The sequence below is a fragment of the Saccopteryx bilineata genome, chromosome 3 (genome assembly GCF_036850765.1).
Source record: "Saccopteryx bilineata isolate mSacBil1 chromosome 3, mSacBil1_pri_phased_curated, whole genome shotgun sequence".
Taxonomy (NCBI): domain Eukaryota; kingdom Metazoa; phylum Chordata; class Mammalia; order Chiroptera; family Emballonuridae; genus Saccopteryx; species Saccopteryx bilineata.
Window position 1 is genome coordinate 13,801,335 of NC_089492.1, and position 144,179 is coordinate 13,945,513.

Consider the following 144,179-nt stretch of genomic DNA (forward strand, 5'->3'; position numbering starts at 1 on the left):
CACTGTCTTTCAAATCTGAACAAAAGACTGATGATGCCATAAAACTGTTGGAAGAGACCTTAAACACCATCTTATCCAACAACTGGCTAACATATCCTCCTCTAAAACACCCCCAACCAGCTGTTACCCAGCCTGTGCTGCATGTGGACCCCTCTGCAGAGAGCGTGCATTACCTACCCCAGCAGTGCTTGTGTATGGAAGCATTTTATAACTGATAAAACGCTATGTCAATATTCCATAAACTTTGTGTCCAGGGACTTGGGATAGAGCTGGAATTCCAACTCAGCCATTTAAAAGGTAAGAAGCTTTAGCCTGGCCAGGTAGCTCAGTTGGCCAGAGCGTCATCCTGACATGCCAAGGTCGTGTGTTCAACTCCCAGTCAGGGCACATACAAGAATCAACCAATGAATGCATGAATAAATAGAACAAAATCAATGCTTCTCTCTATATATCTCTCTCTCTTTCACTAATCAATTTTTTTTTAATTTTTAAGATATGAAGCTTTGAACCCATGACCTGAGTGTCTCCTTTTCTCATCAGTAAAAAGGACATAATCACATTACATTATAAACACAGTGCATCCTAGTTTTCTGCTCCCTGAGGAGTGGGGCAGGGCGGGTGTTTGGGGTAGGAGAGCTCTTAGATGGAATGGATCAGGGCAGTTATGTGATTATGTCCAGTAATTCTTTCAGAGGAAGCCCCTGTGAGTGTGATTCCCAAGTTCCTCCAGTCCAGAGGAAGCCCTGACTTTCAGGAAACTCTTTCTCATGCTGTACTAAAACTCATCTTCCTAGTTCTCCACCCCAGATTAATCTCCCTTCTCCGAGAAGCCTTCTGCTAGCTGAAGCAGTGGTCAGAAGTGCCTGAGGAAAGCACGGCCCAGTGCGTCAAACCAGGCCACACTGGCAGCCAGTGCCACACGCCCGCACAGGCGAGTCCTGCCCACTGCTGGCAGGACCCACAGCTAAGCCCCTGGGTTCCTTCTCGAGTGAGCCACACTGTACCATTGCTCAAAATGAGTGATACCAACACTCTGCTCACACATGAGACTCAGTCCATCAAAGCCTAATTTCCAGCCACCTACACCGTGTTACCTGAAAATAAAGCAAGGCACCAAGGACTGTCACCATCTTATGGAAATAAACACTTTCAAGTCATACATCTTGCCCTTGTCTACCTGTCACAATGTTCCATACATCTAGACTTAAAGTACCAACATTGAGCTTCTGTGTTTTTCCCCTATGATTTTTTCTCTAAAATACCTAAGAAACCTTATGGGAAAAGTTGTGGTAGAGGTGACAACCTCCTCTAGTAGAGATTAAAGGAGATTGCTACTACTAAGCACTTCCATAGGATATGTAGTATGGAGCAACAAAAATATACTGCTCACACCCCCCAAGGCATCTGAGGGATCTGCTGGGTCTGACTGCAAAAGTGTGCTTTCTGTCTTTAAGTTTACTACCTGAGATAAGTCCCTAATCTCTTGACACTTCACTGTGATTAAAAAGCAATGCTCTTTTAAAGACAATAACAGTCTTTAAAATTGAATTAATTGTGATGAATGTTATAATATAAATACCACTTATAATTTTAAAAAACACTAGAATATCCCTTTCAAACAATACTGTTTCAACAGGACATATAACATGTAGTATCTAACATTTTTTTAAATCTGGATATTCTAAGACCAAGTTTTGAGAAGACTGTCTTATCAACAGACATTTTGGAGAGTTGATCATAAACATCTTTAAGAGGCTGTGATACACAAAACACTATGCTAAGTGCTTGGACGATATGATAAATCAGAGCTTACAGACAGTGAGAGAAGACAAACAGATGCATAAATAAGAAAGCATCCAAGGCCATAAAAGATGCAGAAAAGCACAGAAGAGGAAATCACTGATTTAAGGGATGAGGGAAGATGGAGGAGGTACATGTCAGTTGCCTTTCCTTGTTTGTTCCCCTTCACCTCATCCCAAGGATGGTCACAGAATTAATGCAAAAAGTTCACAAATCCATATGTCGTGTAAGGTCTATCGGTAGGCTGAACACACATGTGCGTTGGACATATCTAGCATCTTTTAAATATGTGTGAATGCTACACAGAAAAAACAAATTTAAACATAAGAGATACTGAATTTTTAGTCCCTTTCTATTGTCTTCCCTCCCCCCCAGAATACAATTAATACCATGTATGAGAGCCTTGTGAAACTTTAGATGTTAATAAAATGGAGGGCTCTGTATATTTGGAAACACTGGCAGTCACTTGGAATAGAAAGAACCCTGGATTTGATATGAGTCCTGGCACCCATTTAACTAATTCAAAAAAAAGTAGGGAATAATGACAATAGTGTCTCAACTTGATTATTTGGGCAGCAGAAAAGCTAACAAAGCAGCATCAGGACCAAGATTCTGCAAGGGTGATGGGCTGAAGTCAGGGAAGCATGCAGGAAAGAAAAATGCTCTACAAAGCCCAGTGCCACACAAATACTGGCCACCACCATTACCACAATTACTAAAAGGTAAGTAATATCTGACAGAGCTAGCAGAAGTAGAGGTGGGCCTTGGTCAGGTAGCTCAGTTGGTTAGAGTGTCATCTCCACATGCCAAGGTAGTGCGTTCAATCCCCGGTCAGGGCACATATGAACGCATAAGTGGAACAAGAAATCAATGTTTCTCACTCTCTCTAAGTCAATTTTTAAATAAAAGAATTAACATGTTCAAGATATCAGCGGAGCCATGGCTGAGAAACCCTACAGTAAGGCAGGTAAGGTAGGTTCAAAATGGGGTTGGAAGCACAGACAGTGACCAGACCTTAGGGTTTGTTATGCTCAGGAGATGGACAATGTGATCATTGGACTCAGACTCCTCCTCCACTGAGCAGGTCACACATAATGATTCTGGGCGGGACCCTAACAGGTGCTGTTTTACCAGCTCCCACTTGATTCTCCAGCACATTCAAATTAAAAATGGCCTTGAGCAGTCTGCAGCCTGCTAAAGTTAAAGACCTGATGGAATCGGGAAGAGCTCGGCAGAGAGACCTGTTAGGAAGAATTGGAACAGGCCCTCAACAGCTAGTCAAGGAAGGTCTGGCCTATGGGTGAAGGCACTAAAATGTGACCTGTTGAAGGGATGTTTGTTTACCATCCTTCCACCAAATCACTCCACTCAGCCTCCACGTTATTCCTAGACCTTTCATGGCATACTTCCTTCTCAGAGTCTTTGCCCCTGCTGTTCCCCTGCCTGGAATGATATCCCACCAATATCCAAAGTTCCCGCTCTCTTTTTCTGCAGATTTCTGTTCATGTATCACTTTACCAACAATGTCTTCCTTAAATACCCTAATGTAAAATAGTTAAGTCTCCACCCTTGACCTGGTTTTATCTGTCTCATAGCACTTACCACCACCCAAACATGGTTTACTTGTTTTGTCTGCTTTCCCACAACCAACACACATAAAAACCATAATATCTTACCAGGGACGTTGTCTATTTTGTTCACTGCTGTATCCCTAGTGCCTAGAATAGCGCAATAAACATTTATTGAAAGAAGGGAGGAAGGGAGGGAAGGAGGGAGGGAGGGAATGAACAATGAATGGGCATTAGGGACAAGAACTAATAGGATTTGGGTGGGAGGCAGGGCAGGAACAAAGTGCAATAGGTAAGCATGGACTACAGCATTACAGAGGTTCCAGTTTCAGGACCAGCACTTGCTAGATGGGTCGGTCATCGTGGGCAAACAAGCTTCTCTGTGGCTCATCTTTTCATTTAAAAAATTAGGGGGGGGGGGATTAATTAGGAAAGTGATAATAAATGGAACCTGTGTCCCAGGCATGTATGAAAGAACTTGGTACTGGGCCTGCCATGTAGTCAGAGCTGAACAAACGTTAAGCTCTTCTTGGTGGCACTGGTTTGGTGGCCAGCCTAAGGGGGGAAAGGTAGTTGTAGATGACTAAAGTTTCACAATTGTGAAGGGGCTGCGGTGGAAAAAACATTACAAGGCAAGGGAAGCAGTAGGTGTGGGAGTAAAAAGGAGCAAGGCAGGAGTGGCGATTCAGCCACAGAGGTGGGCTAGGACAGGGCGCAACGTATGGAGCCCAGAGCCAGACTCTATGTGTAGACCCCCATTCCTTCACTCACAAGATATGTGGCCTCAGACAAGTTACTTCAGTATTCTCATCTTTAGAATGGGGATGACAAAGGTACCTACCTCCTAGGGTGGGTGATTGGGGGATTTCAATGTATTCGTTTACATAAACCATTCAGCACAATGCTTGGCATGTAACATGTGCTATGTAATTATAACCATTGTTATAAGGACAACACGGTGGGTAAGATCATGGTTTTTGGTACAAAAGAGTCTGAATTGGATTCCGTCCTTCTATTAACTGGGTGACACCTAGGAAAGATATTACTGCGAAATCTCAGTGCCTCCATTATCTTCTAAAATTCAAACGACCTTCACAACCGTGTGAAACCACACAAGTTTCGCCAGAGTCATTTTCAAAAGGCTCTCTGCGTTCCACCTCCTCCTGCAACTCTCGTTCCTGGGCCCCCCAGCACGGGGATCTGCTGAGAAACGTCAAGCGAAAGGCGCCCAGCCGAAGTAAGGCGCCGCCAACCCTACCATTCCCGGCGCAATCCGCCCTGCCGCACCGCCATCCACACGATCACGCTCTCCTCAAGAGACGAGGGCGACCATTCCCGCTCCCTCCTCCCGCCAAACCGAAAAGCCGCCAGTCCGGGCCCGCAGCACCCCGGGAAGGGGCCGGCAAGAGGCGGGGCGAGCCAGGGAGATGCTCCGGGCAGCGCCGTCCGTGCCCCTCACCAGTAGCAGCTGTTGTAGACACAGTCGTCCCGCGGGGGGCTGGCCGGCTGGTAGTGGGCGGCGGCGGCGGCGGCGGCGGCGGCGGCAGCGGCGGCGACATCTTCCTCCATGGTGCTTTGAACCAGGGCACCAACCTAAGGCGGACCGACTGGACCACCCCGCGGGCGGGCGTCCGCTCGGGTTTTCGCGGCAGGGTGGGCGTGGCCAGGGGCCGCTGGTGCAGTTCCTGAGCGGAGGAGCCTGGGACGGGTAGGCGGAGCCTGGGCGGGGCGGGCGGGGCAGTTTCCCAGCGCACGGCCCCGGGGTGGGGGATGGGGGGCGGGTCAAGTTCCGGTAAGTGGAGCTAGAAACTGAGTGGGCGGGCCCAGGGAGGCTGAGCCAGGAAGGCGGTGTGCAGGTTCCGGTGGGCGGAGCCGGGGCGGGTTGCGTGGAGCAGGTTTGAGAGGGGTGGAGCCAGGGTGGGTTGAACGGCGTGAGTTCCCAGCGTAGAAGACTGCCGGATTTGCGGGTGAATCGAGTGGGGCCGGGAATGCTGGGGCGGTGGTAACCGCGGGGAACTGGTTAGCTGCGGAAGAAAAGAGGCCACCGGCCAGCGACCTGGAGAGGAGTTGGGAGTAGTTGCAGTTGGTAAGCCGCCAGACCCTGGACGGCGCCTCGCGTACTCTCCACGACGAGCTTGAGGGCTTTCCTCCCACCTGGGGCAGGGTTGCCAGCTGTGAAGAAGCCAGATGAGTTGCGGAAGGCTCCATGTGTGCGAGTGAAATAAGAGAAACTTACATGTGTGAAAATGAAGCCTTAGCACTTTAAGCCTAGAGTCCGTGGGACCCCGGGAAAAGAGAGGCCGGGATAGAGGGTTAATTCCAGCTGTTTGCACCAAGGATGGTTCTCACTGTATTGTAACTAAGAAATAATAATAATAAAGACTAGTATAAAGGCTCAGAAACAGACAAGGATTTTTCTTTCTTTCTTTCTTTCTTCTTTTTCTTTTTTTTTACAGGGCAGAGAGAGTCAGAGAGGGATAGATAGGGACAGACAGGAATGGAGAGAGAGATGAGAAGCATCAACAGTTTTTCGTTAGGACACCTTAGTTCAGGGGTCGGGAACCCTTTTGGCTGAGAGAGCCATGAACGCCACATATTTTAAAATGTAATTCCGTGCCTGACCTGTGGTGGTGCAGTGGATAAAACATCCACCTGGAAATGCTGAGGTCGCTGGTTCAAAACCCTGGTCTTGCCTGGTCAAGGCACATAATGGGAGTTGATGCTTCCAGCTCCTCCCCCTTCTCTCTCTCTGTCTCTCCTCTCTCTCTCTCTCTTTGTCTCTCCCTCTCCTCTCTAAAATGAATAAATAAAAAATAAATGTAATTCCATGAGAGCCATACAACGACAGGTGTTACGCATTACGCATTATCCAATAAAAATTTGGTGTTGTCCCAAAGGACAGCTGTGATTGGCTCCAGCCACCTGCAACCATGAACGTGAGTGGTAGGAAATGAATGATTTGTAATACATGAGAATGTTTTATATTTTTAACATTATTTTTTTATTAAAGATTTGTCTGCGAGCCAGATGCAGCCATCAAAAGAGCCACATCTGACTCGTGAGCCATAGGTTCCCGACCCCTGCCTTAATTGTTCATTGATTGCTTTCTCAAATGTGCCTTGACTGGGGGCCTTCAGCAAACGGAGTAACCCCTTGCTAGAGCCAGGGACCTTCGGTCCAATCTGGTGAACTTTTTGCTCAAGTTGGCGACTTCCTCAGGGTCTCAAACCTGGGTCCTTCTGCGTTCCAGTCCAACGCTCTATCCACTGCGCTACCGCCTGGTCAGGCAAGGATTTCTTGATACAGTAAGTTTTAAAAAGTTTTAAGAGTCCACATGGTACCCATTTTGTGTTAATCATATATTATTTGATTGCTGGCAGTCTGGAAGGAATGATGTCAAATTGTTAAAAAGCGTTCATCTTTGGCCCTGACTGGGTAGCTCAGTTGGTTAGAGCACCTTTCCAATAGGCCAGGGTTGCAGGTTCCATCCCTGGGCAGGGCACATTATAGGAATCAACTAACGAGTGCATAAATAAGTGGCACAACAAATTGACGTTTCTCTCTCTCCCTTCCCTTCACTAAAATTAATTTTTTTTAAAGTGAATAGTATGAAGGATTTTCACTTTACACTTACAGCCCTCTAAATTGTCTGTATTTGCAATGAACATACAGAGCAGAACAGTTTGGAGTGTAGTCTATTGTATTATTGCAGGAATCAAAGGAGGACAAAAACGCCCAGACAACTTGATGAAGGAAGTAGGATTTATTTAGCCTGCGGAGCAGCGTAACCCCCAAAAGAGGCAAGCCAAGCATGCTCTCTGAAGTTAGATTTCTTACATCTTATATATCCTTTACAGAACACAGGTTTTCATGCAAGGGACTCGTGATCCCTTTGTCTAGAGCAGGGGTCCCCAAACTTTTTACACAGGGGGCCAGTTCACTGTCCCTCAGACCGTTGGAGGGCCGGACTACAAAAAAAAACTATGAACAAATCCCTGTGCACACTGCACATATCTTATTTTAAAGTAAAAAAACAAAACGGGAACAAATACAATATTTAAAATAAAGAACAAGTAAATTTAAATCAACAAACTGACCTGTATTTCAATGGGAACTATGCTCCTCTCACTGACCACCAATGAAAGAGGTGCCCCTTCCAGAAGTGCGGCAGGGGCCAGATAAATGGTCTCAGGGGGCTGCATGCGGTCTGAGGGCCGTAGTTTGGGGACCCCTGGTCTAGAGGTACGTGTCAATCATGACTCCAGGATGGGGGGGTGAGTTTAGGCAAGGTCAGAGAATAAGCGTTGGAAATTACACATTAAGGCACTGGTTCTCAAAGTATGCGCCAGGGCGCACTGGTGCGCCCTAAAAGATTTCCAGGTGAATGCTATGGTATTCCAGAGAAATATGTGCCTGTTGGGGACCAAAACACCAACAGGGTTTTTGGAGTTTAGATTTTTAGGGGACAGAGGTGTGCGAAATTGGCTATAAATTGACACTCTGCCCAACCCCCACTTCACTTGTCTGATTAGGTTGCAAAAGGCTGTTATGCTGTGGTGCTGGATTGTTTACACTAACCTCTCCCCCCATGTTCCTAGGAAAGACTGGAGGCAAGTTTCTTCCATTCTTTGGTGTAAAGTTAAGATGATATGTATGGGGGGGGGGGGTTCTGCACTCAACACAATTAAGAGTAAAAAGAGAGGAATTCTTCAGTGTATTGATGAGGAAATGAGAGTTTGCCTTTCAAATACATGCCCAAACATTGAAGAAATCGCTAGGACACATCAGGCTCCTGTTTCTCATAAACACAAGAATGAAAAAACACATTTTCACTGGGACCTGCCAAATTTACTAAATCTTACTAAGAATGTGTGTGTGTGTGTGTGTGTGTGTGTGTGTGTATGTATAAAACTTTTTTGTCTTTTTATTTTTTTAAACCCTCTTTTTTACAAATTCTAAAAAGCATAACAAAAAATATAACAAAAATGTTTTTTGTCAGAATAAATTTAATTTTGTCATATTTACTTTGTTTAATTACCATAAAAGCACACTTGAACTTTATAATTTTTTCTTTAATATTTGACTTAATTATTATAACATATTTCTCAGAAATTTGTATATAGTGCACCTACAATTATTTGTAGGATTTTAAATGCACCCCAACTTCAAAAAGTTTGAGAACCACTGCATTAAGGTCTTTAAAAATTTTTTAAGAAAAGGAGAGAGGAAGGGGTTTTTCAGATAATCCCCTGCTAGCTTCTTTCCTGCATTCTTCCTTGCTTCTTCTCAAATCTTTCTGTTGTGAAAATCTCTCTATTAGCAAAATAATGACCCTTCCCAAGCAGGAAGGTAATTTGTAATTTCACTGACCACTTTTAGCTGGCACTGCCCAGCCCCCATTGCAAACGAAGCGAGCAAACATAAAAATTATATTTTACAAACTTATTTGGCCAACATTCTACCCTTTTTGCTTGCTTTGCAATCCACACCACAGGCATTCCTGTGCAGGGCATGAGGTACATTATACAAACAAATTACAGTAACAGTACAAGTCATACAATTTCAACAATTACAAAGGTGCCCTTCTCTGAGCACTTTGCCTAAAACATAAAATGTCCTTGAAGCTTCTCTACAACTGGAAGAAAAGCTTCCAGTGCAGGAGGGCTTTCTTCCTTCGTATAACTATGTATGGTGCTATCTGAGTACTGGAAATAATCGGGGAACATTTTGTAAAGTATATTATTGTCTAAGCACTATGCTGTACATGTCAAACAAATACAAAATAATATTAAATGTAAACTGTAATTGAATAATAAAATTTAGAGTCACTTAAAAAAGTAAAATTCATTTCCAAGACAGTGAGCTTGGGCTTCAAGCCAGTGACATTTAGGTTCAAACCAGAGACCTTGGGATCATGTAGATGATTCTGCAATGATTAAGAGGGGGACACTGTGCTCAAGCTGGCACTCAAGCTGGTGACCTCGGGGTTTCAAACCTGGGAACTCAACACTCTATCTACTACACCACCTCCAGGCAGGCTGTAATGCTCTATATCAACAACTAGGGGGGAAAAAGGAAGAGTTAATCCCATTGCTTGGAACCACACAATATGATAAGTGAAAGAAAGCAAAAATAGCCAACAGCTATTTTGCCCTACCAAAAATGATCCTCAAGGCCCTGGCCATTTGGCTCAGTGGTAGAGCGTCAGCCTGGTGTGTGGAAGTCCCAGGTTCAAATCCTGGCCAGAGCACACAGGAGAAGCACCCATCTGCTTCTCCACCCTTCCCCCTCTCCTTACTCTTTGTCTCTCTCTTCCCCTCCCGCAGCCAAGGCTCTGTGGGAGCAAAGTTGGCCCGGGTACTGAGGATGGCTCCATGGCCTCCGCCTCAGGTGCTGGAATGGCTCCAGTTGCAATAGAGCAACACTCTAGATGGGCAGAGCATCACCCCCTCGTGGGCATACTGGTGGATCCCGGTTGGGCACATGCAGGAGTCTGTCTCTCTGCCTCCCCGCTTCTCACTTCAGAAAAACACACACACACAAACACACACACACACACAAATTAAAACAAAAAAGGATTCTCAAGCTGTAAAGAATAAGGAAAATGGCCTAACCAGGCGGTGGCGCAGTGGATAAAGCGTCGAACTGGGATGCAGAGGACCCAGGTTCGAGACCCCGAGGTCGCCAGCTTGAGTGTGGGCTCATCTGATTTGAGGAAAAGCCACCAGCTTGGACCCAAGGTCGCTGGCAAGGGGTTACTCGGTTTGCTGAAGGCCTGCGGTCCAGACACATATGAGAAAGCAATCAATGAACAACTAAGGTGTTGCAACGCGCAACGAAAAACTAATGATTGATGCTTCTCATCTCTTTCCGTTCCTGTCTGTCTGTCCCTATCTATCCCTCTCTCTGACTCACTCTCTGTCTCTGTAAAAAAATAAATAAATAAAAATAAAGAATAAGGAAAATGGCAGTAAGAGGAAATTAAAGTCAACCCCAAAGCTTTTCTTATGGCTTAGAAAATATGTTGGAGGAGATGACATAAGACTAAATATAAATACTTGGTGTCTGGAATTTCATAAAAGTAAAAAGTGCATTCCATACACTATACCCTGGTGGACTTGATGCCTATTCTCAGTATGGTTTGTGACTATGAAGAAAGGTAGAAAGGAGATGATTTAGGGACCTTCGGTGGCTTAACAAAGCCCGTTTCATGCAAAATGGACCTCATTTCACGTTGTTGAAGAATTAATTGATTTTTGGATTATAGCACAAACAATACATTTCATTCCAACAAAGCAGGCAGCCCAGTTTTATTTGCCCTGACTCTACCTGTTTAGTTAAAAGTCAAGGCAGAAAGACCGTGTATGGGATCTTTTAACAGCAAGGACATTGAAGTGGCTCTCACAAAGGATGAGTTGCAAAAACCAGGGTCTCAAGGGACCAGAAGCAGAACTCTCCTCTCGGGCGTCCTTTCTTGCTGTGTCAGTCTGCTCCTCTGTGGCTTCATTCTCAGGTGACTTCGCTTCTTTTTTTTTTTTTTTTTTTTTTTTTAGCACTCTTTTAATTTATTTTATTTTATTTATTCATTTTTAGAGAGGAGAGAGAGACAGAGAGGGAGAGAGAGGAGAAAGAGACAGAGAGAGAGAAGGGGGTAGGAGCTGGAAGCATCAACTCCCACATGTGCCTTGACCAGGCAAGTCCAGGGTTTCGAACCGGCGACCTCAGCATTTCCAGGTCAACGCTTTATCCACTGCGCCACCACAGGTCAGGCCTGACTTCGCTTCTTGCTGTGGGAAGAATGGCTCCTGGCAGCCTGGTATTCACATTTTCCAGGCTTGGCAGCCCCACTGGAAAGAAAAAACTTATTTTTCCTCATAGCAGTCATACAGAATGACTTGTCCCTTTATTTTTTACAGTTCTGTACTGCTTTTTCTCATGTATGAGTTTTTAATAAATTTTTCAAAATAAAAGTGTTACTAAATCAAATATATCATTAATACAAAGAGCTGCATGGACAGAGTGTTGCTCACTTAACTGTCACCCAGCAGTTGCACGTTAGTTTGTTTTCAGATCCTACTATTATAAATAAAGCTGCAATCAACATGTTTATACATAAATCTTGGTCCAGCACTCTGATTATCATGTTAGGATAGAGTCCTAGAGATGGAATTTCTGGGCCAAAGGTTTTAAATATTTTCCAGGTTTCTTGATACATGTTGCTATATTGCCTTTAAAAAACGAGTCTAGGCCTGACCTGTGGTGGCGCAGTGGATAAAGCGTCAACCTGGAAATGCTGAGGTCACCGGTTCGAAACCCTGGGCTTGCCTGGTCAAGGCACATATGGGAGTTGATGCTTCCTGCTCCTCCCCCCCTTCTCTCTCTGTCTCTCTCCTTTCTCTCTCTCCCTCTCTCTCACTCTCTCCTTTCTAAAAAATGAATAAATTAAAAAAATAAAAATAAAAAAGAAACGAGTCTATACCTCACTGTTACATTGAACATTATTATTTAAAAAAAAACAAAAAAATATAAGCAAAAACTGGCATTCCATTGTTATTTTAATTTTCATTTTACCGATTACTACACTCCCGTACTAAAAGGGATAATTTCAGAATAAAGCAGAAAATCCTAAGGCAGCAATGTACTATGGGAGCTCTCAGGGGAGCGCCCTCACCATTGGGGATAGTCTTGGGCTTGGTTGGAACACAATACTATTATTATTACTCATGTTACTTAGAATAGGGTGGTACACCAAGGTTGTGGGTTCGATCCCTGGTCAGGGCCTAGACAGTACAAGAAATCAACAGATACATGCATAAACAAGTGGAACAACAAGTTAATGTCTCTTTCCTCCCCCCTCTCGCTCTTTCTCTCTCTCTAAAAAAATAAAAAATAAAATAAAATAAATGAATCAGGTGGGAGGGAGGCAGTAATCCAGGGCCCTCTGTATGGACCAGTCCATTCCTGTATTGTGTTGTATTAGTGGAGGTTGACTAATGATTTTCCCTCTTTTGTGGAATCAATGAGATTAGCTATAAAATTTAAGGTCAGATTTACAACATTCCTAAAAAAAGTCCCTGTGCAAACTGATGTTTACTTTCTAACTCTGTTACCAAAAAGAAAAAAAACCCAGAAAGGGACCCACCTATGACATCATCTCAAATGAGGTAATGGAATTTTGATTAGCTCTTACTTCAGCCCTCTTTTCTGTCACACTCGGCCCTCTCGAAGCCATCAGGGTGTGTGGAGAAGAACCTCGGTTTCCACCCGCCTTCTCTCTCTAAATCAGGTCACTCCTATCTGCAATGGGACTTGGGAAAGGAAAGAAGAGTCGCCTGCCATAGACCAATTCCAGACCAACTCTATACATTTCCTAAGGCTGCTGTAACAAATTACCACAAACTAGGTGGAAAAAAAGAAAGCACACAGAAAGTAACTCTCAATTCAGGAGGGCAAAAGTCTGAAACCAATGTGTCAGCAGGGTTGGTTCCGTCCGGATGCTCCGGAAGGAGATCTAGTCCTTACCTCCTTCCAAGCCTGGTGCTTGCCGCGCATTCTTGGTGTTCCCTGACTTTCCCACGTATCACTCCAGTTTCTGCCTCCACCTTCACGGCACCTTCTCCGAGTGTCTCTGTGTGTCAAATCGCCCTCTCTTCTCTTATAACACTAATCATTGGGTTTAGGGTCCGCCATAAATATAGGCTGATCTCACTTCAAGATCTTTAAGTACATCTGCAAAGATCCTATTTCCAAATAAAGTCACATGTACACGTACCAGAATTTAGAACTTGGACATATATATCCTTTTGGGATACACGAATCAACCCACTACACCAACCAAAGGCTGAAGCAAGTGTGATACCTTTTAATATTGGGGGAGAGAGAATAAAGGAACAGGAAAACCCTTTGGCTGACTCTGAAATATTTATTTCTTCATTTATTATTTTTTTATGGATTTTTTTTTTTTTTTTTTTTTTTTACAGAGACAGAGAGGGGGATAGACAGGGACAGAGAGATGAGAAGCATCAATCATTAGTGTTTCCTTGTGCATTGTAACACCTTAGTTGTTCATTTATTGCTTTCTCATATGTGCCTTGACCACGGGCCTTCAGCAGACTGAGTAACCCCTTGCTCGAGCCAGTGACCTTGGGTCCAAGCTAGTGAGCTTTGCTCAAACCAGATGAGCCCACACTCAACCTGGTGACCTTGGGGTCTCCAGCCTGGGTCCTCGGCATCCTAGTCCGACGCCCTATCCACTGTGCCACCGCCTGGTCAGCTCTTCATTTATTTATTTTTTTTTTATTTATTTTTTTTTTTTTTCATTTTTCTTAAGCTGGAAACAGGGAGAGACAGTCAGACAGACTCCCGCATGCGCCCGACCGGGATCCACCCGGCACGCCCACCAGGGGCGACGCTCTGCCCACCAGGGGGCGATGCTCTGCCCATCCTGGGCGTCGCCATGTTGCGACCAGAGCCACTCTAGCGCCTGGGGCAGAGACCACAGAGCCATCCCCAGCGCCCGGGCCATCTTTGCTCCAATGGAGCCTTGGCTGCGGGAGGGGAAGAGAGAGACAGAGAGGGAAAGCGCGGCGGAGGGGTGGAGAAGCAAATGGGCGCTTCTCCTGTGTGCCCTGGCCGGGAATCGAACCCGGGTCCTCCGCACGCTAGGCCGACGCTCTACCGCTGAGCCAACCGGCCAGGGCTCTTCATTTATTTTAAAAGAACTAAAGTGGCTGCAACAATTTCTGTAGAAGTCAATTTGATAGTATCTAACAAAATCACAAATGCATATGCCTTTTGGGTAGAAGTTATTTTTATACATTTCTACGTAGGTATAATATACATAAAGAAAAGTGAACACAAAAAAAACAGAAAAGTGAACATGTTAGAAGGGTAGACTATACGATTTTAAATATTATTCTTTCCTCTTCCATTTATATTGGGTAAACAATCACTTTAAAGCTTTTTTATTCTAAAATTAATACAGATTCAATCCAAAAAAAATTAGAAAAATTGAGAAAGGACAAAGAAACTACACAACAACTATAATACTACCATGCAGAAATTAACTGTTTATATTTTGTTGTAGTTTCTTCCAGGCTTTTTCCAATGCACATATACACATATACTTAAAAACAACGAAGCCCTAACCAGACAGCTCAGTTGGTTAGAGCATCATCCCCATATGTGAAGGTTGTGGGTTTGATCCCCCATCAGGGCACATACAGAAACAGATCAACGTTTCTGTCTCTCTACCTTTCTCTCTCAAATCAATACATAAGTTAAAAAAAAAAAAAAGAACTGTATGATACCTATTTCTCTGTAGTTTCTTAACAGATTACAATGCATGAGCACACATAAATTTCCAGGTAATTAAAACTTTCCATATAATTAAATTAACAGCTATATTATAATTTTCAGTGACTGTATAGCATTCTTTTTAAGTGAAGCCCGCTCAGGGACATTCAAATTATTTTCAGTTTTTTGACATTATGAATATGTAATTATGTGGTAAATATTTTATATGTATTTAAATTTATTTTTTTTATTTTATTTATTTTTCTGAAGCTGGAAACGGGGAGGCAGTCAGACTCCTGCATGCGCCCGACCGTGATCCACCCAGCACGCCCACCAGGGGGCGATGCTCTGCCCATCCGGGGCATCGCTCTGACGCCTGGGGCAGAGGCCAAGGAGCCATCCCCAGCGTCCGGGGCATCTTTTTGCTCCAATGGAGCTTCGGCTGCGGGAGGGGAAGAGAGAGACAGAGAGGAAAGAGAGGGGGAGGGGTAGAGAAGCAGATAGGCGCCTCTCCTGTGTGCACTGGCCGGGAATTGAACCCGGGACTTCCGCACGCCAGGCCGACGCTCTACCACTGAGCCAACCGGCCAGGGCCTATTTTTATTTTTCAATTACTGTTTATACCCGATATTATTTTGTGTTAGTTTCAGGTGTTGAAAACATTTTTAAAAAATTGATTTAGAGAGCAAGAAAAGGAGAGAAACACTGACTTGTTCCACCCATTCATGAATTCATTGATTATTTCTTGTATGTGTCCTTACCTGAGATTGAACCTGCAACCTTGCTGTATCCAGATGATGCTCTTAACCAACTGAGTTACCCGGCCAGGGCCTGAAAACTTTCTAAGAGGCAAAACTTGCTCTAGCTGGGTAGCTCAGAGCATCTGTCCCCACACGCCAAGGTTGTGGGTTCAATCCTCAGTCAGGGCACATATAAGAATTAACCAATGGGCCCTGGCCGGTTGGGTCAGCGGTAGAGCGTCAGCATGGCGTGCGGGGGACCCGGGTTCGATTCCCAGCCAGGGCACATAGGAGAAGCGCCCATTTGCTTCTCCACCCCCCCTCCTTCCCCTCTGTCTCTCTCTTTCCCTCCCGCAGCCAAGGCTCCATTGGAGCAAAGATGGCCCCAGCGCTGGGGATGGCTCCTTGGCCTCTGCCCCAGGCGCTAGAGAGGCTCTGGTCTCAGCAGAGCGACCCCCCCCCTCCCGGAGGGGCAGAGCGTCGCCCCTGGTGGGCGTGCCGGGTGGATCCCGGTGGGGCATATGCGGGAATCTGTCTGACTGTCTCTCCCCGTTTCCAGCTTCAGAAAAATACAAAAAAAAAAAAAAGAATCAACCAATGAACACATAAATAAGTAGAACAACAAATCCATGTCTCTCTCCCTTCCTTTCTCTCTGAAATCAATCAATCAATAAAGGTTTTTGAAAAGGCAAAATTTTAAGTGCAGAATATATAACAACTTTGTATCTTACATGGGCATCAAAAGGAGTTTCTGATATTCCCTCCAAACTTGCTTTAGCCATAGCCTTCTCCACATAAGTGGAACTTCACCTTTCCATTAGCCCAAACAAAAACAAAGCCTGGAGTCATTCCCGACTCTTCTTTTTCTAATGCTAAAATCCAAGTCATCAGAGAATTTACCTGGCTCTTTCTTCCAAATATACCCATAATTTGACCACTTCTCATTACCTCTCTACTGCTTTCACACTCTGTCACCCTCATCTCATGCCTGGATACTTGCTGTGGCCTCCTAATGAGGACTGCCCGACGACGTAGCAAATAAAAATACAGGACATTCCATCAAAACTGAAGTTCAGATAAATTTTTTACTTTAGTTATGTCCCAAATACTGTCTTCTATACGCAGCAGCAAGAGGGGTTCTTTCAAAAGGTCAGAATAAGTCACATCTCTGTTCAAAATCTTCTTGTCTTTTCATCTCACTTAAAATAAAAAGTTAAAATGGAGGCCTGCAGCCCTGCAGGATCTGCTACCAGCTGCTCTTTTCCTCTGCTTGCACTTGTCTTCTCCCAGTTACTTTTGCTTAACTTGTCTTTATACTTTTGGGTGAGACATCCCTAATCACCCTGTTTAAAACTGCACATTCCTTTCCCCTTCCCTACTTTATATTTCTCTGCAATACTTACCACCTTTTTACAAACATATTTCGTTTGTCTTTCTCCTTCCACCAGCATTTCTGCTTGTTTGTTCACTGCTGTATCCCCAGTGCATAGAATAGTGCCCAGCACAAAATAGATGCTCAATAAATATTTAATAAATGTTGAATTAAGGAAATGTAGTTATCCAAATCAATAAATAGCTTTTGTTTGTTTCACTAGGACTCACATCCTGAGCATTCACCATGTTATCTATTTCAAACTAGTCAGCCAACTGCAGTCATCTTAAAAGCCATTTTCCTGTAATTCTATAATAGTAACAAACATAAGTGCAGACATGGTTCTAAGGTATAATAATATCTTAGAACTTCAGGTATTATAGCTAGTTAAAGGTGAGAAAATTAAGACCCGAAAAGGTGAATAATTTGCTTAAGATCCTATACTTGGGATAAGGCAGTGCTGGGGACAGAACCTGCGCTTTTAACTCCCATACTGCTCTCTTTTGAAGTGGTTTTTTGTTAGGGTATAAGTAAAAAGCTCTTATCAAAACTCATCAAAAGCTAAACGTTTTCTACCCCTCCAGGCAAGGACTCAACATTTTACATTAGAATCTTGCTCTAGGAAAGCTGAAGGCAGGTGTCCGAAGGGGCGGGCAGAAGCCCCGCCAGCCAATCAGAGCAGGCGGGGTCTCCCTTCCCCCTCTGAATCCTCGCGCCAAAATTCCAAACCAGACTTCGCGCCGCCACCCGCCGTCTCCCTCCGCCGAGCTCAGAGAACCGGAACTCTGCAAGAGAAATAAGTCAGCGTCCTCCCGGCACTGTCCGCTCAGAGCCTCGGCACTGCGGACGCAGGCTCTCCGCACCTCGGCCCGCGGCCCTCCGCCGCACGGAGGGGGAAGACAGTGCCGAGCCGTGGGGCTCGGCCGGCGGCGTGGGCGGGACGGCCGGCGGAGGGATCCCGGGCGCGCGCGCTGCGGCCGCGGGCGCGGAGCTTGTGGCGCCAGAATTCAGAGCGCGGAAGCGCAGGAGCCGGAGCCGGAGCCCGCTGGCACTCGGGCTCGTCTGCCGCCGCCGACCGAAGGGCCCGGGGCGAGAGAAGATGGTGGTCCTCCGTAGCAGTCTGGAGCTTCACAGCCACTCCGCCACTTCGGCCGCGAGCTCCCTGGACCTGTCCAACGAGTTCCTGAGCCTGGGGCAGATCGGCCGGAGGCGGCTCCGCTCGGCCCGCGCGGCTGAGCAGTCCGCCGGCCCCGCGGCCGCCGCGGGCGTGAGTACCGGCTGGGGCGGGCCCGGAGCGCCGGCCCGCTGCCCGGGCGGGTCCCGCGGGAGGGCCGCGCGGCCCGGGGACAGTCGCGGGCGGTGCATGGGAGGAGTGCTGTCTAGGACGGGTGAAATGGAAGCTCCCTGAGATCGGAGCCCCGAGGGGGCTGGGTGGGGCACAGTCGGGCTGTCTGGGAACGGGCTGAGCCCTTCCCACCCCCTGGACGCCCGGAGAGGCCGAAGCCCCGGAGCCGGCGTGCGGTGGAGGGGTGAGCTTGGCTCGGGGCGCTGCCCCACCCCCACCTCCCCGCTCCGCCACCGGCGCCCGGGCTCCCGCCGGGGTCCGCAGCCACCCGGGGGTCCGCAGCAGTCCAGCGCGTGCACCGCACGTGGACTGTCAACTGGACGTGGGCAGAGGCGAGGTGTAGGGACCCCGGGGGGGAAAGAGCGCAGTTTCGGCTCCCTGACCTCCCTGTGAGCCGCAGAGCGGTTCCGTAATAGGAGCGCAGTGAATAAATACCAGGTTGCATAATGTGGAGGGACGGAGACCAGCGTTTCCTGTGCGCCCGCTTCCCTCCAGCCTCCTGACAGCTCCCTGCGCGCGGGGGCGGGCGGGGGTAGCACAGGCTTCCTACGGATGGAGAAGCGGGCCCGAGCTCTAACCACAAGTGGTAGCGCTCAGACGGGAGCCTGGGTTCTCTCCTCCAAACCGTTCCCCTCTGTTAATCCGTGCTGCAGCCATAAACAGCGTCTGTCGGGGAAGTTTCCAAGGGGGTGGAGCAGTCAAGTCTTGAGAGACGTGCTTCTCTCTCCCTCCCTCCACACTCCTCCCACCCAGCTTTTGAAAGACGCACGGGTGGAGGGGACAGCAGTAAGGAAAGGTTGGAGAAGTTAGGGGGCCAACGCTAGTAGAATTAAGGCAGCAGGAAGGGGTCTAGTTCTATTGAAGGGAGGGCAGGTTTGGGTTGGGAAGAAGAGGACCAGAGAGGGTTCGAAACGGGGAGGTCCGAAAGAATGGCCACGAAGAGGCTTGTGGGCTGGGAGAGAAGGACCGACGTAGAGAGGGCCACGATCGTGCTCAGAAGCGAGTTGTCCGTTTCTGGTGTCGATACCCTGGCACGCTAGGTGCTCCCTCTGCCGAGGGAGTGAAGAATCCTGCTTGGTCTCTGAAATTGATTCTGAGTTGCAAAAACAACCTCCGTACTTTCAGGTTCTGTTTCTCTAGCATGTGCACAAGTTGGTAGAGATCTGGGGAGGCCAGTCACTTCTACACTGAACACAGGTGACAATTGACCTGTGTTCAGAAGAGCCAACTGAATGTTACCTTCAGGGCAATGCTAGATCCTGTGATTGTAATGTATTGAATACTGGCTAAATAAACATCTGTTAGTTTTGAATCTCAACAATAATCAGCAGGTTTCTACACATTAAAAGGGGATACCCACCACTTGAGTAGTGAGAATTAAATGTGATCATGAGTGTAAAGAGATTACCTGAGCACTTGGCATATACTTTAGTTAGAACTTAGTCATTGTCCGTTATTAAAAACAGTCCATTTTAGGTAATGGCCACTCTGTCTTTTCCAGTTCCTCGGGCCAAAAACCTTACGGTCGTCCTTGACTTTGCCATTTTATGTTAGCAAAATTTGTTGGCTCTGGTTTCACAATATATTCAGATTCTTACCATCTCTCAGGTCTGCTGTTGCCATGCTGGTTCAAGGGATTATTGCCTGGATTATTAAAATAGATTCTTGACTGGTCTCCCTCTTTTCCACCCTTATATACATATGTGTTGTTGATGGTCCTTGCTCTAACAGTGTGTTAGAGCTCATAGAATGGATTGAAGGTGAGGAATTGACCACACCTATGTTTAAAGATAAAGCTATGAAGGGATATTACAACTATATTTGGTATAACACACAATTGTGCATTAGAATATACTGCTGTTCAAGCTTCAAAGTCTGAGTGGATATGTTTTATGTCAGTGTTATAGCTATAATTTTAAAAATACAATGTAATCCTTATTTGTTGAATTGATACTTGAATTAACCAACTGACTTCCATAGGTATTTTTTCTTATGAATTTAAGGCTTTAATAAGCTTGATCTTCTGTTGGAAAACAACATCAAAATATTTCTATTCTGCAGTGTGTCTGCTTTGGGGGAAAACTTTTGTTATTCTACTGTTGCATGCTCTCAAATTTACTAATTCTGTAAGATTATAACAGACTTAAAATCTAACAGAATATATATTTTTCTTTTAACATTTTAAAAGAATTATCAGCCCTGGCCCAGTAGCTCAGTTGGTTAGCATTGTTCCGAAGCACAGAGGTTGTCTATTTGATCCCTGGTCAGGGCACATACAGGAACAGATTGGTGTTCCAGTTTCTCTCTCTCTGTCTCTCCTCCTCTCCCCCTTCTGCCCCCTCTTCCCCTCCCTCCCTCCCTCCCTCCCTCCCTCTCTAAAATCAATAAAATAAATATTAAAAGAAAAAACTATCCGTGCTGCCAATATTTAAATAGGTTTTTAGCCAGAGAATAAATGAAGACATTATATCTCCAGGTTTAGTTTTCAGATTAAGCGTGATTTCTATTTTTTTTTTTTTTTACTTCTTAGGAATCTTTTCTGATAGTCATGTTATAAAAATGTAAAAAACAAAGTGAAAGTCCCCAGTTTTATCATCTAGTGCTAATTATTGTTATGAGTTAGCATTTAACATACCTCTTAGAATTATTTTGATTAGCCATCTCAAAAATGTGACTTTAGTTTAATAACTATGCTAGTTTCCTTCAGAAATCAGATGTACACAAGATAATCTGTTTATGACACAAAAATTGCAGATAACCTAAATGTGTGATATATTAAGCAATTTGTTAAATAGATTGATGTAATGAGTGGAATACTATTCATTCATTTAAAGATTTTTAGGCTCTGACCAGGTGGTTCAGTGGATAGAGTCCTCCCCTGGAACACGTGGAGGTTGCAGGTTCAATCTCCATTTAAAGCACATAGGTGAAGCGACCAGTGAGTGCTCAGCTATGTGGAATAACAAGTCGATGCTTCTCTCTCTCTCTCTCTCTTTCAAATCCATGGGGAAAATGATTTTTAGAAAAATATCTATGATGTGGGAAAATGTATTGCTAGAAAAAAAGTTACAAAACAAATAGTATTACTCAGATTTTAGAATCATGTGAATATGTTTACATAGGAAAAGAATGCTTTGTACACCAAAAGGTCATCTGCTGATGCTTATCTCACTTCATATAATGTTTTTTGTAGAAACATTTTTGGAAGTTACTGATAATTTAAAGTTCCCTAGGACATAACTCTATAAAGTGATTCCCAAATAACCTGGGGTTTTGGGTGTTTTTTTAATTTTTGTCCTCCACACTGTTGAGAGCTTTTCTTTTCTTTTTTTTTTTTTTTCCCTGTATTTTTCTGAAGCCGGAAACGGGGAGAGACAGTCAGACAGACTCCCACATGCGCCCAGCCGCCCACCAGGGGCTGTCACTCTGTTGCAACCAGAGCCACTCTAGCACCTGGGGCAGAAGCCAAGGAGCCATCCCCAGCGCCCGGGCCATCTTTGCTCCAATGGCACTGGGGAGGGGAAGAGAGAGACAGAGAGGAAGGAGAGGGGGAGGGGTGGAGAAGCAGATGGGCGCTTCTCCTGTGTGCCCTGGTCGGGAATTGAACCCGGGACTTCTGCATGCCAGGCCAACGCTCTACCACTGAGCCAACCGTCCAGGGCCGAGGAGAGCTTTTCTTGATGCCTAGTGCTTATTTAGAAAGGATGGACTAAGCCACTTACTACAATGAAAGATTCTCTTATACCACTTAAAACATCAAATCTTCCAGGTTTCTCAAGGGATCTTTTCCCTGTTGTTTACTCCTCCTCCTTTCTTTTACCTAAGCTGGGCAACAGAATCACCTTTGTTAAGTGCTTTCCAATTCTTTGCTTTCAACAAAATTGAAGAGACCTAAGTAAGCTAAGAGACCATTAAAAATAAATTTTGGAAACATTTTTTAAAATTATCTTCTAGAATATGGTTACATTTACTTTCTTTTTTATTAAAATACAGATAACAAGATGTACCACTTGAAGCATTTTTTAAATGTACAGCTCTGTAGCATTGGGTACATTCAGGTTCTGCAACCATTGCCATCATCTATGCAGAATTTTTTTATCTTCAAAAACTAAAACGCTCTACCCATTAAACATTAACTCCTGATTCTTCCCTCCTCCCAATCTCTGGCAACCACCATTCTACATTCTGTTTCTATGAATTTGATGGCTCTAAGAGCCTCATATATGAGGAAACATACAAATGTTGTCATCAAAAAATTATTTCACTATTCTGATAGTAAATATTTTTAGCTCTATATTCTCTTGTACATATTTAAGGTGCTAAGTTTCCCCCACATCAAGATCATTTTTGTCATCTAATGTTGCCATTAAAAAATAAAACTATTACATCAGACTTTTACAAGTATCCACTGGAATCTAAAAACTATAGCTATTTGATACCTGTCTTGGAACTTTAAAATAATATGCGAATAAACTTTTAGCAGTCAAATTTTGCCTTGATTCTACTTTTTTCTTTTTTTAAAATTTTATTTATTTTTTTTTACAGAGACAGAGTCAGAGAGAGGGATAAACAGAGACAGACAGACAGAGACAGACAGACAGAAACAGAGAGAGATGAGAAGCATCAATCATCAGTTTTTTGTTGCGCGTTGCGACACCTTAGTTGTTCATTGATTGCTTTCTCATATGTGCCTTGACCGTGGGCCTTCAGCAGACCAAGTAACCCCGTGCTCGAGCCAGTGACCTTGGGTTCAAGCTAGTGAGCTTTTTGCTCAAACCAGATGAACCTGCGCTTAAGCCGGTGACCTTGGGGTCTTGAACCTGGGTCCTTCCACATCCCAGTCCGACGCTCTATTCACTGCACCACTGCCTGGTCAGGCTGCTTTTCTCTCTTAATTTGTATTTCCAATCCACAGTATTTAATCTTGATATATTTTTATGCATTAAAGTTGTTTATTATTGTACTTTTATACCTGTAAATCATAATTTGAAAATCTTCCCCACTTTTCTATGCTCACAAGGCTCTGATGTAAAATTTTTGCGTATTGAATTATAATTACTAATATTCAGTTGATCGAAACAAAAAAAAAACAATTTTTATTAAAATGATTAAGCATAGAAAGTAAAATTGCATTAGGATTTCACCCCTGAAATCCTACCCACCCAATTCACATATTTGTTGGTAAATTTTACTGCTGATAATAGTGTTTGACATCAATTCCTTTTTAGAATTTTAAGCACTGAGAAAATGTCCATATAAATAAGTAGAGAGTAGTGAAAGGAGTTTTGTTTAGCCGTGTCATTCACTTTTTCTGGCTTTTATGCCAAAATCATTTGCCAAACTTTATTTTAAATGGTCTCTTAGCTTAATTAGGTCTCTTCAATTTTGTTGAAAGCAAAGAATTGGAAACCACTTAACAAAGGTGAGGATTCTGTTGCCTAGCTTAGTCATTCAATTTCTTTTTTTCTGTTTTTTGCATTTTTCTGAAGCTGGAAACGGGGAGGCAGTCAGACTCCTGCATGCGCCCGACCGGATCCACCCGGCATGCCCACCAGGGGGCGATGCTCTGCCCCTCTGGGGCATCGTTTTGTTGCATCCAGAGCCATCCTAGCAGCTGAGGCGGAGGCCACAGAGCCATCCTCAGCGCCCAGGCCATCTTTGCTCCAATGGAGCCTTGGCTGTGGGAGGGGAAGAGAGAGAGAGAGAGAGAGAGAGGAAGGAGAGGGGGAGGGGTGAAGAAGCAGAAGGGCGCCTCTGTGTGCCCTGGCCGGGAATCGAACCCGGGACTCCTGCACGCCAGGCCGACGCTCTACCACTGAGCCAACCGGCCAGGGTCATTCAATTTCTTAACACCTTCACTAGTATTTTTCTTTGTTTGGCCTTAGGAAGGTTCTTAAGGCCTGGAGGCAGTCCTCAATAGTGAGATTCAGAATGAGTGAGAGAGATAGGACACTGGGTGAATGAAAGTGGATGCCTTGTGTTAGGGCTGCCTTCTTAGGCAGATCAGTTTTAAGAAAAAGTACATGTGGAAGTTGAGAATCTAGAAGTTGATTCTCTTCAAATTTTCCTTGGAAAGTCTTATATTACATTACACCCATCCTAGCTGTAGATGTTTGTTTTAAAAAATAATACACCTACCTAAAAGTGTAGATATCTTTTTTTCAAACATCCTTAAATAGGGTTAGCAAAAGTAGGTTTACAGCTATGAGTACACAAAACAGTTTATTCTTGTATTACTTATTAATTGTATTATTTATTAGCATTATAACTAAGCCCATTTTTGCCCACCTCTGTTTAAAAGTACACTGAGAAAAGTGCTAACAAGTCATATATGCCACTTAATACTTTATTAAGTACTTGTCCAATTCTTACACAAATCCTTTGGTATACATGTTTTTAACTTGTGAACCAATCAAATATTCTGCCCGAAACAAAATTAAATGATAAAATGTCCTGATTAAAACAAAAAACAACCAGGCCTGACCTGTGGTGGTGCAGTGGATAAAGTGTCAACCTGGAATGCTGAGGTCGCCAGTTCGAAACCTTACATTTGCCTAGTCAAGGCACATATGAGAGTTGATGCTTCCTGGTCCTCCCTCCCTCCCCCTCCCCCCTCTCTCTTCCTCCCTCTCTCCCTCTCCCTCACTGAAATGAATAAATAAATAAATTAATTTAAAAAAACAAAAACAATAACCTGGTAAGGCTGGTAGGATGTAGGGGGTGGTTAGTATGTTTTTTTTTTTTTTTTTAATACTGTCTGTTTTTCTAAAATTATCAATTTTCAGACTAGTAAGGCATTGACTTACAGAGTTGTTAGGTACTTTTGCCTTCTTTTTTTCTAAGGTTTCATTTATTTATTTTTAGAGAGGAAAGAGAAAGTCAGGGGGGAGGAACAAGAAGTATCAATTCTTAGTTACTTTGCGTATGTGCTTGACTGGGCAATTCTGGTTTTCGACTCTGCGACCTCTGCATTTTTATTCACTGTCACCACCACGGGTCAGGCTGCCTTCTCTTCTAATGTGAAAGCATCCTTTACATGAGGTTGTGTATGGACTTCTGAGAAGTTTATGATAGAATTTCTGTAGCTCATAAAGCAGCCCATTAACCTGGAGTCTATTGTGCAAAAGCAAAGTATAGTACATAAAGCCCTGGGGGTTATTTTGTACAACAGATTAACATAACTAAACAGTCTTTGAATTTAGTTATATTATCTGGGCAAAATAGGCATAATAACTTTGTCTTCCAAGCCATAATTAGTATAATTTAATAGTCCAATTATTTTAAGATTGGCCAGTGATCGCATGGCAGGCAGTGGTGTGTATGTATCTTTTTTATTTTTGTAGCCTTAAAGGACTACTTACTTTTATGAACTATTACATCTTTTTTACTGTGGTGGAAAACTTCACTGTCTATCTAGACTACTTGTTTTGAAATAGAATTATAAACCTCAATAAGTCTTACATTAGCCATTTTATAGACATTGGCGATATTTTAAATGATTATTCTAGAATTATTTTTATTTTATTGATTTTTTTTTTTTTTCTGAAGCTGGAAACAGGGAGAGACAGTCAGACAGTGATTTTTTAGAGAGAGACAGCAACATTTATCTGTTCTAGTATATGCCCTCACTGGGATTTGAACTGGCAACCTCTGAGCTTCAGGATGATGCTCTAACCAAGCTATCTGGTCAGGGCTGTAAGATGATTATCCTATATTAACTATTGGAAAGATGCAAAATGGTTCTGCACAAAATTATAGTCAGAGAAAACTTAGGAGTATTTTAACTTGAGAATTCTGATTAAGGAAAAACAGATGGATTTCGTAATTTTCTTTTTCTTGGCCTTTCTAATTTTTCTTGAAGGATGGGTCTTCAGTTAAGGAAGTTGAAACCTACCACCGGAAACGTGCTTTAAGGTCTTTGAGAAAGAATGGACAGAATTCTTCCGATTCTAGTTTTGATAAGACTATGGCAATAACGGAGAAACACTCTAATGGCAGGCGTTTTACAAGGTAATACAAGGTATCTAATTCAAAACAATTTTAAAGTAATTTAGGATTTGCATTTAATTTTTAAGTGTATTCTTGACTGGTTATTAAGATTCAGGGTTATAAAATATAATTTATCTGAAATGAAATGGCCACAAATATTATTGAATTAAAAATTTAATAATGGCCTGACCATTATTAATCTAATCTTAATTAACTCAAAAGCTTAATTTTTCTCCCCACTTTGGTGGGCTTAACATAAGTGGGAGGAAGCATTAATTAGAAAAAGAAATTATTTGTTGAAATAATTTTTACATTAGTTCTTCTCATAAATTACTCATAATGACTTAGAAGACTGAAATCCTCCCACTCTTTTTTTTTTTTTTATTTTATCTTTTATTTTTTATAGTGACAGAGAGAGACTCAGAGAGAGGGATAGATAGGGACAGACAGACAGGAACGGAGAGAGATAAGCATCAATCATTAGTTTTTTGTTGTGACACCTTAGTTGTTCATTGATTGCTTTCTCATATGTGCCTTGACCGCGGGCCTTCAGCAGACCGAGTAACCCCTTGCTCGAGCCAGCGACCTTGGGCTCAAGCTGGTGAGCTTTTGCTCAAACCAGATGAGCTTCGCTCGGAGTCTCGAACCTGGGTCCTCTGCATCCCAATCCAATGCTCTATCCACTGTGCCACCGACTGGTCAGGCCCTCCCACTCTTAAAAAGTGAGGAGAGCCTGACCAGGCTGTGGTGCAGTGGGGAGAATGTTGAACTGGGACGCCGAGGACCCAGGTTCAAAACCCTGAGGTCGCCACCTAAGCCCAAGGCCACTGGCTTGAGCACGGTGAGCGCCACACCCTACCCCAAGCCCCCGTCAATGCATATGAGAAAGCAATTGATGAACAACTAAGGCACCACAGCAAAGAATTGATGCTTCTCATCTCTCTCCCTTCTTGTCCCTCTCTCTTTCTCTCTCTCTGTCCCTCCCGCTCTGTCTTTGTCTCACACATACATACATACATACATACATAAATAAATAAATAGTGGAGAGAGTCACTAATCTACTTTCTGTCTCTATAGACTTGCTTATTCTGGACATTTTAGATAAGTGGAATTATACGATATATGCCCTTTGAGTCTGGCTTCCTTTGCTTGGTGTATTAATTTGAAGATTTGTCTATATTGTAGTATTATTAGCATTTCATTCTTTTTCTTGCCAAATAAGATCCCATAATATGAATATGTCACATTTTGTTCTATCCACTCATTAGTTGATGGACATTTGGACTGTTTCCACTTTTTGGCAATTATGAATAATACTATGAACACTGGTGTACAAATTTTTGTACATAGGGTTTTGAATTTTTTTTTGTATATACCCAGGAGTTAATTGCTGGGTCAAATGGCCACTGTTTTGTTGTTGAAGAACTGCAAAACTGTTGTCCAAAGCAGCTGTAGCATTTACATTTCTACCAGCAATGTATGAGGGTTCCACTTTCTCCACATTTTGGTCAGCATTTGTCATCATCTGTCTGTCCTTGGTTTTAGCCATTTTAGTGGTTATGAAGTATTTCACTGTAGTTCTGATTTGCATTTTTTGATAGTTAATAATGTTGACTTATCTTTTCAAGGGGTATTGGCCATTTGACTTCTGTGGAGAGTTTTGGTTTTTAGAAACATCTTTCTGTATTCAGACCATTATTACAAGGACTATTATTTTGTATAATGATAACATCAGGATCTGCTTATATTAGAATTATGTGGCCCTAGACGGGCAGTTAAGTGGTTAGAGCATTGTCTGGATACGCCAAGGTTGTGGGTTCAATCCCCAATCAGGGCACATACAAGAATCAACCAATGAGTGTATAAATAAGTGGAACAACAAATCGATATCTTTCTCTCAAATCGATAAATAATTTTTAAAAATTATATAAAGTGGCCTATAGTATTTTTGAATTCTGCTTTATGTAGTTACCCTGTTTCTTGTCAGGGTGACCCTTTTGCTGTGCAGTTCACCTAACTAGTAATCTCTTCTCTTACTTTCTATATTCCCCACCCCCTTTTGTTTTCCATCTATTTGGGGCTCAAAGGCCAGGTAAAAACGCATAGTGTTAAAATAATACAGACAGATTTGAGTAAGTGTCTTGAGGGCAGGATCTGTATTTTGGTTTTTTGAGTTCTCGACTAGGGTCCAGTAATTGTGGTGTTCAGGGGACACATGAAACCTCTGGAATAATATGTAAACTTACATGTATGTATAAATTTTTTTAGGGAGAAAAGATTCATTGCTTTCATCATATTTGCAGGAGTTAACTAAACTCTAGTCACCAATTTTTAATTTATTTTTTAATTTTTTTATTATTGTTTGTAGAGAAAGAGGAAAGGGGAGAGAGAGAGGCAGGAACATTGGTCTGTTCCTGTATGTGCCCTGACCAGGTATCAAACTGGCAACTTCTGTGCTTCGGGAGCGAAGCTCTAACCAACTGAGCTAGCTGTTTTTGTAAATAGTTTCACGGAATATACGCATGCCCATTCATTCTGTCTATGGCCGCTTTCCTGTTTCAGTGGTAGGGTGTGTGAATGGTTGACAGAGACTGACACACAAGCCTACAATACTATGTTTACGAAACATTTACCAGCCCGTTTGCTCTCTATAGGAAAAGTGCTACCCTTCCTCAGGCAAAAAAGAAAGGAATGAGAACACCCTTTTTAAATTATTGTGACCCTAGCATTTAATAGGAGCCTGGTGTGTAAAAGTAGGCCTGCATGTTATGGAGGGAGGGGCACTTTTTATGTGAAAACTCTGTATGAACCTGTGAACAGCGTAAGCCTGGACTTGTAAATGGATTGCTCAAAAATTTTTATTTTATTCTTGGTTCTTAACTGTGTTCCAGGAAGTAAGGAATTAATGATGACTTGCATTTATTGTTATGAGGATACATGAGTTAACTCTTCTGGAAAATATGGTTACATTTTATTTTAAAGTGTCACACTTGAAATTTCACTAGCCTACTTGCAAATAGCTTGATACATAGGTTGATTAATAGATATAGCCTATCCAAATGTGGAAAATTGAGTCCCTAAAAATAAATCAAGGATACATATTATTTTGATTGCTCATTGAATTTTCAGAAAGAAGATGAGGGATGGGTATATATTTTTTAAGCTTCATTTGTTTTTGTTTTTTGGGTTTTTTTTTATTTTTTACAGAGAGAGTGAGTCAGAGAGAGGGATAGACAGGGACAGACAGACAGGAACAGAGAGAGATGAGAAGCATCAATCATTAGTTTTTCATTGTGCGTTGCAACACCTTAGTTGTTCATTGATTGCTTTCTCATATGTGCCTTGACCGCGGGCCTTCAGCAGACCCAGTAACCCCTTGCTGGAGCCAGCGACCTTGGGTTCAAGCTGGTGAGCCTAGCTCATACCAGATGAGTCTGCGCTCAAGCTGGCGACCTCAGGGTCTCGAACCTGGGTCCTCTGCATCCCAGTCCGACGCTCTATCCACTGCGCCACCGCCTGGTCAGGCTATTTTTTAAGCTTTAGAAAGCACTCTTTCCAATTCAGTAGATTCTCTGCAGGTTTGTGTGATATCTGGTTCACAAATGGGAGTTTCTATATCTGAACAATAATGGAATCTCATGTAGAGACTGTTGCCATCAAATGTTCTTAGAAGGAAATGAACATGTCTCTAAGGGACATTTTTTTTGTTTACAGTTGCAAATTCCTCAAGGATATAGAATCACTATTTCCCTGTAGTATAGAACATGTTGTCTTGATTTTGTCCAGTGCTTGGTTTAATTATACCTAAATACTTAGGTTAAGGAAGGATTTTATTTCTTGTTTTAAATAAGATACTTTGATTAATTCTGTTTAGCTAAGAGTTAATGTATATATCATTGAATTTCACAGTGAGTTCCTCAGGCTTTATTTAGACATAATTTATATAAACAAATATTCTCGTACTATTTTGTCACTTTTTTGGGTTTTTATGTATCTACGAGTACTTACTTTCCAAGCTGATTTAGCTTTGTATCTTAGTCTGTATATTATGAAATATAGAACTTAAAATTATGTCAATTATGTTGAATTATTTAATATTTATTTTCATGTAGGCAATTGGCCAGACAGCAGGCCAATAAAAAAAAAGAAGAGTGCAAAAAAGGTAAGTGTTATTAAAGGCATTTTAAATGTTTAAAAAATATAATATTTTGTTTACAGGTGTATTAAGACACAATAAACTTCTCATATTTAAAGTGTACAATTTGTTTGGTTTTGACAGAAGTACATGTCGTGAAATCATCACCACAATAAGGAAATGTGGTCACTACCCCCTGAATTTTTTTCTTAGTTTCTTTTATTATCTCTGGTTCCCCCAGCTCCTCTGCATACCCTCTACCCACCAGAATTCCTGAGCAACCACTGATCTGCTTTCTGTCGCTGTCAATTCATTTGATGTTTCTAGCACATTCTACTTATAATTCTATAAGTAGAACCATACATTATGCTTTTCCCCAAAAAAATATAAAGAAAGATTATGTAGAAAGTCGCAAGAGAATAAATGGTTTCAGGAAACAAGTTACAGAGGCTAAAGAAGGGGCCGTTGGAGCTTAGGAGAGAGAAGGGTCAAGGTCATGAGCCTGGGGAGAAAAAGGGAGGTGGGTCAAGCTCAGGCATGCTTCCAGGCAGGAGAGCTTTCTAGGGTCTCTTTTGTCTGGCTACATACATAGCATAATTACCTTGAGAATCATCTAAGTTGTTTTTTGTTGCTGAGTAGTATTCCATCATATAGATATACCACAATTTGTCCTGTCTTGTTGCCTGCATATTTTATTGTTATATAATTGGCATATGATGTAATAAGTTCAAGGTGTACAAGGAATGTTGATTTGATATACCTATATATTGCAAAATGATTACTGACATAACTTAGCTGACACTTGCATCATGTCACATAATTACCATTTGTGTTTTGTGGTGAGAACATTTAAGATCTCTCTTAGCAACTTTCAAGTATATAATACAGTATTATTAACTATAATCCTAATGCTGCAGATCCCCAGAACTTACTCATAGCTGGAAATCTGAACTCGACCAATATCTACCTTTGTCTCTCACTACCCAATTCCTGGTAACTACCGTTAGGCTTTTCTGAGTTCAATTTTTTTAGATTTCACATATACATGATATCATACTGTATTTTTCTTTCTCCATCTGACTTATTCCACTTAGCATAATGCCCTCAAGGTCCATCCATGTTACTGCAAACAGCAAGATTTCCTTTTTCACAGTATTCCGTTGTGTATATACAGCAAATCCTCGAATAACGTCATCTTGTTTAACATTTCTTTATATCAATTAACCTATGGTAAAATTAGTTTCATTATTTGTCATTGTGCTTACAGTCATGGAACCTATCGAGTGTTACATGAGTGCTTAACTGTATTTCACATCTCCTTTATTCATTCATCTTTTGTTGAACACTTGGGTTGTTTTCAGTGTGGGGCTATCACAAAACTGCTTTGAACAGTTTGAGTAAGCATCTTGAGGGCAGGATCCAAGTCTTTGGATCATATATCTTTCCTTTTCTCTCGAGAATGGAATGGCTAGATCATATGGTAGGAGTATGTTGTAACTTCATTTTTGTTTTCTAGTATTTTAAGAAAGGTCAGATTCAAGATATTATACTCCTGTTATGTGACAGTGTAGCTGTTCAGTTGTTCATTTTAGAATTATTTTATAAATGCTGTTGTTTCAAATCTTTCCACTTTTATGTCTACATCTTTGAAGACAAAATGATTCCAGTTACTCGATCATTGAGGACTAGAAACATTGTTCAAACAACAGAACGCTTGCATGAGGAGAACGGTGATGTTGAAGTTCGCCGCAGTTGTAGGATTAGAAGTCGTTATAGTACCATGAACCAGTCTGTGCTATTTGACAAGCTTATAACAAAGTAAGTAAAAATTATTTAGATAGAGATGATGTAGGTGACAAGAACTCTTTGTTGGGGAGGGATCATAAATTTCGTCTAGCCTGCTGAATACTTTCTTAATTTATGTATATTATTGATTGATTTCTAGGGAGAGAGGAAGAGAGAGAGACAGAGAGAAAAATGTCAATTTGTTGTTCCACTTATTCATGCCGTCATTCACGGATTCTTGTATGGGCCCTAACGGAATCAAACTCTCAAACTCCACATGTCAGGATAACTAACCAACTGAGCAATCCAGCCAGGGCCTCGATTGGCCTGAATATTTAATGCATTTAGTTTATGTAAAGAAAGCATAAAGGAGGATGATACTAGAGGACTTCGTAATAATTCTCTCTCTCTCTCTCTATATATATATATATATTGAAATTCTTGGAAAAAATATAAAAACTATTTTTATACAAGTAAATCAAGAAATAGAGATATTTAAAATGCCAGCACTCAAAGAGTACAATGAAAGGAAGATTAAATTTTTAAAAATGTACTGTATTATAGCTTTAGTTTATATTTATACCAATTTTTTTTAAGCACTGCTGAAGCTGTACTTCAAAAAATGGACGACATGAAGAAGATGCGTAGGCGGCGAATGAGAGGACTGGAAGACTTGGCCGTGTTCAATGAAACCAAAGAAGTAAACCCATTCTCCCATCAAGGGGATGACTTGATACTTGATCATCTCAGTTTAACCCTTTTATATTACCTATCCATTTTGGGTTAACTTGGTCATCATTTTATTCAGCATTTGTTCTACCAGTCATTAATTATTGCTGGAGTTATAAGAGTTTATAGCTTCAGGTATTATATTTCAAGCAAGATTGGAAGGTCCCACTGAATATTAAAGGTGCACTAAATGTTAATAGATTTTATTTAAATATTTATAGGGGAATCTTACTATGTACACAAGAGGAAAACAAAAAGGCATTCAAAGAACTGATGAAGAAACAACTGATAATCAAGAAGGCAGTGTGGGTTAGTCCTTTCTCTTGTTCTATCTTCTGGGTTTGAATTTCAGTTCATTTATTTAGTAAGATGTTGCCTTTTTATTCAGGAGCTCTGATATTTATGGTAGTTTGAGGGGAGATCAGAGGATTAGTCATAATTTAATAGAAAAAAGTGAGGGCAGGGAGAGCTTAAAAGGATGGTATGTTTTGCTTGGGAAAGTATTTGAAATCAATTCTAACGCAAATAAAATTGGTTTCCTCGTGTAATGCATGTACAGACAACACATATCTACCTATTTTAATTTTTGAAAGAAATGATTAGTTTTGCTATTCTGTTTAGGGCTTATTACTGTACTATGATACTTTTTTTGAGTGAAAACTACTTTTTGAAAATGCATTTTAAGTGTTTGGTGATTTATATTATCATAAGTAGATTATGAGTTATGGTCTTATATAATTTGGTGACAGCCAGAAGGGCTGGATGGAATGTCCAAACCCAATTTAAAAAGGCAAAAGCTATGTGAGGAGATACTCAAATTTGTTAACATGTTACATTTACTTGGAAGCTTAATTATAGTCACCTATAATAGCAGTAATAGCATAAATTTTAGTTTGGTACTTACTGAGAGTAGCCTTTAAACATCTTTCTTCCTTTTATTTTGTCTTCCTCTGGAAGTTTTTACTTCATTAAAAAAATCTTTAATGTTGTGAAAGAATTAGATTCCATGAGTAATCTAGAAGTAAATACTTTTTTTTTTCAGAGACAGAGTCAGAGAGAGGGATAGATAGGGATAGGCAGACAGGAACGGAGAGAGATGAGAAGCATCAATCATCAGGTTTTTGTTGTGACACCTTAGTTGTTCATTGATTGCTTTCTCATATGTGCCTTGACTGTGGGCCTTCAGCAGACCTAGTAACCCCTTGCTCGAGCCAGCGACCTTAGGTCCAAGCTTTGCTCAAACCAGATGAGCTCGCCCTCAAACTGGTAACCCGGGATCTTGAACCTGGATCCGTGGCATCCCAGTCCAACACTCTATCCACTGCACCACTACCTGGTCAGGCTAGAAGTAAATACATTTTAACAGGAGTTTCTTTCTAAGTTCCCCCATGTTAAAAATTGTTAACATTTGATGAGTGTCCTGAGAGTATTTCTTTTTTTTATTTTATTTTTTTGTATTTTTCTGAAGCTGGAAACGGGGAGAGACAGACAGACTCCTGCATGCCCCCGACCAGGATCCACCCGGCACGCCCACCAGGGGGTGATGCTCTGCCCCTCCGGGGCGTCGCTCTGCGGGGACCAGAGCCACTCTAGTGCCTGAGGCAGAGGCCAAGGAGCCATCCCTAGTGCCTGGGCCATCTTTGCTCCAATGGAGCCTCGGCTGCAGGAGGGAAAGAGAGAGACAGAAGAAGGAGAGGGGGAGGGGTGGAGAAGCAGATGGGTGCTTCTCCTGTGTGCCCTGGCCGGGAATCGGACCTGGGACTTCTGCACACCAGGCCGATGCTCTACCACTGAGCCAAACGGCCAGGGCCTGAGAGTATTTCTTTACTGTAGAATCATCTGAAGAGGGTGAAGACCAAGAAGATGAAGATGATGGTGAAGATGAAGATGATGGTGAAGTTGATGGTGAAGATGAAGATGAAGATGATGATGAAGAAGATGGAGAAGAAGATAATCAGAAACGATATTATCTTAGACAGAGAAAAGCTACTGTTTACTACCAGGCTCCATTGGAAAGTAAGTGCTTTTTTTTCCTTTTGTTTTTAAGGAGATGTAATTATATTACCTTTGTCTTTATTGCCCTTTATTTTTAAGTCTTTATTTTGCTTAATACTCACAGCTGTTGTCTTTCTTTACCTATCTTAAAAGTGCAAATAGTCATTTCTTCCAGAGTTAAATTTTAGCTTTGACCAAAGCAAATAATTGAGCTATTTTGAAATTTCATGTCTGTCTTTAATTATTTTAGATTTCACAGCTTTCTACTTTGTCAGTTTTTATATTCAAAGTACTGCTTTTGATGTATACTAAAAAGCTGTGCCTTCACACTTAGGAGCATGTTGTGGGACTGATACTCAGCTGTTACCCTTCAGTGTAATCATAATGGTTCTTTATGGCAAGTCCACGTTTTGGTTGGTTGGTGTGTATGCCTATACATATTTTCTTTCCTTTTTTTTTTTTTTTTTTTTTTTTGTATTTCTCCGAAGTTGGAAATGGGGAGGCAGTCAGACAGACTCCGCATGCGCCCGACCGGATCCACCCGGCATGCCCACCAGAGGACGATGCTCTGCCCATCTGAGGCGTCGCTCTGCCACAATCAAAGCCATTCTAGCGCCTGAGGCAGAGGCCACAGAGCCATCCTCAGCGCCCGGACCAACTTTGCTCCAATGGAGCCTTGGCTGCGGGAGGGGAAGAGAGAGACAGAGAGGAAGGAGAGGGGGAGGGGTGGAGAAGCAGATGGGCACTTCTCCTGTGTGCCCTGGCCGGGAATCGAACCCAGGACTCCCGCACGCCAGGCTGACGCTCTACCTCTGAGCCAACCGGCCAGGGCCTATACATATCTTCAGTAGCAACCCTATAGACATAAATGATTTAAAACATGAACTGTGCCTGACCAGGTGGTGGCGAAGTGGATAGAGCGTCGGACTGGGATGCCGAGGACTCAGGTTCGAGACCCCGAGATCACCAGCTTGAGCGCGGGCTTATCTGGTTTGAGCAAAAGCTCACCAGCTTGGACCCAAGGTCACTGGCTCAAGCAAGGGGTTACTCGGTCTGCTGAAGGCCCGCGGTCAAGGCACATATGAGAAAGCAATCGGTGAACAACTAAGGTGTCGCAATGCGCAATGAAAAACTAATGATTGGTGCTTCTCATCTCTCCGTTGCTGTCTGTTTGTCTGTCCCTGTCTATCCCTCTCTCTGACTCTCTCTCTCTCTCTGTAAAAGAATAAAATAAAAATTAAAAAATATATATATAAAAAAACAAAAAAAACCATGAACTGTAAAATATTCTTTAGTAAATATGTACTAATATTTTACATGAAGAGCAAAATTATTTTTAAACATTTATGTCATTACCATCTAATTTTCTCTCTTTTTTCTTTTTTAAGAACCTCGTCATCAGAGAAAGCCCAACATATTTTATAGTGGCCCAGCTTCTCCTGCAAGACCAAGATATCGACTGTCTTCTGCGGGACCAAGAAGTCCTTATTGTAAACGAATGAACAGGTTTGGTTCTGAAATAGTAAATGATTTTATGACAACATAATTGTGGCTTTGTTAGGATAGGATTCTAGAGTCTTAGTTAGGATTAGGGTATCAGGATAGAATTTTATCATGTATTTAGGAGTTAACTCTGCCTTTAGTGCTCTAATTCCTGCTACCACTGATTAGTATTTGCTTTTGCTTCCTCTAATAGGGATTTTAGTAACAGTTATGGTAAGGTAGTTTAATTTACTCCATTGTTCCACACTTCAGTAATAGGCTGTGTTTGCTTCAGTGTTTACTGTATATGCCTGGCTTTTTTTTTTTTTTTTTTTTTTTTTTTTTCATTTTTCTGAAGCTGGAAACAGGGAGAGACAGTCAGACAGACTCCCGCGTGCGCCCGACCGGGATCCACCCGGCCCGCCCACCAGGGGCGGTGCTCTGCCCCCCAGGGGGCGATGCTCTGCCCATCCTGGGCGTCGCCATATTGCGACCAGAGCCACTCTAGCGCCTGAGGCAGAGGCCACAGAGCCATGCCCAGCACCCGGGCCATCTCTGCTCCAATGGAGCCTTGGCTGCGGGAGGGGAAGAGAGAGACAGAGAGGAAAGCGCGGCGGAGGGGTGGAGAAGCAAATGGGCGCTTCTCCTGTGTGCCCTGGCCGGGAATCGAACCCGGGTCCTCTGCACGCTAGGCCGACGCTCTACCGCTGAGCCAACCGGCCAGGGCTATGCCTGGCTTTTTTTTAAGCATGCTATGTAAACTATTTTCTTTAATCTTTACATTAATTCAGATATAGGTTTCGTCCTGTCTTCACTGACTATCACAAATATATTTTCCCATGATGACAAACATTCTAAGTTACGTAGTTTCTAGACTTCTCATGACTACCATCTTTTTTCTGGATTGATTTAAAATTTTTATTTTTCTTATATAGTAGGAAAATTAATTTTCTTTGGCTATTTAAGTTATTTATATAGTTCTTCTACATTTCAATATTTGTTGCTTGTCTGTCATATTTAAATCCAAAGAGGTAATTCTTTTTACTTTTTCCTTCTCTCAAGTAATAAAAGGCTTTCTTTTTTTTTTTTTTTAAGATTTTATTTATTGATTTTACAGAGAGAAAAGGAGGTGGGAAGCAAGAAGTATCAACTCATAGTTGCTTCACTTCACTTGTTTTTGCTTGCTTGTTATATGTGCCTTGACACCAGGCAAGCCCACAGTTTCGAACTGGTGACCTCAGCATTCCAGGTTGACACTCTGTCCACTCTGCCACCACAGGCCAGGCCTTAAAGATTTTCTGATCCATTAGAATGTGACTGTCTCATCATGTTTTGGTCATGGAAGACAAAACCTCTGTAGATGTTGACAAATTCCTTTCTTCTAGAAAAAAAATAAAATACAACTTGTGTTTCTGGATCTTTTTAATTTCATTTTCAAAGTACCAAAATCACAAGTGTATATTCTAGATTTCTTATTTCATCATTCCTTTTCTGACATCTAGAACCCAGAAGGATGGAGGACCAGGAAGGCAAGTTCAGCCTGTCAGGGTTGTCCAAGATAAATTGCACTTGATAGGAGTCCACACTATTGGTACTTTTTAAAGCCCCTTGGAATATTGTTAAAGACTGATATTTTGATAGTGTGATTTAATCATCTTCAGATAAGGAGAATAAGGTGTGTTTGTTCGTGCCTGGAATACCCAACAATCATAGGTCCCAGGACAGCTCTTAATTACATTAGTCAAGAGACAGGCCTGTATTTCATCCAGCAGAAGTAAGAGGCCAGTAGTTACTTTGAGATTTAATTTCTTCTCTCATTTTTACTGGGTTTATGTTTCTGGAAGTCCTACTTGTTGACAGACTACTTCTGTAGTCACCATTTACAATGTATCTTGTAGCAGGTAGGAATTTTTTTTTTCCTCTGATGCTCAAGCCCATATTTGGTTCACAGAGTCTATTCTTTCTCTGTATAAAGTGTCTCACATTGTTGCATAACTCCTTCAGTGCAGGAGCTTTTCTCCAATTATTTATATATATATATATATTTTTTTTTTTTTTCATTTTTTCTAAAGCTGGAAACAGGGAGAGACAGTCAGACAGACTCCCACATGTGCCTGACCGGGATCCACCCGGCACGCCCACCATGGGGCAACGCTCTATCCACCAGGGGGCGATGCTCTGCCCATCCTGGGCGTCGCCATGTTGCGACCAGAGCCACTCTAGCGCCTGAGGCAGAGGCCACAGAGCCATCCCCAGCGCCCGGGCCATCTTTGCTCCAATGGAGCCTTGGCTGCAGGAGGGGAAGAGAGAGACAAGAGAGGAAAGCGCGGCGGAGGGGTGGAGAAGCAAATGGGCGCTTCTCCTGTGTGCCCTGGCCGGGAATCGAACCCGGGTCCTCCGCACGCTAGGCCGACGCTCTACCGCTGAGCCAACCGGCCAGGGCCCCTCCAATTATTTAACAGATGTTTGGGCAATACCATGTGCCAAGTACTATGGATATAAGAATGATGAAGCCAGGATTCCTGCTCTTCGATGTCATAGACTAATGAAGGATCCTGACATGTTTCAATTAAAGTATGAACTAAGATTTAAACTGTATAATGGAGTCATATTGTTTGACTTGATGACCTTCTTTGTGTCGGTTTTGATAACTCCTTTTAAACTTTTTCTTTTTGATAACAGCTTTATTGGGCTATAATTTGCATACTATATGTTGATAGTTCACTCATTTAAAGTATACATTTCAGTGGCTTTTAGTATATTCCCAGGTTGTGCAACCATTACCATAATAATTTTAGAACATTTTTCTTGTCTCAAAAAGAAAACTGTACTCTTATTGCCCTACCCTCCAAACTTCCATCCCCCCAGACCTCACCCACCACTGATCCACTCTGTCTTTATAGATTGGTTTTTGAGTATCTTGTGACCAGCTTCTTTCACTTGGCATAATGCTTTCAGGGTTCATCCATGTAGTAGCTTGTGTCAGTACTTCACTTCTCTTTATTGCCAAGTGAGATTCCAGTGTATAAATATAACATTTTGTTTATCCATTTATCAGCTGATGGACATTTGGGTTGTTTCCACTCTTTGGCAGTTATGAATAATGCTACTGTGAACATTTATATACAACTTTTTGTATGGATTTGTTTTTATTTCTCTTGGGTATATACCTAGAAATGGAATTGCTGGGTCAGATGGTAACTATATTTAATGCTTTGAGGAACTGCCAGATTATTTTCCAAATGGCTGCCTCATTTTACATACCTACAAGCAGCCGGCCAGGGTTTTAGTTTCTCCATGTCTTTACTAACCCTTATAATCACCTGACCTTTTGAATTAGCCCTTAAGCCTTTTTTTTTTTTTAACTGTCTTGGCAAGGTGGTGTGAACATCTCACTTTTTCTAACCTTAATGATAGTCATTTGCTGAGCCTTTTTATTTTTTCATCAAGAGACCAGCTTCTGTTTATAGTTCATGTTCTCCTATAACTACTTAGGCATGGAAACACAGCACATGTCCAAAGAATCATTTGAACATTGCTTGTAGTAGTATCCCTAGCATATGGTTAAACCTTTCAGCTACAGTGCAGGATCATCCAAGGGTCTTCTGGCAACTAATTCATAGCAGAGCTTCAGGAATACGGCTTTTAATCAGGATTTATTTTTCTTCCTTATAGTTGATAGCCTCTAGTCATTTAAGGTATATTCATCACTTCAGTCTAAAGTTCTGGAACAAGACTGGTTCCTGTAAACGAGAAGATAACATAATAGGCACAGTTGCTTCACCAGTATTCCAAAGTACTCCTTCCTTGTTGTTAAGGAACTATAGCTGGCAGCTCTGCTTGCTCTAGTTAGGTTTGCAGCGCTTGCCCATGCCAAATTTTTCAAAAGTTTTTAGTAAAATGGAAAATAAATGAGTGTTAAGTGTTGGTATGTGTGTTTAGAATCTTTTTTAGACTGAAATAATGGCCTTTCTGCAGTATAATTATGAAGAACCTGGACCCATAACGAGGACAGCTTAGGTTGCCAGCTCAGTTCCACCACTTACTAGTTTCCTTTGTTAAGTTACCTGCGCTTAACCTACTTAACCTACCTGTGCTTCAGTTTTTTGATCTGTAAAATGGGGATAATAGCACCTATCTCATAGTGTTGTGAGAATTATAAATAAACAACTGGAAATCACCAGAGTAGTAGTGTAGAGTGAAGGTTTTTGGCATATACAAGCATGAGTTTGAATTCTGACACCATCATTGACTAAATTTGATATTTTGAGCAAGTTATTTAAACTGAGCCACTTTGGTTTGCACTATAAAATAAGCCTACTAATACGTAGTTTTTCAAAGTTTTACTTAAGATTAAATGAGATAGTATGTCAACCTATCTCAAGAAGCACTTAGTAAATGTTAGCCCTTTTTTTTTTTTTTTTGTATTTTTCTGAAGCTGGAAACAGGGAGACAGACTCCCGCATGTGCCCGACCGGGATCCACCCGGCACGCCCACCAGGGGCGATGCTCTGCCCCTCCGGGGGCGTCGCTTTGCGGCAACCAGAGCCACTCTAGCGCCTGGGGCAGAGGCCAAGGAGCCATCCCCAGCGCCCGGGCCATCTTTGCTCCAATGGAGCCTTGGCTGCGGGAGGGGAAGAGAGAGACAGAGAGGAAGGAGGGGTAGGGGGTGGAGAAGCAAATGGGCGCTTCTCCTATGTGCCCTGGCCGGGAATTGAACCCGGGTCCCCTGCACACCAGGCTGACGCTCTACCGCTGAGCCAACCGGCCAGGGCCTTAGCCCTTTTTTTGATTGTGGAATTAGTCTTAGTTATATGTGAATGCATACTGAATTCACATGCAGTTATGTGACTTATCTGTCTATATGGTAAAGTCTCTTTGTAATATTAATGCTAATATTAAATAACTTAGTTTTTCATATAAAATTTCAGACTTCTACTACATAATTCTAGTTTCAGGCTGACCACAAAATTCTCTTGGCATGTTTGAGTAGGTGGATAGTGGAGGATTATTTTCTTGTTTATATCTGGGGTTTCTATAACTCCATTTTCAAAAAATCCTTGGGGCCATTTGTGTTTCAGAATTCAGATTTGGGGTGGAGGGGACTACAAAAGTCACATAAAGCATAAACATCTCCAGCGATGTCTGGGCCAGCACTGCTCGGTCAAATCCATTCATTCTGGAACAGAACATCAATAAACATAGTGAGTGGGACAAATGGAGACTATGAATTGCCTTTGTGACATTTCAGATTATGTTTCACTGCTAAGTATATAATGGAAAAGCTTGGTTTCAGAGTTTTTTAGGTATAAAATTTTGGATCCCCATTGTGCAGATAATAGATTGTGAATCTTTTATATTTTTGGAAATACCTACTTAACATGATTGCACTATGACTCAGAAAAAGCTCCAGATCACTAGCCAATGGGATAATTAACGGTTTTCGTAGCCAGATTCTTTGTTGTTGTGTTTTCCTGTTTGTCTTTTGCAAACTGTCCAAAGATAGAAGTGATTTAAAAATTCTTTGAATATTTTTAGCACTTGGGGTCTTATTTAATACTGTCAGTCAGGCTAAAAATTTGATGATATTTTAATTTTTTTGCAAATAAGATGATATAGGCTTATATGGATTTAGTAACTCAATTATATTTACATATTTGTTAAGTAGTAGTTGTAAATTTATAGTTGATGGTATACTTCTAGATAAAAGACCATTTCATTTCTTCTTGTTTCGTAGCATTTTTTTTAACCCTTATTAATCCTCTTTGGTTTACATAAAAATTCTCATGTTCTCTATTTAAGGTTATTTGACAATTCAAAATAAGTGATTCCCTTTCAAATGATAAATTATATATAGTATAGTACTGAAAGTAACTTTAAAATTACAGTCCGAAAGATTTTTGTGTGTGTGTGTGTGAGAGAGACAGAGTTAGAGAGAGGGACAGATAGGGACAGACAGACAGGAAGGGGGAGAGATGAGAAACATCAGTTCTTCATTGCGATTCCTTAATTGTTCATTGATTGATTTCTCATATGTGCCTTGACCACGGGCCTTCAGCAGAGCGAGTGAACCTTGCTCAAACCAGATGAGCTGGCGACCTTGGGATCTCGAACCTGGGTCCTCCACATCCCAGTCCAACGCTCTATCCACTGTGCCACTGCCTGGTCAGGCCCAAAGATTTTAATATCCTCTTTATCTCACCTTTCTTTGAGGATAACTGATTTATACAAAGACCAGGAAGTTACTCTGCCTGGACCATATGGTGATCAGCTCTACTACAGCCTTTTCTTTTTTCTCCTTCCTCTCAGTTATCCTCATCCTTTATTTCCTTCAGAAGATCTAACCAACGAAGCTTATTGCTTCATTGGTTCGGTAATTGTATTAGTTTTAGAATAAACCATGTTGGATCATTAGGTATTTCTGTTACCTGCATCTTATGCCTTTTTCCCTCTACCATTCTTCATCATAATTTTAGTTTTCTTCTTTATTTCAGGCGAAGGCATGCGATCCACAGTAGTGATTCTACTTCATCTTCCTCTTCTGAAGATGAACAGCACTTTGAGAGGCGAAGGAAAAGGAGCCGTAATAGAGCTATCAACAGGTAAGTGCTATATTGATGCCTTTTAAAACTACCACCTTTTTTTAAAAAACGGTAAGGAAATGAGGAAGTTGAAATGCATACTCTTTAGATTGCTCTAGTAGAAATTTAATCTTTTGAAAACAATTTAAATAAACTGCCAATATTTAACATGTGACATGTGGGAGGGAAAGGTGAGTTGATGATTTTGTTTTTTTATTTTTTATTTTTATTTATTTATTTGTATTTACAGAGACAGAGAGTCAGAGAGAGGGACAAACAGGAATGGAGAGAGATGAGAAGCATCAATTATCAGTTTTTCATTGTGGCACTTTAGTTGTTCATTGATTGCTTTCTCATATGTGCCTTGATCGGGGGGCTACAGCAGACCAAGTGACCCCTTGCTCTAGCCAAAGACCTTGGGTCCAAGCTGGTGAGCTTTTTGCTCAAACCAAATGAGCCCGTGCTCAAGCTGATGACCTCAGGGTCTCGAACCTGGGTCCTCTGCATCCCAGTCTGACGGACTATCCACTGCGCCACCGCCTGGTTAGGCTTGTTTTTATTTTTTATTAATTTTTTAAAAATAGGTGCCTTCCACTAAATTTTCGGAAAGATGAGTTAAAGGGAATTTGTAAAGACCGGATGAAAATTGGAGCAAGCCTTGCTGATGTTGATCCAATGCAACTAGATTCTTCTGTGAGTACTGTCCGGAAATGTAAACTTCAATTGTAATAGTGTTCTTTGCTTTCGTTTAGCTTTAAAAATAAAAAAGAAACCACGTTTTTAATAGAAACTTTTAATTTTAACAGATTTTTTAATATATTTTTTCTTTTAAATCTTTAGACTACAACTAAGATACTGTTACTCAGTTGACTGTAGGTTGTGTATAGTTTGGAGATGGAGTGACATTTTAATTTTGATTCCAAATCTAAGAATGTCAATGTTTTCCTTCCATTACTAGGTACGATTTGACAGTGTTGGTGGTCTGTCTAATCATATTGCAGCTCTAAAAGAAATGGTGGTATTCCCATTACTTTATCCAGAAGTCTTTGAAAAATTCAAAATTCAACCTCCAAGGTAATTTAATTATGCATTTTATTTTAACCAAAATCTGGTCTAATGCTGCTGTTGTCCAGAAAGATAATGCTTCTCTGTTGAAATTTTTTAGTTATACAGTAATATGTACATTTATTTCCTTCAAGATCCTAGACGCTTTAAAGATTTTTTACTTAATGTTTAACATAAAAAATGGTTTCAAAATTGATTTTTCATGGAAAAAAAAAGTGATTTCTCCATCAGTTTCTTTAAACATTTAGAGAAATTTCTCCCATACCTACTGTTTTAATATTTTAAACTTTAGTTTAAATTTGTATCAAAGTAATACATACACATAATTTTTAAAATCAAATTATACTATAAGTCTTTTTATTTTTTTTCAAGAGACAGAGAGTCAGAGCAAGGGATAGATAGGGACAGACAGACAAGAACGGAGATGAGAAGCATCAATGATCAGTTTTTCATTGTGGCACTTTAGTTGTTCATTGATTGCTTTCTCATATGTGCCTTGATCTGGGGGCTACAGCAGACCGAGTGACCCCTTGCTCTAGTCAGAGACCTTGGGTCCAAGCTGGTAAGCTTTTTGCTCAAACCAAATGAGCCCGTGCTCAAGCTGATGACCTCAGGGTCTCGAACCTGGGTCCTCTGCATCCTACTCTGACGCTCTATCCACTGCGCTCCTGCCTGGTCGGCACTATAAGTCTTTTTAAAAGGTCGGAGCCCTCCTGTATCCTGTACCCTTTTTTATTTTAATCCCTATTTCTCTGGAAACATTGATGTAAACTTTCTTTAATGTTTTTCTTTCCTTTTAAAAGTTGTATACTATGAAACAACCACAGTTAAACATTGGTGAATTGCTTTTTTTTAATTTATTTTTTAGTTACAGTTGAAATACAGTGTTATATTAGTTTCAGGTGTACAGTGGAATATTATTTAGCCATAAACACTATTAAAATCATGTATTAATATTAAATAATAGCACTTCTTACAGGAAGTGTTAGAAATACCTACTGAAAATAATTCGGTGAACTTGAACAAACTCCCTGAATTTTTTCTCTTTATTTCTCTTTCTTTACAATATACATTTACATCTCCAATAAAAATCAAATATATGGTTGTGTAAACTTGTTTTTATATATGTTCTATTTTATTATTGGTTAAAGAATATTCCATTATGTGGTTGTGTCATATTTTATTTGATTTTGCTGTTGCTGGCTATTTAGTGTGCTTCTTTTTATTATCACAAATGTCAATATCATGAACATCTCATGCTTTCTCTTTGTATGAATTCTTTAAGGTTTAGTCTTACAAATCAGATTGTTGGCTCAATCTGTATTTGCCTTGGTTTCTGTATGTTGAAATCACTGTTAGTTATTCCATTTGTTTGATTGTTTTCTTACCAGGTGCTATGTTTTCTGTATTTACTTTTGATGGTCCCTAATTTGTTTTTTGTTTTATATTTTATTATAATAGATTTCATCCATCACTTGTGATTTTTGTTCTTTCCCCCTGCCACTCTTACTTTGTTATTTCTGTTTTTCTGGGATTTCCGTGTTTATTTTCAAGAACAGTTATTTGATGATCTGAAATTGATTATTTCATATTACTTTGGCAGAATTTAATTCCCGCAATGCTCTGTTTATTCACTGTGTTTTTATTTCTGTTAAGAATTATGAGTATAGCCCATTTTATCAGAATTCTATCCTAAGAGCAACAGACAACTTTGGAATGATGTGAAAAAGCTGTAGGTTACCTTAAGACAGTGATAGCACAAAAATTATTTTACATTATTTACATTATCTTAGTTTTTACCATCCAACTACTGTTATTTCTTTAGGTTACCTCTTGTTTTATCTTTCTCTTAATTCCAACATATTTTCTTTATAAAATTTTTGGTGTTATGTTACTGAGACTGAGACCAAAGATTGTAGATGAAATCTGCTATTCCTTCAGCCCTGGCTGGTTGGCTCAGTGGTAGAGCGTCGGCCTGGTGTGCAGGAGTCCCAGGTTCGATTCCCGGCCAGGGCACACAGGAGAAGTGCCCATCTGCTTCTCCATCCCTCCCCCTCTCCTTCCCCTCTGTCTCTTTCTTCCCCTCTGGCAGCCAAGGCTCCATTGGAGCAAAGTTGGCCCCAGGTGCTGAGGATGGCTCTGTGGCTTCTGCCTCAGGTGCTAGAATGGCTCTGGTTGCAACAGAGCAATGCACCAGATGGGCAGAGCATCGCCCCCTGGTGGGCATGCCGGGTGGATCCCGGTCGGGCGCATGCAGGAGTCTGTCTGACTGCCTCCCCATTTCCAACTTAAGAAAAATACAAAAAAGATAAAGAAGTCTACTATTCTTTCCCAGTTACATTACAAAAGTAAACTATCAAGCCTCTTATGTGTAACTTCTGTGCAAGGAAAGGTAATGTGATAAGCATAATGAATGAGTAAAAGAAAGTATGTTTTAAATAAAGTGTTTCATTTAGTTTCAATACTAATTTTGAGTATCAGTATTAATTCCATGGTTTTAAGTTGTGCTTTGTGAATTGAAATCTTTCAGTTAACTCATTTATATTTTTTTCACTAACTAAGTGCACTCATGAAATTGGTTTGTAATTTTGTTTAGTCTTCTTTTTAATGTAGTTTTAATAAAATAGTACTATTTTTTTACAGAGGTTGTTTGTTTTATGGCCCACCTGGAACTGGAAAAACTCTGGTTGCTAGAGCACTTGCCAATGAGTGCAGTCGAGGGGATAAGAGAGTCGCGTTTTTCATGAGGAAAGGTGCTGACTGTCTAAGTAAATGGGTAGGAGAGTCTGAAAGACAGCTACGGTTGCTATTTGATCAGGTGTGATACTGAAATATACCCATTTGGATTTATAGTCAATGTAGATGTAAGCATGTAAGGATTGGATCAATCCTGCAAGAATTAGACCAAATATGTAAGTTTCTTAGATTATATTTTTGTGTGTATCAATATAACACTGACCCATAAGGAATAGTTCTATAGTAAGAAGAGGAATAACTGGATCTGAGTTCTTTGGAGTCTTAGAATATAGAAAGAGAGGGGTAGTTTTATATTTAGGGAGACAACAGTAGTGAGTAATATCTTAATATGTGAGAAAATTAGTAATGCCCTAGACTGGGTATAATTTCATATCCCAGATTGTATTGACAGCACATATTGAGATAATACATTCTAATCTACTGAGGCATATTGCTGCAGATGTTTTTAAATCTCTTTATGGAACTCCCTGAGATTTTTTTATTTTAACTTACTAAAGTGTTTTTTTGTTTTTAACTGTGGCATCGTACTGGTTGTTTTTCCACCCTGACATGGAAAGGAGGCTAGATCACTGTCTTCTGAGAGAGAGGGAGACAGATAGTAAAGGAGAGAGATGAGAAACATCAACTCGTAGTTGCATCACTTAGTTGTTCATTGATTTTTTTTTTTCATATGTGCCTTGACCAAGTGGCTCTAGCTAAGCCATTGACCCTTGCTCGAGCCAGTAACCTTGAGCTTCAAACCAGCGACCTTTAGGCTCAAGCCAGTGACCATGGGATTATGTCTCTGGTCCCATGCTCAAGCTGGATGAGCCTATACTCAAGCTGGAGACCTCGGGGTTTCAAACCCAGGTCCTAAGTGTTCCAGGTTGATGCTCTATCCACTGTGCCACCATCTGGTCAGTCTACCTTGTGTTCTTTATCTTGTTTGGTCTTTTATAGACTTTTTTGTATGTCTCAGTAACTATAGCTATATGAAATTAAGTTATATAACCAATAGAATATGTATTTTGAATATTTCCAGTTGAAATGCAAATAAAATTAAGCTATATGTTATAATTTAGCCCGAATCCTTAAAACATAATTCTTGAGTTTACATTTAGATTTATAACTTATAAATTCTATAAGCAAATTAGAATGAATCAGGATTAAAATGGTTTATATTAAGTCTACATATTTGAAGTTTTTTGTAATAACGTGATCACTGGACCTTCATTCTAGGCTTATCAGATGCGTCCATCAATTATTTTCTTTGATGAAATTGATGGTCTGGCTCCAGTACGCTCAAGCAGGCAAGATCAAATTCACAGGTAAAACTTGCTTAATGACACATCTGCCTTTTTTTAATATTATGAGCTTTTTTTTTTTTTTTTTTTTTTTTTTTGTATTTTTCTGAAGCTGGAAACGGGGAGAGACAGTCAGACAGACTCCTGCATGCGCCCGACCAGGATCCACCCGGCACGCCCACTAGGGGCGACGCTCTGCCCACCAGGGGGCGATGCTCTGCCCCTCCGGGGGTGATGCTCTGCCCCTCCGGGGTGTCGCTCTGTCGCGACCAGAGCTACTCCAGCGCCTAGGGCAGAGGCCAAGGAGCCATCCCCAGCGCCCAGGCCATCCTTGCTCCAATGGAGCCTCGGCTGCAGGAGGGGAAGAGAGAGACAGAGAGGAAGGAGAGGGGGAGGGGTGGAGAAGCAGATAGGCGCTTCTCCTGTGTGCCCTGGCCGGGAATCGAACCCGGGACTTCTGCACGCCAGGCCGACGCTCTACCACTGAGCCAACCGGCCAGGGCCTTATGAGCTATTTTGATGTTGCATGAGGAGTATAATAAATAGTGAAAGAAACTTTACAAGCCAGAGTTTCTTTTGTTTTTCTTGGCAGTAGAACCCCAATATACTGTGTAGTAGAAAAAGAAAAAAGTCAACCTCTTTTGGATGGCAGGGTATTCTGTACAGTATTAAAATCTTGGTTATACTTTTTGGTTCTCTAAGCAGTACCATGGTGCTTTGCAGGAATAAGCACCTAAAAAAGGCAGCAAAAGGGACAAGAAGAAAGTGGCTGACTCATTTTCTAAGAAAGACTGGTGTGATGTGAAAACACCAGCTAGGTTCAACATAAGTAGAGAAACATGTCATGAGAACTCAAGGAACCAAATCTCATCTGATGGTCTCAAGGGTGTGTTTTTGAAATGAACCTAGGTGATCTACAGAATGATGAAGTTGCATTTGGAAAACTCAAACTAATTACTGATGATATTCAAGCAAAAATGCCTAATTTTCATGGCATAGCTCTTACCTGTGACAAAATGTGTTCCATGATCAAAAATGGCAGAACATGATAAAGCTCATGCTGATGTCAAGACTACCAGTGGTTATTTACTTCATCTATTCTGTGTCAGTTTTACTTAAAAATGCAGCCATCAGATTCAGAAGATCTCTTACGCTTGACATAGGTGCACCAAATTTGGAAGAAGGTGATGGAATTCATGACCTGAGAGAGAGGCGCAGACAAATAACTTGAAAGGAAGTGGTCAGTATATTGAACTCAGCATTAGAAAAGACACAAAAAAGACTTACCAACCTATTAATGCACTCCATGATGTCGTTATCAGCAAAGTCAAATGTTAAAGAGGGTTGGCGTGGGGTGGAAGAGAGTATAGGGGAGGTAAATAGTGATAGAAGGAGACTTGACCTGGGATAGTGAACACACAGTACAATACAGATGATGTGTTACAGCATTGTACACCTAACACCTATATAATTTTATTAATGTCACCCCAATAAATTCAATAAAAAAGTTGAAATGTATATATACACACACTACATTCATTTTAAAGTAAAAAAACAAAACAGGAACAAATACAATATTTAAAATAAAGAACAAGTAAATTTAAATCAACAGACTGACCAGTATTTCAATGGGAACTATGGGCCTGCTTTTGGCTAATGAGATGGTCAATGTCTGGTTCCATATTTGTCACTGCTAGCTGTAACAAGTGATATGACACGCTTCTGGAGCCGTGATGCGTGTGCGTCACCGGAAGTAGTACTGTACGTGAGCGGTGGGGGGCCGGATAAATGCCTCAAGGGACCGCAGTTTGGGGACCCCTGAGTTAAATGCTGAAGAGGTCCAAGTTTGAACTGGGAAAATTGATGGTGCTTCATGATGAAGGTAACAGTCCTGGGAAAGCCACTGGGGATGAGACACATGCAAGAATGGAAGGATCTGGTGGATGAGCCCCTAGATCAAGAATGTTTATTTCTTTATTTTTATTTAATTTATTGTGTCATAGATTCTAGTGTCACCCCGAATGCATCCCCCCTCCCCCATATTCCCACATATTTTTTTAGGAAGAGAAAGTGAAGTGTCAACTTATTACTCCACTTAGTTGTGTATCCATTGGTGGCTTCTCATTTGTGCCCTGACTGGGCCTTGAACTTGTGACCTCAGGGTCTAGCTGGTGCCCTTGGGTTTAAATTGACAACCTTGAGATTGAGCCAGCAACTTTGGCACTTCCAGACATCACTGTATCCACTGTGTCACTGGCCAGGGCATGATAAATTTTTTAAAAAAGAAAAAGTAATTACTAGCTCTGGACACTAAAGAGGTGTAGAAGCAATCACAATCTAGTAGCATTTCATACCCCTAGCACCCAGATTGTAGCACTCTTAGGAGAGGTGATAGATTGTAGAATTGAGGCAGGAAATGAACAAAACAAGCTGGAACATTTTGTCGTGCCTGGATTCAAGGAAGCAATTGAAGACTATTCAGGTCACATCAGAAAGAAATAGCTCATTCTGAAGGGGTTTCCATTGGCCAAAGATGGGACAATTTGAACATCAAAAGTAGTGACTACAGTAGATTTAAATGCATCAAAATTAAAAAGCAAGTTTTTAATGATCCTGTTTTTAAAAAATCTAATTGATCACTCTGAGCTTGCTAAAATGATGACTCATTACTCTGAAAACTGGATAAAGAGAATAAATCGAGCATTTGTTTTTCTGTTCTTTAACTATGATTTAGGCTATAAATCTGTAATTTTATAGTTGATGAAATAACATTGTTCTTTGTAGGAAAATCACAGTTAATAAATGCAAAGGATATTATTAAATTAGAAAAATTCAGCATTTCACAACCCCATATGAAAAAGTGAATTTCTGCCTATAGTTTTCAACTAAGAATGATTTAACCTCCAGAGGACAAATGTTTATAGATATTTTTGATTGTCATAACTGTGGGGTAGGGAGCTCTTGGCAGCTAGTGGGTGAAGACCAGGGATGCTCTTAAATGTCCATTGTGCCAAGATTGAGAAACACTGATCTAAACAATAATTGTCAGTGGCTGCTAAAACAGTAAGGTTCAGGGTTCATAGTGAAGTTTATGGTAAGTGGAGTAAGCTGACAAGAAACACCTCATTTAAACCCAGCCCACTGATCTTAAGTGAGAACTGGTATTATGTACCTCTTGAGGTACATAGTAGGAAGTATATAGTATGTATTCCAAGTAATTTAACCTGCATCTATTAAGCTTCTGGATCTAGCTACCAGTTTACAGGGTGTACAAATAATAGAAGATAAGTTGTATGATGCCATCAGGAAGTTACCACTGAGTTCACAGTGTTCTGACCCAGATTCTTCAATAAATAAATGGCGTGCAGAAGGGGAAATGTGAGGGAGTATGATGGGAACTGTTAATGGATTTGAGGGATGTTTGACCAAGTGCAGTGTGTGGCTCTTGATTGAACAAATCGCATGTAAAAATATTTTGAGAAAATCAGAGTGACTTGGGTATTAGGTGATATCAAAGGATTATTGTCATTTATGTTGGTATCATAGTATTGTGGAAGGTTTTAAAATCCTTATCTTAGAAATACATATATGAAATGTTAATACATTATGAACTATTTAAATTAAATGATCTGTGAGGTTTTTTTTTAATTTTTTAAGCTGTCAAGTAAAGACCTAAAAAAGGAATATTAATTGTTGAAACTGGGTGATGAAGATGTAGAGATTATTTTACTAATCTCTCCATAATCAAAAGTTTAAAATGTAATTAAAACCCTATGCTTTATGTGTATTCTATTTTATTTTGGAGTTCTTTGATAATGTGTATGCAATGGAACATTTTTATAATTTTAGATACTGTTTGTCTACCTGATACTAGTATTTTTGATAATATGTCTTGTTTGAGAACCCCAAAGTTTCTTTGTGAAGTGATGCATTATGAGATGGCTTTCAGGATCTATTTGTGTCATTCTGAAGACCATCTATGCTTTCTGTTGATTTTAATCTGTACATGCCATTTAGTATGCTATATTAGAGACTTTTTAAATATGTTGAAAGTAGTGGGATACTCTAAAAAAATTCATTCACATTTAATATATTAACTCTTACCAAAAGAAGAAATGATATATTCAACATCCAGTTGATTAACCTCTTCTCTTTTATTTTTAAATTTAGTTCTATTGTTTCCACCCTGCTAGCTCTTATGGATGGATTGGACAGCAGAGGAGAAATTGTGGTCATTGGTGCTACCAACAGATTGGATTCTATTGATCCTGCTTTACGAAGGCCTGGTCGCTTTGACAGAGAATTCCTTTTCAGCTTACCTGATAAAGATGTAAGAATTTAACATCACTCAAATTTTGACAAAATATGTTGCCCTTATCTATCAAAGCAAGTTGTCTTCTTTTTTTTTTATATATATATGTTAATTTTATTGATTTTAGAGCGAGGAAGGGAAAGAAAGGGAGAGACAGGAACATCAGTCTGTTTCTGTATGTGCTCTGACCAGGGATCAAACCAGCAACCTCTGAGCTTCCGGACAATGCTCTAACCAGCCGAGCTATCCGACCAGGCTTCTTTTTTTTTCTTTTTCTTTATTTTTAATGAACAAGTCTTGGGACAGTGAAAGTTTGAAGATTGAATTTTTTATGTTCTGAAGCAAAAGTGTATGATTAGCACCCAAACACATATGTATGTATATATGTATGTATGTATTTTTAGGGAGGTATTACTCTATTTAAAGAAACTAAGTTGAATAATTTTTTTTTTTTAAATAATGCCTCCTGGTCCTAGCCAAGTAGTTCAGTTGGCTAGAGTGTCATCCCAGTACACCAAGGTTATGGGTTCAATCCCTGGCCAGGGCACATACAGGAGTCAACCAGTGAATGCATAAATAAGTGGAATAACAAATTGGTGTTTTTAATTCTCCCTATCACTCTTTAAAAATCAATCAATAAATTCATTTTTAAAAAATAAGATAATACTTCCCTAATAATCTTAAAATTCTTTCAATTTGAACACAGCCTTTGGATGTTAATTATACAACTTTGCTTTACTTTAGAATGCATGTCCTAATGGACAGTTAATCGTTAGCCATTTTATTAGCCTTGGCTTTTTCATGGGTCCAATATGTTTATTTATTTATTAAATGTATTGATTGATTTTGAGAGGGTGAGGAAAGTAGAGAAACATTGATCTGTTCTTGCATATTCGGATGATGCTCTAACCAACCAAGCTCTATCCAGCCAAGTCCTACCATGTTATTTTAAAGCCACTTAGTCTTTTGAGAACCAAGTAAGAAAATATGGTAGAGCTGTCAATACTGTTAAAAACAATTCTTAATATGTACCAGAGGAAACAATATACTGTTCAGTCATTACTTACTTTTTCTCATTCACATTTATGGTGAATGGAATTTGAGTACTATTAAATGTAAATCTGTTTAATATAAATTCCTTAAACTTACAAATATACCTATTTTTTTTACTGTTTCATATATTTACATATTAAGGTATTGATCTCTTTAACATTTTAGATAATTAAAAGTATTTTAAATTAAAATTATTCTAATCAGAATATCAATATTTTATTATAGATATAAAATTTTATTTTTATTTGTAGGCTCGAAAAGAAATTCTAAAGATTCACACGAGGGATTGGAATCCTAAACCACTAGACATATTTCTAGAAGAACTAGCAGAAAATTGTGTTGGTAAACATTGCCTTTTTTTTTTCTTTTTTAAGATTTTATTTATTGATTTTAGAGAGAGGAGTTAGAGAGAGAAAGGGGTGGGGAAGAAGTGGGAAGCATCAGTTAGTAGTTGCTAACTGAGAATATGTGCCTTGACTAGGCAAGCCCAGGGCTGCGAACTGGAGACCTCAGCTTTCCAGGTCAGTGCCTTATCCACTGCTCCACCCCAGGTCAGGCAATAAACTGCCTGATGAAAAGAAATATATGCATTTCAAAGACAGAACAAATTATAGTCTTCCAAGATTATATTTAAAGAAATAAAAGATTATATTTGTTTTTCATCTGTTTTCTTTCTATAAAGTAACAGATATTAGAAATATTTGATAAATTGGTTGTTGGGGTATTTGAGAGTAAAGTAAACAATAATAATAGCTATCTTTTGCTTACTTTTTACATTTTTCTAGTGATCCTGTTCAGCATTCTACATATATTTCAGCTAATTATCACCTCAGTCCGGTAAAATAGATAATATTATCCCTACTTTACAGGTATAGAAATGGCTGAGAGAGCATAAATGATTCTTCCAGAGTCACATATCTAGTAAATGACAAACTGGAATTTAAATCTTGTCGGTGATTTTAAAACACTTGCTCTTGACTCCTATGCTATATTAATGTTTGCATTTTTCACTCACAGAAGTTGGTTTGTTGATGGTTAGCACTGTCTTAGAAGTTCACTAAGCAAATGAGAGATTTTAGCCTTATTACGCCTAAATATTTTGCTACTACATTGTTAGGCTTATTTTTAGTTTTTATTTTAACCGTGGTCATGCTAATAGGATGGTAATTTACCATTTTTAAAAATTATTATTGTTATTGCCTTGGACAGGATACTGTGGTGCAGACATTAAATCAATATGCTCTGAGGCTGCTTTATGTGCGCTGCGTCGACGCTACCCACAGATTTATACCACTAGTGAGAAACTACAGTTGGATCTCGCTTCAATTAATATCTCAGCTAAAGATTTTGAAGTAGCTATGCAAAAGATGATACCGGCCTCCCAAAGAGCCATGACATCACCTGGGCAGGCACTGTCGACCATTGTGAAACCACTCCTGCAAAGCACTGTTCAGAAGATCTTAGAAGCTCTGCACAGGGTATTTCCACACGCAGAAATCAGAACATATAAAGCATCAGATTCTGGTATTAAACTTGATTATTTAAAGTTAATTTTCCTAATCAGTATAGCTAAATGTTTGATACATCTCAGAAATGCTTCTTTATATACAGCCTCTTGAAAGGAATTTTGTCATGCTTTGCTTGGACGCTCAAAGGATATTTGCTTCATGAATTGCCCTTAATCTATTTTAAGTTTGGAATGCATTTTTATATTTATAGCAGGTCCTCAGATAACATTGATTTGTTTGATACTGTTTTGTTATAACAATGATGAGATGCCAAGGGAACTTGACTCATTTATATTAATCAACTTATGATAAAATTAGTTTTATACAGTTTTGCTTAAAGTCACAAAACCTATTGACATTAAATGAGGACTTAACTGTACTTGTTAAATGACTACACAATATTTTTTATTCTCTAAAAAAATGTAATTGAAGTATACTGATTTGCTAACTAAAGCATTACATAAAAATTTGCTTTGCAGTTCAGAAAAGGTATTAATTTACAATTCTTTGTTTTATAGATATTTCTTGTTCTCTACTAGAAAGTGACTTGGCATACAGTGATGATGATGTTCCGTCAGTATGTGAAAATGGGCTTTCTCAAAATTCCTTTAATAAGGCAAAAGAAAGTTTTAATTTTCTTCATTTGAATAGGTATGTCTTCCTGCAAATCTGTGTGTGTGTGTGTGTGTGTGTGTCTGTAAATTCCCTAAAACTAGCCCTGGCCGGTTGGCTCAGCGGTAGAGCGTCGGCCTAGCGTGCGGAGGACCCGGGTTCGATTCCCGGCCAGGGCACATAGGAGAAGCGCCCATTTGCTTCTCCACCCCTCCGCCGCGCTTTCCTCTCTGTCTCTCTCTTCCCCTCCTGCAGCCAAGGCTCCATTGGAGCAAAGATGGCCCGGGCGCTGGGGATGGCTCTGTGGCCTCTGCCTCAGGCGCTAGAGGGGCTCTGGTAGCAACATGGCGACGCCCATGATGGGCAGAGCATCGCCCCCTGGTGGGCAGAGCGTTGCCCCTGGTAGGCGTGCCAGGTGGATCCCGGTCGGACGCATGCGGGAATCTGTCTGACTGTCTCTCCCTGTTTCCAGCTTCAGAAAAATGAAAAAAAAGAAAATTCCCTAAAACTAAATAAAGTAGTGGTTGAAAGATAAAAGATGCCAACTAATCTGTCTTTTCTTTTTATTGTTATTTTAAGTTAAATGTAAAAAAGTTTTTGTTTGTGTAGTTGTTACAATAATAGAAATTCCACTGTCTGTAAGTATTCTTAAAACCCTGTGGAGGTTAATTGTTACCAAAAACCTTGTGAGCCATCCTCTTAGGATTGGCAAGTGAAACATTCAGAATTTTTTATTTATATAAGTTCATAATTGGTCGTTTAGAAGATAAATTTAAACTTTCGTTTTTTCTAAAACATAGCTAATTACTCGTTTCTTTCAGAAATGCTTGTTATCAACCTATGTCTTTTCGACCAAGACTGTTGATAGTGGGAGAACCTGGATTTGGGCAGGGTTCTCATTTGGCACCAGCTGTCATCCATGCTTTGGAAAAATTTGCAGTGTACACATTAGACATTCCTGTTCTTTTTGGAGTCAGTGCCACATCTCCTGAAGAGACCTGTGCCCAGGTAACACACTGTCGCCCGGACAGATACGCTGTGAGACAGAGCAGTCTCCCAGAGACAGCTCTAGAACTGCCTCGCTACTTTGTACCTTTTTTGTTTGATGATTTGTAAGTGTAAGTTTATGAAATAAATCTAATGTATAATTTCTTAGTCATTAAAGAGCATGACCTTAAATCTCATTTTCACCACTTAACTATCTAAGTGACCTTAGAGTTCTTAGATCTCTGCCTCATTTTTTCTGTTTATAAAGTGGAGATCAATAGTAGCATTTACACTGGAAGTATGGCCTTTGTGAGAATTGTACTTACAACAGTGACTGCTGTGTTGTAAGGACTCAGATATTTTGTTACTTCTGTCTTTGCTATTCTGATATGTAAATAGGTGTTTTATATTTCTATATTTAACCTTGGTTACAGCAGAAAAATCACATTTCTTCAGCTATTTTCTAATTGCTTGAAGCAATTATGTTTCCTAAAAATGAGACAAAACATTTAAAAACCAGATTTGGGAAACATTTTAAAAATTGGAGGGTTTTATATGATAATTCTGGGAAGTTGAACATTGTTCCAGACTAGTAAAGCTAGCATTGCTGATGTGCTGACTCTCACTCAGTGGTTGTCAACCTGGTCCCTACCGCCCACTAGTGGGGATTCCAGCTTTCATGGTGGGCGGTAGTGGAGCAACCAGAGTATAAATAAAAAGATAGACTTAACTATAGTAAGTTGTCTTATAAAGATTTATTTTGCCAAACTTAGCGAAAATCTGACATAAAGTAATTATTATATGCTTTAACTTGCTATAACTCTGCTTTATAAATTTTATAAAGTAAAGTTACTTCCCTACTTTATAAATCACCATTACTGTGGAACTGGTGGGCAGTTAGAAAATTTTACTACTAACAGAGATACAAAAGTAGGCAGTAGGTATAAAAAGGCTGACTACCCCTGCTCTAACTGAATGTAAATTTTTTTCTCCATACTAGATGATTCGTGAAGCTAAGAGAACAGCACCAAGTATAGTGTATGTTCCTCATATCCACTTGTGGTGGGAAATAGTTGGACCAACACTCAGAGCCACATTTACCACATTATTACAGAATATTCCTTCATTTGCTCCAGTCTTACTACTTGCAACTTCTGACAAACCCCATTCTGCTCTGCCAGAAGAGGTAGTATGTGGGGAAAGTTATTATACTTTAAAAAGAAAGTTAATTGTATTGAAATAATAAGAACTTGTAAAAATTTCAAATGCTTCAGAAGTGAATAAAATGATAAAAGTTTTCTTGTCAAAGATACTATTAACTTTTTGGTGTATGTGCTTGTTAGGTAGGATGGTGTAGGCATATGTGTATGTGTGTATAGTTAGGTTACTTTATAAGTTTTCTTCTCTTCCAAAAATGGAATTATATTGATACATACTATTCTGCAATTTGCTGTATATATCTTGCATATTCTTCAAGAATCTTTTTAAAAGCAACATGGCTTTTTTTATTGTCTTGATGTACCGTAACTTATTTATCCAAATCCTCATTCATAGGTATTTTATTTTCTAGTATTTCTGGGGGGGTTTGTTGTCGAACTGCTACAGTGAACAACCTTGTGTTTTATGTATTTATTTTGCATCCTTAGGTTTTAGTTTATATGAGCATTACTATGTGGGTTTTGCCATTCATTTTTTTTTTTTTTTTTTTTCATTTTTCTGAAGCTGGAAACAGGGAGAGACAGTCAGACAGACTCCCGCATGCGCCCGACCGGGATCCACCCGGCACGCCCACCAGGGGCGGTGCTCTGCCCCCCAGGGGGCGATGCTCTGCCCATCCTGGGCGTCGCCATATTGCGACCAGAGCCACTCTAGCGCCTGAGGCAGAGGCCACAGAGCCATGCCCAGCGCCCGGGCCATCTTTGCTCCAATGGAGCCTTGGCTGCGGGAGGGGAAGAGAGAGACAGAGAGGAAAGCGCGGCGGAGGGGTGGAGAAGCAAATGGGCGCTTCTCCTATGTGCCCTGGCCGGGAATCGAACCCGGGTCCTCCGCACGCTAGGCCGACGCTCTACCGCTGAGCCAACCGGCCAGGGCTGCCATTCATTTTTAAAAGTGAAATAGCTCTAACTTTTAGTTAAGAGTGTGCACATTAACCATTTTTGATAGTGCCACAAATTACTATCCAAGTTTATGCCAATTTAGACAACTACCAATAATAAACAAAAGTTTGTGTTTCTTCTGCCTGGAGTACTCCTAGATATTTCCCAGCATCATGCTTCATTTTTCTCAGGTCTTTGCTCAAATATCCCCTCAAAAAAGCCTCCCTGATTAATTTTTCAATTACAGTAGAACTCCTCTGCCCATCAGTGTCTTTTTCCTTATTCTGCTTTGTTTTGTTCTGTTTTGTTTTGTTATAGTGAGAGGCAGGAAGGGAGCGATGAGAAGCATCACCTTGCAGTTGTGTCACTAGTTGTTCATTGATGGCTTCTCACACGGGCCTTGATGGGGTCTGGGAGTTCGAGCCAAGCCAGTGACCCCTTGCTCAAGCCAGTGACCATGGTACACATAAACTTAACTACTAAAATTCTGTAGCACACCAAAAAATATATTTTTTGACAATCTGACCAAAAAGTATAATTTCGGTTCATTCACAGTGAACAGCTATTGTTGTGTTGGCTGTTTTCAGTTTTTTATTTGACCATCTAAAGGAGAAGCGGTTGGTGCCCCTGACGAAACAGTCATGTATCGCATGCTTTAAAGACATTTTGGCATACCGGTTGAAAATTACTGCCTTATTGATGTAAGTTAAATTCCCACAGCATCTCATCAACATAGCAAAATGATGGTTAATAAAACACCATTATTTGAGGACTGGCAGTATAAATTACAGACTCTTAGGATGGGAAACTCTTAAGGCTTCTAGTTTAGTGGATTGTCTAGTTCTGGACTCTCAGTTATATGGTCTCTCCTGTATGTGGATATCCCGCCTTTGTCCAAGCACTTTTCTTCACTGTTCAGTTTGTTCATTCATCCAGTGTGATCCTTCGCATTGTCTCCACCTCCTGCTTATTGTGAATAATCCTGTTGTGATTAGTGCTTTACTGTATCTCTTTGAGTCTTTGTTTTCCGGTCTTTTGGATATATGAACTGGGTTACCTAATAACTCTGTGTTTAACTTTTTGAGGAACAACTATACTGTTTATTATGATGAATGTTAACTGAATGTTAATGGCTACACCTTTTATAGTCCTGCCAGCTTAAGAGTTCTAATTTTTCCACATTTTTACAAGTACTTTTTATTTTTTGACCTTTATTCTTATTGATCAGCCACTCATTCTCATATCTCACTTTGGTCTGTGCAAGTGAATTAACTGATTTCAACAAAACCCTTTAAGTAAAATATTATTACCATGTCAATTAGTAGAGTCTTGAGTGTTAAAGATCCCATATTTTTTTTTAGTTCTTAGTCTATTATGTACCTGGTTTATTCATAAATTCAGCATATGTAAAAGATATTTTATAAAACAATTTGATTGCCATAATAAAATGTGTATAATGACCTATTGTTGCATTTATTTATTTTATAAGGTGCAAGAATTATTTATCCATGATTATGGAGAAATTTTCAATGTTCAGTTACCTGGTAAAGAAGAAAGGACAAAATTTTTTGAAGATTTAATTCTAAAACAAGCTGCTAAGCCTCCTATATCAAAAAAGAAAACAGGTTAGTTTCTATATCAAAGTTAATATGTAATAATTTTGAGAAATTGGGAATAAGATATTAGTTAATGGCCTTGCCATTTTCTAAGAACACAAGCTTAAAACCTCGGACATGAGGTTGATACATCTACTGCTTAAAAATCTGTTTTCCTGGACCTGGCCAAGTGGTTCAGTGGTAGAGTATCAGCCTGGTGTGTGGAAGTCCTCAGTTCAATTTCCAGCTAGGGCACACAGGAGAAGCGCCCATCTGCTTCTCCACCCGTCCCCTTCTCCTTCTTCTATCTCTTCCTCTCCTGCAGCCAAGGCTCCATTGGAGCAAAGTTGGCCCGGGCGTTGAGGACGGCTCCAGGGCCTCCGCCTCAGGCGCTAGAATGGCTCCGGTTATAATGGAGCAATGCCCCAGATGGACAGCATCACTCCGTAGTGGGCATGCCAGGTGGATCCCGGTCGGTTGCATGCGGGAATCTGTCTTTCTGCCTCCCCTCTTCTCACTTCAGAAAAATACAAAAAAAAAAATCTGTTTCTTTTTAAAATAGACTAAAGTTCTTAAAGCACACAAAGCCTTTAAAGCAGAGGTCTCAAACTCAACTCAGCATGTGGGCCGCAGAGCAAGATCACAGCGGCCGCATTAGGTCTACAAAAGGCAACTGTTACGCAACACTTTTCTCACTGCAGTTGATAACAAAAAAAAATCAGTACAACAAGCACAATCGTACATGCAGTTTACTCAGTGTCACAAAACGACCAGAAACTGTAGTTCGCATCACAACTGCTGTTTACTAAGCTAATATCTAGCTAGGATGCTAGAGAAATGAAAAATACAAGTAGGCCCCTAGGCTTACTTAATTTTATCCAAAATATTTTGAACTTCGTGGATTAGTCTGCGGGCCGCACGAAATTGTTCGGCGGGCTGCAAGTTTGAGACCCCTGCTCTAAAGTATAGTTCTAGTCTCTGTGGACTTTGGGCCTGAATTCAAGTCTAGTCCAAATCTGTCCTTCCAAGTCCATTTTTGGCACTCTTGTTATTTCCCTTCCCCTACCTCTTTCCTTAGAAAGCAGACTGTCTTTAAATTATACGCAACATATTTCTGCCTGTTCATGAGTTCATTCATGTTTGCTCTGTCAGTAATGCTTCTGTCCTCCTCCTCCATCTCTGTCTAAGGAATTCTTTATTCTAGTGTAACTCATTTTTTCTTCCCTAACATAACTAGGCAAAATTAAGTTTTTATTATTTTATACTACTGCTATGATATTATGTTGATGCAATTATATTTCTTACTCCCTTAATAATAGATTGCCAGCCTGGTGGGGCAGTATTGGCTTTTTTGTCCTGAGTATTCAGTGCATATCTGTTAAAACAAATTTAAACTCTTGTTATATTTGAAATGTGCCAGTTTTTAGTAAAGAAGACTTTAATAGACTATTCTTGTCCTGAAAATAATACATTTTTAAACTTTTTAATAGCCTCTTACATGATCTCAAAATGGAACAGAGGCAGTGACTTGGCAATTAGCATTCCAAACTACAATGTACCGGTTACTGCTGGCAGGGATGTGTGGGTAAGGGTTACAGTAGCACTTAGCACTCCAGAGCTTCCGATTCCTGGCAGGTGTAGGGATAACCTGGAAAGCCTGGCTGCTGTGTGCACTGAATCATTTGTCACACGTGGTGTGATGGGAGGGTAATAACTAAAATCTTCCATTTATGTGAAGTTTTGCAGGCCTTGGAGGTACTCCCAGTAGCACCACCACCTGAGCCAAGACCCCTGACAGCAGAAGAAGTGAAACGACTAGAAGAACAAGAAGAGGATACATTCAGAGAATTGCGGATTTTCTTAAGAAATGTGACACATAGGCTTGCTATTGACAAGCGATTCAGAATATTTACTAAACCTGTTGATCCTGATGAGGTATTTATTTATCTTTAGATCAAATGTGTTCTAAACTATAATGCTTCAGAAGTAGACTATTGAGTGGTGTATGTAGTTCTCTATCTATACTCTGAACTTTTCTCTATATGGAAACTACTGAGTAGTGTCCTAAGTATGTACATAGAAACTTCAAGGGCTGTCTAACATATTCTCCTTGCCTGCAGAGAATAAACAGCTAGATTTGTCTGCTCAACCCAAATTAAGCAGTTTGTGAATGTCTTATTGCTACATGGTATTATTCTTAACTACAAAGACTAAGCTGGAGAGTGAGGTTTTAAGTTGAAAGATGAGGAATATGTTTTGGTTGTGAAAAGAGGTTTAGGGTATTACTGAAAACACAGTTGCCCAAGAATAAGAATAAATACAAAATAAAACCAGCCTTAAATAGTTTTATATTAATATAGTATTCTTCTCTCTTATATATTGTTTTCTTTTTATTTCTTATGTATTCTCTCTCCTGTATTGCCTGGTAAAGATACTTTACTCAAAAATTTTAAACATTTTAAAATTTATTGATTTTGAGAGAGAAACATTGAATTGTTGTTTCTCTTATGTATTTATGCATTCATTGGTTGATGCTTGCATGCACCCTGACCAGAGATCAAACCTCTAACCTTGGCATATTGGGACAACACACTACCAATTGAACTATCCAGCGAGAGCCATCAAGTGCTTTTATGTTCTCAGTTAACTTAGTGATTTGGTCATTTGCTTGAATTTTAGGTTCCTGATTATGTGACTGTTATAAAGCAACCAATGGACCTTTCATCTGTAATTAGTAAAATCGATCTCCACAAGTATCTGACTGTGAAAGACTATTTGAGTGATATTGATCTAATCTGTAGTAATGCTTTAGAATACAATCCAGATAGAGATCCCGGAGGTGAGCATTAGTGGGGGGTTTTCACTGGGTTGAATGGGAGCTGCTAACACTTAGAGCAGTGATTTTCAACCAGTGTGCTGCAAGAATTTTTAAAATTTGCAATACCTGACTGTTTAGTCAGTGGCTCTCACGTCTCTTCCCTTAGACTGTCAAATAAGAAAATGACAACAGCCAACACAACAATTGTTGTCTGGTATGAATGGATCAAAATTATACCTTTTTTTGTCATATTGGCAAAAAATAAAAATATTTTTTGGTGTTCCACCAAATTTTAGTAATTAGTTTATGTGTGCCATGATATGAAAAAGGTTGAAAATCGCTGGCTTAGAGGGTTGATTGTGTGCCAGGTGCTATGTTATAAACATTTTATATTCACAGTGCCATTTAGTCCTCATAACAACTTTAGCCCATATTTAATAGTGAAAAAAAATGAAGTTTTGCAAGATTAAAAAAACTTATTTAAGATTATACTGCCAGGAAGTGGCAGAAGCAGATTTGAATGCAGTTTTATTTTTTTTCACTCCAAAATCCCTGTTTATTATATGCTGTATCCTCTAATGAGACAACAGTATTGTGTAACAGCTTAGCCTGTTTCCTTTGTATGTCAGTGCTCTTTCTCAGAGTGGAAAAATAAACACTGTTGGGCTGCTCAAGGTGAACAGTAGGTGACCACTGTTTCCAAGGAACTAGCCCAAGTTAGCTGGTTGAGTTCAGTTTGTTTCATCCCTAGCTGTGAATACCTTTTGGTCTGGAAAGTTAGCTTGTCTCCTTATTCCCACAGCTAGGATAGTCTCTCTGTAATTATGGATTATGCTTATTTTGCACTAAAGGAGAATATCTTTAATCACTTAAGAAAAAACACTCTAGTAAAATAGGCTTAAAAGAATTTTATTTTTTTTAATTCACTGATAGGAGGAGAGGCAGAGAGACTCCCACATGCACCCTGACCAGGATCCACCCGGCAGGCCCACTAGTGGGCAATGCTCTGCCTATCTAGAGCATTTCTCAGCTGCTCAGCAACTGAGCTCTTAGTGCCTGAGGCAAAGGCCATGAAGCCATCCCATCCTCAGTGCTGACAGCCAACTCTCCAATCGAACCATGGCTGCAGGAGGGAAAGAGAGTGAGAGTGGGGTGGGGAGAAAGAAGTGAGGGGGGGGGATGGAGAAACAGATGGTAGCTTCTCCTGTGTGTCCTGACCAGGAATCAAACCTGGGACATGTACACACTGGGCCAATGCTCTACCACTGAGCATTGGCCAAGGCAGAAAGAATTTTCTTGGTAATGGCCATTACAGTTTTTATTTTTTATTTTTTCCATTGATTTGAGAGAGAGAGAGAGTAGTATCAGCTCATTCATTTAGTTATGCGCTCACTGATTGCTTCTCCTACGTGCTGTGACCAGGAGTTGAACCCAGGACCTCTCACATGCCAGGTAGACATGCTATCCACTGAACCACCTAGCCAGGTTGACCATTATAGTTTTTATTACCGATTTAATACAGTGTAATACTTGCCAATATTTAAAAAGCTAAGTCTTTTTTTTTTTTAAAGGTGTGGACACTGTTAAGTTTGGGGATATCTTTCCAGACCTTTTCTATGCATATATACATTCTATCCTCCCTTACCCAATTCATTCATAATAAAATTTATGAAGTACAGGATTTCAAAAATATATATATTTGCTCATATATAATAATTAATGCATTCAAATATCTACATATTTGAGATAAACTTATTTCCAAAAATTTTCTCAGGTTCTTTTTTTTTTTTTTTAACATTATTCTTGCTTTATGGATACAATTGTCTTAACATTTTCAGTGGATAATACCTTTTTTTTTTTTTTTGTATTTTCTGAAGTTGGAACCGGGGAGGCAGGCAGGCAGACTCCCGCATGCGCTGGACCGGATCCACCCGGCACGCCCACCAGGGGGCGATGCTCTTTTGCAACCAGAGCCATTGTAGCACCTGAGGCAAAGGCCACAGAGCCATCCCCAGCACCGGGGCCAACTTTGCTCCAGTGGAACCTTGGCTGCGGGAGGGGAAGAGAGAGACAGAGAGGAAGGAGAGGGGGAGGGGTGGAAAAGCAGATGGGCGCTTCTCCTGTGTGCCCTGGCTGGGAATCGAACCCGGGACTCCTGCACGCCAGGCCAACGTTCTACCACTGAGCCAACCGGCCAGGGCCAGATAATACATTTTTAATAGTTTGTTTCCTGCGTTAACTCTCTCCTCCAGTTCTATTGACTTTTCTAGTTGGTAGTGCTTATAAAGTAGATTGATTAGTAAAGGGACCTGCTGAGTTTCTTTAACAATGGAAAAACTCACTAGTCTTTTACCCATCCTCCCTAGACTTTTCCCCGGAGATCAGAGTTCTAGAGCTAAACGGGAAACTGGCTGCCAAGCTGGAACGCCCGGAGTTGTAGAAGGAAGAAGCATTTACTCTCGAATCAGAGGGCTGTTTTATTTGGTTGCAGTCGTGCTGCTGCCACTTTTCATTCTCTCCGTGTGGCAACCTAAAATTACTTTAGACCTGAGGTGTTTAAACTTTAGAAGTTCCAGGATCTCCCAAAGGACTGTTAAGATACAGATTGCTGGATCTCCAGGGTTTCAGATTCTGTAGATAAGGGTGGGCCTGAGAATTTGCATTTCTAACAAGGTCTTAGGTGATTCCCATGCTAGCACGCTTGAGAAAGTAAATGCTTCAACTCTGCCCTGCCTTTCTTCAGGTCCAGATGCTGTGTTAGAAGCCCCTCCACATCCCTCTGACATTGTATCTATTGCTGTCACCTACAACTTGGGTGTGAATATTGCATTCTGCTGCCCTGTCAGAGGGACTGATACAGCCATTCTGTCAGTCGTGTACTCACTTATCTGCCTTGTGCCTCGGCACATTCCAGTTTACAGTAGTTAGACTCAGTTTAGGATTTTTCTACTGTTTCCTGTGTAGAGTTGCTCTTTCCTGTTTCCCTAGTTTCTCTGTCAATTCAGTGACATTCTCTATATCTTTTCCAAAATTTTTTTACATTCTGGCTCATTAATGACACTGATAGTCTTCCTTCCTAGGTTTATTGTGTGTGTGTGTGTGTGTGTGTGTGTGTGTGTTTTGTTTTGTTTTGTTTTGATGTTTTGTTTTGATGTTTAGTCTTGCTGTTGATTGATGCTTTTATTCCCCCTGATATTTCTAAGGGGTCTGGATAGGACATAGCAATAAAATTGTTTGGATTTAGTCTATGCCATTTGACTTAGATGTTCAAAATACTAGATTAGCACCCAGGAAAAAAACATGAATTACATAATTTTAGTAACTGTTACTGTACATGGTAAAACTAAAGAAGGAATTGTAATGGCTAAAATCTTAACTCAGAAGGTTGAGTTTATTTTTGGTAAATTATTTGAAGGAGAAAATTTTAAACCCTTGATTTATTTCTCAGATCGTCTTATTAGGCACAGAGCCTGTGCTTTAAGAGATACTGCCTATGCGATAATTAAAGAAGAACTCGATGAGGACTTTGAGCAGCTTTGTGAAGAAATTCAAGAATCTAGAAAGAAGCGAGGTAAGTAGGAAAATTATTTGGCACCAGAAAAAGATGCTTTGGATGTGGTGTGAGTCCTTTTAATTAATCCTTCAGGTAATTTTGAAATCTGGGAGTTTGATTTGATGTTTTATATGTCTATTTATAAGGTTGTAGCTCCTCCAAGTATGCCCCATCTTATTACCATGTGATGCCAAAGCAAATTCCCACTCCTGCTGTCGATAAAAGATCAGATCCGGAGCAGAATGAAAAGCTAAAGGCGTCTAATACTCCTGTGGCTTGTAGCACTCCTGGTAAGTGCACTTGGGTGATTTTTTTTTTATTATTCATTTTGGAAGGGAGAGAGAGGGAGAGAGGAGAGAGAGAGAGAAGGGGGGGAGGAGCAGGAAGCATCAACTCCCATATGAGCCTTGACCAGGCAAGCCCAGGGTTTCAAACCGGCGACCTCAGCATTTCCAGGTTGATGCTTTATCCACTGCGCCACCACAGGTCAGGCTGGGTGATTTTTACTCTACTTGTATCCTTTATGCTTTTCCAGTCCCATTTACTTTCTCCCTCAGTTCCCTTTATATTGATGTAGTGAATTACATTGATTTTGTAAATATTGAGACAGCTTTGCATTCTTGAAATAACTCCAGGTGATGATGATGTACCACTTGTAGTCCCAGTTCACCTCCTACTTACGAATTTACTTGATTTGAAACTGATTTTTCTTTCCTAAAAATCCTGGTCATTTCCTATTCCTCTTTATTCTTAGGATGTAACTTTATAGGATACCAGCCCCAGACAGAACCTGTGGGTTTTTCAGAGACCTCTCTTTTTTGGCATGCTCTTAATTCCATTTCTTGCTCTTTAAGCCCATGAATGTGAAACTCGCGGCTTGTTTAATATATATATATATACATATATATGTATGTATGTATATGTATGTATATGTATATATATATGTATATATATAATTTTTTTTTAGTTGATTTTAGGGAGAGAGAGAAACATTGATTTTCTCTCTCTAATAAGTGGAATTATTCCACTTATTCTTCATGCATGCATTGGTTGATTTCTATATGTGCCCTGACCAGGGATTGAACCAGCAACCTTGGCATATTAAAATATATATATACGGATTATACAGCAGTGAGAATGACTAAACTTCAATGACATTTAACAGTATAGATGAATCTCCCAAGCATAATATTGTAGTATGGTTATACTGTATCTAGTCTAGGCAGAAAGTTTAATCTTTGTATACCTTTGTTTCTCCATTTGGAAATGATGTGATAATGGTAACAAACCTGATCAGGTTAAAGTGAATTTTAATGACTTTTAGTACACATGAAGGACTTAGAAGAGTTCCTACTATACAACAGACACTTAACGAAATATAAGCCATTTTTTATCTTGTCATTTATCTTGTTTATTCAACTCAGACTACTGCCAAAGTTTTCTTTGTAATACATGGCAATAGACAAGTAATTCATTGCCCTCTGTAAAATTATTCAATATTTAGCTCTGGGCGGACAGCTCAGCTGGTTAGAGCATTGTCCCAATCTGCCAAGGTTGCAGGTTTGATCCCCAGTCAGGGCACACACAGGAAGCAAACAATGAATACACAATTAAATGTAACAACGAATGAATGCTTCCCTTCCCTCTCCCCTTTTTCTCCTGCCTGTCAATGTCCCTCTGAAAAATCAATCAAAAAATCTTAAAAGAACAACACAGTCCTGTCCAGGTAGCTTCGTTGGTTGGAGCTTTGTTCCAAAGCTCAGCAGTTGCAAATTCAATCCCCTAGTCAGGGCACATACAGGAACAGCTCAATGTTCCTGTCTGTCTGTCCCTCTTTCCTCTTCCTCCTCCTCCTCTTTCTTCTTCTTTCTTCTTCCTTCCTTCCTTCCTTCTTCTTCCTTCCTTCCTTCCTTCCTTCCTTCTTCTTCTTCTCCTTCCTTCTTCTTCCTTCCTCCTCCTCCCCCCTTCTTCTCCTCCCTCCTCTTCCTCCTCCCTCCTCCTTCCTCCTTCCTCCCCCTCCTCCTCCTCCTCCCTCTTTCTCCCTTCTCCTTCTCCCTTCTCCCTCCTTCTTCCTCCTCCTTCTTCTTCTTCTCCTCTTCTTTTTTAGACATAGAGAGTGACAGAAAAACAAGAAGGGAGAGAGATGAGAAGCATTAATTCTTTGTTGCAGCATCTTAGTTATTAATTGATTGCTTTCTCACATGTGCCTTGACAGGGGGCTACAACAAAGCGAATGACTCCTTGCTCAAGCCAGTGACCTTGGGCTCAAGCTGGTGAGCCTTGCTCAAACCAGATGAGCCCCTGGGTCCTTCATGTCCCAGTCCGATGCTCTATCCACTGCGCCACCGCCTGGTCAGGCTGTCCCTCTTTCTTTAAAAAACAAAAATCAGTCAATGAATGCATAAATAAATGGAACAACCAATCGATGTTTCTCTTCCTCTCTTTAAAAAGAAAAAGTTTAAGTTTTTAAAAGATTATTCAAGTTAAAATTCAGACTTCTCGGGCCTGACCAGGCGGTGGCGCAGTGGATAGAGTATTAGACTGGGAGGTGGAGGACCCAGGTTCAAGACTCTGAGGTCGCCAGTGTGAGTGCGGGCTCATCTGGTTTGAGCAAAGCTCACCAGCTTGGACCCAAGGTTGCTGGCTTGAGCAAAGGGTTACTTGGTCTGCTGTAGCCCCATAGGCAAGGCACATGTGAAAAAGCAATCAGTGAACAACTAAAATACCACAACAAAAAACTGATGATTGATGCTTCTCATCTCTCTGCGTTCCTGTCTGTCTGTCCCTATCTGTCCCTCTCTCTGACTCTTGCTCTGTCTCTGTAAAAAAAAAAAAAAAAAATCCAAACTTCTCGGAATAACAGATCATTGCCCATTTCTCTACCTTCTTATAGTATCCTCTTATATCTCAGGAGGTATGTTTTTTCCCACTTAAGATGTTAGAAAATTGTCGAATGTTCTTTTATCCTTTTCCTTTAAATTCTATGAAGCTCAGTTGAAGAGAAAAATTCGTAAAAAGTCAAAATGGCACTTAGGTACCATCACAAAGCGGAGGAAAATTTCACAGACAAAAGATGGTAGCCAAAATGTCACAGATGACAAAACTGAGAGTGATGTGGAGGAAAATCACGATATAAGTGTCGACCACAATGAGACCGGGAACACAGGAGAGTCCTCAGTGGAAGAAAACGACATGCAACAAACTGCCTTTGAAAGCACAATAGATTTGGCAAATAATTCTTCAATTGCCTATTGTGTTGATAATGAATTTGACTCTGGGAAGGCTACAGCATGTACAGAATTGAAGAAAGATAAGATTGCTTGCAATGGAGATGCCTTGAGTTCTCAAATAAATGTTTCTGATGAAAATGAAGGAAAAGGTAAGTCTCAAACAACTTATTTTAAAGAAATACTAATAACCATCTCAATTTATTCCTATTTTCTTGTCTTTCATAGTACAGGTGTTAACTTCATTAGAGAAGATAGCATTATCTTTAATAACTATTGAACAAGTAAATCACTGTTGTTGAAAGCCTACTATGGCAGGCTGGATTTGAGCGCCTAGTTCACTCCTTAATAACTTGTCACCTCAGGCAAGGTTCTAGACCTATCAGCCTTAGTTTTCTCTTCTGCCAAATTGGGGTAGATAGTTGCGGGTAATGAGATATTTTGAGGATTGAATAAAATAATTCCTCTGAAGCATGTAGCAAAGTGCTTGGCTCTACAGTATGTATGTTTTTAGGCTCTACAGTTTTTAAAAGCTGGCAGGATACCCGCTCATTTTTAAGCTTGATAAGCAGTTTCCTGTGATTCTTGCTGAATGGTGTAGAACAGTTGTTTTATCCCCATCATTCCTCTATTTATAGTGTAGGTTAAGTCCAAGATTATGTATATATTTTTTTTCCATTGACTTGAAAGAAAATAGCATCAACTTGTTCCACTTAGCTGTTTCATTTAGTTGTGCGTTCATTGATTGCTTCTTGTATGTGCCCTGGCTGGGGATCAAACCCACAACCTTGGTGCACCAGGACAACGCTTTACCCACTGTGTGTGCTGGCCAGGACAATTTTTTTTTTTTTGTATTTTTCTGAAGCTGGAAACGGGAAGAGACAGTCAGACAGACTCCGCATGCGCCTGACCAGGATCCACCCGGCACGCCCACCAGGGGCTACGCTCTTCCCACCAGGGGGCGATGCTCTGCCCCTCCGGGGCGTCGCTCTGTCGCGACCAGAGCCACTCTAGCACCTGGGGCAGAGGCCAAGGAGCCATCCCCAGGGCCCGGGCCATCCTTGCTCCAATGGAGCCTTGGCTGCTGGAGGGGAAGAAAGAGACAAAGAGGAAGGAAGGGGTGGGGGTGGAGAAGCAAATGGGCGCTTCCCCTATGTGCCCTGGCCAGGAATCGAACCCGGGTCCCCCGCACGCCAGGCCGACGCTCTACCCCTGAGCCAACCGGCCAGGGCCGACAAAGATTATTTATATTCTAATAATCCTGCTCCCAAAGTTTTTCACTGAGAATTTTCCCACCTGGATCTTCTTGGACCTTTGGCAGATTTGTTTGATATTTCTCTTTTTTCTTTAAGATTTTATTGATTTATAGAGAAAGGAGTGGGGGGTAGGGGAGCAGGAAGCATCAACTTGTAGCAGTTGCTTCTTGTATGTGTATTGACCAAGTAAACTGAGGTTTCGAACCAGCGACTTCAGTATTCCATTTCAGGTTGATACTTTATCCATTGCACCACCACGGCTCAGGTGATTTGTTTGATCTTTGGAAAAGGCAAATCCTTTTTGGTCTTAAAGAGTAAAGGGAGTATAGCATTGGATGGGTGGCTCAGTTGGTTAGAGCATCATTTCAATATGCAAGGGTTGCTGGTTCGATCTCCAGTCAAAGCACATACAGAAACAGATTGATGTTTTTCTGTCTCTCCCTCTCTTCCTCTCTTTCTTAAATTGATCAATTATTTTATTTATTTATTTATTTATTTATTTTTACGATTTTTTTTTCTTTCTTTCCGCATCTCTCTGAAGCTGGAAACGGGGAAAGACAGTCAGACAGACTCCCGCATGCGCCCGACCGGGATCCACCCGGCACGCCCACCAGGGGCACCGCTCTGCCCACCAGGGGGCGATGCTCTGCCCCTCCGGGGCGTTGCCCTGCCGTGACCAGAGCCACTCCAGCGCCCGGGGCAGCGGCCAAGGAGCCATCCCCAGCGCCCGGGCCATCCCTGCTCCAATGGAGCCTTGGCTGCGGGAGGGGAAGAGAGAGACAGAGAGAGGAAGGAGGGGTGGGTGGAGAAGGAAATGGGCGCCTCTCCTATGTGCCCTGGCCGGGAATCGAACCCGGGTCCCCCGCACGCCAGGCCGACGCTCTACCCCTGAGCCAACCGGCCAGGGCCATATTTTATTTTTTTAAGTAAAAAGAGCAGTAGGTAACAGGGTCCAAAGTTTATTTTTGTCAATAACAAGTATTGTCTAAGTTAATAAGACTGGTTTTCTTCAGTGGCTTATATGCTGAAAGTAAATCATGTTCAGGGACTTCCTTAAAATGATTTCCAGTGTATTTGAGTAATGATAGAATGGACTAGCAAATATCCACTGTGGATATTTGAAATGTTCATCTTCTGACCATACAATTTAGTATGTTTTGTATGGGTTCAGAGTTGTTGTTGTTTTTTCTTATTATCTTCTTTAAAATGACGCTATTAGCCCTGGCCAGATAGCTTAGTTGGTTAGAGCATCATCCTGAAGCACAGAGGTTTCTGGTTCGATTCTGGTCAGGGCACATACAGGAACAGATCGATGTTCCTGTCTGTCTCTCCCTCCCCATCCTCTCTCTCTAAAATAAATAAACATTAAAAAAAAAAAAAAAGGACACTACTTATGCCTGACCAGGTGGTGACACACTAGATAGAGCCTTGGTCTGGGATGCTGTGGACCTAGGTTCAAACCCTAGGGTTGCTGTCATGAGCATGGGATCATAGACATGACCCCAAGCTCACTGGCTTGGCTGGAGTCCTCTAGTCAAGGCACACAGGTGAAAGCGATCAGTGAACAACTAAGGAGACACAACAAAGAATTGATGCTTCTCATCTCTCTCCTTTCCTGTCTGTCTGTCTGTTTCTCTTGCCTTTTTTTTTTTTTTTTTAAGGACACTATTCAGTGGAACAGGTACATGTTTACATATCAGGAGGTTGGGGTTTGTCTGGGCTCTTATAATGGGTATGACCTTAGAAACATCTCATAACCTCTTTTCACCTCATTTTTCTCAACTATCAGTGAGGAGATTGTTTTAGATCAGTATATACACACTTCTTCTGTATAGCGCCAGATAGAAAATACTGAGTCCTACAGTCTGTCACAACACAGCCCTGCAAGAGAAGCCGCACTGCACGCATATGTAAGATGGGAGTGGTTGTGTTCTATTAATCCTTGATAGTGGGACGCCAGATTTGGTTCCCAGGTAGTCATTTGCAACTCCTATTCTAGATCACTGAGGTCTCTCCCAGCTCTTAAATTCTATTTTATGCTTAAGTAGAAAACAGTTGAGAATCCCCAGACATACCTCTCTTGGCCAGAACAACTGAGAATCCCTAGAAATCCTCAGATGTTATTAATTTTTGTGTGTAAGTGGCAGCATCTTAATCTTATAGCAGAGTCAGTACACCAGAATTAGTGTGTATGTGTCTTCGTAAATATATCCTGCAATTTAGTCAGCCTAATGTTAATTTTAGGCATTATAATGTCTGAACCAAATAAATAAGAATGTTTCTTAATTATCTATTCTAGAAACATGGATTCTGCGAATGACACGAGCTGGACGTTCCCAAGTAGAGCAACAGCAGCTCATCAGTGTTGAAAAGGCTTTGGCAATTCTTTCTCAGCCTACACCTTCACTTGTTGTGGACCATGAGCGATTAAAAGTATGTAAATTGGGGCTATAATGCTTTCATTGTACAGATTAACAACAACCTACCAAAAAAGAACTATAATAATAGATTGTATCAATTTAGCATGTAATACATACTGATCTTTTACGAAAGGGTAAGTTTGGCATGGAATAACTTTCATAACAGCAGTGGTTGGAGGTGGCTAGTATGTTGATATTGTAGTTTTAACAGACTACCTACATTATTGATCCCATACATAAAAAACATACATTGGTTTTTACAACCATTACCTTTGACTACTTTTTTAAAAAATATTTTATTTATTGATTTAGGGGGGAGGAAGAAGCATCAACTCAAGTAGTTGCTGCTTGTATGTACTTCAGCTGGCAAACCCAGGGTTTCAAACTGGTGACCTCAGCATTTGAGGTCAATGCTCTTTCCACTGCGCCACCACAGGCCAGGCTGTAATGCAATATTTCTGAGGTAGTGGCATATCCTGGGAGGGCCAGAGTTGAAGAATCACAGAAATTCAGTAAGTCCATTTCAGTTATGAGAAAAAACACTAAGCAGATAGAAAACAAATTTTTATAGCCTGACCAGGGGTAGTGCAGTGGATAGGGTATTGACCTGAAACACTGAGATCTCTGATTCAAAACCCCAGGGTTGCTGGCTTGAGTGCAGGGTCTCTGGATTGAATGCAGGATTGTCAACAAGATCTCAGGGTTGCAGGCTTGAAGCCCAAGGTCACTGGCTTGAGTAAGGGCTTGCTGGCTTGGCTTGAGCCACCACCATCACCCCTCACCCCAGCACTGTCAAGGCATGTAAGAGAAGCCATCATTGTACAGCTAAAGCAAAGCAACTACAAGTTGCTGCTTCTCCTCTCTCTCTCCCTTCCTGTCTCTGACTCTCTCTCTCAAAAAAAATAGAAAGAAGATCCTTTTGATAAGAAAAAGAACTAAAAAGTGGTAATTCAGTGGTAATTCAAAAGTGGTTCTTTCTCATTTTGTTTCACATAATGGGATTAGTTAAAATATACTTAGAGTACAATAAAATACCCTGCAAAAGCGTTGCTTTTTTTCCCTCTATAAATCTAGTTTAAGATGATTTTTTAATTCGTGTGTAGAGATTTACGGCTAGAATCGAAATTGGCAACCTTTTCAGCTCTAGTGTTTAGAATGGAGTTAGCCAGAGCAAAGACCAGGATCACAGAATGATGAAAAAGTTAACTAGAGCTAAATTACAGAGGCACTGTCAGCCTGCCCTGTCACCTCAAGTGACCCGGCCTGCCTTCTTTCTGGTTTATATGCTAAAAGTTCCCAAATCTTCTGAATTAAAATATCTCAGAGAATTTATCTCTCACATGTAAACACCCATATTTTCTTTTAGAATCTTTTGAAGACTGTTGTAGAAAAGAGTCAAGAATACAATATTTTTCAGTTGGAAAATTTATATGCAGTAATCAGCCAGTGTATTTACCAGCATCGCAGGGACTATGACAAAACAACACTTATTCAGGTAAACCAATCTGTATAACAAATTCATTTTGTAAGAATTTTTAAAGGCCATTGTTCAATATGATATGTGCATTATGGATTATTTCTAGGTGCAGTTGAGTTCTGTGCTTCCTTTAATCAAGCACTTTACTAGTTTGTTTCTTCTTTTATAAGCAGTGAAACTATAGTATCAGTAAACTATGAAAAAACTTTATTGTGTGTATTAATGAAGATGTGTAGCTTCTTTTTATGATAGACCTATTTATTTGTCTTAATCTTACTTTATAGTAAGATTTGGTTCCACCATCTGAGAACCAAATCTGGGCATTAGAGAGCTAACTTAAGTAGATATTAAAAAAGAAATCAATAAAAGTAAAAATGTATTGTATTATATTTACATAGTATAAACACTACTACTATCAACTATATACCTACTTGTGTGTGTATATGTATACATATATACTGCTAACAAAAATTAGGCAGTATTTTGTAGCTTCATATTCATTTTGAAATATCTATTTTTTATGAGTATTAGATAGTATTTAGCATACCTACTAAAGTACACTGTGGTACCTACATAGTGTATGTAATACTAGTACCTATAAAATACAAAATCTATAAGTATATCAGTGCCTTGGTTATAACTGTTTGAATTTAACATGAGATGACCCCATCTCACACTCATTTAAAGGGGATTTGAATAAGGAAGTCTTATCAGTAGTCTTAGTTTATGTGATAGTCTTTTAAGTTCTGAACTCAATTGCTGTTTTCATTATCAGGTATATATGTATATATACATGGCTAGTATATTCTTAAGGGTGTTTACAGGGGAAAAAATAGCAATAATGTTTCTTTAGCTTTTCCTTGTTGAAACTTACTACTTTTCCTTTCTACCCTTTATCTAGAAAATGGAGCAAGAGGTAGAAAACTTCAATTGTTCCAGATCATGATATGGTATTGCATATTCTTTATATTGTTTTTATTTAGTTAATCTTTGTCATGTTCACATAACTGATGCAAGATGAAATCTTGTATCTTTAAGGAAAAAATTAAAATAGTAAATAAAAATATTTGAACTTTCTTAGTATTTATATATACGTGTAAGATAAACTACAGAGATAACTGAAAATACTGGGAGTTTGAGTAGGCACTATAGTAGTAGTATTGCTATGGTATCAGTGGTTGAGGAGTGGCCGGCTTTTTTTTAAATGGAATTTCATTGGGGTGACATCCATTTCATATCTGTTTATATTAAAAGATATTTGATAGCTAATGTCTTATGGTACTGAAGAGTAATTAGTGATATTTTTTTGTTTTTAAGTACTTTTAATTTTATTCTTCCTATAATATTTTATTATATTAGACTACAAACTTAACCATTGTATCTTTGTCATCCTTTTTGTTTGTTTTATTCAGTGTCCATCTCTCATCTGCCTTTAGCTTCTTCTGCCCATTCACTTAAAAGCCAGTGTTCGAGTCATGATTTGCCAGAGAGCCCTTGACAATTTCTGGATGCACCACACTTCTGTATTTGAATGTCATAATTCATACTTTTTAGATAAACATTTTTATAATTCAAACTTAGGTTAATAAATTTTTAAAGTATTTTTAGTTAGACTTTATACGCAATAAACATTAATAACTACTTTGTTAAACAGCTTTTTAATAGCACCAAGTTTTTATATTTGAAAACTATATTCTAAATTTATGTTTAGGGTATATTCTATAGATATCTTTTCTATACAATTATATAAATATTATAAATTTTGTATTAATGATACCAAAAATACCTTTCTTCCTTAATACCTGCCAAATTTTTATTTCTGATTTTTTTTTTTTTTGGTGTATTTTGTTTGTAAATGGAATTAGGTAATGGAATTTAGGGTTCTGTATTAGAAAAAAATTAGTTGTTTTTTAACAGTTTTTATTGATACCCAGTTGGGGCTCATGGAATGTCCTGTCACAAAAATTTTGAAAGAACAGAAAGTATTACACGCACAAGACAAACTCCTGTTCTGTGCCGAACAGGAAAGCATTGACGTGTAGTCCTACCTTACATTCCAACACTGCTTGTGCACATCCGCGCCACACAGGGCACATTTCCTTTGTTTTCCCTCGCAGGTCCTTCAGTGCATGTCCAGTTGCATCAAATCTAACACCTTCAGGTACACAGCTTTTCCTTTTCACACTTGATCTGGGTCTTCCAGTGACTTTAGGATTAGATAATGAGTCTTTTTTTCATATATGTTCTTGCAATTTTGCATCTGAAGTCTAATAATGAGATGTTTTCATTCAAAGCCGTATAAAGAGCATGGGCATTAACAACAGCAACATCAATGGCATTTGTAAAAAGAGAAAAATACCACTTCTTTCCTCAAAATTTAATGTGATACCTTTGGACATTCCAGTCCAGCTTGTCAACCCCACCCATATATTTGTTATATTGCCCTACAATGTGTGGTCTGTCCACTCAACATTCTTTCTTAGAATATGTTTTCACTTTTTCTAAAGGTTGTACTCCTAAATAATTTGACATAACTTTGACACAGTTATTGTCATTTCAAATCAATGCAAAAATGTTATTCCTTTCATTATAACAGTAATTGTATGCTCCACATATGCTCCATGTTCTTTTCTTTTCATAATGCTATCAGATTTCAAGGGACACTTATTTATTCTATTACAGTGCTGTTCCAGTCACCTTTATATTACAGTCTTTCCATTTCAATAATAATTCAAAGCTGGTAAAGAATTTGTCAAAAAATACTTTATATTCTGATAGGTACTGCAGAAAGGAAGTCATCTTCATTATTACAGAGGCTCCTACACCACTCACAACTTGTTCTTTTTCACATTTTCCTTCATAAGTATCCATATGAAAACAGTACTGAGATTCAGAGCAGCACATGGCCCATTGTTTGAAACCAAACCTGATTGGCTTTCCTCTTATAAATTGTTTCAAACAGTGGTGTCCATAATATCTTACCATTTGCTCATTGACTGAAAGGTTTTGAGCAAATAATTCGAACTTTTTAAAATTTGAATTCAATTTGTCAGTCACAGGTCGAATTTTAAATAGTTTATCTTTCTTTTCCATGGCAATTATGGAACTATTGTTAAAATGCAAATTTTTTTTTTTAATTTCTAAAAACCTGTGCTTTGGCATACAGTTTCTAATGCAGGTAAGATTCAGATCTTTATCCTCACACCAGTATAATTGTTTCTATGGTAAGGAATAGTATCCAGATTCAAAAATATTCCAATAAACTTTCTAAGGCAATTTGTGGAAAGTTCAAAATTATGTCTGTTGTTTTTTCTTGCATACCTTATACTTTAGGTTACTATAGAAGTTTAACAAATCGTCATCGAAAAATTCTTCAAATATGTCAGCAGGTGATTTTTCAAATGTTGAGCCATTTTTTATTTCAGTTCAGATACATTGTCATACTATAATATACTGTTAGAAAAGTTTATGTCCTATTTTTTCCAGTCACTCTTTGGCAATACTTTACGTTTTGATTTTTGCGTAGATGATGGATTGTCTTCTAAGGCAATTAGAATGTACTTCTAATTGACCAGGAACGTTCTGCAGGAGAGTGGCTCCTAAAATATTTTCATCAAGGTCTTCACAATCTGGTACTGCATCCACGTTATTGGGAGGCAATTCAGCTATATTGATGGTTTCTTGTTCTAATTTGTCAAAAAGTTCGTCATTTCCAAGTAGTTCTTCTATATCTCTAACACTAAGAAATTCTCTAGCAGCCATACTGCCCTGAAAACTGCAGGGGTAAGAAAAAAGCTATGAATTACTGAAGTACCTAAATATTATCCATTTTAACATAGCACATTCCATGAGCCCCAAATGGGGAACAACACATTTTATAGTATATTTTTTATAATAGGTATTATATGGACTTACATTTTATTGTGCTATCAACTAAAGGGATGTGTTAATAGTCTCACACACAACCCTGCCCAAAACAGAAAAGAACAGAAAGTTCGCTAGAAAAGAACGTAAACATTAAAACGACATTTTACCTCAGAAGTTAAACATTTATATGTCAAATACTTTTACAGGTTAGGCAACATTGAAACAAAAAATAATTTTGAAGACTAGAAGGTATGTGTGTTTAAATGAATACACATTTTATGTACTATAACCGTATTGTAAGTTGGGAAAAAAATATTAAAATCCCCACATGGGACCTGCAGCAGTTCAACACCATGCATATTGAAAATAGGACTCTATTTTAATATTGGCAAAATAGCTTCTGTTGGAAACTTTCAAAGGGAATAGGGGATAATGATCTCATATGAGAGATTCTAAATTCTAATACAGTTTCAGAGTTGAGCTGCCTTTTGTTGATTTATCTGGAAATTATATTTAATGCCTGCTAAAACCCAGTACTTTGGATACTTTAATAGATATTATCTTATGTAATGCATAAAGCAATGCTAGTCACTGAAAACATTTGAGTAAGTGTATATTCCTGGGTTCATGCACACACATCCATATATGTACTTATTTTTATTGAAGATTATTATAATTTATTCAGAGCCGTCTTTTATAACTAAGATTTCATTTTATATGTATAGTTTCTGTAATAAATTTTAAATGAAAAATGTTTCTCAAATTTGTTTCTATTCATTATTTTAAAATGTCCTAAAGATAATTCAGTGCAAAATTTGTTTTATTATTGTTTATTACTTATTTATAATTCTATTGATATTTGCAGTGTTTGAATGGTATATATATTTTTAGCTACAAAGACTAATATCTTTCCCATCCTTTTTATGACATACTATCTACAGACATGGGAAATAATATGTCTACATTCCTGTATAAACTTTCAAAACCATTCTGAAATAGCAAATGTAGAATGTTTCTTTTTTGATTAAAACTGCAGTCAATCTATAATAATTAGGCAAGAAAAAGTATAAGAGGCATCCAATTTAGGAAGAAAGAAGTACAACTATTCACAGATGACATGATCTTACATGTAGAATGTTCTAAAGAATCCATGAAAATCTGTTAAAGCTAGTAAATGAATTTGGCAAAGTTGTAGGATAGCAGATCAATACATAAAAGTCAGTTGTATTTCTGAACATTAGCAATGAACAATACAAAAAAAATAAAGCAATTCTATTTATAGTAGCATCTAAGGCAATAAAACAAACACCTAGAAACAAATTCATCCATGGAAATGCAAAACTTGCCCTGGCCGGTTGGCTCAGTGGTAGAGCGTCGGCCTAGCGTGCGGAGGACCCGGGTTCGATTCCCGGCCAGGGCACATAGGAGAAGCGCGCCCATTTGCTTCTCCACCCCTCCGCCGAGCTTTCCTCTCTGTCTCTCTCTTCCCCTCCCGCAGCCAAGGCTCCATTGGAGCAAAGATGGCCCGGGCGCTGGGCATGGCTCTGTGGCCTCTGCCTCAGGCGCTAGAGTGGCTCTGGTAGCAATATGGCGACGCCCAGGATGGGCAGAGCATCGCCCCCTGGGGGGCAGAGCACCGCCCCTGGTGGGCGTGCCGGGTGGATCCCGGTCGGGCGCATGCGGGAGTCTGTCTGACTGTCTCTCCCTGTTTCCAGCTTCAGAAAAAAGAAAAAAAAAAAAAAAGAAATGCAAAACTTGCACACTGATAAGTACAAAATGTTGCTGAAAGAAATGAAATAAGATCTAAACAAATGGAAAGACATCCTGTATGTATGGATTGGAAGACTTAAGGTTGTTAAAATAGCAATATTCCACAAAGAAGTCTACACATTTAGTGCAATACCTATTGAAATCTATCAATGGCCTTTTTTGTGGAAATGGGAAAATCAATCCTAAATTCATAATGGAATTGTAGAGGACTGAATAGCCGAAACAATCTTGAGAAAGTTGGACTCACTTTTTCCAAAACATACTCAAAGCTGCATTAATAAAATGTGGTCCTGCCATAAAGGCTAGGCATATAGACCAATGGAATAGAATTGGGAGTCCACAAATAAATTCATATATCTATGATCAAATTGATTTTTGACAGTGGTACCTAAGACTTAATGGAGGAAAGAATAGTCTCTTCAACAAATGGTGCTGAGAAAATTCAATGTCCACATGTAAAATAATGAGGTTAGACCTCTACCTCACAGTGGATGCAAAGTAATTTAACAAAATGGATCATAGACCTAAATTTAAGTTAAAACTAAAATTCTTAGAAGAAGACAAGGGCAAATGTTTATGAACTGGAATTTGGCAATCATTTCTTAAATGTGGTACCAAAAAACAGTAGAAACAAAAGGAAAATTAGATGAACAGGACCCGAAGTTTGAAACCTTTGTGCTTTTTCTACAGATCCTATTATAAAGGTTATTAAACCTCCACAACAAAAAGACAGTCCATTAACGGATATGGATGATTTTGGTAACTTAATGATTTTGAGGACTACTGGTTAAGTAATCTAGAAGACGCTCCTCTATTGAAATTACTCTTTTTCTTTCAACTGCACTGGAATTTTGGGATAAAGATCACAAAAGTAAGGTGATCATTGTGATTTATGACTTGATTAACTTTGATCATATGGCAGAAGCAGTGTTTCTCATGTTGTCGATTGTAAAATTACTCTTCCCCTCCCTTTACTAGGCTTTGGAAGATCAGTAGCTCTCTTGTAACTAATGGGGATTTATGCCCTTTGCCTTTTTATTTTTAACTTATTCTCTCAGGGATCTGTGTGAATATGTGCTGTGCTATTGGAATTTCACTTCACTTCACTACCACACATTTTTATGCACAAAATAATGCAATTGAGATAGCCCCATAATACAAAGAACTCTGTTAGGATTTGAATATAATACAACTTTTTTGCTGAGGTATGTTGTGGGAGTAAAAACTCACTTTATGATAGGATATTAAGGAAAAGAGTGCTGGTTTGCCCCCTAATATCCATTCTCTTGATCATTGTAACAAAGCCCTGGGCAGTGTATACTGCTGGGGAACTGTTCTTTATTTTTTATTACATTGCAGCAAGATGTGGCCATGTGACTAAGTTCCGGCCAATGAGATACTAAGGCAAGTGCACAGTTTCTGGGAAGGCTCTTTGGAATGGAAGGGGTGAGACCACTTTGCCCTTCTGTGCTTCCCTTTTTACCTGTGGCCTGGGCTGGGGAGTTGGAGGAATTATATATAGAAATAAGTGGCTGAAACTCCAGTAGCTATCCTGGACCATGAGATGACCTTAAAGATGGAATGCATGCCTGCTTTCATAAAAGAAGGCTTTTGTCATGATTACTTTAGGGCAGTGTTTCCCAACCTTTTTTGTGCCGTGCCCCACCTTAACCTTTCTAAAATTTTTATGTCCCCCCTTATGTAACATACATAATTTTTAACATTAAAAAATTGATTTGTTCACTTAATAAACAAATGATAGGTTCTAGGAAGAAATCACTATGAAATTATTAACAAAACACAGTAAGTAAAATTTCAAAACATAATGAAAAACAAATTTAAATTCCAAATAATTTTAATACAGATTTTTCTATATTTATTATTTTAATTTAATGTGATCCTTGCGCTTGATGCTTGCTGCACAGAGATTTTATATTAGGTTCCAATTTGGTTAGCTTTAGTCTCAAGTCTCCACGTTGTGTTATATCCAGCTGATTTCTTTTTTTTACCAGTAAATCATTTACAGCACTAAATCCACATTCAGCTAAAAATGAAGATGGAAACGGTAGCAATAGTTTTCTTGCACATTTGGTTGAATTTGGGTATTTGATTTGTTTCCTCACAAAGCCATGCCATCGCTCCTTTGATATTAAATAAAGCTTTAACTGACTCATCATTTTGCAGTTCTGCGAGTTCTCCTTGATACTGCATATTTGATATATCAGACAAATCCACTAACATTGGCTGCATCATCCATGTTGGGAAATCAATTTGTTTTAAATCAGAAAATCTTTCTTTTAAATCAGCCGATAGAATATTCAAATGATTGACAATAACAAGTAAAGCGGTATCAGTTACTTCACATTTTTGGAGCCAATGAAACTGTTTAAAGTTTTTGTTGTTAATATGTTTCTGACATAACTCAATATTGGTAATGAAACCAAATATCTTTGCTTTTGCATCGACAAGAGTTTTATTTGTTCCTTGAAGTTGCTTATTTAATATATTTAGTTTTTCAAAGATATCGGCTAAATAACTCACAAATGCTTTACCATCTATTGTTAACAGATACTTCATTTCAGGTTTGTCGCTTAAAAAATCACTAAGAGTATCAAACAGTTCCATAAATCTTTTCAAACAGTTTCCTTTAGATAGCCATCTTACTTCAGTATGAAGTAAAAGTCTCACATGATCTTTATTTTGTTCTTCACAAAATAGCTTGAAAAGACGCTCACATTTGGCACTAGCTTTAATAGTATTAACACACTTTATTACTGTATGTAATACTTCATTCAGAACAGGCGAGAAGTTTTTAGCTACCAAGTTTTTCCTATGAATAACACAATGCACAAGAATCATTTCTGGATTCGCATCTTTCATCAATTTTAAGCAGCCATTTTTCTTGCCCATCATATTGGGAGCACCATCTGCAGCACAAGATGTTATATTTTTCATTGGTATATCATTGATATCTAAGTAGTTTTTTAGCTTATATATATCTTTGGAGGTAGTGGTGCTTTCTAATCTTTTACAGAACATTTCTTCAGCAAAATGTCCTTTATCAATATATCTTACATAAGTTATCAATACTGCCTCACTGTCTCTCAAAGTTGATTCATCCATTTGCAAGGAGAATTTTCTTGTTTTCAGCTTTTTAATAAGTTTTTCAATATCCTCACTCATTTCGTCTATTCTTCTGCTAACAGTATTGTCACTGAGTGGCATAGCTTTTACATCTTTGCCATCTTTTTCAAGAACCGTTTTAAGAAATGCTGATATTGACGGTTTTATTAAATTCTCTCCTATAGTGTGATTTTCTCCAGTTTTAGCAATGAATAAAGAAATTTGATAACTAGCCTCAAGAACACTATTATTAGTTGAAGTATGAGCAGTAAATAGAGACTTTAATGTTCTTTTTTCAAAATTTTTCTTTAAAGTTTTAAAGTAACTCAAATCTGAATTAATATGAGCACTATGTTTTTCGCCTTCAAATGCGCCTCAAGACAACCTCGTTTCATTGATTCGTTGGTCAAGCATTGCTGGCATAAAAGACAAAAAGGAATCTGCTCATCGTGAACAGCGGGTATGAACCCAAATTTTAAATATTCCTCCAAATATTGACGAGTTTTTTTCTTGCTTGCACCACTTATTTTACTATGGGCTATAAGAAATAAAAATAAGATCAATTAAAAACTAATATTAAAATATGTTAAAATATATTCAATGTGACATAGAGTAAACATATACTAAAAATTCATATTTATTTAAATGTATATAACACATTTACTACACTACCACCGCAAATCAAAAGGTATCTATATTTTTTCCACTTGACAAAATTTTCTGGAAAGTTATGCTTCTAAAATTAAAATTGTCGTGCATGCATTATTATAGCCCCAATAATATTTATAAAATATTAGTGCTTTCTAGCCCCGATGCAAGAAGTACTTAATAAAGAGTTTAATATTGATAAAAATAAAATCAAATACTTACCAATTATATCTATACAATATATATATGTATATTAATTAAATCAACGAGCTTTTACAACAGTTTTGACACATTTCAAATTAACACCAACTGAATGATGTGAAACACTACAGAAGTTGCGATGGGCCAATTAGGTGAGAATTAACTGCGTTGTTTAGCGAGTTTTTAAAACGTCCAGGGTTCCCCGCGTCAGACAGAACGCTCCGCGGTGAACCCAGGACGAAGTTTACTTGAGGACGCCAATCACTCAGTTGATATTTTGGTCTCGTCAAACGAAATTATACTTAATAATTATTTACCGCAATTATTTAAGAATTGCATTTTTTTGTTAAATTTGGCACCGATATCTAGTATTGCATTTAAATGGCCCGGGGCAAAAGAGTTAAAGTCCTATTGAGTCCATTTTCAAATTGCCCCCTTAACTATCGAATTGCCCCCCTGTGGGGCGTGGACCCCACGTTGGGAAACACCGCTTTAGGATATTGTTGAACCCTCTAACTACTAGACTTATTTGAAATAAACTACCTTGTTTAAACTACTGTTGTTGAGCGGATCTCTGTTATTGATAATAGAATGCAGTTCTAACCAACAAAGGCACATAGGATACAAAAAGTTGGGGACAATATTTTTGGTGCTTAGGGTCTCAAAAGGTCTTATTCAGGACTTGCTGCTTAAAGGAAGTAAAAGCTAAATAAGGAGCCACTGAGCACACAGGTGGCATGTTCACATGGACTTGAAAGCTTTTCTTGGTCTAGAAAAATGACAAACTAGAAGCAGAACAGTCAAAAGGAAGCTTTCAGAGGTATTTTTATATAGGAATGCTTAGTAAGACCTTGCTTGGTAATACAGTGTACATTAAAGATAACTCCATTGTTGTGAAGATCAACTCCCAGAGGATTGGTGGGGATCTTGACAGCAACAAGTTGTTAATTTGGGGGATGCGTTGAATACAACTAGAAACATCTTGATTTTCAGGTAATGGCAGGTTGCTGGGAAGTCAGGAGAGGGCGGTCTTTATAGTCTGTATTTTGCACATAGTTTTTGTGCTAGGCTGAAAAATGGCCATTAAAAAAAGGTATCTTCGTCCTAATCCCAGGAACCAGTCAATGTTTCCTTCTCTGACAAAACAAAACGAGAGTCCTTTAGTTGTAAATTAAATTAAGGATCTTGATTATCCTGGATTATTTGTGTAGACCCTAAAGATGATCACGTGCCCTATGAAAAGGAGACAGATTTTAGAAGGGAAGGAAGGCACTGTGACAATCGAGTCAAAGTGGCGTCATGCAGCCACAAGCCAAGGAAATGGCAGCCAGCCACTAGGCTCTGAAAGAAGCCAGAACAGGAGTGTAGCCCTGCCAACACTTTCATCTAGGCCTAGTGATACTGATTTAGGACTTCTGGCCTCCAGAACTGGAGGCGTTACGATTGTCTAGAAGTAATGATGGTGAGGAAATAGATCGCCCTTTGAAATGAGTCTTCCTCAGAAGATAAAGAGGGAGAAGGCTTGTCATGTGAGCTTAGATGAGGAAGGAGATGGAAGAGGCTCTGGATTGATACTGTGTGAAGGAGGGTTGCTCATGGAGTAGGAGTGCTTCGAGTGTCAAAGCAAAAAAGGAGGATGGTGTTTTGCTTTATTCTTTCCTGGTTTGGGGTTTGGATTTTGGTCAGGGGAAAAGGCATGATTGGAATAGGGCAAAGCTGGCTGCAAAAATACTTCAACTACACTTCTAAAGGGGACCAGGGACTGCCATTTTGCTGAAGCAAATATGCCCTTATTACTACTCTACCACTCAGCACTCCTTACATGCGGTAGAACATGTCTTTCTTGAAACTGTTTTTTTTTTTCTTCTCTCACCTGCTGTGATACAACCATGTGAGAGTATATGATATCCTACTGGTTCCAGAACTGCCACCTCCCCTCTTTGATGGCTGTCTTTCTCTGCCCTTTATCTTCATGTTCTTCAGAGCTCGGTCTAGGCTCTTCCTTCACGCTACCCTTTTTCTCCAGGTGGTGTTTCCTGCTTGCAAGGCTTGAAGTACTACCTGTATGTCAACTACTCCCAATCTTCTTTCTCTAGGCCATATCACTTTTCTAAACTACCATTTTTGTAAGGCTTTTATTGGCCCTGGCCAGTTGGCTCATTGATAGAGCATCGGTGTGGCTTGCGAATGTCCCAGGTTTGATTCCTGGTCAGGGCACACAGGAGAGGCAACCATCTGTTCTCCACCCTTCCCCCTCTCCCTTCTCTTTCTCTCCCACAGCCGTGGCTGGATTGGTTTGAACAAGTTGGCCTCGAGCGCTGAGGATGGCTCCATAGCCTCCAACTCAGGTGCTAAAAAATGGCTCCAGTTGCAACAGTATTGCCCCCAGTGGGCTTGCCAGATGGCACATGCGGGAGCCTGTCTTTTGGCCTCCCCTTTCACGAAAATAAATTTTAAAAAATTAAAAAGAAAAAAATATGATTGTTAATTTTTAGACAGAAGAAAGAAAGAGAGGGGGAAAAGAAGGGGAGAAATGGGAAGCATCAACTCAGTAGACGCTTCTCATATGTGCATTGACTGGGTAAACAGGGTTTTGAACTGTTGACCTCAGCATTCCAGCTTGGCGCTCTATCCACTGTGCCACCACAGGTCAGGTCACACCAACCTATCTTTCCCTGAAACCTGCTTTACCTCTAGAGTTCCTCTTGTCAAGAAATGTTACTATGCCTGACCAAGTGGTGGCGCAGTGGATAGAGCATCGGACTGGGATGCAGAGGACCCAGGTTCGAGACCCTGAGGTCGCCAGCTTGAGCGCGGGCTCATCTGGTTTGAGCAAAGCTCACCAACTTGAACCCAAGGTCACTGGCTCCAGCAAGGGGTTACTCGGTCCGCTGAAGGCCCACGGTCAAGGCACATAATGAGGAAGCAATCAATGAACAACTAAGGTATTACAACGCACAACGAAAAACTAATGATTGATGCTTCTCATCTCTCTCTGTTCCTGTCTGTCTGTCCCTGTCTATCCCTCTCTCTGACTCACTGTCTCTGTAAAAAATAAATAAATAAAAATTAAAAAAAAAAAGAAATGTTACTATCATTCATCCAAATGCTGAAGCCAGAAACCTACAGCTTCTCTCTCCATCAGCTTCCAATCCATCACCAAGTCCTGATCAGAAAAACCAAATACTGCCTGACTTGTGGTGGCACAGTGAATAGAGCATTGACCTAGAATGCAGAGGTCACTGGTTCAAGACCCCAGGCTTGCCCAGTCAAGACACATACATACAAGAAGCAACTAGGAATTGATGCTTTCCACCACCACCCCCACTCTTTCTCTCTCTCTCTAAAACCAGTAAATAAAATATTTTTAAAAAGATTTTATTTATTTATTATAGAGAAGTGGGGGGGGAGCAGGAAGCATCAACTCCCATATGTGCCTTGACCAGGCAAGCCCAGGGTTTTGAACCAGCAACCTCATCATTTCCAGGTTGACGCTTTATCCACTGCACCACCACAGGTCAGGCTAAATAAAATATTTTTAAAAACCAACAAAGACCAAACACCTCTCCATTCTCTATTCTTCCACTGGCTCTCTTCGCCCAGTCTAGTCGCATGGCTATCCTACTACAAGAACCTCTTCACTGGTCTTACTTTCTACTCCTGCCCCTGCTGGCCATTCACCTAGTAGCCAAAATATTTTAAGGAACTTAGATCTGCTATCATCTGCTCATACTCGTGCTTCCCATCGCAGCTTCTTCCTACGGCTCCTGCCTCCCTCTCAGCTCCACCTCCTCCCCACTCTCCTCCTGGCCCACAACACTTCAGCCACAGCTACCGAGCCTCTATGCTGCCTCTGGGCTTTTTCACATACTGTTCCTTTTATCAAGAATGCTCTTCCCTCCACCAGTGCATGCCTGACTCATTTCTCAGCATAAACGTTACCATCTTCATTTTCCTGACCCTCTATTAAATATAGTTTTAAATTTTATGTATTCAAATAGACTTCCTATTCTAATGTCATCCAATCCCCAATATTCTTACATGACACTTCATAATTTGTAAATGTTACAATGCAATGCTTGCTTAATGGTTGGCTCATTACGAGATCATAGGCTTCCTAAGGTCAGTAACGTTTTTTTCTGATTGTAGATCCAGCGCTTACATAGTAGGTCCATAGTTGATTCTAAATAAATGTCACTTGACTTACTGACTAGGTAATGGATAAGGAGAGCGGAAGATTAAGGAGACTAGGAACATATGGAGTTAATAGAAAATGGAGGCCCATGGATTGTGAGGGGAGCACAGATTCCAGAATAGGAGTATGGGATCTAGCTAATAGCATCGAATTTTTAAAAAAGATCCAAAATCATCTCAGTTATATTTTTAGAAGCTGCTGCTCCTTGCTGGGTTTATCCAGTTTGAAGGCTATAATAGACAAGTTTTCACAGTGATTTGCTAATAGTTAATTGTCCACATATGATCATCCTCATGAAACCCATCTAACACATGATTACACATTACCTTTGCGTAGTCAGTAAAATAACTAGAAAGACATAGGTTGTGGGCTTTTCTGTTTTGTTATTTTGTTAGCTCTCGAAACAAGCAGGAAATACCAAGAAATACATATTCTTAAATATACATTTACCTATTTAAAGTAAGTTATAGATAACATAAAATTAAATCTTATTATATTTAGGCCCTGGCCAGTTGGCTCAGTGGTAGAGCATCGGCCTGGCGTGCAGAAGTCCTGGGTTCGATTCCTGGCCAGGGCACACAGGAGAAGTGCCCATCTGCTTCTCCACCCCTCCCCCTCCCCTTCCTTTCTCTCTCTTCCCCTCCCGCAGCCAAGGCTCCATTGGAGCAAGGATGGCCCGCGCGCTGAGGATGGCTCCATGGCCTCTGCCTCAGGCGCTAGAGCGGTGGCAGCAGAGTGATGCCCCGGATGGGCAGAACATAGCCCCCTGGTGGGCGTGCCCAGTGGATCCCGGTCGGGCGCATGCGGGAGTCTGTCTGACTGCCTCCCCGTTTCCAGCTTCAGAAAGAAAAAAAAAAATCTTATTATATTTAAATTTATTTTTATATAGTGATGAGAGAGCAGCCATTGGTTAAAATGTTGATTTAAGAACAGATCCATTTAAGGTTTTTTTGGTTACAAGCAACAGAAACATTCTCTGGCTAACAAAAAGGCATAGTTTTGAAATAATGTAAGTTACTACATGGATGGCCAGAAAAACCAAAGGTCGATGGAGAGAACCAGAGCTGCTCCAGGCCCTTGGAGAAGTTCTTATAATACTTGCTATTAATGTGATTGAACAAAAACACCCAGGCTCAGTGATTCTCTGTTTTAGGTTTCAAAGTTCCCCCTAACAAAGAATTGGATTGGTCATGGTGTGCCCCCTAGCTATGGCCAGAGGCCAGGGTCACATAACTTTGACATCACTATAGGAAACCCCTATTATAAGCCAGTGTGAACCCAGCAGCCACCCTGAGAGTTGTCTGTCATCAAGTTTAACAAAGCCCAATTTACTGACATTATTTCAAATGTGCATTTGAGCCAGTTCTTTAACACATAGGTGAACTCTCACCTTGTGTGCAGTTTCCACACAATATCTTACTTCATCCTTCAAAGACTCTAGGAGGTAAATCCTAGTATTTTCATTTTTCAAAAAAAGATGACCTTAGGGCTCAGCTAGATTAGGTAATTTACTCAATTCCACACTTAAACGTGGCAGAATCAGGACTTCACTAGGTCTGTGTGATGGGTCTCCCCTGAACAGGTACTTGCAGGGGCCCTACTCATATACTCTTGGCATTCAACGTTCCAGATGTGCCACTGGTAACCTCTTGCAAAATTGACAACCCCACCTGAGGGTCTTCTCACGGTCCATACTAGATGTGAAGGGAAGTTATCCCCAAGAATGAGTGCCAACCAGATATGTATTGGAGTTGGTGAATGATACCCCCATGCCCTTCCCCCTTGGGTGGGGCAACTCGGAGGTAGGTGTGTGCTACATTTTTGTCTAAGTCCTCCACTGGGGTTGAGCCCTAGGTCTCAGAGCAATACCCTCCTGAAACTACACTCTATATTAGCTCCCTTCCCCTGTCTCACTCCACTTCCCTGGTTGTACACTTGACATCCCCTCCCAAATAAATACTTGCTTTCTCATCCTTTACTCAGGATCTTCACTAGAGAGAATCCAACCTGAAATGCTCACTTCCTTTATAATGTAAAAGTAGAAAAATATAAATAGCTATACATTTATTTTTTTAGGTTTCTCAGCTATTGAAACTCACAAACCAACATTAATTGTATTGTGACAACCTATTTTCGAATTTCTTCCAATTTTAAAGATTGTCTTAATTATTTTGTAGCAATGTTAAATTGTCTTTGTTCTGTTTTTAAGAGGAAAACTCTGTAAGCTTCATGTGTAGGCTATGTAATTATAGTATGAGAAAGTTGGAAATGAAATCACTACATTTGAGCAGTCAACCCTGCCAACATCTGAGCTCTGGCTGGAAGTCAGAGAACAGCACTTAACATGCAGTGAGAGGGCTCTTGGAATACTACTACCTTCAGAGCACATGCCAAATCAAAATGATTTAGACATCCAAAATATATTGGGAGTAAAACATTTAATGAATCAAAGAGTGCCAAACGTGAGTACCCTGGTCCTGCAGAGATTGTGAGCTGAAAGTCTTGCTTTAAAGCATCATGGTGAAACTTTAACTGGCTTAAAGATTGGGTGGGTGGGGCATGTGGCTAGGGGCTCATTGCAACAGATAATGTATTCATGAAATAATTTGGAAACTGATTACGTGTGATGAATCCTAATTATAGCTATTTATTGTGGTGAGTAGGAAAATCAGGGTCTGTAAAAAAAGATACAAGCTTTTCTTGAATTATTTAGGAAGAAAATAAGTTACCCCAATTTTATGTTGTGTAATTATTTTTTTCATTCTGTTGACATTTTATATTTAGGACCATGGCATATGTCTCATTTGTCTCTTTTTTGTTTCTTAAATTTTTCTTAAGTCTCCTTCCTCACCCTACTAGGGAGAAAATGTAAATTACCACCGTCACTCAAACGAATTGCTTCATTTCTTCTGAACTTTCACCTCACGTATGTTGCATGAAATGCTGTCACTAAAATACTAGCTAAATGAAAATGTCTATCCAAAATGATAATTTTCTATTAATTTTATACCAAATAGCCTTGTAGGAGAAGAAACAGAGATTACTAAGCATATTTTTTTTTTATCTAAAAATAGTTGATCTGTAAATATACCAAAATACTAATGGTGGTCAGGAAGGGAGGACCGCCTGACCAGGCTGTGGCGCAGTGGATAGAGCGTCGGACTTGAATGCAGAGGACCCAGGTTCGAGACCCCGAGGTTGCCAGCTTGAGTGTGGGCTCATCTGGTTTGAGCAAAGCTCACCAGCTTGGACCCAAGGTCGCTGGCTTGAGCAAGGGGTTATTCAGTCTGCTGAAGGCCCGTGGTCAAGGCACATATGAGAAAGCAATCAGTGAACAACTAAGGTATCGCAACGAAAAACGAATGATTGATGCTTCTCATCTCTCTTCGTTCCTGTCTGTCTGTCCCTGTCTATCCCTCTCTCTGACTCTCTCTCTCTCTGTCTCTGTAAAAAAAAAAAAAGAAAAAAAAAAGGGAAGACCATGGATAGACTTTTATCTCTACTTTTTTAGTTGCTTTAGTAGTGAAAATATTTTCTTAAAATTTAAAAGTTGCTTTTAAGCTATAATTCTCATTTTAATTATGAAATCTGAAATATCTAAGGGCAAAATAGATCAGAATATAACCTCTTGTATATATACTGAAAAATTATATATTTCTCATATTTTTATATTGTCCCTCAACTGTCTTTTGCAAGTATTTTTCAGAAAAAAAATTGTTAAACATCTGAAGATCTATCTGCCTGATCAGAAAGGTGTCTTATTTTTGGGGTACCTGTATAATATAAGCATAGCATATCACCTTGCTGGCTGCATGCTTCTCGTCTAGTATGGGAGAGAAAGAAATGCAAAAGGAGGGCATGACCAGTGACGGTGCAGTGGATAGAGCATCGACCTGGGACACTGAGGTTCCAAGTTTGGAACCCCAAGGTTGCTGGCTTGAGCATGGGCCCACCGGCTTGAGCGCAGGATTGCTGGCCTGAGCGTGAGATCATCAACATGACCCCATGGTCTCTGGCTTGAGCCCAAGGCCTCTGGCTTGAGCAAGGGGTCACTGGCTTGGCTAAAACCCCCCATCAAGGCACAAAGGAGAAGCAGTCAATGCACAACTAAAGTGCTACAACTATGAGGTGATGCTTCTCATCTCTCTCTGAGTTGGTGACAGCAGCTCAGCTCAGTCTGTTTTGACAGAGATAATACATTCACTTGATGTTTGCTGAGCCTGTGAAGGGAGAAGCAGTGTGAAGGCAAGACTGAGATATGTTTTTTAAAAGTGGCCAAAAACTGATGTCTTTCTGTGCTGATTTCTTCTACAAACAATAGAAAAGGCCCAACCAGCCTCCAGTCCTATCCAGGTCCCTAAACTTCTGAGTCTGCAAGTCATGAGTCTTGAGCAAGGCAATTTTCCTGAGTCTCAGTGTTCCTGTCCACAAGATGGAGGGTGGAATACTACTAACATTCACAGTATTGTTTTGAAAATTAAATTTTATGTGGGTAGCAAAGCGCTGAGCAGGTAGAGGAACTTACTAAGAGTTGTTTGCCTCCCCTCTACTTTTTGTGAGGCCAGTGATTCTCAACACTGACTCCATTTTAGAGTCATTTGGGAAGATAAAAACAAACAAACAAAAAACACCCAGTGCCTCTATCCCACCCGAAACCAAATAATCAGAATCTTTGGAGGTGGGGCTGGGGCATAGATGTTTTTTTAAAAGCGCCAGGTAATTTTATTGTCCATTGGGGGTTGAGAACCATTGCCTTAGACCAGGTGTAAACAAAATGTTTGATTACACATAATTTTAAAAGAATGCATTCATAATTTTTAAGGAACCTTGAAAAAGCACACAGTGTGGCCACTTGTTCCCAGACTTGGTGCTTTAAAAGAGGCTTATTTGTAAATGACAGGCACAGAGTCAGTAAGTAGTTACTGGATGCTCTCAGGAACAGAAGGGCGTTCTGATAAGCCAGGGGTCCCCAAACTTTTTACACAGGGGGCCAGTTCACTGTCCCTCAGACCGTTGGAGGGCCGGACTATAAAAAAAAAACTATGAACAAATCCCTATGCACATTGCACATATCTTATTTTAAAGTAAAAAAACAAAATGGGAACAAATACAATATTTAAAATAAAGAACAAGTAAATTTAAATCAACAAACTGACCAGTATTTCAATGGGAACTATGCTCCTCTCACTGACCACCAATGAAAGAGGTGCCCCTTCCAGAAGTGTGGCGGGGGCTGGATAAATGGCCTCAGGGGGTCGTAGTTTGGGGACCCCTGTAAGCAGAACTGTAGATAAGCCCGGTGATGTTGCAATGGCAAGAACAGACTAAGGTACCATTTACATTGGTTACGATGACGACTGTTTTCGTGTTGTTATGGGCTGAATTGGGAATTCATATGCTGAAGTCCTAACTCCAGTATCTCAGAATGTGACTGTATTTGGAGACAGGGTCTTTGCAGAGATAATTAAGTTAAAGTGAGGTTGTTAGGGTGGATCCTAATCTAATGTAAGAGAGTGAAGACGCTGGGGGAAGACCGCCATCTACAAATCAAAGAAAGAGACCTAGAACAACAGATCCTCTCATTACAGCTCTGGGAAAGAACCAACTCTACCAACACCTTGATTTTGGGCTTATAGCCCCTGCAACAGGTTAAGTTAGAAACACGCCTTTAGTCATGTCATTATTGTGGTAAGTCAGTTACAAAAATGGTCACAACTGTTTGCCCTTCTTGTACCATCATCCCTTGCAGTGTGACTTTGCAGATGCTCCCATCAAGATATAGAATCTGAGTTGGCCCTGTGACTTGCTTTGGCCAGTAGAATGTGGTAGAAATGACTTGTGTGTTGGTGGAACATAAAAATGAGACTAAGAGACATGGACAAGAGTGTGGTGGTTACCAAGGGTGGGGGGGAGGGAGGACATGGGAGGGAGGGAGGAAGAGAGTTAGGGGGAGGGGGAGGGGCACAGAGAACTAGATAGAGGGTGACGGAGGACAATCTGACTTTGGGCGAGGGGTTTGCAACATAATTTGATGACAAAATAACCTAGACATGTTTTCTTTGAATATATGTACCCTGATTTATTAATGTCATCCCATTACCATTAATAAAAATTTATTAAAAAAAAAAAAAAGAAAGAAATGACTTGTGTCAGTTCCGAGCCTAGGCTGAAGAGGTTTAAATGCTGCTTCTTGGTTTCTTAGAACCCTGTGCATGTGAAGGAGTCCAGGCTGTTGTACTGGAAGGTGAGACACATATGGCCCAGTCATCCCGTGATCAACAGTCACCCAACTACTGGAGGTGTGACTGAGGCCATCCTACAAAAGCCAGCCCTAGACAGCCAACTGCCAGATTTATGAATGAGACACCTGGACCAGGCAGCCCTCAGACAACCCACTTTCTGAACACAGATGCATGAGATAGTCCAGTCAAGATCAGCCAAACCTGGCACAGATCAGCAGAACCACCTAGCTGACCCACGTACTTATGAGCTAAATAATAGTTTAGGCTTTCAAGCCATTAAGTTTTTGTAGGTTTGTTAGTCTAACAGCTGCAGGTGCAGAGGATCTGGGACTTGAACAAAAGACCATCTGACTTCAACCTTGTGGATGTTTTCAAAAGCAGCATAAAAGTGAAGTCTACAGGTCTCTTACAAAAGCATCACCAGCTCTTTGTCAAATGCAGATTCACCACCCCCTTATCCCAGACGTACTGAATTAGACTCTCCTGGGAGCAGGGGCAGAGAACCTACATTTTAAACAAAATTCCCCAGCCTGACTTGTGGTGGCGCAGTGGGATAAAGTGTCAACCTGGAAAGATGAGGTCGCCTGTTCGATACCCTGGGCTTGCCTGGTCAAGGCACTTATGGGAGTTGATGCTTCCTGCTCCTCCCCTTTCTCTCTCTCTCTCTCTCTCTCTCCTCTCTGAAAATTGAATAAATAAAATCTTTAAAATAAATAAATAAATTCCTTTAGGAAAAAAAAAATTCCCCAACAATTTTCATGCACATTAACATTTAGAACTGCTGCTCCAGACTCCTCTGCTAAAGTCTGAAACACACTAAAAGCATTGCATTTTCTCACTCTGGTATTGCTTTCTCCCTGGGTGGTCTGCTAGGCTTATTTGTATGGTAAGCTTTTAGATCAAAAAGGATACATTGACACTTTTTTTCAAAGGTAGTGTTGACATAGCCACTAACTTTTTTATGGAGTGTATACCAATGGATGAACCAACCCAGATAACACCATGATTTATTTTAAGTGTATCAACATGTTACTCCTTGAATAAAAACTGAAAAATCAGTTTTTCCTGATCCTATAGTCCAGGAGTCCCCAAACTTTTTACAATTCACTGTCCCTCGGACCGTTGGAGGGCCGGACTATAAAAAAAACTATGAACAAATCCCTATGCACACTGCACATATCTTATTTTAAAGTAAGAAAACAAAATATTTAAAATAAAGAACAAGTAAATTTAAATCAACAAACTGACCAGTATTTCAATGGGAACTATGGGCCTGCTTTTGGCTAATGAGATGGTCAATGTCCGGTTCCATATTTGTCACTGCTAGCCGTAACAAGTGATATGACATGCTTCCGGAGCCCTGACGCATGCGTCCGCATCACCGGAAGTAGTACTCTACGTGAGCAACGCTATGCTTTGCGGCGCGGCCACATACTGTGCTCCTCTCACTGACCACCAATGAAAGAGGTGCCCCTTCGGGAAGTGTGGTGGGGCTGGATAAATGACCTCAGGGGGTCGCATGCAGCCCGAGGGCTGTAGTTTGGGGACCCCTGCTATAGTCCTTTATATATGGTCTTATGCTAGATACAGAAATTGGGAGGAGTGGAGTAGGGAGGGTATTTATCAACAATATTAACTTGTCTTTACTATTATTAATAATAACATTATTATTTTCCCAAAACAAGCACTAAGAGGAATAGGAAATGACCCCTAACTTGACTTGGAGTTTGTTCTGTCTGAACCAGCTTTAGCAGGAATGTTTGTTCACTTCTGAAAGTAGCCATTAGAATTATGGGAATGTTTCACTAGTGCTACATTCTCAAGTTCACCAAACTCTAGTTAAAAGTTTAAAGTGTCTTAGTTTGATGTCTTTTTTGGCTGACCTGTTTCATGGTATCACATTTTATAGAAGACTTTTTCACCAAGGGTAGAAAAAGGAAAGAATAATAACAGAAGGAAACTACTACAAAGAGTGCTGTTAGAAGCCTGTTCCTCTTCAGATGACACCAGTCCTTAGAGCCTTTGATTCAGAGCTCTTAACTTCCTAAATATATATTTTCACTGTTCTAAAGGTGGAAGAAGCTCTGAATAGCCAAAGTGCTTTGCTTTTTAAAACCTGCTGGACAACTTCTCATCTCTAACAGTACTGAAATTTTGCTGTACCAGACTGTGTATGACAAACCGCAAAACATATGCATAAAAAATCTAGACTATTCTAACTGTGCCAATCTATGGGTAAAAACTTACTTTCTGGAGCCACGCAGCTGTTGAAATCAGTCATATTTACAATTTTTACAAATGAGTTTATTTTAATAAAAACAAGTTCCTCTGTGAGCATGATCTCTAAACAGATTTATGTGGGCTGGCACAATCTGCTATGCACAACATATATTCATATAGCTTAGGTCTGCAACCAGTTTTATTTTATTTTTTTTGAGGGGAAGTCTTGCTTTGTACAAGGATACCAAATAATTGGCAGCAATTCAGCTAAGGACACTGTTCTCAGCACTGTGCTATTAAAATTGTTTTCCTGGACAGAATTGCCCTGCGGGCATGGCCCGAACTTGGGAGGAAGGATTCTGGGCTGATGGCATTGGGCAGTGAGCCAGACAGCTTAAAGAGAGAAGGAGGTGACTCTATAAACTGGTACTAAAGAAGAGGGGCAGAAGGAGGAGGAAGAGCATGGATAGGGGAGAAGGAAGGAGAAAAGGAGAGAAGAGGGAGGGAGGAAGAAAGGGAGAGGGAGAAAGAGAGATGAGATTTATATTCATCGGTCCGTACCCTTAAAGGGGTCTCCAGCTTGATGTTTTTATATTCACGTTTTTCTTGCTTGGTGACCAGACTATAATCTTGAAAACAGTAATATTGCCTGACTCAGCTTTGCATCGCCCACAGTGCCTGGCATATGCTGGTGCTCAAAAACCATTAAATGCATGAACAAAAGAATGAATTTCTGTATCTGAAGCATTTCTTTTCCTCAGAGGTCAATCCTAAGGAAAGGTTTTCAGTGGGCACAGTACTGCCCCCTAGGAAACATATTGAACTTCTGTGGGGGCAGTTTTTGGTCTGCAGTTCTCAAATTGATGTATATATTTATGTAGTGAAAAACCTATTGTTTTATTATTTTTTACTGATACTAGTATAGCATTTTAGAATCAACGACTTTCTCTTTTTTCACCTTTATAATATTAGAACATTGGTTTCTTGAAATTATTTGTGTAGATAGCTTACATTGTCTATGAAATTTAATTGCAGGAGAGTGAAGTGATGTTAAATTTTTGTTGAAAATAGTGTTGAGTATGGCAGGCTTGAGTACCTCTGTTTATAAGATCATTAAGCTTTGATTGCTTTTACTTCCACGAGTTCTAGGATTCTAAGATGAAACAAAAATAAAAAGCTGGTGTACATTGATCTCAACAATCAGGCTTTCACGTTTTAGGATTAATACGGCTCAGAGGAGCACTGCTGTCAAAGCACAGAGGGTTTGTGACCACGGTAGGGGTGGGGATGAACATCTAAGTACCAAAGAGTTCCTGCACGTTCAAGCCCGTGAATCTGTGCGGAGCATCTTGGAGGGTGAGTCGTTTCTCTTTGGTTTGTACTTGTCTTCATTTTAAAAATGGTGGGGTGGGAATGAGTGGGGAGGGACGGTGACACTCGCTGCCCAGTTTTCCCCCGAAGCCTGGATCCTCAGCTGACCCCCTTTGCGAGGCTGGTTCACGTTGAAGCTATCCCGATTTGAGGACCACAACTTATAAAATAAGTCCTCCAGGACAGTGACTCGTGGCGGGGGAAAGAAGGTCTTTCGAGGAGCAGAGGGTGTCTCCGTCTTGCATGGCGGTTCGAAGTGAGGCTGAATTGAACTTTTAGTGTCTGTGGGTAGAACTGGGGCCAGTGATAGAGTAGGGACCCTGGAGGCAAAAGAGGCGGGGCGTCCGTTGACAGGTGGTGGGGCTTGAGGCTGCTAGGATAGAGACGCGCTTCGGAAGGCGGGGCTTCCGCCAAAGGGGCGGGATTTGGACAGAACTGCCGCCAGGAAAGAGGCTCAGGATGAAAAGGGGCATTTCTCACGGTCTGGCGGTGACAATGAGAAGGCGGAGCTCTGAGGGGGCGTGGTCACAACTGACAGAAGGCAGGGCTGCCTTCTGGATAGACCTGAATGAAGACCTGTCTTCTCTGGTTAGGGGGCGGAGCTATCGCCGGCAAGGGGCGGGACCAGTTAGAGACCTAGAGGAGCGGCTTTCTGCGAAGTGGGCGGGGCCAACGCAGATCGGGGCGGGGCTCCTGTTGACAGAGGGGCGGGGCGGCCCCCTCGGGCTCTGCGCCAATCGGGGCGTAAAGGCCGGGGTCGAACCCCAGTAGAGCAGCAGGGTCTGGGAGCTGAGAGCCCGGCGCGGAGCGGGGCGGGGGCGCGCAGAGGGTGCGCGCGCGGGCGGGCCCCGCCTCGCCGGCTCTCCTCCTCCTCCTCCCACCCGCGGCAGCCGGCCGCTGGGGCGCGCGCTTCCCCTCGCCCCGCTCCCCCCCGGACCCTCCACGTTCCGCAGGGCCTGCCGAGCTCCGAGGCCGTGTGACAGCCCGCCGAGCGGTTCCGGGTGTAGGGTTCACAGGTCAGAGTTGACTCCCTGAAAAGTACAGCCGCTTTGAAATGCAAGATGGCGGCGGCGGGGCGCTGAGAGGCGCGGCGGCCCCTGCAGGTAGCGGCGCGAGCCGGTTCCGGGACGAGCGGGCCGGGGCTTCCCGGGGCTGCTGTGGGGACCGGCAGCGCGGAGCCCGTGGCCGGCGCGCGGCCCGGGAGGGCGAGCGGCGCGCGGACGGGCCGGAGGAGGGCGGCCCCAGGGCAGAGCCCCCAGGACCCGAGCGCCCTCGCGGGTCGCGGGCGGACCTGGCGCTGGGCGTCCGGAGGGGAGGGACCCGGCCGGCCAGCGCCGAGCCTCGCCGCTGGGGACAGACCCTGAGCCCCTTCGCGCTCTCGGGGCTGCACGGCCGGGGCAGGGAGAGCTGCGGGGTGAGGGTGGGCTCTGGAAGGGAAGACCCCAGCCCCCCGCCTGCCGGAGGACTGAGCTACTTGAGGTTGTTGGGGGAGTGAAGACGCAGCTTCCGAGGGGGGTACGCGCGGGATGGAGGACCCCGCCGTGTGGAGGGTCCCGGGAGTGGTCGGGAGCCCTGCCCGGGAGGGGCGTGTGGCCTCGTGGGGACCCCGCCGCCGCAAAGTAAGGGGAGATTCTCTTGCAGGAGTGCGCGCACTGGCACTGGGGTTGGAGCCCGGGAACATTCGGGGAAGGCTGTGCCCCGCGTCAGGAACGCTGCGCACCCGTTTCGGGGCAAGACTCCGAGTTGAGTCCTAAAGAGCTATATTACGTTTTGAGGAGGCCCTGGGACTTAGGGTGAAGTTAATTACGGAGAATGGAAATGTCATCTGGCCCTTTCAGGAGAGAGACGGGGAGGCTAACCAGGGACTTCACCAAGCCCAGGGCCTAAGGGGAACAATCTAATCCTTGCGGGGAATGAAGAGCAGGGAAGAAGATGGGAGAGGAAGCGGGTCTGATGGCGGGGAAGAAGAGCCCTGAGGGATGCTCTGTCCCTGTTTGTTTTCACCAAAGTTCTTGGTAAAGGGACTTGAAGTTCTTTGTTTCAACACGTCCTTCCCACCTCTCCTCTCTGTAGTTAACAGGAAAGAGCAAAACCCCGGCGAAGGAACAGGTACCCTCCTTCGGTATCCTTACGTTGGGGAAGGATCGAGCTGTGGCAGGGAGGGCTTCATTGAGTCACTCCGGTTAGGGGAATTAGGAAGCGAAAGGGGATGGCGAGAGCAGGAATACAGGGAAGAGATCTGCAGAGCCGAATTCCACAGCGCTGTTCTGACATCTCACACCAGCTCTAAAGAAAGCCCTGAGACAAAAAGAAGAAAAAGGGAAAAAACAAAAACAAAAATAAACAAACTAAAAGGGGGGGAGACAAAAACAGAGAAAAACATAAAACCATGAGAAGAGGCTAATCTCTGCGTGCTGGGGAAGGGGGAAATGTAAGGGAAACGGGTGCAGATATAATGTGATTAGGTTGAGATTTCATGTAACTTGAAAAGAAGCACTTCTCTTGTATGTGAAGAGGATAGCAGCAAAGGGGGAAATCACAGGATTGGGAAATAGAGTGGTTCCCAGATAGGGAGAGAGAAGCAGCTTCCCCCCAGGAATAGTGACTGTTGGTTTGGAGTGTGTGTGTTAAGTACCTACATAAATGCACCTTTAGGTTTGTTGGAATCGATCATTGTTTCTCAGTATTTGTCTGCATGCTTTAACTTGTGTTATACAGTGCTGCATGAATTATCTTTGCTTTTGAAAGATTATCCTGAAAAAGTTGTTTTTATGCCAACAGTGAGGATGAACAGGAGCTTGTTCTGACAGGGATGGTGACCCTCCTATATCCATACATTTTATTTCTTAAGTAGCAATTCGGGCTCTTGATTTTAAGCAAAAGAAATGTGAGTGCTGCTAAAGACAATAATGCTCTTAACAGGGTGTAAAAGAAAAAGGGTTTTCATGAATATTTTTTCCCCTCAGTTTCTCTTTCTTACTCTAACCATTTTAAGGCTAAGTATTGAATAGACTAAATTTATGCAAAATAAACTGTGAAATCTTGAGTCTTTTCAATTTGGAAATAATAGCATTTCATGTATCAACGAACCTTTTTGTGAAAGATCCTCTTCACGTGCTTCATTTAGTGATCAGGATGAAAATGAAAAATAAAGACAGATCTGGGTAACTGATGACAGCTGTGATCCATACAATTTCTTGAACCATTCTATTATTTTTTAAAAAGCCTTAACATACTCAATGGAAATGTTTTTAAAAACACATTTCAAGTATAAACTAGTGCAGAGCTGCACATTTGGAACATTTTTCCACGTGTGCTGTCCTTTGGTTTCCCCAGTGCATGTAGCTCTGGTTTCATATTCGCTTCTGAACAGACCAAGCTGGTGAACCAGAGTGGCACTGATGCCAGATGGTTTGAAAATATGCTAAGGCGGAAAACATAAATGTGCCGGCACTGTGAATGCTCATTAGTACATGGCTTTTCCTAATTGCAAGCTGATTATTTCACTGAATTTGGAGGACAGTCCATAAGTGATGTGCCAATTATTTCATCATCGTTCATAATACTTGTATTATAAGTTCTTTTTTAAAATAAACGTGGGCCCTGACCGGGTAGCTCAGTTGATTAAAGCATCATCCCAATACACCAGGCTTGTGGGTTTGATCCCCAGTCAGGGCACGCACAAGAAGCAACCAGTGAATGCATAAATAAGTGGAACAACAAATCAGTGTTTCTTCTCTCTTTCCCTCTTTCCCCCCAACTCAAATCAATAAATATTTTTAAAATGTGAATAATGTTTTTCAACTATTTTATTAATGAGCTTAATGTGGGTTCATTTTGGAGACTTTCTCCCTTTTGTATTATAGTTTACGTTAAAACTAAAAGATGATGTTATGACATATTATACATTTTCTTTTGTGTAATGTTACTTTGGCACAATAATGTGATATTTGGGACTAATTTGCTTTAAATTATAGCTTTATTCTTAAATGGAAGTACCCTTAAATTGTTAAAATGATAACAAATTTAGCTGAGGAAATCACCTTTTCATGTACATTGTAGAACTAGGGATTTTGGGTCAAAAGACTCTCCTGATTTGAATATTAAGAGTGTAGTCATGAGTTAAGCAGACTTGCATGACTGAAGCTGCTGATTACTAATCAGGATATATATATATATATATATATATATATATGAGTTTATATTTTAGAGATCTGTATTTTATACAATTAATTTTAAAGTAAATATTCATGTAATATTTTATTTTATTTATTTTATTGATTTTAAGAGTAATACTCTTTTTTTTTTTTGTATTTTTCTAAAGTTGGAAACGGGGAGGCAGTCAGACTCCCGTATGCACCCGAGCAGGATCCACCCGGCATGCCCACCAGGGGGCGATGCTCTGCCCATCTGGGGCGTTGCTCTGCTGCAATCAGAGGCAGCGCCTGAGGCAGAGGCCATGGAACCATCCCCAGCGCCCGGGCAAACTTTGCTCTAATGGAGCCTCAGCTGTGGGAGGGCAAGAGAGAGACAGAGAGGAAGGAGAGGGGGAGGGGTGGAGAAGCAGATGGGCGCTTCTCCTGTGTGCCCTGGTCAGGAATCAAACCCGGGACTCCCGCATGCCAGGCCGACGCTCTACCACTGAGCCAACTGGCCAGGGCCTCATGTAATATTTTAAAGGTAGTTGCCAGGTTTTGGTCTTAGAGAATACCTAAGAATACTGAATCTTTGTAGTTTCTATGACCAGAATTTCATAATGTATTCAAGAGGTATAAAGATGTTCTTACATATCTTTGGCCTAAACAAATATGATGATGTACTTTGGAGAAGAAATATATGTGAGCTGTTGAAGAATGACATTTATGCAAAGGAGTCCAAAATTGAGTAACTCATATTTTATGCAGGATTTTTGTTTTCAGATTTTAGATTTAGATTTTTTAAAAATATCAAAGCTTATCTAAGAAAATTGAAACACTGATGTGGTAGACATATCATATACATATTTATAATTTTAAGTAAAATAATTTAGTCACTAAATTTTAGTGATTTCATATTTACCATACGATTTCTGTCTTTCCCCCTTCCCAAAGGTCTTTCTCTTTTTTTCAATGGTTGGGAGGAATGAAAGGAGATAGAGATTCTGACGTTTCTCAGTATTTCACTCACAGTTACGTTTTTCTTCTATGTAAGCCTGTTTCCTTTACTTTCCAATATCGTCAGAAAGAAGTTTGTTTAAAACTCTTCTGGGCATGGACTGTACTTGGGAATGGGGGATTGTGAAAAGAGAACAATTTTTCTTCATTATAAAGATAAGATTTTTTTACATCAGAGGTTTGTTAGTTGTATGAAACACCCCTTAAAATCTTAAAATGTGTCATAGACAAATGATTCCTCAGAAGCTGAGGGCAGAGAAAGTAGTGTATGCTGGAGTGGGGGGGGTATGTGTGAATTATGATTGATTAATGTCTACCTGGTAAAGCCAACTTACTCTAGCATCGTTTAATATGCTGAAAGGTGTGAAATGGAAAATAAAATTGATTATTGCCCAGACTTTTAAAATATTTCATACTGTTTCAACATTTAACAACTATTAAACAAAGACTTCCTTTGTTTTATAAGTTATGGTTAATACCTAACTAAATAAAAGTCAGAAAAATCTAATTGTAAACTTATAACACCAAGAAATATTCCAAACCCTTTACGTGTGTGATTTCTTTCAATCCTCACAGCAACCCTATTAAATAGGTACTATTATTATTAGCCCCATTTTACAGATGAGGGAACTATGGCACAGACAGGCTAAGTCGCTTGTCTAAGGCCACACAGCTAGAAATGACAGAGGTGGAATTTGAATCCATGCCATCTGGTTCCAGAACCCAAGTGCTTCATCTTTTTTTGCAATCCATCCTCTACCAATACAACTCATCTGTTTTATTGTAGAATGTATACAGTTCAGATGACTTAATTTTTGAAGTTCATGCTAATCGTAAATTTAAAAAATATAATGTGGCCTGACCGGGCGGTGGCGCAGTGGATGGAGTGTTGGACTGGGATGTGGAGGACCCAGGTTTGGGACTCCGAGGTTGCCAGCTTGAGTGTGGGCTCATCTGGTTTGAGCAAAGCTCACCAGCTTGGACCCAGGGTCTCTGGCTCGAGCAAGGGGTTGTTTGGTTTGCTGTAGCCCCCCGTCAAGACACATGTGAGACAGCAATCAATGAACAACTAAGGTGTTGCAACGAAAAACCAGTGACTGATGCTTCTCATCTCTCTTTGTTCCTGTCTGTCTCTCTCTCTGACTCTCTCTCTGTCTCCGTAAAAAAAAAAAAAAAAAAAAAAGATACTGTGAATTAGAGAGAAGTGTTTAAAGTAATCCCAGTATAAGGAACTGAAGTAACATCAGGAATGTATGCTTTTCACCCAGAAGTATGGAGAAGCGTATCTCTTGCTCCTCTAGTTTCTTTGTGCCTTCACACGTCTGGCTCTTCTCAAGAGACGCCCCTTCAGTAAAACATCTTGCAATTACCGTGTGATTTAAGAGTGGATTCAAATAGGTTACCAATTTCCTATAACATTAATAATTCATTTTGGAAAATAACCTCCCCTCTTTGGCAGCTGTTTCCTATCTTCTCTTCTAGCCCACATCCTGTAGATGGATGGCTAAGGAGAGCGGAACAAGGAGATACCAGGAAATGAAATTGTAGAGTCCCAGGCTGCAGAGATAACAGGATGCTCCACTGCACTTACCAGGAAAATGCTCTTTTGCTTTTCATGAAAATAGTGTAACTATTCAAGCTACACTTTAACTTCACCTAGAAGTATTTTATTAAATGATTGGTGGATTTACATTATTTTTTTTCCTTCTTTTCCAAGTGAGAGAAGGGTGGGGATATAGAGAGACAGACTCCTGCATGTGCCCCAACCAGGATCCACCTGCAACACTCCCATCTGGGGCCAATGCTTACAACCAAACAATTTTTAGCACCTGAGGCAGAGGCTCCACGGAGCCATCCTCAGTGGCCTGGGCCAATCTGCTCAAACCAATTGAGCCATGACTGCAGGGGGAGGGGGGAGAGAGAGAGAAAGAGAGAAGGGGGGGGGAGAAGCAGATAGTTGCTTCTCCTGTGTGCCCTGACCCAAAATCGAACGCAGGACATCCACATACCAGGTTGATGCTCTACCACTGAGCCAACCAGTCAAGGCCTGGATTTACATTATTTCTTGACCTAAGAGGGCTCGTTGTGAGCTTGTCTATAATATTGGCAAGAATCAAAGGATAAAGTATTAGGGGGAAATCATCTTCCTGAATACTCATTCACCATGGTTACAGGCTTTCGGCGCTTAAAGAGCAACAAAAATGATTCAACCTTTCAAAAGCATTATTTCCTGTTATTTAATAACAGAAACAATTACAGTTTTTATTAAATTTTCCTGATTGATTTAACTGAGTAATATACCACAACATTTTTGGACACAGATTTGAGTTTTCAGAGAATGATTTTCAGTTTGTTTGTACAATTTAATGTTTCACAATGCATTGATTGAAAAGACATTTGGAAAAAAGAAAAGACATTTGGTCGTAGTTCTCTTGCAAAAACAAGAGTTAAACACCAGTTATTCTATTAGATATCACATTTTTTTTCTTTTTTTTTTTTTTTTTTTTTTGTATTTTTCTGAAGCTGGAAACAGGGAGAGACAGACAGACTCCCGCATGCGCCCGACTGGGATCCACCCGGCACACCCACCAGGGGCTACGCTCTGCCCACCAGGGGGCAATGCTCTGCCCCTCTGGGGCGTCGCTCTGCGTGACCAGAGCCACTCTAGCGCCTGGGGCAGAGGCCAAGGAGCCATCCCCAGCGCCCGGGCCATCTTTGCTCCAATGGAGCCTCGGCTGCGGGAGGGGAAGAGAGAGACAGAGAGGAAGGAGGGGGTGGGGGTGGAGAAGCAAATGGGCGCCTCCCCTATGTGCCCTGGCCGGGAATCAAACCTGGGTCCCCCGCACGCCAGGCCGAAGCTCCACCGCTGAGCCAACCGGCCAGGGCCTATTAGATATCACATGTTTAGGGGTAGAGTGCCACTAGTTATTTAAGTGGTACTGGCTTATTGCCAGAATTAATAATCCCCTCTATTCCAATTAAGATACAGATATCAGTTGGTTTATGTAGAAACATATAGATACCTGTATATACCTCTTTCTAGCTCATGCTTTAAATTTTCTTTCATAACTTTTGTGTAGTAATTCTTTACAATTCCCTATTTCTTAATCTTAGCTTTCCTATGAAATTCTGCATATATTCACATTTTGAAAATTTTTATTAAAAATAGCATAATAGTGACTTGGTGGTTTTATATAACATAGAATTTTTTAATGTGTAGTCTTCAATTTTTGTATTTCTTACTAATATTGGGTTTGGCATTTAGGAAGGGGGGGTGGAGAAGCAAATGGGCGCTTCTCCTATGTGCCCTGGCCGGGAATCGAACCCGGGTCCCCCGCACGCCAGGCCGACGCTCTACCGCTGAGCCAACCAGCCAGGGCCAAAATTACATTTATTTTTAAAGAGCCAAGGCATAAACTTGAAAGTTTCCTAACCAAGACTGAATCATATCTAGAATAATAAAGTGCTGTTACTTTTTTGTAGGAGATGGCAGATAGGTACTTTGGACCTGTTGGTAATGATGGCCTGAGCTAAACACCTCCTAATTTGAAGAGACACCCTTCCGTGTCAAAGAACAGAATGCTGAGGAAGCTATGGCAAGTATGTGTTCCATTGTTTCGTTTATGTAAAACTCCAGGTACTGAATGTGCTCACTTCAGATTCCCTGACACTATGTTGGGCTAAAATTTTAAAAGCTTTTATTAAAGCAGCAGATTTATTCCTAACACTTGTTTAAGAAATGTACTTTCAAACTTTAAAAAATAAAGGTGTGTTGGTTGCTTTAATTTCAGAAGAAACAGCATTACACTTCATAACAAATCTGTGTGCTATATTTATAGTTGACTTTTCAATTTATATTTGCTGAATTTCTCTGTTTCAGGCACTGTAGCAGGTACTATGGTAACAGTGGTAAATAAGACAAATGAAAGTTGTGAGGGCAGAGATGTTTAATGTGGAGAAACTGATCCAGAAATTTTACTGTTCTTTTGCCTATACCCAGAAAAATGCTTCAAGAACAAGTCCTGAAAAATATTTTTTCAATATATAGTCTGCTAATAATAATTATAATTATAAAATTAGGATATGAATAAAGATTTTAGGTTAAATGTACCATTATTTAAATATTTGAATATATTTTACATAATTACACTTATGTTTTACTTACCTGCTAATATATTGGCTTGTATAAGAAGCATTAAATTATATAATATACTCTGAAATATTTATACTTTAGTTCAGTTGTTATTTTAGATGATTCCAGAAAGTACTAAGGAAGATTACATAACCATTCATATGGTGGTTCACTTTCATTTTTTTTTTTTTTTTTTTTCCAGAGGCAGAGATAGACAGGGACAGACAGACAGGAACAGAGAGAGATGAGAAGCATCAATCATCAGTTTCTCGTTGCGCGTTGCGACTTCTTAGTTGTTCATTGATTGCTTTCTCACATGTGCCTTGACTGTGGGCCTTCAGCAGACCGAGTAACCCCCTGCTGGAGCCAGCGACCTTGGGTCCAAGCTGGTGAGCTCTTTGCTCAAGCCAGATGAGCCCGCGCTCAAGCTGGCGACCTCGGGGTCTCGAACCTGGGTCCTTCCACATCCCAGTCCAACGCTCTATCCACTGCGCCACCACCTGGTCAGGCTCACTTTCATTTTTTAAAATCAATGAGTCCTTACAAGTTGATACTCCCAATCTAATTACTATTATATTTCAAAGTATTTTTAGAAATTGAATGATTATATCCTGAGTGAAATAGGTAATAATTACTGTATTTTATAAAGGGGGAAGAAAACGGACAGAGGAATGATTCCTCTGCCTCAGTGATAATCTCACTTGGAATCAAGAATAGCCTTCTTGCCTGACCTGCGGTGGCGCAGTGGATAAAGCGTCAACCTGGAAACGCTGAGGTTGCTGGTTCAAAACCCTGGCTTCCCGGGTCAAGGCACATATGGGAGTTGATGCTTCCTGCTCCTCCCCTTCTCTCTCTCTCTCTCTCTTTCTCTCTCTCTCTCTCTCTCGTCTTCCCTCTCTATAATAAATAAATAAATAAAATAAATAAAATCTTAAAAAAAAAAGTGGAGATACTTCTAAAAAAAAAAAAAGAAGGAATAGCCTTCTTGTGTCAGACCCTCTGTGAAGGACTTACACACCTCCTTGAGAAAAGTAGGGGAAAGCTATTTTCAGCAGAAAACTACTTTGGAATCATACAAATTTAAATAACAAAGATAGGAGATTTCATTTTAGTGCTAGTTTATGTATCACTCTTAATACGTTACATGCCCCCTACAGACACACACACACACACACACACTCTCTCTCTCTCTCTCTCTCTCTCTCTCTCTCTCTCTCTCTCTCGGACATGCCAGGAGAAGGCGGAAACCTAGGTTGTTAGTGCTTGGAGACCTTTCAAAAGGATACTTCACTCCTCAAATCTTGGGGTAGGGCTTGCCAGGAGAAATCTGTCTGGCTCGGATTCTTCCTTTAATCTTGAGCAGTATTAAGGTCAGCTTTCTCAGGTGGAAAAAACCAGGAAAGAGGATGGAGTTTCTAAACCTGTAAGCCTTAATTAGCATTAACAAAGGAATCTTCAGAAATTAGATTATCTTTGGCCACAATTTTTTAGATGCTTTTATTTTTAACACATGCATTCCTGTCTGTATTCACCTTCATACTTGAATTTTGATTGTCTTGAGAACATTTTAGAAATTTTCTTGACATTTATCTTTAAGTTAATAATTCTAGATTACAGTAACTTAAAAATAGCATTTGTTGTGGATACAAATTTAGGTTCTCAGATATCTCATTTAATTTTTTTTAAAGAACTTAACTGCTATTTCTAAATATTTTTATATTTTAGCTTTGAAAAATGCCTCATGTGTAAAGGCCAAAATATTTTTGTTTAATTTAAAAAAATACATCCTCTAGAACACTTTTTTTATAATTTTTTTCCATGGGGGATATCCTTTGTTTTCATTTGATCCCATTATTCTTTGTTTCTACTATTATTTGAAACATTCTATGATTTTGGGTGGATTTCTAACTTTTAGTTTGAATACAAACATGTAAAAAATAAGTATTTTCAACTGGCTAAACAAAATGACTCAGCAAGAGGGGAGTGAAACTATTTAGAATACAGAGTCCAAAGAACTTTCAGTGTGTGTATGAATCCATATTCCAGTTCCAGTTTATAGATTTCAGCTACCCTAAGAACAGCTTTATTTCATTGGTACTAGGTCAAAACTAACATGATCCTTAAAAATTATAGATATCTTCTAAATGGTCTTATTTGACCCAGGATTGTTATAAAAAACAAAGTTTGTTTTTGTTCACATAAAACCTTACCAAATAACATGCTTTTGTGGCTAACTAGGCCAATAAACTGCTATCTGTTAATCATTTAATTTGAAGTATAAGACAGCCAAAAAAAATAGAGGCTTGGAAATTCAGTGTAGTTATAGCTCTGCTTAACTATAAAATTTTGGACCTTTTTTTTAGTATGAAGCATTGAATTTGAAACAATCCACTTGCTTTTTAGTGCATTCCATTGAGAACTATATTTTAATCTTTTAAAAAATGTTACACTATTAAAGTATAGTTTCTCTTGGAACAGAAACAATAATTCCAAGTTAAAATTTGCATTTGCTTTCTTATGAAGACTAATTCTTTGAATGAATTTCTCTCCCCTGTTTCATTCTTACATGGTCCATAAATTTAGATGTACACTGTTCATGCATAAAACTGACCTGTTACAACAGAATTATAGACGTTGGTAAATATTTGTTGAATATTCATTGCTCTATTTTAATAAGTAGAATGTTTTCTATTGAAAGATTTTAATATTCTAATATTTAAGGAAATTTTATTAGTAAGGAATTTACCATTGAAAGTAATCAACTATAAAGCAAGCACAGTTGTTCTTTATAGCTCCTATATAAATGAATGCTTTGCAAACTAAAATGTATGTTACAATATATAATACAGATATATTTTGAAGGTTTTTTATTTCTTTCCAGCAAATATTATTGGGGCCTTGATTGGCACTGTATTGGGCCCTGGAGAGAGCTAAACAGACATTCTTTCTGACCACGTAAGGACTGCTATTAGAACTGTCCAAAATTTTTATACTGTGATGAAATAAATTTTGCTTTCATTAAATGCTTTTCTGGAGAGAAACTTTGTTGTAATTATTTTGGCAAGTGTAGAGTCATGAATTGATTAAGGAGCAACCTACGCTCAGGAGACCAGCCAGGGTGCAGACAGAACCATGGCAACTGGCTTGGCCGAGGCTTACCCTGGGGATGCTGGGTCCCCTGGAGGCCTCCTAGGACCAGTCTCGACTCTTAGACCTGCGGCAGGAGCTCCAGAACATATCTGGAATACATCTGAATGCTATACAGAAATGACCATAGAAAGATTTTAGTCTGCAATTTTCAGGCATTGAAACTATTTTTTGTAATAGTTTATGATAAAGCAATATTATAACAATTATAAAGAAAACTTGTAAATACTATACACAAAAATTTCACCCATCTCATGTGAAATTTTATTTGTTTATATTCTCATCTAGTTTTTACCCACATGCATACATATTTTCCCCAAGTAATTTCATAAGTATATGCAAATTTTGTTTGATTTAAAAAAAACAAGTAAATGGGTAATTTTTTCATATTCCTTAATTACTCTTTTGATGGCAGTATAACAATTGATTTGATTGGTTGCTTTTTACCATATTTCTCTACTGAAAGGTAACTGAAAATAGTTTTTAAATGTAACTATATTTACAGTGCTAGATGCATTTAGAGTATATATATTTTTTTATTGGCAGACTTCACTTTAATTGTGTGTTTTTTTAATTATTTTTTATTTTATTTTTTTACAGAGACAGAGAGAGAGTCAGAGTGAGGGATAGACAGGGACAGACAGACAGGAACGGAGAGATGAGAAGCATCAATCATCAGTTTTTCATTGCGCATTGCGACACCTTAGTTGTTCATTGATTGCTTTCTCATATGTGCCTTGACCACGGGCCTTCAGCAGACCGAGTGACCCCTTGCTTGAGCCAGCGACCTTGGGTCCAAGCTGGTGAATTTTTGCTCAAACCAGATGAGCCCACGCTTAAGCTGGCGACCTCGGGGACTCCAACCTGGGTCTTCTGCATCCCAGTCTGACACTCTATCCACTGCGCCACCGCCTGGTCATTCAAATTGTGTTTTCTAAAATCTTTTTTTCTTATTTTATATATGGAGAGAAACAACGATTTGTTGTTCCACTTATTTGTGCATTCACTGGTTGCTTCCTGTGTGTGCCCTGACCGGGGATCAAACCTGCAACCTTGGTGTTTTAGGACAGTGCTCTAACCAGCTGAGCTACCCGGCCAGGGCACTTTAATTGTGTTTTAATTACAAAGCCATTTCACTACTCAGTTGTGCAACTGAACTTTAACCCTTTTATACAGGTAAATAGTGCAAGATTATCCAAATTGATTTTGAGTTCTGTTTCTAGTTGATCTTCAAATAGAAGATAAAATGTCTGTCAGCTAATAGTGATTTCTGTGTGGCAATTTCCCCATCCCAGCCCCACTGCACATTATTGATAAAGGAGATGAATGAAAATCACACGATAGAAATTCTTCCTTGGTATTTTTACTCCTTCTGCTTTTCAGTGCAGTCTGTGTGGTCTGGCAGCTCATTGAGTTCCTGGAGAGAGGGGAAAGGAAAGACAGGGATGCTAAGTACACAGTATTCCGTCTCCCAAAAGAAATGTTCAGGGCCTGGAAATGAGCAGTAATTAGTTGCCTACTGCGGATCACAGTAGAGAAGCGTTTTGTTCCCATCAGCCTCTGAGGTAGCTCCCACTATTCTTCCTGCCTCCAGGGCAGCCTTCTGTTTCTTTTCTAGAAGCCTCCCACAGTGTGCGCATATCATCCGATGCTTCCTCACGGCATTGGTAGTTATTCTAAGTCATTGTTTACTGGCTCTTTTCCTTGCTCAATGGCTAGCTCACCACTGTATGTCTAGTGCCTAATACAGTGCCTGGCACATGGTTGACATTCAACAAATAGTTGTGGAATGAATTTGTTGAAGAGTCTTGGTTTGATAGGTGGCAAAACTGAGGTTGATACTGAGAAACTTTTCCAACTATCTGACAACCAAGTGACAGAGGAGACTCCAAAACCTGTAGTTTCACCTTATACCACAGTGCCTCCATGAGCTTATTCCTCTAGGCCTGGGTTACTTCTTCCATAAAAATAGGGTGATTTCTCTGAGGCCCTTGCTTCCCCCCGAGTTCTGACTTTTCATAGGATGCCGAGGAGGCCTCAGTGTGTGCTGTGGTCTGTGCTTAGGTATGTACTGGACAGGGATGATTGCAGAATTGAGCCGCTGGACCACATCTTGAGGCTCTTCTGGGAATTCTCAGTCTCCCTTTAGAAATATGTTAAATATTTTACTGACTCTGATTTAGTTGGCAAAATGTGAACAGTTTTAGGAGTAAAGAGGAAACAGTCTATATATATATATATATATATATAGTTGGGTATAGAAGTAACCTGAGGTTTGGGCAGTCTGTAATATCCAAGATAATCAGATTTTTAGGTTTTTACATTAATGAAGACTTTTTTTTCAAGCCTCTCTTTAAGTAGCTTACTTAAATTTAACTATATTGCTTTAAAAAGAAAAAAGCACAGTCGTGTGTATATACATCATTAGATTGTAATGTAATGTATGAATGTTTTGTAATTTTCATGACTTTAGCAAAAAAATGTTTAAGTTTTTTTTTTAATTTTTATTTATTTTTTACAGAGACAGAGAGTAAGTCATAGAGAGGGATATACAGGGACAGACAGACAGGAATGGAGAGAGATGAGAAGCATCGATCATTAGTTTTTCATTGCGCGTTGCAACACCTTAGTTGTTCATTGATTGCTTTCTCATATGTGCCTTGACCACGGGCCTTCAGCAGACTGAGTAACCCCTTGCTGGAGCCAGCGACCTTGGGTTCAAGCTGGTGGGCTTTTCCTCAAACCAGATGAGCCTGCACTCCAACTGGAGACCTCGGGGGTCTCGAACCCGGGTCGTCTGCATCCCAGTCCAACGCTCTATCCACTGCGCCACCGCCTGGTCAGGCTGTTTAAGTTTTTAAAATGTGTTTATATCTGCTTAAATTCTTACAAACTGACTATTCTGAGTTAATAAGCTATAAGGAAGAGAAATATAGTAATAATTTGGTAGCATGTTCCTATTATTATGCTAGGTAAGATAAAAAAGTTTAACCCAAGAGTTAGAGAACCAGAACAACAGAGACGTTAGCTTCTCGGGCTTCTCTTCTGTGTCTCTCGGTACTGGCTACTCCGTCCTGCGCCTGGGTGCCTGCCCTGGGTCTGACTTCTGCAGTGAGACAGCTTAAAAGGACACCTTGCATTCACTTCAGATTAGTTTTCCAATTTCATGGCTCAGCACTGGCAAGCTGGGAGGATTTTTGATGAAACTGAGATATTATCTCAAAAGCATTTGGCCCTGGCCGGTTAGCCAGCGGTAGAGCGTCGGCCTGGTGTGCGGGGGACCTGGGTTTGATTCCCGGCCAGGGCACATAGGAGAAGCGCCCATTTGCTTCTCCACCCCCCTCCTTCCTCTCTGTCTCTCTCTTCCCCTCCCGCAGCCCAGGCTCCATTGGAGCAGGGATGGCCCCGGCGCTGGGGATGGCTCCTTGGCCGCTGCCCCAGGCGCTAGAGTGGCTCTGGTCGCGGCAGAGCGACGCCCCGGAGGGGCAGAGCATCGCCCCCTGGTGGGCAGAGCATCGCCCCTGGTGGGCGTGCCGGGTGGATCCCGGTCGGGCGCATGCGGGAGTCTGTCTGACTGTCTCTCCCTGTTTCCAGCTTCAGAAAAATGCAAAAAAAAAAAAAAAAAGCATTTACGTTTTTAAGGCAAAGGCCATCAAACACATCTCTGAACCCATCAGAGGTAGAAGTAGGGATTGTAGGATCTATGGGAGGGAGTCAGGAAGTAGTTCAGCCTCTTGATTTCTCTAATCAGACAGCTCCTCTTTTATCTGTTTAGCACTGGGGCTTCTCATAGAATTTTGTTAGAAGAAAGGGCCCCCTTGCTTACAATAAAACATTTGAAAACCACCACTTTCAGGAAAGATAGTTTCAGGGGAAAAAACTATCTTTGACATTAAAAATTTTATTTTTCAATTACAGTTTACATTCAGTATTATTGTGTTTTAGTTTCAGGTGTATGCCTAGTGGTTAGTCATGTACTTTACAAAGTGATCGCCCCCCCCCATATTTCCAGTGTAGTTATTACAGTATTGACTGTTATTCCCTATGCTGTAGTGTACATCCTATGACTGTTTTGTAACTACCAATTTCTACTTCGTAATCCTGTCACCTTTTCCATCCAGTCCTCCAATCCCCTTCCCCTCCGGTAACCATCAGCGTGTTCTTTTTGTCTATTAATGTCTCTGTTTTGTTGTTCATTTAGATTGTCCTTTAGATTCCATATATAAGTGAAATCATATGGTATTTGTCTTTCTCTGACTGACTTATTTTACTTAGCATAATACCCTCTAGGTCCATGCATGTTCTCACAAATGGTAACATATCATTCTTTTTTATGGCTGAGTAATATCCCATTGTGTGTTTTTACCACCACTTTTTTATCCACTCACCTATTGATGGGCACTTGAATTGCTATCATATCTTGTAAATAACACTGCAATGAACATAGGGGTGCATAAATCCTTTTGAATTAATGTTTTGGGTTTCTTCAGGTATATACTGAGAAACGGAATTGCTGGGTCATAAGATAGTTCCATTTTTAATATTTTGAGGACCCCCCATATTGTTTTCCATAGTGGCTATATCAGTCTGCATTCCCACAAACAGTGCATGAGAGTTCCCTTTTCTCCACATCCTCATCAATGCTTGTTTATTGATTTACTGATGATAGCAATTCTGACAGGTGTGTTGGTGATACCTCATTGTGGTTTTAATTTCATTTCTCTGGTGATTAGTAATGTTGAGCATCCTTTCATATGTCTATTGACAATCCACATGTCCTCTTTGCAGAAGTGTCTATTTGGGTCTTCTTCTCATTTTTTAATGGGATTGTTTTTGTTTTGTTTTTCATGTTGAATTGTATGAGTTCTGGATAAATTTTGGATATTAACCCCTTATCAGGTATATATCTTTGACTTTTAGCCATTAGTAGACCCAAATTAACATAATCTGTGATTCTCGGAGAATAACAATCACAAAATAGCTCACTCCCGGCCCTTCATCTCTTCTCCTTCCCTGTCATTGTACTCCTTCCCTTCTTTAAGGCTTCTTGAGGAATTCCCTGTTTCTAATGACAAAATAATCAAACAGCTATGTTAATACTTGAACAAAACAGTAGTGTCCTTATTGAATTGAATAGGAGAGGTGACATTAGCTTAGTTTATATCGTGTAGTTAAGAAATAGTTTCTTCTGGCGTGCGGGGGACCCGGGTTCGATTCCCGGCCAGGGCACACAGGAGAAGCGCCCATTTGCTTCCCCCACCCCTTCCTCTCTGTCTCTCTCTTCCCCTCCCGCAGCCAAGACTCCATTGGAGCAGAGATGGCCCGGGCGCTGGGGATGGCTCCTTGGCCTCTGCCCCAGGTGCTAGAGTGGCTCTGGTCGTGGCAGAGCGACGCCCCGGAGGGACAGAGCATCGCCCCCTGGTGGGCAGAGCGTCGCCCCTGGTGGGCGTTCCGGGTGGATCCTGGTCGGGCGCATGCGGGAGTCTGTTGGACTGTCTCTCCCCGTTTCCAGCTTCAGAAAAATACACACACACAAAAAAAAGAGTTTCTAATTTCAGATTTCTTTATTTTCCTTAGAAATCAAAGAAATTTTATTTTTAAAAAAGAATGACACCTTTGAGAGTAGGGAACTTGACTGTTGATACTACTCTTAATACTAAGCTGATGGTCTTTATTTCACAATATGGGAACTCAGGGATCAAGGGGCAGTTAGTCCAACTTTCCATCTGTGGCTTGGGTTCAACAAAGTATATGCAGCATGTATTTGAATAATCTTAGTGAGAAGGATCTTACCGCCTTCAAAGGCAGTGCAGTGCGTTCTCTTTGGACAGCCCTGTTTTCTACAAATGCTTTTCCCTTTACTGAGTCAGTGTATCTCCTCAGAGATACCTGGTTTTGCTTTATAATCTTCGAAGCAAACCCTTCTCAGTTCAGCAAGGACAAGGATTGTGCTAGTAAATGAACAGTTCTAATTTGTGATAGAGAATAAGATCTCTTACTCCATTTTTATTTCTTGTACATTTCAGAAGTACATCTACTTTAACTGATTTAGCATCAAAATTTTATTTGAAATATTTAAAAAATGTATTTGTACAAACAATGCACTTTTTCTTGATAATTCAAGGTCATTCTTACTAATTTCAGGTACTGTTCTCTATGGTGACGTTGTCATGGTGTGTCTAGTTCTGTAGGACTGCTTTCCTATTCATTCTGATTCAAGTTAATAAACATTTAGTGAGTTCCTACTTCCTGGGTTCTCAAATGCAAAGGGGATATAGAAATGGACCAGAAGTCATCCAAGATACATCAGCTGGAGAGCGTGAGCTTAAAGATATAATGGCTGTTGGCTCAATTCAGAGTGGCAAGGGCTTTGTTATATCTCAGTAAAGCTATACTTAAAAAAAGAAAAAAATAATGAAATATGCACCTATACTGACGGGTTAGTTGTGGGACAGAAATGTAACATTTTTCTACTGCAACACGGTCAGTGCTAAACTAGAAAATAAACCGGGAGGAGGCCAGGCTGAGTTAAAGCCAGAAGGTGGACTGTAAAGCAGACAGATCACCCCACCAAGTGCACAGGCGTGTTCCGGCCTGGGGTCGGCTGCGTTGAGTGTGCCTGGAACAGCAGTCACTGCCGCTGCGCTTGAGCATAAGGGAGTGGGGGTCAGGAGACTGAAGCGGGAGCCAGGCGTGAAGGGAACTGTGTGTGGCTTCAGGAGTCTGGACTTGATTCTTTCAAACACTTTCAGTCAGGAGACTGAGGTGATTAGATGTGCTCTTCAAATTCTAGTAGCATTGTGGAAAATGATTAAGAAGAATATTTCTGAAACGTTGATCATTCATATTCTGTCTATGCTTCTTCGCCATCCTGGGGCGTGCTGTTGGGATGAGACAGACGAGGAGGAAGAAGAGGACATACTGATGGGTTGAATTTCTTATACACTTAATGGCCATAGTTTCTGAGTATATGAGACTGTTTTTTATAGTTTTAAAGTTCCTCCCTTGTTAATGGATTATCATTTCACATTGATACTAGTCTTACCAAAGCAAACTCTTTCCTCGACTTCCCTCCCAATATGTAGAGCTAGCTGAAAAATCCAAGTGGACAGTCTGTGTGCTGCCCCTTGAGTACAGCACACAACCTTCAGTGAGGGCTTGGAGTCATCTATTCTGACTCTTCGAGGACATTTTTCCTGGGCTGGTCTTACTCTAGATCTAGTTATAAACTGAGCTATCCAACAACTTCATACAAATGAAATATAATTGTAATTTGTCTAAAAGATCATAATCACTCATTTAAAAAACATTTTTACATCTATTTTAATGTAGGTGATTGGAGTTGTGCTTCAAAAATTTCAGCAATTCAACAGTCTTTTATCTGACAACAATAAGCTCTAAACTTGATTGCACCATGAAAAAGCTGCTAATGAGACTTGTTGAGCACAAAAACAGACTTGAAGAATCAAAAGCCATTGTTTTCAAATGAAGAATACTGAACAGTTTTAAGCCTCGATGCTTCTCAATCACCACTGAGTTTTCCCCATAACATCAGAATGGCAAGCAGGCGGAAATCCACAACGCCCTGCATGGTCCTTGCCAGTGAACAGGATCCAGACCTCGAGCTGATATCAGATGTGGATGAAGGGCCTCCTGTACTCACGCCGGTGGAAAACACCAGAGCAGAGAGCATCTCAAGTGACGAAGAAGTTCACGAGTCTGTGGATTCTGACAATCAGCAAAATAAAAAAGTCGAAGGTGGCTATGAATGTAAATATTGTACTTTTCAAACTCCAGACCTAAATATGTTTACTTTTCATGTGGATTCAGAACATCCCAACGTAGTGCTAAATTCCTCCTATGTTTGTGTTGAATGCAATTTTCTTACCAAAAGGTATGATGCACTTTCGGAGCATAATCTGAAGTACCACCCAGGAGAAGAGAATTTTAAGTTGACTATGGTGAAACGCAATAACCAGACAATCTTTGAACAAACCATAAACGATCTGACTTTTGATGGTAGTTTTGTTAAAGAAGAGAACTCAGAGCCAGCTGAATCGACAGAAGTGTCCTCTCCAGGAATATCCATCAGTAAAACTCCCATCATGAAAATGATGAAAAATAAAGTGGAGAACAAACGGATTACAGTCCATCATAACTCAGCTGAGGATGTTCCAGAAGAGAAAGAGAAGGACATCAAACCAGACCATGAAGAAACCGTGGAAAGTCCAAGGTCTTCGGCTTCCGAATCTAATACTAGTACTTCCATTGTCAACAGACTCCACCCCAACGCCGCCAGCACAGTAGTGACCCCCGCCGCAGTTCTTCCAGGCTTAGCACAGGTGATCACTGCTGTGTCCGCTCAGCAGAATTCCAGTTTGATTCCCAAAGTCTTAATCCCAGTCAATAGCATTCCTACCTACAATGCTGCATTGGATAACAACCCCCTTTTGCTTAACACCTATAACAAATTCCCTTATCCAACAATGTCCGAAATTACTGTTCTTTCTGCTCAAGCAAAATACACAGAGGAACAGATCAAGATATGGTTTTCAGCGCAGCGTCTGAAACATGGCGTGAGCTGGACTCCCGAGGAAGTAGAGGAGGCAAGAAGAAAGCAGTTCAACGGAACAGTGCACACCGTACCTCAGACCATAACTGTTATTCCCACACACATTTCTGCGGGGAGTAACGGCCTACCCTCCATTTTACAGACATGCCAAATAGTCGGGCAGCCAGGCCTGGTCCTCACGCAACTGGCTGGGACAAACACCTTGCCGGTAACAGCACCGATAGCCTTGACGGTGGCAGGGGTGCCACATCAGACCAGCGTGCAGAAGAGTCCGGCCCCCGCTGCTCCGCCTGCTGCAGAAACGAAGCCAGCAACGGCGGCAGCCACCCCTCCTCAGCTGGTCAAACATGAAACCGCACTGGCAAACCCTGATTCCTTTGGCATCCGGGCCAAAAAGACTAAGGAGCAATTGGCAGAATTGAAAGTCAGCTACCTTAAAAATCAGTTTCCCCATGACTCCGAAATTGTCAGACTTATGAAAATCACAGGCCTGACTAAAGGAGAGATTAAAAAATGGTTTAGTGACACGAGGTACAACCAGAGGAATTCAAAGAGTAACCAGTGCATACATCTCAACAACGATTCCTCCACCACCATCATCATAGACTCCAGCGATGAAACCACGGAGTCCCCAACTGCTGTTACTGCGCAGCACAAACAGTCCTGGAATCCCTTCCCCGACTTCACTCCCCAGAAGTTTAAAGAGAAGACAGCAGAGCAGCTGCGGGTCCTTCAGGCAAGTTTTCTCAACAGCTCCGTATTGACAGATGAAGAATTAAATAGGTTAAGAGCGCAAACCAAACTGACCAGGAGGGAGATTGATGCTTGGTTTACAGAGAAAAAGAAATCAAAAGCTTTAAAGGAAGAAAAAATGGAAATAGATGAAACTAATGCAGGTAGTTCCAAAGAAGAAGTGGGAGAAACTTCTCCCGGAGATGAACCTGGCGCCCCTAAGTCAGGGAGTACAGGCAAGATATGTAAAAAAACACCTGATCAGTTGCACATGCTCAAAAGCGCATTTGTCCGAACGCAGTGGCCATCCCCAGAAGAATATGACAAGTTGGCCAAAGAAACTGGGCTTGCTAGAACAGACATAGTGAGTTGGTTTGGGGATACCCGTTATGCTTGGAAAAATGGAAACTTAAAATGGTACTACTACTATCAAAGCTCCAACTCGAGTAGCATGAATGGTCTGTCTTCCCTTAGGAGAAGGGGGAGAGGGAGGCCCAAAGGAAGGGGAAGAGGAAGGCCACGCGGGCGGCCCAGAGGAGGCAAGAGAATGAACAACTGGGACAGGGGACCATCACTTATCAAGTTTAAAACTGGAACTGCAATACTTAAGGATTATTACCTGAAGCACAAATTTCTTAATGAGCAAGACCTCGATGAGCTTGTTAACAAGTCACATATGGGCTATGAGCAGGTGAGAGAATGGTTTGCCGAAAGACAGAGAAGATCTGAGTTAGGGATAGAATTATTTGAGGAAAACGAGGAGGACGATGAAGTTATTGATGATCAGGAAGAGGATGAAGAAGAAACAGATGATAGTGACACTTGGGAACCCCCACAACATGTGAAGCGGAAGCTTTCTAAATCAGATGACTGAAATGTAAGTTTTTAATCTGAGTATATATTCCTCCACCACACGCATGTAGAACAGCTGCCTGCTTTTAGTTTCTTTCTAAGCTAGTTTCTCTTTTACCTCATACGGTGTTACGAGTATAGCCAAGACATATATAATTATCATGTGTAGTCCAATTATGATTATTATGTAGAGTTTAATGTTGCTTTAATTATCCTTTAAATGAAATGTTTCTTACTTTGTTTTAAGGGAAAGTTGCCCGTTCTCTGAGAAGGGAGACTGGTGGGAGGGAAGGAATTCACAAATGTGAAAGATAACTAAAATGTATTTTTTTGCAACCCTCCTTTTCACTAAACCTTCATTTTTTGCCTATTTAAGGAAAGAATTCAAAAACGAACACTAAAAAGAAGGGGAAATGTATACCGAAGGAAAGACTTGCCACAGGGGTGAGGATGGCTCAGTTTTAGGAAACTAGGTGAAATGGGTATTTTTTTATTCATTGTATTGCCCCCCCCAAACTATTAAATTTTAACTAGAGTTTAAAATGCTTTATGTATTAAAATTACTCAATATTTTTTTCTTTTAAAAGCCAAAGGTCTGTTTTAGGCTATATATAAACTCCATGTTTGCTTAGGTGGCATCTGTTTTTGAAAACTGTAATATAAATTATTTCTCTTTTAAAAATCAAAAGGTAAACAACAGATTTGCTATAAATTAACTCAGTTGCCTAAAATGTCTTTTCATTCTTTGATATAAAACAAGCCTGCTACCAGCAGAAACACTGTATTTGGTTAAAATATCTCCCTTTAGTCATAAAAGTGCCAGGTTTGGCATATTCCTTAAATCTTCATCCTTTATAGGTTGCATTAATTAAAATTTCACTGTAGTTGCAAATCAGATCCCAGATTTGGAGTTATCACTTCAGTTCTTAATACTTACGGAATTCAGTAGCATAGTATTCCTTACTTACTTTTGGCTTTGCAGTGTTCCAGGATAAAACTACACTTTTTAAAAAAACAATGCAGTTCTCCTGAAGTGTCTGTATATGTCTACCAGTCCCAAACATCTTGTGACGCAGAAATCACTGCAGTGCTGTCAGACCGTGAGGAGGAACGGTGCCCAGACCCTCCTGATCGAAGCACATATTTATGAATTGCCTTAGCTTCTCACATCCCTCTCCCCTCCTCCATTTTTATGCTCTGATTCTGCACAGTATCTCCTTCCTTCCCTCACGCCTTCCTCCCTGGTTTTATTTATTTTTGTGATAACAATTACTTATAGAGAAGTTACTATGTACCCGGCACTATTCTTACTTCTTAGCAATCTTTTTCCAGGTTTTCTTTTCATTAACATTTTTTTTTTCAGGCAGAGAAACAGATGAAACTAAATATGAACCTACTTTTGAATAAATCTCATTCAGGTTATAGATGAAACGTACTGTAAGTCACAAGTTCAACAGTTTTGTACAGCTGTCTCCGGAAGCGCAGTTCTCCATTTCCTAATGTCAGACATCTTCAGGACAGGCTTTCTTCTGACCCAGATACATCAAATATTTTTAACAGGCATTTTTTCATTGCTAAACACAAGAATGTGCTCTCAGCCAAGATTAAATCAACAAAATTTTTGCCACAAGGAATTGTTGTTGTAGTAACCTCTGCAGTGATTTTGTAGGGAATTACTATCTTCTAAAAATAATGTGAACTCTTGTATAATTTAGTTTGACCTTACTTTAAGTGTGTGTGGATAATCCTTATGTTATATATTAATACTCTAGTAGGTACCATGGTCAAAAAATTCACACAAAGTCACAGCTTTCAAAAAATTGTGTCATACATGTTATACATGTATGTTTGTGGTATGTATACAGGTTTGCCTTCCTTTTAAAATATGCCAAAGTCTAAAATGATGAAAGACATTAATTAGCAAGCATTGACTTAAAATAATTTTTCATCTTATAAAAGGATTCACTGTAAGTTTCCTCTTAAGTAGTTATTTTTTCATTTAAATATAGTTCAACTTACAAAAAAAAGTAACCAAAACCTTTCCAAAATAGCACACAGTAAGATACTGCTGGCCCCTTACCCTTGGGGGGTGTTCCAGCGCCCCCAGTGGGTGTCTGAAACTGCAGCTAGGACCAAGCCCTACATAAACTGTTTTTTTCTATACATAAATACCTCTGATAAAGTTTATATATGAGGCACAGTAAAAGATTAAATAAAGAACAATAGAACAATGATAATATACTGTACTAAAAGTTATGTGAATGTGGTTCTTTCCCTGTTTGTCTCTCTCTGAGAACTGATCTGATAACCCGGAGGGGGACTAAGTGGCAAGCAGGCAGGTAGTGTTAAAGGCGGGGCTGTGCCAGACCGAGGGGAGAGTCACTGCCAGGCAGGACCGGGGGATGGTGTGAGGTTTCATCATGCTGCTCAGAACAGCACGCAATTTAAAATTTATGAATTGTTTATTCTGGAATTTTCCATTTAATATTCTTGGACTGTGGTGGTGGACCACAAGTAACTGAAACCACAGAAAGCGAAACCTTGGATAAGGGGGATATCTGTACATAAGTCTTTTTCCCCCTCAACTTTTATAAGAGTTTATTTGGGCCAAAATAAGGACACATGCCTGGGAGCGAGATCCAAAACGCTGCGTTGTGTTTCCTGTCTTTGGCACAGGCCGCTGTGTACAGCACCTCCTCACTTAGCGTCGTCGGTAGATTCTGGGACTTTAAGCAAAGTGATGTATAAGGAAGCCAGCTGTACCCTAGGCTGATTGATATAAACAAGAGTTAAGTTCCTAAAAAATATAAGTAAAATTTGAAAATTTTAAAAATAAAACTTAAATAGCAGAAAAATAATAGTTAAGTTCCTGCAGCATCTCCTCAATGTTATAACAAAACAATGTTGAACAAATCAGTTATTCGAGGACCTGCTATATTAAATACAAAAAAATAAACCATGAGTTTAGATTTCATAGTTTGTTTATTACAAATACTGACAATGAAATATCTATTTCCTACTAACAATTTTTAAATAAATATTACATGGAGGTGGAAACTATCAGCAAATCTGGTATATGTAAAACACGCAGAGGAGTTGCACACAGAAATGTAGTGCATTATATAAAATACATGGCAAGTGATCTCAGTATTACTACAGAGGATGTGTTTTTGTGGCTAATCTGTGTCATATTTGTTTCTAAAAGTGGTAAACATTAAGATATGGTTTTCTCTAAATTTTTAGTTCTCTTATTATGTTTTTCTTTTATAGCTGCCTGAAACGTTGGAGGAGAATCAATTCTTCAACTCAAGATGTCTGATTTACTGTGAATGGGCCCAATCTTTAATGACACTGAAAACGTTTGGGGGCAGACACATTCTCAAAAAATAGGATCCAATTCCCAAAAGAAATGGAACTTACTGTTGTGCCAAAGTTAAACTACTGCAGCTGGTGAAAGTTCTGCAATGTAAATAGAACACTAATTACAAAACAACTTGTAAAAAATTCAAATTTTAATACAGTACATTTTTATTCTGATACAATGGAGACATTCTGATTCTTAGACTTCTGGAGGGGGTTTAATGACCACTAGAGCTTGTCCTCATATTCTGTCCAGCGTAATACTGTATGTCTAGTGAGATGGGCCTTATTGTCTGTATTCTTTGATATATGTTTTAAGCTTATAGCTTTGAGTGACCAAACATTTTTCAGAGTAAAAATTGTTAGAAACAGGAAAAAGACAAACCTGATTTATTTCTGTGTTTTATTTATCAGGCCCTGCATGAAGATAAAAAGTTATGCATGGGCTTATACATTTCCAGTGTAAGTGAAAATACAACCTATTATTGACACATGTTGGAACAATTAAGATTTTGTGGTATCATTGACCCTTAATGATTGGATCTTTCGTGGGTACCACTATTACTACTTGTAATGTTTCTGTTAACTTTTTCATTCAAGGCTGAATTTGCTTTTTATTAAACTGAAGATAATCTACACTGAAGGAGGAAAAGAAACTGGCATAAGAATTTGGATAGGTGAAACTCTGAAATAAATACTGTACCAATCATTTGGAAATCAAATATGTTTGTACAGGTGTCTGATCAGAACTTTCAAGAATCATTGTTCAGTGAAATTCTACTTTGTGTAACAATTTCAGTGAATAGAGAAAAAATTCTGAATTGATCATAATGAGGTAAAAGTTAGCTTTTCACTAATGAATCATGGGAGTGTCACTGTTAACTCTTGCCCTGTCAGGGGACTGAAAGTTCCTACTAGCTTATAAACTTCGTGAAGCCCGGTGCTGTTCTTTCATGTCGAGAAGGACCTTTTCTTTCGTGACTATAGGACCATTTTTCAAAATGTGCTTTTCTCATAGAAGAAATGTTCGGTTCAGTTAGCTTTGGATTTTAAAGTGTGTTTTGTTTTTGTTTTTCTGAATGACCAGATGTAGTGGGCTTGGCCAGTTTAATTTAATGAATAATAAATATTAAGCTCTCGTTTTTACCTAAATGTTTGTCAGCTAATGAAAATGTTATGAAAAAGCCTTGAATATGCATGCTGCTTTCATTTTTGTAAACTTTTCATTTTTTAACTATAGCTTTATTAGTAAATCCAAAATGCTGCAGTTTAGCTGATTTCTTCACTCAGACAGCTGGCATTGTGGGCGGCTTTTTCATACTACTGTTAACTTTTTTTAAAAGAAGCAATGTAAAGACTGTAACAATTTAATGCACTAAACTGTTCTTTCTTTTACACGTTTAAAAACTTCCTAAAGCACTCTGTATTATAATAATTAAATTGCTCCCTTTTTTTAAACCATTGCTAATGTGGTCTGAGTTTTGCTTGGCAATAATTATCATGTTTTCAGAATCTGAAATGTCAAGTATTGGACAAGTATGAAGCCTTTAATATAGTTATGTTTCCCTTACAATATGTTAACTTTGTATAGCTATAAATAACTGTTAGTAATGTTCCCTCCTGTCTCTTTATAGACTCGGCACTTAATTCTGCTCTGATGTTTGCTAGCTTTTAAATATATTTATTTGACAGAGCAAAAGAACCCTCTTTTCCTGGTTGTGTCCTTGAATACAAAATAAAAGCTGTGATTAGTAGTTTTCAGTGACTTTTTTCCCATTTTATTAACTGAGTTTTTTTTTAATGTGGTAAAATAGACATAACAAAATTTACCTTATGACTTTTTTAAGTGTACAATCCAATTGCATTAATTATATTCACAATATTGGGCAATCATCACACTATTCCAAATTTTTTTATCATTCCAAACAGAAACTCTGTAAGTTAAGCAATAAGTCTTGATTCTCCCTCCCCCTAGCCTCTTACCATCTTTAACCTACTTTCTGTATCTGTGAATTTGCCTATTCTTGATATTTCAAATAAGTGGAATTACACAATTCTTGTCCTTTTGTGTCTGGCTTACTTCATTTAGTATGTTTTTTAAGGTTAATTCAAGTAGCATATAGCAAAACCTCATTTCCTTCTATTATTCAACCCTTCTAGGGCTGAAGAATAATCCTGCGTGCGTGCACCACATTTTGTGTATTCCTCCGTGGATAGATGGACACTTGGATTATTTCTACATTTTGGCTAGAAAAATACTGCAATGAACATGGCATACAATTATCTGATTGAGCCCCTATTTTCAATTATTTTGTATATATATTTAGGAGTGGAATTGCTGAGTTATGTCATAATTCAACCTTTACATTTTAAAGAACCATCTAACTCATGCATAGCCCTCCCCATTATTAATGTGCCCCCCTCCCCAGTGGTACCTGTGTTACAGTTGATGAACCTACATTAACACATCATTATCATCCATAATACATACTTTCCATTAGGGGTCGCTCTTGATATTGTACATTCTATGGGTTTGGACAAATGTACAATGATGTGTATCCACCATTACAATATCATACAGAGTAGTTTTGTGCCTAAAAAATCCTGTGCTTCTATTCATCTGTCTCTTCCTCCAGACCCTGGTAACCATTAATCTTTTACTATCTTCATAATTGTGCTTTTTCTAGAATGTCATATAGTTGGTATCAGATAGAGTAATTTTTTAATTTTTTAAAGATTTTATTTATTCACTTAGAAGAGATAGAGAGAAGAGGGGAGGAGCAGGAAGCATCAACTCCCATATTTGCCTTGACTGGGCAAGCCCAGGGTTTCGAACCAAGGACCTCAGCGTTCCAGGTTGATGCTTTTTATCCACTGCGCTACCATGCACTACCACAGGTCAGGCTATGCAGCCTTTTAAAATTGGCCTCTTTCACTTAGTAATATGCACTTAAGTTTCCTCCATATCTGTTCATGGCTGAATAGCTCATTTCACTGTAGTGCAAAGTAATATTCCATGGTCCAGATGTACTGGTTTATCCATCCACCTACTAAAGGACATCCTGGCTGCTTCCAGGTTTTGGCAACTATCAATGAAGCTGCTATAAACATCCACGTGCAGGTTTTTGTGTAGACACAAGTTTTAAATCCTTTGGGTAAATACCAGGAGCACAACTGCTGGATCATACAGTAAAAGCATGTTTAGTTCGTTAAAACGTGTTGCATTCCCACCAGCAATAACGGTCCCTGTTGTTACACACTCTCATCAGCGTTTGGTATTGTCAGTGTTCTGGATTTGGGCCATTCTAATAGGTTTGTAGTGGTACCTCGCTGTTTTAATTTTCATTTCCTTGGTGACATATGATGTCGAGCATCACTTCATGTGCTTATTTGCCATCTCTAAATTTTCTTTGGTGAGGTGTCTGTTAAGGTCTTTGGCCCTTTTTTTTTTTTTTTTTGTATTTTTCTGAAGCTGGAAACGGGGAGAGACAGTCAGACTCCCGCATGCGCCCGGCCGGGATCCACCAGGCACGCCCACCAGGGGCGACGCTCTGCCCACCAGGGGGCGATGCTCCGACCTGAGCCCTCCGGGGTCGCTCTGTTGCGACCTGAGCCACGCTAGCACCTGGGGCAGAGGCCAAGGAGCCATCCCCAGCGCCCGGGGCCATCTTTGCTCCAATGGAACCTTGGCTGCGGGAGGGGAAGAGAGAGGCAGAGAGGAAGGAGAGGGGGAGGGGTGGAGAAGCAGATGGGCGCTTCTCCTGTGTGCCCTGGCCCATTTTTTAAATCAGGTTTTTTTTGTTTTGTTTTGTTTTCTTACTGAATTTTAAGTTCTTATATATTTTGGATAACAGTCCTTTACCAGATATGCCTTTTGCAAATATTTTACCAAGACTGTGGCTTGTTTTCTCATCCTTTTGAAATTATCTTTAGCAGAGCAGAAGTTTTTAATTCTAATGAAGTCCAGCTTGTCAGTTATTTCTTTCATGGATCCAGCCTTGGGCATTGCATCTAAAAAGCTATAGCCGTACCTACAGCCATCTAGGTTTCTCCTACATTATTTCCTAGTAGTTTTATAGTTTCTCATTTAGATTTAGATATAAGCTCTACTTTGAGGTAATTTTTGTGAATGGTGTAAGGTCATTTTTTTTGCATATGGATGTCCAGTTGTTCAGCACCATTTGTTGAAAAGACTTTCTTAAATTCAAAGTACCTTAGTGGAATCAAGCTCTTTTTTTCTAGACGTCCTTCATACTTTATACATACTTTATATTTTTCTTACAGTGTTTATCACTTTCTACGTTATATGATCACATTCAGTCCGTTGATCATTAAGTGTTATTTATTTACACAGTAAGTACACAGTTGCTTTTTGACTGAAGTAACAATGAACTTTATTTCTTCAGCCTCGCTTGTTCTTCTTCTGACGCATGGTCACCATCCCAGCTGTTGCCTCCGGTCTCTTTTCCTGACCTACTCAGTACTGACAGCTCCCCCACGTCTACCCAGCAGGTCTTGCTTTACACTTGATTCAGTGCCTGTCAAGTTAGCTTGGTAAGGACATCTATTTCACTAGCTCAGGGCACTTTCAAGGCAGAAACCACACTTCAAAAGTCTTTTTTAAGCTAGCACCATGTGCCAAGCGCTAAGTTGAGAGGGTTACATGATCTATCTCAAGCCCCACAGACAGTCCCTGAGGTAGATGTGATTATGATCCTGGTGTACAGCTGATGACACGAGGGTCACGAAGGTTCAATTTCACACACAGGAAGTGCTGGAGGTGTCGAGCCTGAACCGTCCCCAGAGCTCTCACGCTTAACGATTGCCTAGCCAGTGTCTTCACAAAATTGTTCCTCAATAGTTATTAATCAGACTGAACTAGAGATTGCGAGAGTGGGAGCCAGGAGAGAAAAAAGCAATGCCAGGCTGGTTGTGCCCATAGCTGGTTTTGGCAGACAGTGTCTGTCTTTGGGACAACAGCCTGTGACACTGGAATGAAATGAACTGAGCAAGCCCTGAGAAAAATCTCGTTTGGCTTAAGACTTGCTAGTTTGAATAAAAGGGCATTAAATTGAGATTGGTAGTGGGAATGGGATGGGGGAGGGGTAGAGACCAAAACTCGGCTGCAGAGATCATATGACAGGCAAGGGAGTGGCAGGAAAATACTCTGACATCAGTGTGGGGCCCCACACACAGTCACTGCAAGGAAGGACGGCCCAAACGCTGGATCGTTAGATCAGGCATCCACTCAATAAGCACGCCCTGAGCACACAGTTACCCTGCCTGGCTACGGGCTCTCCTGTCTCGGCCACACAGCTCGTTCTCTCTCTTGCTCGTGATGCCTCAGCGCATGGCTTGCTTTCTGCGCCTTGTTCTTGCAGCTTTTCAGATGTCATTCCTCCCACCTTCAAAACGACTTTCGGATGTCCTCCTAGCCAGCTCCTCACTCCAGGCTCGGCTCAAAGATCACCTCTTTAGAGGCAACTTCCATGGCTATCTACCTGAAGTACCCTCTCATACCTCACTCTTCCGATTTTCATCATAGCGCTTACCACGATCTAATACGTCTTTTCCATTTATTCGCCTGTTAGTTATTTGCCCACTAGAATTCAAGTTCCATGACAGCAAGGATCTTGTCCATCTTATTTATCACTGTATCTTCCACTCGGAGGCTTACAGCAAGTCTCAAGAAATTTTAGTTGAAACATTGAGTGTACTAAAAATTTGCAGAGTGTGGGAAATAAATGAAGGAGCTCAGTATGTTACAATAAGTTGATAAATACACGGGAGAATTAGTGGGATGCAATTCATGGCGGTAACGGAAAGGTGTGCTTTGCTCAAAAGGAACAGAAAAAGATGGAAAAAGGGAAAAAGCAGTATTTACAAATATCGGAGGAAGCAGAGAATGTAGGTTCAGAAGAAAACTGCTTAGGGAAGAAAGGGAGAAGAAGAGAGGAGATTTCATTCTGGAAGGTGTTTTACAGGATGCTAAGCCCCTTTATTTGCTATCCTAGCCCTTTGCCACAATCTGTAATTAAATCATTTGCTCATTCACATGCTTATCACATGTCTTCTCTATCTTAATTTAGGCTCCTTGAGAGCAAGCGGCAGGAGTGGTAGGTGTATCCTCAGCACCCAGCACAGAGTAGGCCCTCAAGAGCGCACTGGGCTATGCACATTCACACATGGATGCTTTTACCAATACTGCCCTAGAGCAGCGATTTTCAACCTTTTTCGTCTCATGGCACACATCAAATAATCACTAAAATTCTGCAGCACACCAGAAATGTATGTTTTGCTGACCTGACAATAAAAATAGGTATAGTTTTGATTGATTTACAAAAAACATAATAGTATTTACCTACCCTTTTTGCTCCAAAGTAGCTTTTTTAGAAAATCAGGTGCCTATACTTGTATATAAGGATTCTAGTACCAAGAATTAACCACTCAGATTCAATGTTATTGTGCAACGAGACCAATAAGATGCAACTCGATCTCTAAATCTATGTACTCTAGTTGACTAGTGTCATCTTGTTAAATTTAATTGTCTAAATAAAAATAAGTAAATTAAAAAAAAAAGATGCGGCCCTGGCTGGTTGGCTCAGTGGTAGAGCGTCGGCCTAGCGTGCAGAGGACCCGGGTTCGATTCCCGGCCAGGGCACACAGGAGAAGCGCCCATTTGCTTCTCCACCCCTCCACCGCGCTTTCCTCTCTGTCTCTCTCTTCCCCTCCCGCAGCCAAGGCTCCATTGGAGCAAAGATGGCCCCGGGCGCTGGGGATGGCTCTGTGGCCTCTAACCCAGGCGCTAGAGTGGCTCTGGTCGCAACATGGCGACGCCCAGGATGGGTAGAGCATCGCCCCCTGGTGGGCAGAGCGTCACCCCTGGTGGGCGTGCCTGGTGGATCCCGGTCGGGCGCATGCGGGAGTCTGTCTGACTGTCTCTCCCTGTTTCCAGCTTCAGAAAAAAGAAAAAAAAAAAGGAAAAAAAAAAGATGCAACTCTATTATTTGAGCTATATATTTCTGGTTCAAGACAGGGCATTCACACCTGGCAGCTATTGTGTCTGCTGTTGTCAGTGTCCCTGACTAGTCAGGTATGGCATGCTTTAAAAATTCTTGCAGCCCACTGGTTGAAAATCGCTGCCCTAAGGAGTGTAGGGTATAGAGAGAGAGGATTCACACGCAAACAGTGTAATGCTTAACGCATTCGACAAAGGTGGAGTGAAGGCCTACTGGGTGCCAGAGGCTGTGCTGGGTGTTGACAGAGAGATGTCCCTGCCTAGAAGGAGTTCACAGTTTCCTGAGGGTGACGGGCAAGTGGGCAGAGGACAGCTGTAGAAAATGAGAAGGCCCTGTCAGGGAGAAGCACGCAGTGCTACGTGAACCCAGACAGGGCCACGCAACCCAGACATGGGGGTCGGGGAGGCTACCAGGGGGCCAGTGAGATGGAGGGCACTGGGAAAAGAAATGGTGAGGTGGTACCTGGGAAGGGGAGGAAAGGTTGTAGGACGGGCGGGGAGGCCGATTCCAGAGAGGCTCAGCCTGGCCTCACAGCACTATTCAGTTAGGATGGGCCAGTGGACTAGGTTCCCCTAGGGTGAGTGTGTGCAGTAGAAAATCGTGTTGCAGAAAGGGCCCTGGAAGACAAATGGTGGAAGAGGAACTAGTGAGACGAGGACCAATAGGAGGAAAACCAGAGAAAAGCTCCAGGTCTGTCACCTGCTGTGCAATATGGCGTAGTAATACTGTGCTGGGTGATCCTGGCTGGTATTTGTCAACCCTCTCCGCTTCCTAGGCTCAGGGAACATCTTGAAAGTATAAGAATGCTAGTAAATATTAGTCTTGGAACGCTGGGATTTGGTGTTTTCTCCAGGAAGAATTCATGCTCCCTGATCGAGGACCCAGAGTAAATCTCTGTACCTTCTGTTTTATAAACGCGTGAATTATGCTGGTCTTTGTTATTAGTGGTGTCTCTTCTCCAGAGACACGGGGAATACTGACTCATTTATTTCCCAGCTCTTATCACGTAATAATTGATCCTGAGCAAGTTACTTAACCTCTGTAAGCCCGATATGTTCGTTTGCAAAATGGGAATCACTGCGCCTTTCATAAGAAAAGGACATAAAGTGCAAAAAATGTTCTTACCACAGTGGCAGGAATATCCTCAGAAGTGAAAAAGTTTGTACCTGCCCGTTTTAAACAGCTAGCCTGGGCCAGTGCTTTTTGATGGGTGCATAAAAGGAACCCTCTGTCCATCTCCTGAAACCGAGAAGTCAAACTGTCGTCGAGTTCGATCAGTTCGTGAGTCAGATGAGAAAAACCCTCAGCTCACCGACGGCTCCCAACCTGCAGCCGGCCAAGCCTCGGTTTGGTCCTCCCAGAGACTACAAATCCCAGTATGCCGCGCTCTGGGCCTTACGGCCCCGCCCCTTCCGTGTTAGTGTGCACGTGGGTACCGATCTAGGCACCGCTTGCTCTTGATGCACCTGGCGTAGGCGCGCTATGGAGACCGGGTGCTGGTTGCTCGGCGGCGAGTTCGAGGAATCTGTGTTCGAAGAGAGGCGGGAGCGGCGCCCGGGACCGCTGACCTTCTACCGCGCCAAGCAGTGTGAGCCGCAGGTAGGCGGGCGGGCCTCCTGTCTCCCCGGCCCCCAGTCCTGCCCTGGTCCCCCGGCCTCGTCTTCCCTGGGTCCTGGCACGAGCACCTGCAGCCTCCCGGGGATGTGCTTGTGCCCACCCTGGCCTCCCCCGTCTCTAACCACCGCGAGGAAGGGCTGTATAACTTTGGACTACCCCCAAAACTTAGCTACTAATAGCCTACTGTTGATCAGAACCTTACCGATAGCATCAACAGTCTATTGACACATAGGTATTTTGTATGTTATCTGTATTATAATCTGTCTCATACCATTTAATAAGCTAGAGAAAAATGTTAAGAAAATCATAAGAGAAAATACACTTACTACAGTGTTTATTGAAGAAAATCCATGTGTGAGTGGACCCACGCAGTTCAAACTCGCGTAGTTTGAGGGTCAGTGGTATTTCAGGTGTGTACATCTCATCTCACCAACCCTGCTATTCTTTGTCAAAACCTTACCTGTTCCAGGCACTGTGCTGGGTTCCTTTGCATATGCATTGTCTCGTTTTTCCTTACAACCACTGTACTGACAGGTGTTGGGCACCCAGTAATTACAGAATTGTATTTTGTTTTATTTCACTTACATTTTTTCCTTACCACATGCAGTCTTTCAGAAGTTACCTTTAGTACTTGATCATGTAAACTCAGAACAGAATGGGCTTGGAAGTCATGTTACAGCACTGAAAGCCATGGGTCTGCAAGAGGACCCTTGGATACCAGTGGCTTTATTTACCCCTCGCCTTGCAAGGTGTCAGTTTCTTATTTGTCATTTGGGAAATGCTGGTTCACTGTGTTATTAGGAGGGTGAAATGAGATAATATTGAATGTCCACTGTAATTGAAAAAAATATATATATATTTTGTATTTTCCTGAAGTGAGAAGTGGGGATGCAGACGGACTCCCGCATGTGCCCGACCGGGATCCACCCGGCATGCCCACCAGGGGGCGATGCTCTACTCATCTGGGCCGTTGTTCTGTTGCATCCAGAGCCATTCTAGTGCCTGAGGCAGAGGTCATGGAGCCATCCTCAGCACCTGGGCCAACTTTGTTCCAGTGGAGCCTTGGCTGAGGGAGAGGAAGAGAGAGACAGAGAGGAAGGAGAGGGGGAGGGGTGGAGAAGCAGATGGGCGCTTTTCCTGTGTGCCCTGGCTGGAAATCGAACCCAGGACTTCCACATGCTAGGCCAACACTCTACCACTGAGCCAACCAGCCAGGGCTGCCTTTCATATTTTTAAAATAAAAATTTTGTACGATTGTACTCTGGATGGTCAGGAGGCACAAGGACAGACATGAATGTTTGTACTACTCAAAGGGTTAATCATTTATTTGTGGGTAATACTTTTGAGTCTGAAGTGGGAGAGCATAGCTTCACTCTGTAATGTGCTGTTTTCCCAATTTCTAGTGGTTTTGTGAGGAAACGGAGAGCAGTGATGATGTTGAAGCGCTAACTATCAAGAAATTCAGAGGGGACCTGGCCTACAGACGGCAAGAGTATCAGGTAGAAGTCAATATGTGTAAGATCACGCTATTTGAAATGGTCTTCTGTTCTATAAGTTATGGCATACTGAAATACGAGGCTACTAAGTTATGAATGTGTTTTTTGTGAAGATGAATTTAATCTTCTGTGATCTGTGTTTGTAATCTTAGAACCCCAAGTTTCTGTCCTTTTCTATGAGGCTCTATGTAACTTGTTTTGTTTCTTATAACTCCAATATAGGGATCTTTGGGGAATCCTTGTAAGTCAGTTTCTCCAGGCTTTGTATCTCGTTATGTGGGAGCCAATCTGTGAGCCATTATGTGCTGTACAGATATCTCATTGCACCAGAGAAGCAGAGCACCGCAACATGTAAGAAAAGAGGAGGAACTAACAACTAGGTACCAGCTTTACAAATAGATCCCATATCATCTTCGTAATTCTGTTGATGAAAAGGTTATATAGCTAGCAAGTTAGTGGCAAAACCGGGGCTCCAACCCTGGTCTGTTTGGCTCTAGAATATTCCTCCTGCTACTACAGTGTTTCCCATGGTAGTAGTGATTGTGTTCTCCAACCATTTCTTCTCTGCCTTTTGGAAGAATGGTACTGACTGAAATCCTTAAGTCTTCCTTAGCTCATTGTAGGGGTCAATGATGACATTACCTTCTACCTAGGAAAAAAGTCATCCCTATAATGGAATCCTTTTTTCTGCTATGTTTTCCACCTTTCTTTTCATTCTTTCTCTTTATTTCCTCTACTTAACAAATAATTGCCAGAAAGCACTGCAGGAGTATTCCAGTATCTCTGAAAAATTGCCACCTACAAATTTCGCCATGAAGAGAGATGTCCAGGAAGGCCAGGCTCGGTGTCTCGTTCGCCTGGGAAGGCCCGCAGAAGCTCTGGAGATTGCTGCGAGCTTAGTGAGTGGTTTCATTGCTTATTTTCCTTTGTTTTCCTAGGATGGTTGAATAGTTTCTAAATTACAACACAAAAGCCAACTTCCTGCTAACAGCAAAATATGTGATTTTGGAGAAGCAGAAGAAAATCGTTGGCGGTGGAAGGACTTTATTATGATGAATAGTTTGGAGCTCTAGACATAATCATTTTCTTGTGGTATTTTTTCCTGTATCATGCTCAAAATTCTTCATTGCCTGAAAACCTCATTTGCGAAGGTTTTACTCTTGTTCGGAAGAAATACTGAGTGGAAGCATTACCAGTGATTTGTTTTCTTCTTTAGATTTTATTTTTCAAATTGTCTCCAATGAACGCGTGTTACTTTTGTAAAGAGGGAAAACAGTTACCAAAACATGACTAAATAGCATCCAAAGCCAACCTTTACTAATCCTTTTTTTCTTAAATGGAATATGCAGAATTTTTCTCAAGGGATAAAGAAAAGCAATTGCCTGCCATTCTAGATTGTTTGTTTTTGTTTTCAAATGGAAGCATTTATGGTTTACCCCTCTGGTTATTTGTGTAAATGCTCTGTGGGGCTTGGTCTGAGGCAGACAACCCTAGTTCACAGAGGGCCAGTTTTCTTCCTCACAGGGAACTGACCAGGCGCCATGTCAGCGACCTTGACCCCTGCCATCTAGTCGCCCAGAGGTCAGCCTCAGTGAGTGTGCCACCGAGCTGCCCCCTTGCCTGCTAAGAGAGAAAGTCCCCGTTTGCTTCTGAGGGGTCCACTGAATGGGACCTCGGCCTCCTGCAGTCGGAGGAAACCTCGGAGTCATTGTCTCCAGAACAGGGAAAATAACAGCATTTTCTTCTTTCTTTTTCTCTCCTTTACTAATTGTGAGTTCTTTTTTCTTTTCTTCTTTTTTATTAACTGAATGTATTGGGATGACATTGGTTCACAAAACCATACAGGTTTCCAGTGCACAACTCAATATAACACCGTCTGCTCACTGTGTGGTGCGCCTCCTGTGCCTTTGTCCCCACCCCCACCCCCGCCTCGCCCACCCCTTTCCCTCTGGTTATTGCTATTGTGGGTTAACTCTTAAGCCGGAAGCTAAGAATACCCTGTTAAGGAAGCCCATGACTTGAAAAGTGAACTTGGTAGGATTAAAACGTTCATCCTCGGTCTCCCTGATCTGCAGACTAACGGCAACTTTGGCCCTTGGGGACCTTTTTCTAGACATCAGTCCCCCGTTTCTTTGTTGCTGTTCCGCTTTCCTGCCACCGCTGTCTTCCTCAAGTCTTGCGAATCAGTCTTGCGCGTCACTGGTGTGCTCTGGCCTCCTTGCCTGGGCCACTGAAGGCCCCGGCAGCTTCTTTAGTGTCGGGGGCGGCTTAGCTCTGTGGCTCCTTCTAGCTTTGTCAGTCTCCATTTCTGGGAGTCAGAGAAAGATCTGTTGCCAGTCTGCAGATGCTTGGGTGGTTACCAGGCGGGAGGAAGACCAGTCAGACTATCTTTGACCCTCTGTTAGGACTCTGAGAATCATCATCAGGCCCTGGCCACCCCGTCAGGAAGGGCTGTTGGGGAAGGGGACGGGCAGCGTGGGTCATGGGTCTCATCCTCCTTCTGGGTCTCCTCACGTGATCTCACTGACGCTGCCTATTTGCATGGTCCTCGGTCCCGGTGCCACATGCTTTGTTTTGTTTTTAAATTGTTTCCTTACCTGCAGTTCCTCTTCTTTTGTGATTAGCTCTGGTTCATTTCTGTGTTTCATCTCAGTGGCTATTGTCCCCTCACGTTCTGTAGGGGGACAGGTCAGTAGACAGCACTGAACAAAATAGACAGCCAGTCCTGAGGGCCCATCCGGATATGAGCATTTTTGTGCTCACTTCTGTTGAAATGTATTCATCTCTCTTCTTAATGACTTTGAAATAAAATTAGTAATAGAATGTCTTCTTTTTTTTTTAATTAAAATACTTGGGGTGATGAACATACCATAGACAGATGATATATTATAGACTTGGACACATGAAACCTATATAATTTTATTAACCAATGTCACCCCAACAAATTCAATAAAGAGTAAAAATGAATTTATTGGGGTGACATTGGTTAATAAGCTTTTATAGGTTTCAAGTGTACATTTCTATAGTACATGACCTGTATATTGCATTGTGTGCCCACCACCCAAAGTCAGATCATCTCCTGTCACCATTGTCACCCTGTATTTGACCCCCTTCACCCTCCCATCCCCCTCCCCCCGGCACCCACCCTCGTGGCTGGCAGAGCACCTACACTGTCTGTCTGCGTGTTTTTGTTTGTTTCTTTTTTTTGTTCACTTATTTCTTTCAGTTTTATATTCCACATATGAGTGAAATCATGTTCTCAAACAGTAGAAAGCACTACAGACTGGCTGGAGAAGAGAGGTGGCATTTGTTCTAGCCGGTCTACGCGACACTTTCCTTATACAAATGTAAGACCCGAAGAGGCATCACTCAGGAGGCCTTGCACGTCAGTCTGGGGTGCGGCGCTGGGAATTCAGCATCGGACAGAAACCCTTCTGGAAGTTCATGGTTTGTTGGAAAGGGCAGAGTACTAAACAGGAGTAACAATGAAACCAGATAAGTTCTGTCATTGGGAAGACACAGTGACAACGACATGGGTGGGACTTGATTTCGTCTTGTCATTCAACCTATGACCCCTGAGAACCCTCCCCAAGCTTTGGCTCGCTGGGCGCCCGTGTCTTCGGCTGCCCGCCAGGCAGTTTTGCTCCTACCTGTTGTCACTTGGTGCCGTTCTCGGCAGCAGCTTGGTGTGGGTGCCAGACAGCCAGGTTTTCCTTTGACTTCAGGTCAACTGGAAGGTCATTCAGTCTGCACAGATGTGAACTTGGAAGAAGAAGGCTTGCTTCCCTCAGCCGCAGGGCTTGTGCCATATGGCAGGTTAGGCCAGAGGCGGTCTGCTTAAGGAGACTTGAGAAGGATTTTCTGATCAGAAGGAAACCAAGCACCCCCTCCAGCCAAAAATGTCTGGCCTTGGTCGCAGATAGGAGGCGATGCGTTTGGATTCAATTACCATGCAGCATGTGTCATGATGCAGCGCAGAGCTTCACGACTGTCCTGCTTAGGATGTCTAAGCCAAGGAAGATCTGAACCTAGCGTTCACTCGATTACTCAAGGAAATTGCCATTTGGATCTTTAGGAAGCCTGGACTATTCAAATGGAGCCATTAGCCCAGGGTATAAAAATGTTGGCGTGGGTCTTTCAGCTGTCTGGCTAAAGACAATAAAGATTGTAATAAAAACTGAAAAAACAAAGCAAAACTGGCGTTTATATTTCTGGTACTGAGCTTTGTCAGACCACTGTCACATAACTGCGTTATTGTTACGACAGGAGATCGTTTGGGAATGACTGGTGCTTATTTTGCTGGGCAGCCTCTGCTTCTCTAGGTTTACGGTTTCAACCTGAGAGCTGTTGAAAAATACTTCGTTCGCCCTGCTCGTGCAGCTGCTGAGGGTGCTTCTGATTTATCACATCAACAACCTGGTATTTAGGAATCTCCTTTTTTATATAGAAATCATTCTGCGGTTCAAGGGTTTAGCTCTTTTCTTTTTTCTCTCCTTAGGAAATGAAAGCAACCAACACAGACCACCTGACGACCACCCTGGACCTGCAGCTCGCGGTCCGCTCCAGCGCGCGGGACGCGGAGGGCTCCCTCGGCTGCCTCCAGAAGCTGATCTCTCTGCACCCTTTTCACCCCTGGAACTGGGGAAGACTGGCAGAGGCTTACCTGGCGCTGGAGCCAGCTCCCTCGGCCGCCTCTGCCTCACCTCACAGACACGGTTTCACCTCACGTGACAAAACTATCCACTCCCTTCCACACTCGGGGGAAGACTGCCCTTTGTGTTCCCCTGAGACGCGGCCCGAGAGCTCTGTGTTTTCTGGGGAAGCAAGCGGCAGTGATAATCACGAGAGTGAAAAGGCACTTAATGATATTCAGGACCCTGTGGCAGCAAAGAGACAAGCCGAGTGGCTGGAGCCGCGGACGAAAGCTTGTGCATCCTTCATACGCACCAGGTAAACCGACGGCGGGCTGGGCTGAACCGAGCGCACGACGCTGAGCCCGGGATAAAGCGCCTGTTTTTCTAATTTTAACTTTTGAAAGTTCCAGGCTACACAATTGGTGTATGTATGTTGTTGAGATTTTCTGGAGGTCTAGACAGATACATGTCTTTTTTAGTATGTAAGATCTAGAAACCAAACTATATTGGCTCAAGAATACAACCTGTAACATCCCTCAAGATAAAAATTTAAAATGGACAGCATTGAAATTAAGAAAAGAAATGTGGGCCCTAGCCAGTTAGCTCAGCAGTAGAGCGTCGGCCTGGCGTGCGGGGGACCTGGGTTCGATTCCCGGCCAGGGCACATAGGAGAAGCGCCCATTTGCTTCTCCACCCCCGCCCCCCCTCCTTCCTCTCTGTCTCTCTCTTCCCCTCCCGCAGCCGAGGCTCCATTGGAGCAAAGATGGCCCGGGCGCTGGGGATGGCTCCTTGGCCTCTGCCCCAGGCGCTAGAGTGGCTCTGGTTGTGGCAGAGAGACGCCCCAGAGGGGCAGAGCATCACCCCCTGGTGGGCAGAGAGTTGCCCCTGGTGGGCGTGCCGGGTGGATCCCGGTCGGGCGCATGCGGGAGTCTATCTGACTATCTCTCCCCGTTTCCAGCTTCAGAAAAAAAAAAAAAGAAATGTAGGAACGGTGACAAAGGGGGAGCTTTTCCCTTGTGTTCCACAGAAATCTGAGGAACTGCACCTGCTCCGCTGTTTGAGTCACTGTTTACAGTGTGACTAAGCATCATGTTTCATCTGTCCTGCAGAGAATTCCCATGGTCAGTGGCTCCAGACACTTTGAATTCATATGGTATAAGAGTTTAAGGGAAAGGGGGAATGTACACCCACTAGTTCTGTAATTTATGAGAGTAACAGACTCTCACAAGTCTCAAATGATAGCAAAGAACATAGAGTTGGTTCCCTTTTTTAACTCTGGAGCATTCAAGAAATGTTGATTAACAGTGACACTCACTGAGAATGCTATCTATGTGGCCTATTCCAGACTGTCCAGCTGTTTATTTAGTGTTGGCCATGTCACTGTAACTCAGAGGTACATTGAGTTAGTGCTGTGCACCAGGCACGTGCTGGGATCATAGAGGTCGTTAGGAGAGTCCCTCCTTACGGGCCTCACTGTATCGAGGGACATCTGTGTAGAGTCGGCGACCAGCAGCACAGACACCAGCCAGTGGCGTGAGCTGAACTCTGCGGACTGGCCCCTGGGAGCCCCTGGGAGCTGTTTGGTTTCGTGCAGCAGGGGGCGGGAGCCTTCCGGAGGGAATGGCGCTTCTGCTGAGTGTCCCTGGGAGCATCTGTCCGTTGTGTAGATCCCTGTGTCCTAGAGGCTTTGCATGCACGATTGCACGCGAATCCTCACCACGTGGGGGTGGGTAGGAAGCTAATTTAGAGTCATGCCAGGGTGGCACAGCTCGAGTGCTGGCAGGATTTGCACCCAGGTTTCTGACTCCAGACTGTGTTCTTCCCAGAACGCTATGCTGCCACCATGGATTCTTCGCCACACGAGGAGGGATAGAAAGAGCACAGCCCAGGGGCTGGAGGGGTGTGGCAGTGTTGTCACATGGTGTGGTGGTGAGAACAGCACTGGTGTGAGCTCAAGAGGTGGCTGTAGCCCACGGGGCCAGCGTGGTGGGCACAGTTACGTAGGAGGCAGGACTTTGGAGTTGGACCTGCGCTTAAGGAACCTGATACCTTGTTGTCATTGAGCAGTGAGTCTGGACTCCTAGCTGTCTGACCTTGCACAGACTCTCTGATCTCCAGGTCCCTCATCTCGACAGGTGGAGAAATGGGGGGAGAATACCTCCTTTGTGGGGTGTGAGAGTTCAAGTCGCTGACACACTCACGGCTGTGCACAGTATGGGGTCAGCACTGGGTTTTAAATGTACTTCTGTTGCTTCCTTTGTAGTGGCACAAGATGTTAAATGTCTTCTTAAAGAGTCTGGTCCTCATGCTGAAGGCCCGAAGAGTATTTGAAGGTTTTAAATGTTGAAGTGGTGTTGTGACCTCAAGAGAAAGGTCCCGTGGTTGGGAGGACGTATTGGCAGAAGGAGTTTGGAGCTAGGGACACCAGTGAAGGATGTGGGACTGTGGAGTAGTGGGTGGATGGTGGTGAGGACCTGACCGGGGGACAGCACAATGGTAATTAAAAAGGCCACAGGGCCCTGGCCAGTTGGCTCAGCGGTACAGCGTCAGCCCGGTGTGTGGAAGTCCCAGGTTCAATTCCCGACCAGGGCACACAGAGGAAGCGCCCATCTGCTTTTCCACCCTTCCTCCTCTCCTTCCTCTCTAGCTCTCTCTTCCCCTCCTGCAGCCAAGGCTCCATTGGAGCAAAGTTGGCCCAGGTGCTGAGGATGGCTCCATGGCCTCCACCTCACGTGCTAGAATGGCTCTGGTTGCAATGGAGCAACAGCCCAGATGGGCAGAGCATCACCCCCTAGTGGGCTTGCCAGGTGGATCCCAGTTGGGCGCATGTGGGAGTCTGTCTCTCTGCCTCTCCGCTTCTCACTTCAGAAATATTAAAAAAAAAGAAAAGAAAAGAAAATGGATGTCACTGAAGGATGGAATAGCCAGGACTTGGTGACCAGCCTGGTGTGGAAAGGGTGGGCTGAGGAGGGGAGGACGGAGGGGTGGACTCTGGATGGGGGGGGGGAGGGGTGCCTTTCACCGAGACAGGACACGGGAGGAAGAATAGAGCACATTTACGGTGCAGGTGACTGCAGGTTTGATGTGTGGAGTCAGGTGCCTGCAGGACAGATGCAGGGTGAGCTCAGACAGGGGCCGGAGATAAGGAGTTTGGGGAGAGAGATCAGCAATCAGGTGGCAGTGGGCGTCGGGTGGGATCACTATGAGAAGAGGATTTGAGAGGGAGGAGGTCATCTGAGAAGGCAGTCTCCTTAGTGATGGGTTGACGTTGCAGAGAGTTGAGGGGTGAATTAACATGAACCGGAAGGAGCAAGCGAAAGCTGTATTTTCAAGTGATTTCAGGAACAAGAGGGAGAAAGCAGGTACGGAGAAGGGGTCAGAAACGTAAGTGCTTCCAGAAGCCAGGTGATACAGATAGGGTGGAATGAAAACAGGGTGAATGTGAATTGGGTCGGGTTCTTGTATAAAACTCACCAGTGACAACCCATCGCTCTCACATAAATTCCCCATTTCCTTCCACCGCCTGTGAGGTCTTCTGGGAGTCGGCCCTGCCTTTCTCTTCCTCCTTGTTTGCTACAGTTTCTTTCTCCCTGGCTGTGTTCCTCCCACAGGGATCTTTGTGATTCTCACACACACATCAGACATCTTGTGTCTGAGTCCTCTTCCCCAGATGTTCTTGCAGCTGGCTCCTCCTCCTTGAGGCCTCGGCCTGCGGGGTAGCTCAGAAGAGCCATCACCCGCTGCGCCATCCCAGGTAGACACGCATCGGTTTCCCAGCATGCACCACTACCTGCGTCTCTCTTACCATTGGTGATCGCTGTCCTTCCATCCTGGAGCAGGAACCTGTCTGTTTCACTCACCAGGGTCCCTCGGTGCCTGCAGGGGTGTGTGGTGCCTACCCATTCAGTGTTTAAGACAACAGTGATGGTGCCAGTGAGGAGGACAGGGAGAGGCGGCAAGGGGACCAGGGTTTTTTTTGTTTGTTTTTTTGAGAGACCAAGAGAGGGATAGATAGGCACAGAAAGGAAGGGAGAGAGATGAGAAGCATCAATTCTTCGTTGCAGCACCTTAGTTGTTCATTGATTGCTCTCTCATATGTGCCTTGACTGGGGGGCTACAGCAGACTGAGTGACCCCTTTCTCAAGCCAGCAACCTTGGGCTCAAGCCGGTGAGCCTTCTCAAACCAGATGAGCCCGCGCTCAAGCCGGTGACCTCGAGGTTTTGAACCTGGGTCCTCCGCGTCCCAGTCCGATGCTCTAACCACTGAGCCACCGCCTGGTCAGATAGGGAAGCAGATTTTGGTCATGACAGGGAAGTTAGTGGTGAAGACGTTGCAAAGTGGTCATTGGAGGGTCCTCAAAGATTTAGCCCCGCTCTGGGAAATTGAAGTGAGCTAGAGAGCCTACTAGTTCTGGAGGTCAAGGTGCAGTGGGTGCGGGGACATGGAAGAATCACCGAGCACCGACTGCAAAGAACACGTCCCGATGAGTCTGGGGGAGGGGCCTCTGGCCGGGAGGCTGGACCTTCTCGCTCCACATTGCTTTTGCTGGATTTCTACAAGAAGCCCTTTGAGGGCTTGCTCTCTAGTGATGTCTTTGAGAAGCTTTGGTCTTTGCAAATGATGACCCTCCAGTGTAAAGCTGGACCCTTTGGTCAGAGGAAGAAGCTCAGGGATTCCTACAAGGGTGAGTGCCTGCCTTCGGCCCAGCAGGCTCGCCCCGCTGACGCCTTGCTGGGTGTGAACATTTCCTCCCTGCTGTCCTTTCGGGAACCAACTCTGGAGACTTTTCTGTTTTTCAGGCTTTTGCTTCAGCTCACCCAGTCTCAGCAAACATCCTTCGCTTTGGAGAGGAACTTAAAGACCCAGCAGGAAATTGAAGATAAAATCAAAGGGTTCAGCTTCAAAGAAGATACGTTGCTGCTGATGGCTGAGGTGAGTGCAACCCGAGGGTTTCCCTGAAACGGGCATCGTAGGGATATTTCCCGGCTCCGA

The 144,179-nt window shown here is 41.2% G+C and overlaps 4 protein-coding genes across 12 annotated transcripts in view; 3 read left to right on the forward strand and 1 right to left on the reverse strand.

The window, feature by feature from the left end:
• The window catches only part of NTAQ1 (N-terminal glutamine amidase 1), a 21,404-nt gene extending 16,380 nt beyond the window's left edge, over positions 1-5,024 (reverse strand). For 2 of the 3 annotated variants that reach the window (XM_066265726.1, XM_066265725.1), the window contains exon 1: positions 4,828-5,024. In XM_066265726.1, coding sequence (XP_066121823.1) covers positions 4,828-4,937 — 110 coding nt within the window. In that variant the 5' untranslated portion in view covers positions 4,938-5,024. Of the gene's footprint in view, positions 1-4,626; positions 4,713-4,827 lie in introns of those variants that run through there. The other variant, XM_066265727.1, reaches the window with a different exon arrangement.
• Positions 5,025-17,050: 12,026 nt separating this feature from the next.
• On the forward strand, positions 17,051-82,636 carry ATAD2 (ATPase family AAA domain containing 2). 4 transcript variants are annotated; one of them, XM_066265730.1, is made up of 29 exons: positions 17,051-18,042; positions 25,982-26,130; positions 30,222-30,271; positions 31,897-32,062; positions 32,627-32,729; positions 32,980-33,067; positions 34,592-34,774; positions 36,142-36,259; positions 42,730-42,837; positions 43,401-43,509; positions 43,775-43,890; positions 46,525-46,699; positions 47,857-47,945; positions 52,092-52,251; positions 53,538-53,628; positions 54,496-54,810; positions 55,313-55,445; positions 56,228-56,414; positions 57,394-57,579; positions 59,979-60,114; positions 61,823-62,019; positions 62,764-62,923; positions 66,351-66,473; positions 66,602-66,745; positions 69,445-69,834; positions 73,238-73,371; positions 74,725-74,853; positions 75,737-75,785; positions 81,163-82,636. In XM_066265730.1, exons 1-28 carry the CDS (start codon positions 17,875-17,877, stop codon positions 75,779-75,781), a joined length of 4,152 nt encoding a protein of 1,383 aa, XP_066121827.1. In that variant the 5' UTR covers positions 17,051-17,874; the 3' UTR covers positions 75,782-75,785; positions 81,163-82,636. The 4 variants fall into 4 exon arrangements, with proteins under 4 accessions (XP_066121827.1, XP_066121825.1, XP_066121828.1 ...); XM_066265728.1 differs by lacking the exon at positions 81,163-82,636 and adding an exon at positions 76,248-79,386; XM_066265731.1 differs by lacking the exon at positions 81,163-82,636 and adding an exon at positions 78,362-79,386.
• A 16,550-nt stretch (positions 82,637-99,186) lies between these two features.
• Positions 99,187-125,878, forward strand: ZHX1 (zinc fingers and homeoboxes 1). Of its 4 annotated transcripts, none has more exons than XM_066265733.1 (4): positions 99,187-99,575; positions 107,109-107,225; positions 118,237-121,085; positions 124,331-125,878. In XM_066265733.1, the coding sequence occupies exon 3, from the start codon at positions 118,461-118,463 to the stop codon at positions 121,080-121,082; it is 2,622 nt and encodes an 873-aa protein (XP_066121830.1). In that variant the 5' UTR covers positions 99,187-99,575; positions 107,109-107,225; positions 118,237-118,460; the 3' UTR covers positions 121,083-121,085; positions 124,331-125,878. The 4 variants fall into 4 exon arrangements, with proteins under 4 accessions (XP_066121830.1, XP_066121832.1, XP_066121831.1 ...); XM_066265735.1 differs by having other exon boundaries at positions 107,109-107,221; XM_066265734.1 differs by having other exon boundaries at positions 99,187-99,488.
• Positions 125,879-132,870: 6,992 nt separating this feature from the next.
• The window catches only part of C3H8orf76 (chromosome 3 C8orf76 homolog), a 14,639-nt gene continuing 3,330 nt past the window's right edge, over positions 132,871-144,179 (forward strand). Inside the window, exons 1-5 of the mRNA XM_066264621.1 lie at positions 132,871-133,038; positions 134,460-134,555; positions 135,308-135,451; positions 139,051-139,502; positions 143,987-144,119. Of these exons, the coding sequence (XP_066120718.1) occupies positions 132,922-133,038; positions 134,460-134,555; positions 135,308-135,451; positions 139,051-139,502; positions 143,987-144,119 (942 nt within the window). The 5' untranslated portion in view covers positions 132,871-132,921. The remainder of the gene's footprint in view (positions 133,039-134,459; positions 134,556-135,307; positions 135,452-139,050; positions 139,503-143,986; positions 144,120-144,179) is intronic.

Excerpts from the sequence above, each read along its gene's own strand:
- ZHX1 (XM_066265733.1), top strand. The coding sequence starts at position 118,461 with ATGGCAAGCAGGCGGAAATCCACAACGCCCTGCATGGTCCTTGCCAGT.
- ATAD2 (XM_066265730.1), top strand. The coding sequence starts at position 17,875 with ATGGTGGTCCTCCGTAGCAGTCTGGAGCTTCACAGCCACTCCGCCACT. Across the intron at positions 32,730-32,979 it reads TGTTCAATGAAACCAAAGAA|GGGAATCTTACTATGTACAC; the intron begins GTAAACCCATTC and ends AAATATTTATAG. Across the intron at positions 66,474-66,601 it reads AGAATCTAGAAAGAAGCGAG|GTTGTAGCTCCTCCAAGTAT; the intron begins GTAAGTAGGAAA and ends TCTATTTATAAG.